The sequence below is a fragment of the Carex rostrata genome, chromosome 19 (assembly GCF_964058835.1).
Source record: "Carex rostrata chromosome 19, lpCarRost1.2, whole genome shotgun sequence".
Taxonomy (NCBI): domain Eukaryota; kingdom Viridiplantae; phylum Streptophyta; class Magnoliopsida; order Poales; family Cyperaceae; genus Carex; species Carex rostrata.
This window is the reverse complement of record NC_135936.1, coordinates 6384074-6500756: the sequence shown is the minus strand read 5'-3', so window position 1 is coordinate 6500756 and position 116683 is coordinate 6384074. Positions and strand designations below refer to the sequence as shown.

Below are 116683 nucleotides of genomic sequence, written 5' to 3'. Positions count from 1 at the left end.
ATCCGAATAGCGAGGAACTATACTACTATTAGCAATATCAAGCTAAGATATCTAATATTTATGACTACCTACTTCGCCTAAAAAATGGCCATAATTTTAATTCCATCAGTAGTCTTGATCCCCACTTGGCATGGTCGCGGCTTCATGTCCGTCTTCCCAGCCTAATTAGCTCTCTCTGCCAATGATACCCCACCTTATCTCCAATCCAAATATAGAAATCCCAGCTACCAATAATTGAATTGTCATATTGCAATTGAATTGTCATATAATGCAATGACACGCCACCTTATCTCCAATCCACGTATAGAAATCCCAGCCACCAATAATTGAATTGTCATATAATGCAATAATTGAAACCCCACCTTACCTGCCAATGACTGTTGTAGATTTGTGATAAAAAAAAACTTGTATGAGAATTATATTTGTAACATATAGAGTTGGACATTTGTGTTATTTTTTTTTTAAATATTTGCAATAAAATTTATTTCCATCCGTTACACTCCAAATTGGAAGGGAAACCGATTATATTAATTACAATGATACAAGGTTAAATCTTTCACCTCCTGTACCCTTCATCTCCGATATAATTTTGTCAACTAAACACGATTCGACGGAAAATTTTCTTTTCTTTCCATTCCCTCCCTTCCTCTACTCTCCTTCCAAACAAGGTGTTAATAGAATCATTATTCACCCCACTATTAAAAAAATATTAATTGAACCATTATTCAATTCCACATGAATTGAATGTAATTATTGTCCGATTGGTATGTTTGGTTGCAATGAGAATAGACTATTCTTGAGAACATGCTATTTTTTAGAACATGCTATTATTGAGAACAAGCTATTCGGTATTTGATTGTATTAGAATAGCTCAAATAGAGAATCAAACTTGTTTGTCTTATTAGAACAAACTATTCTCACAAAAGTGGGAATAAGCTATTATAATAAGACAAACACCAATTTTGTTATTCTAGTTATTCTAATGTTGCAACTAAACATACATATCTAAATATATAAATGAAAATTTTTGTCTGATTGGAATAATCTGATACTATTTTAAATGTTATACAAATTATTATCATGTATAATGACTACAATATGAGTTAATATTATTGTATAATTATTACAGACAAAAGTGAAATATTATGATAGGAAACACATAGATGTTTTTTTTTCTTTTTTAAGTTAACTTGTTTACTTTGTGGAGTATATTTTCATAGAAGTTAAAAGCTCAAATTATTTTTAGGGAACTGTGTGAACATTAACTTATCACCATTTCAATGGAATTTTTTTTATAAACCATAATTAAGAAATTGATTTTTGGACGATGATAACAGTCCCCGCACCCTCCACCCCGCAAAAAACCCCGTAGAAAATGACAAAAATAATGACTGGACAAGTAAATCATGCGGGTAAAATGCGAGTATTTAACATTGATCTATAACATGTTAAGCCTAACACATTGAAGTATTAATCCTTAAGAAGTTAACTCAATTTTTTAATACCAATTCTGTCGATCCATTTTCCCCGCACAACAATCCCTTCATTTTTCGTTTTGTCCCCGCACAACTCTGTAGTCCCGGAACTTCTTGGCCCAAACTTCATAAGTCGGTACTATAAAAAAATTTTCTAGATAACTCATGGCCCAAATTTGTGGGCCGATACAGATCCAACTCGAACATTCTCTAATAAATTCAAAAGTTTCCTTAAGTACTCTGAGATTCGTGCTACTTCGAGATTACGAGAGATGTTACTTCTCAGAGATCGAAACGTTTTCTAGAATAACGAAAAAGTTAATCTGGACGAAAATCAATTCTAAACATCGTCGAATTATAATTGATATGCGTCTCTCTGGAGGGAGACGAAGCGACGCTTCGAACTCTCTATAAATACTATCTTACAACAAGGCATAGTACAACACTATACAAAAGATAAATACTGCTTAACGTATGGCTGCCATCAAGGAAGAACCAGAGGTGATCAACGCCGCACCCCAACCATTCGTGCCTCTTCCCAGGGTACCACCAGGGTTTGAGAAGTATCTCAGGAGAAGCTGGCCGTGGCCACCGCGGCAAAAGCCAAGACGAAGTCCAAGGTGCCATCCTGAAGCAAAGCCCTACATCCGTAGGGCCAAGCGTCTGCCACCGCGTTCCGTTCATCCAAAAGACGAGCCATGAACTGGTCTTTAATTAGAATTTTTGTGTCAACTATGTTTTATTTTAATTGCTATTGGTTTTTTACAATTTTGTTTGTTTCATTTTGTGTTACCTGGAACTTTTGCTAAATGCATGTTATCGTTGTTTAATATATTATGATTCTGTAATCTGTTGTGTGCTGTTTCAAATTCTCATTTATGCTTTCAAATAGTTAACTATCAAAGAGTGCGTAAGGATAAATACTAAATAACGTAAAAATTGAACTTTCAATGAATAATGATAAATACCTGCTTGTCAACTTGAAAAATTAAAAACTCTGAAATTTGAACATAAACAGTTGTACCTTTAAAATTAAATACTTCGATAGTTAAAGATAAACACTAAGAAATTAAAAATAGTTATTGAATTGAAACTTATCATCATCAAATAGCTGTTAACCCTAACAAATAATTTTTCATAAAATTTGAAACTTATCATTATCTAGAATAAATACTAAATAACATAAAAATACAAACTTCAAATGTAGAAGGATAAATACTATGCTGTATACATAAACTTAACAACTCTGAAATTTAAAGGTAAACACTTGTATGTTTGAAGATAAATACTTCGATGCTTAAACATAAACACTATGAAATTGAATATAAATACTTGTCAAATTTAATAGAAGGTATACACTTGCTGAATTAAAGTTAAATATAAACACTAAGAAATTGTTACTTAATTGAATATAAATACTTGTCAAATTAAAGTTAAGTAGTTACTTAATTGAAAGTAAATACTTGTATGTTTAAAGATAACTACTTTATCAAATTAAAGTTAAATAGTTACTTAATTGTATGTAAACACTTGCTGAGTTGAAGATAAACACTTTTTTCGTTTAGAAAAAATGTGTATATTTGGTTATACTTACAAATATTTAACTTAAATCTGTGAAGTATTTATCATATCTAACGTAGTATTTAGCATTGCATAATATAGTATTTATCCTTGCATAATATAGTGTTACATTGTATAATATAGTATTCTGTAATGATGAATAGTTGCTGAACTGAAGATAAACACTTGCTGAGTTGAAAATAAATACTTATGTTCCTTTTAATATTACTTTTTCCGTTTACAAAAAACTATTGTAATTAGTTGTACCTACAAATATTTAACATGCCTCTATGTAGTATTTATCCTTACATAATACAAAAAATTACTGCATTATTAAATGTTAAAAAACACCAAACAATTTTAACACCAAAATATAAAGTATATCTGTTTTAACAACAAAAGAGTTTTAATATCAATAGCAATACCAAGGTGCAGTACCATATTGAACCGCACAAATAACAGGTATTAATACAACTAACAATAACAATAGTATCAATAACATCAGTAACCATAACAACATTAACAACGCCATAAAAACCAAGTCAAAAGGTCAAGTGCTCTAGCTTCTGAATTTGCAGTCATTCTTATCGTGGATAAGCATATTATATGCTAAAGTCAAGCGCTCCTTCCTCAACATTCTGCTTCTGAACTTTCTACTTCCTCAATTTGTATACCCTTTCCATCCCTCTTCAGTTTACACCAGTTTGCATTGTTGGGGATGTTGTCCATCAACATTCTATAAACACCCTCTGACCAATTGTACTCCTTCAGACCCAAAAGATCCTCAGCATATGGAAACATATGAACAGGTACTTTGCCACAACTTTGGGGGAATAGAATCATAGTGAAAAGGTACATCACAAGCAAACCAACAACTTCCTTCACTGGTTCCTTGTCATCGAGTGCTTTCACAATACAATTCTCAAGGTCTACCCGGCTAATTCTCCCCGATCTCCCAAAATATTTTGTACGGAGAGCATATTGACCAACATACTCCCTTTTGTACTGAACATTCGCCCCTTTAGAGTTAAGACACATTACCATCGCGACCTCATCAGCTGTGAACTCAAGCAGCTTGCCATCTCTCACCTTGAAATGCCCTTTATTATCCCACATGAGAAGGATCTCGTAAAGAATCGCATTACTAACCTGCACAAAATTAAATTAAATTTTAAGTCAGCAATAAAAAAACAACTCCATTCATAGAGATAAATAGTTATTTTCATAAAGATAAATATAATGATTACTAACCTGTGTGCTCACAGGAAATGCAAACAAATGCATAAACGGTGTCGCAGCCATCCATCTTATGTGTTGCTCATTTAACTTCTTCAACACCTTGACATGAAAAAATTTCATAGCTAAATCCACGTTGCACTGATTCTTGATACAGGAATCAGATGTTCTCGGCTTCTTCCGAGGAGCATCACCAAATTTGTAACCCGTTGGGCGTCCTCTGCGAAGTTTGGGCTCCTGCGATTGAGATACTTCTTGCGTGTGTACATCATTTGTCTCTGAAAAACACAAAATTTACAAAATGTGATTTACTTATACATCCCCTTTGATATATAAATTCCTAAATCTATCCACACTTGGCTATGAGATAGTATTTAACTAGACTTGATCAAATATTTAACTCATTTTATTCACATAATACTAACTCTTGTTCAAATAAGTATTAACCTTGCTACAGTGAAATGGTGCAGTTATACAAACAAGTGAATACTACAATTGCAAAATCATAATAAAAACAGAAGTACTACATTTGACAATTTCATATCAACTCCTTAATTCTAATAAATTGTGCATTTAACCATAGAATCAAGTCTACTGACCGAAATACGAAACAAAAACTTAAAATAATGTATAACCTTGAGCGATGATGATCTGTTGATTCTGTCGCGCATCTACCGATTCCGATTGATTCTGTCGCGCATCTAGGGCTTCTGCGCCAGAAGATGCTCCTGTGCTCACCGAGTTTATTATCACCATTTCAGATTTCTTCTTCTCCGATTGCGCAATGTAAATTACCTTGACAAAAGGCAAACCCTAGACAGTGGTTTTTTGAAGAAGCGACGGAGAAAAAGAAAAATAAATCGTGAAGTGACGCGAATGAATGGATGCTTCACGCTTTCAGTCGAGTAGAGTGAGAGAACCGAGGTTTGGGGGGGAAACAAAATAAACCGGGTCCACACGTATAAAAAATGTACCGAATTAGGAATGTTCTAAAGTGTAAATTAATAGGTATCAGGTACCTGACATGCAAGCCATAAATTTGAACCGTTCTTTTCATGTGACACTAATCGCAACCGGTTCCGGATTTTATTTCGGCCAACTAAGATTAATCTGGACCGTTCGTTGTTTTTAATTGCACCTGAGGTACCTGGGCGGAAATGGACTGGTGCAAACATGTGGTCCAATTTCAACTACACAAGTGGGGACCATAAACTGAAACTGAAAAAATGTCTACTTTTGGTCATATTTAAGTATTAATCACCACGTAGTCAAGTGTTTATCTCTATACAACAAGTTATTTACTATATTACTTTTTTCCTATTATGCCTAAAGAAAAGTAATTTATACTGATACTCGGAATTATAAACAAATTTTTTGCTCTCATTTACAATTATTTCCAGCATTATCATAAAAACATCAAGTATTTAACTCTACTTTATAATGCAATTATAAAGTATTTACCATTAGTCTACCTCTACATTTATCATTCTGTATTAAACATTGATCTATCAGGTATTCAACCATATATGTATCATGTATTAATGCTATATTCTCCTAACTTGACATAGATAAAGATAAGTATCGTCTAGAACAATTTAAAAATATCTACAATTTTAAGTTCACTAATATAATACCCGAATTACATAATTTCTTTTGGTAATTGAAAATTATCATCCTATGTTTAGTCAAACTATATGAACAACATTAATAGAAAAAATAGTATTAAATCTGTATTTAATTGTTTGTTTCTTTATTCTTTTCTTTTCGATTCTCCTTTCTTTGTTTCGCGGCCATCTTCCCAATAGCAATGTCAAGTTTACTCTTTATTGTACTCTTTGGCGGACGTCCTCTTTTCTTTGATTTGGCAGGAGGTAGAATTTGTATAGAAGGTGGATGATTGACTGCATGTTGTTGCCCGCTTGAAATATATTCACTCCCTAATATCCATTGTGAATCGGATGGCGATGGTAATGTATCAGCTGTTAATTATTTGAACATTATAAAATAAACAATATACATAATTAATTAAACATGAATTTTCGGAATTATTTTCAACATAAAAAATACCTATCAATGTACCAATTGCACCAGTAACATCAACATCTGTTCCCACAACAAAAAGTCCTGTACAGAACCAAATTTATCAGTTGTAGTGATCGTGGCAATAAATAATATCAAATTGCATGTATAAAAAGTATTTTTACCTCCAGTGCTGATTGAAGATCCAGTGATATCACCAGTACCAATAGCTGCTGTCTCATCAAGAACTGCCTCAACATTTTGTGTTACTGTCCAAAAAAAATATCTCAAGCCAGCAATATTAATATCACCAGTACCAATAGTTTTTATCTATTTACAAGTATCAAATTGCAAATATAAAAAGTATTTTTACCTCCGTTGCTTACTGCAGATCCAGTAATACCACAATTATCAATAGCTGCTGTCTCATCAAGAACTGCCTCAACATTTTGTAATGCTGTTAAATGACAATTATATTAGTTCACAAGTATTAATCCTCAATGGAAAATGTATTTATCTCATATGACACACCATATTTATACCTTTTCTCCTGACATCTGGGACCCTCGGTTTTTTTTTCCTTTAGAAGCCCTCCCAACAATACGAACAGTGCCATTTGATTCATTATCTACTTCACCATTAATAATTCCTAACATAATAACAAAAAATATTACACACAAATAAAAATGAATAAAATGACATTACATCAACACAAACAAAAGACACACCTGCCACTTTGTTTCTCAACTCCACAAAACCATTAAAAACAGCAGTATGCAATATCTCATTGAGACTTCCTAAATGAAGCAACTCTTGTATAATTGGATTGGTTGCAATTGTAAGCTCATAAAGCCTGCAGAAAGTTAAGTTAAATTTAATGTCAGCATTAAAAAAGTACACACTTCAATCCTTATAGGTAAATAGTTATTTAAGTAGAGATAAATACAATGATATACAAACATAAACATTTCTTACTGTTACCTGCCCTGTTCAGGTATTGTTGGAAAAGCTGGATCAACTATCATCAGATTATATCTTTGCACGTCTTTCCTCCACCGCTCAACGATATATTTGTCTTCGACAGAAAAAATTCTCTCTTGCTTAAGAACTTGAATACAATGTGCACACAAAATCCCCATTGCCTCAAATTTCCTACAAATGCATTGCACTTCCAAAAATGCCCTTCGGTAAATAACCATAAAACTCATGTCACGGCAATCCCTAACTTCATAAACGAGATCTCCATCTTCTTCTCTAACTAATTTGCAAGACAAATTTGCACATTTTCTGATTTCATGTTGGCATTTATAGAATATTTCGTTCGTGTAACAATGCTGAAATTGGGCCTCCATCGGCAACTCATAGTGAAGTTTAGGAGCTCTGAATTTCGACTTAAAATCGGCATCATTCTCATTCTGCCAAATATTCTTCAACGCCGCTTCAAAATTCTCCACAAAATCCTTCAAACTCTCTCTCTTTGTCAAATATGAATTCATGAAATTGTTCATACTTTCCACGCGTTGGGTACTTGTCATTCCCGCCCAAAATTGTCCGTTTAAAAATACCGGTACCCATTTCTCTCTTAATTCAAATATTCCTCTAAACCAGGGATCATTCTCCTTGCCGAGATCATCCATTAATTTGATCCACTTTTCTTCAAACTCCCCTCTTGTTTGCGAGTTGTATACGACCTCCTTGACCTTCTCGGTTTTTTCACTCTTCTTTTCCTTGACCTTATCGGACTTAACCCTCTTCTTGTCGGTTTTTACACTATTTTTTTCCTTAATCTTCTCATTCCCATTATCAGACACATTTCCCCATTTCGTCGGGAGTTTGTGCAAAATGTGCCAAGAACAATACCTATGCACAGTTTCTTGTCCAAAAACATGTCGTATACCTGATTCTATGCTTGCGCATTGATCACTCAGTATTGCTCTCGGCTTCACTCCATTCATACATTCTAGGAACCTAAAATCATATATTGTGTTGAGTATTAACTGTCTTTCAAAAATGACTAATAGGTATATAATCCCAACTGTTATATTACCCCTTCATATTAGACCATACCCTCACCACCAATCATTCTGGTATTATCACCTATATGAGCAAGTATTCACATCCAGTTCAATATGTATCAACTATTTATTTAATTTTAATTTATATACCCAGTATGCATAAGTATTTATCTCTAATACAATATATACTAACTATTGATAAGAAAAAATCCTGATCCTCACAGTTGTCTCAAACTATTTTGGTATTATAGCCTATCTGCATAGGTATTTACCCCTTAATCAATATGTATTCACTAACTGGTATTTATTTACCTGAATAACATAGTATTATTGACTGGTATTTATTTACAAATTTTTATTATCTAGCTGTTACAAAAAAATATTTATACCTTGCAACACACCATTTGTAATCTTCAATGCTTTCCCTTCCAAGTAATGCACAGGCAAAGATTATGGTTTGTCCATGATGATTGACACCAACAAATAAGACTAGAGGCATATCATACCTAACACAAAAAACAACATGACATATATATCATGTCAGTATTATGCATACACGGTTGAAAGTATTTATGCCAAGTATTGATTCCAAATGTAAACAAATAAAATACCTATTAGTCAAATACGTGGCATCCATGACAACGACATCATGGAAATATTTGTACGAAGCTCGGCTATGCCCATCAGCCCAAAAAATGCTCCATAAACGTGCATCTGTTGTATATTCGTATCTGTAGAAAAAGTCATGATCGATCTTTTCCCTATTAGCAAAATACTCAAACACCATTTGAGCATCATCACCACCTAAGGATTTCATTTTCAACCTTCTATGCCTGTCGATGTGGTTCCGTGCATCTCTGCGAGTAAATGGACACCGCATGTAACCACCAGCACTTTTTATTACCAGATTAATATTAGCTGCTATCGTGAGACCTTGGTCTTCGTGAAACTCTAATAGTCTCTGATATCTGTTTGGAATATAGCGAAATCCAGAAATAAGGAATGCTTTATCAGGCACCAACTCGTGGTTATGTGATAAAACAACTTCTTTCACAACCCAAGTTCCAACCAAATCAGTATCAACCAATTTCACACATGCATTACAACCAGTAGATACTGCTGCCCTTTTCTTGTCAGGAATACGTTCATCAATATGAGACGATTCTGTTCTGCACTTACCACAGGCAAACACATATTGGTGAACCTGGTCAGTACCCCTCTTCTTATGTCGTGAGCTTTTGAAAACACCAAATCCTGATTGCTTGGCAAATAAGCAGTAATACTGATATGCTTCCTCAACAGAGTCGAACTCATCGCCAACACAAGGTGGATTCAATTCATGCTCTTCATCATCCATATCATCCACTTCATGTTGTACATGTTCCTCAACATTAACATTCCCTCCAACTTCTTCATTTGCCACTGGATCAACCTGAACTTCTGCAAATTCAACATCAACACTCTGACCATGTAAACTTTCAAGCTGTACATCATCGACTTCATCTTCAAGATATTCAACATTCAAATCCCAATCATATCCCACCTCCCTTATACCGACATCATCTTCAATTCGTTCATTATCACGATAAACATCCTCAAATAAACGGTACAAATAGACCTCATCAAACTCATCACGTAACTGAAACTCATTTCCAAAAGCTTCGTTCAGATCAATATCCAAAAACATATATTAAAATTGAAGGAACTTCAATATTCAACCCTTTTTGCAAAGAGTATTTAACCCTAAGTCAGTATGTATTTAACATAAAAAGATTAAGTTCATAAAAAGGTTTGTCAGAACTAACGTATTTAGGATTGAACACTCACTGTGCAAACATTTAACTATGATTCCATAAGTATTTAACTCTACTAACTGTTACGTTTCCTTTTTATGTTGAACCATAAATATACAGGTATTTAACTGCAAATCAATATGTATTTACCAGCAACCAAAAATTTCCAGATCCTCAGTAATAAATCACAATTGGTCTAACACAATTATCCAGATAATCACTAGAAAATCATAATTCGTCTAACAAGTATTAATCCTTACAATAATCTATAGAAGATAAACAACTAATTGAATTCGCTAAAACAAAAATTCGTCAAAGTTTCACTCGCCTGTATCGCCTCCAATACAGCACGCGCTTGTGCAATTCCGAATGAACGATCGCCTCTCTCGCCTCTATCGATCGCCTCAGAATCGCCTCAGAATCGCCTTCAATCGCCTCAGAATTGCCTCAGATCCGAAAATGGAAATTGCGGGACGCATTAATTTCAAAATTTGAAAATGGAAATTGCGGGGATTCTTTAAGGCAACATAATATATACGCGGGGATGAAGATGCTTCAAATCACAAATATATGCGGGGAATTTGTTAATTGCGGGGTCCACTTAATTAGTCAATTATTCTTAATTGCGGGGAAAAAGGGGGGACAAGGTTGAGGGGATTGTTATAATTATTCATTTTTAATATCATATGTATTGTAAATTAAATTTTATGATTTTTAAAAAATTTCTAATAATTTGTTTTAAAGATTGTAGATTGTAGACCATTCAAAGTAATATTTTTCTCCCTATCGAAAGAAATAGTAAAATAATTCTAAAATATGTAAAATTTAGTTTGCAAGTACATTTTCATATGTAGATCGTGTTGAACAATCCATATCAACTGTTTGAATTTTGAAAACGAAGATATTGATCCATATATAGTACCATAACATTACTCAATATCATTAATATTATTAAGAGAAAAGGTTCTTGTCTACTGGCATTTGTCCACCATTTGTCCACAGCCCCCTTATCCAACTTCCGCTTTAACTGTCGGTCTCCACCTTCCGACTTCGTCTTGCTATTTAAACAGATCGACCTTCCATAACCTTCCTTTTTTGAATTTCATTTGCTAAATTTCGAAATCCGATCAGATTTGCTCCGACTAGTGCCTTTGCTTATTCGATCTGCCTCTTCTTATTTCATTGTCACCGACTAGTGCCTTTGCCGTGACTTGGATTGTAAGTTTCTTGTCTTCTCCTGCGCGCCCCTAGTCTCGCCACCTCCTCGTCAATACCTCTCGTGCGCTCTGAATCGGCACGCACCTCAGACAAAGGTCAGCATGGTCGATTCTGTCGGCATGGATCTCATCCCTTGAATAAGAGCACGAAGGTGGCGGAGGCCTAGTAAAATTACGAGGATCCCTTTTTATAATTTTATGGATCTGACGTGATATAATTTTCTACTATAATTTTCTCCATATTGCTTGAGTCAGATTTTATGGATCTGACTTCATTTCTCTGATTGAGTCAGATTTTATGGATCTGACTTCATTTCTCTGATTTTATTTCACGTCTGATCAGTACGAATTGGGCCAGCAATGACGATTTTCTTTTTTAGAATATTGTTTCGATCTCGTTTTTTATACATGATCGCAATAGAACCTTCAATCGTGGAGCGCGATCGAATAGAAGTTTTTGTTGAAGAGCACGGCAAAATTCAAATCTAGTAAGTTATTTCTGTTGAATTTGTTGTTTTCGTTGTATGCAATAACAGATCTAGCATTTAAAATGAAATCTGGAGGAAAGAGATGATAGAGAGGCGATATGGAGTATTGATCTGTTAATTTTACTGTATTGCCCCGTTAATTTTACAGTATTCATCTTGTCATTTTACAGTATTCATCTTATGGAAATCTGGAGGAAAAAGATGATAGAGAGGCGATATGGAGTATTGATCTGTTAATTTTACAGTATTGCCCCGTTAATTTTACAGTATTCATCTTGTCATTTTACAGTATTCATCTTATGGAAATCTAGAGAAAAGAGATGATAGAGAGGCGATATGGAGTATTGATCTGTTAATTTTATATTATTGCCCCGTTAATTTTATAGTATTCATCTTGTCATTTTATAGTATTCATCTTGTGGAAATTTGGAGAAAAGAGATGATAGAAATGCGATATGGAGTATTGATTTGTTAATTTTACAGTATTTATCTTGTAATTTTACAATATTCATATTGTAATTTTACAGTATTCATCTTGTGAAAATCTGAAAGAAAAAGATGATAGAAAGGCTTCTTACTCATCCGAACAATATTCAATTGAAAATTATATTGTATACAAGATTCAATTTTACAGTTCTGTTGATTCAATTTTACAGTATACAAGATTCAATTGTAAATTTTACTGTGTAGAAGATTCAATTTTACAGTATACAAGATTCAATTGAAAATTTCACTGTATACAAGATTCAATTTTACAGTATACAAGATTCAATTTTACAGTATACAATATTCAATTTTACAGTGTACAATATTCAATTTTACAGTATACAAGATTCAACCCAGTGCTAATAACCGCTAATAACTAACTCTAACTGCCAATAACTTCCTATAACTGTATTTTTTGAAAGTACAGTCTGAAAGTACAACCTTTTTGTTCTGTTGTGCAAGTTGCAATCTTTTTTTAACTATTTTGGGACCACTTCAAATAGTTGCTGGATGTTGTATGATTAACTGATATATTTTATGTGATATGTTGTATAATTGTATAGCATGTAGAAGTAAATTTACAGTATTCGGACAAGTCAAAACTGTGGACAAATGGTGGACAAAAGGCTGTGGACAATTAGACACTTCCTATTATTAATTGTTTGATTTATAATTTTGTATTATTATAAGTTTACTTTATTTCATTTTTCTATCTTCATTATCATCACCATTATTATAATTATTGCCACTAATCGGAAGCGGATCTAAGCATAAAATTTGAAAGTCAAAATGTCCAATATTTTTTCTGAACCATCGATCATGTATTTGTGGTAAATTTATGTTATATAAATGATTTTTTAAGAAATTTATATTTGACTTCCACAATTGTAATTCCATCTATTGATGATATGATCACTCCAATTACATCAACATGATGCTGGACCTTCATCAACATGATGTTGTTGTTGTTAGTATGATCATTAGCTTATGTCGGTATTATTATATTATTATCATTATTCTTATTAGCCAAACAATAAAAAAAAAAACATTTTCTTTCTAAAGCACATTAAACATACAATTAGAACGTAACAACATGAATCTTTGATTCCGGAAGTTAACTTGATTTTCTTTCCATTACAACATTGTTGTTCTTTCATCAAAAAAAAAAAAAAAATTGTTGTTCACTCAAAAGACTACAGCAGCCTGGTAATGTTTATATGGTTCTGCTTTCAGCCAATCTTTACAAAGGTGCTAATATATGGCCAAACAATACATTAATTTTAAAAACATAAACAGAAGACTCCATTAGTTGCTCGTTTAACAATCAGCAACAAATGAAAAATCTAACACATATTGCGCCTTCTAAAGGAAAGATTATATTGGGTCAGATCTGACACCAATACTTTACTTAACGATGGGTCAGAAAACAACTAATCTTGGCATCAGCATGTATCTTTGTAATCTGTTCCAACCAAAGTTTGGTCTAACATGTGCACTAACACATTAAAACAAAGTTAATTTTAATAATATCCAAAAAATTGAACAAGTACTGGCCTTCTAGCAAATTCCAAATCTATCCTGTAAATTCTCATGTGCTAGATATCAAATCTTGCGTTTGCTTGCAATTACAACAACATTGACAAAAACGTGAATCCTCTTCAGCCAGTATATGCCTTTTCCGGTTTTTTACTTTGAGGTAGTGTCCCGCAAGGATGTCGAAGAGGAAACCATGGCACCAAGCCCTGTGGCTAAGTCAATAGTGTAGTGGCCCCTCGAAGCAAGCAACCTAATTGCTTGTAACATGTTTAAGGCATCAAAGCTCCATGCCATCTTGTACCGTTTCATGCGCCTCATGTCCAATGAGGCTATCATCGATCCCGCTACATGGCCCGAGAAGAAAAGAAAGAACGAGACATTACCAACGTTAATTGGGAGTCAGCACCAGATCCTAAGAATTCCTGTAGGCATTTATAATATTTATTTATGTGAAAAGAAGCTTGGTACCAGTCTCTCAACTTCTGATTTCTTTAATGAAATCCGTGGACTTATACTCACAACTTTTTTGAAAAAAAAAAATCTTCAGGAAGTTAGTCAGTTTTAAAATACTAAATTAGAATCTAATGGAAAATGGCTTGAGAATTAAAAATATGGAAATGGCAATTTTCAGTGTACTCCTTGCTTAAGTGTCATATATATATAAACCCTGTGTTAGGAGGCATTACAGGATATAGAGGGCATTAACTTCAAATCAAGAATGGCATTTCCTACCTTGGGAAGGGGGAGTTGGGTGAGTGTTAATTAACGGATAGAACTTACAAAATACTCCGTTAATCTTTGCGCGGAAGCGGATCTTGCGAGCGTAGCAGTATCACTGGTTCTGCAAGGAATCACAAGCCGAAGCCGGAAGCCCTGCGTTTTCCACGACCTAAAACCTTCAATCCTTAACAGAGTGCTTCTTGGTGCTCTCGATCTTTTCTCTCTAATTTTGGCTGTTACTATTCACACGTTTTTCTGATTATTAGAGAGAGAGAGACAGGTATGGATGGTTTATATAAAACCAATGCACCTTTTCATAATGGGTTCGCATCTATTCATAACGGATCGGGTTTTTAGTTTTCCATAATGGGCGTACCCTTTATTAAATCCAACATCTCCCACTCGCACAAAATGGGATACCCGCTATAAACTAAGAGAACGTAATATCTAATCTCTGTTAAAATTCATACAAAGAAATAGGCCGTGACCAACATATCTTAATTTGAGAGTCTATGTTGTTATCCAACTGTTAGGTATATATAATAACATCTAAGTAGAGTAAATATGCAGTACCCCAGATCATTAAGTTACATTTTTAAGTATTACAAGATCTCTTTTATTTATTGATACAACCATACTTATATATTCACAATTATGTTACATAAACATAATTGGTGCACCAATGAATATAACTTAATGTAACACTCAAATGATCTTTTTTCTTTTATCTAGAATCTATTCATTCCAAATCAATTGCTATTCATATATGTTCCATTAGATCGTATCATTCATGATCATTGGCAACATTCCAAAATAACTAATTGAAAAGAAACTTCAAGTATTTAGTAAAAAATCGAAGAGTACTATGAGATCCTTTTGATCTCGCGGGTCTCACACAACAAAGAAGAAGAGATCATATATTCTGTTACCCTGTTAGTCAATTGCACATATGGTATGAAACATATGTTACGGTATTATTCTTCATTTCTTATGGAGCGTATGTCTAATTTAAAATCCAATACCGTACAAGCGATAGTTCAGATATACATAATATCTAACTTGAGTCCACAACTCTACTTATCATATAAATTCAATAACAGGACTCCCACTTGGCATAAGACAGTTAAGGTGAATAGTGGGTATTTCACCTTCGGTCATAATAATATATTCATATGACCTCAGCTTGATTCTCTATCAAGGCGATATATATTTTAAGCACTTGCTCTCACATTTTTGTATCATGTCTAGCTTAAAATCAATCTTATTTCTATGTCCTACCAAGACATAGAAGCGATTGCCTGTGTGAGAAGGCCAATCAACTGTCTGACATACCTTTCATTTTATATCTCATGTGTTATGCTAAATATATTGGTATTAAATAATTTGTAACAATTATCACATAAATGAATAAAAAAATAGCATTCATTGCATTTATCCCACAAATATAAATATACATAATATATACTGTTCAATCAAAAATATAACTACAATCTACGTAACCCTAGAGATTTCACATGGCCAATAAACACATCTCTAGGTATTGCCTTTGTAAAAGGATCTGCCACCATTTTGTGTGTAGATATGTACTGCATGCAAACTTGCTTTCTCGCCACCATGTCTCTAACAAAGTTATACTTAGTATCAATGTGTTTGGTCTTTGAGTGATACTTGGGATCTTTTGTATAAGCGATTGCTGCTTGGCTATTGCTGTATACCAACACTGAGTTAGTTTCATTCTCACCGAAACCTAAGTGATTCAAAAATCTTTTAAGCCAAACTGCTTCTTGTACTGCTGCTGAAAATGCTACAAATTCAGCTTCCATTGTGGATAAGGATATGCAACTCTGTTTCTTACTACTCCAAGAGATAGCTCCATTACTAAGTAAGAAAACATAACCTGAGGTAGATTTTCTTTCATCTAAATCTCCTCCCCAATCAGCATCTGCATAACCCATGAGTTGTAGATTTCCTCCTTGAAAACACAATGAATAATCTGCAGTACCTTTCAGATATCTAAGTATTCTTTTTACTGCTTTCCAATGGGACTGTCCTGGATTGGCTTGATATCTGCTCACCATTCCAACGGCGAAACTGATATCCGGCCTAGTACACATCATAGCATACATGAGGCTGCCAACAGCACTTGAGTAAGGAACTTTTTCCATTTGTGCTTTTTCATCTGGAGTCTTTGGACACATTCTTAAACTAAGACATTCGCCTTTTGCTATAGGAGTATCAATGGGTTTACAGTCTTGCATATGAAAATTTTCAAGTACTTTCTTGATGTAATGCTCTTGTGATAGAGCTAACATCTTCTTGGAACGATTTCTTTCAATCTTCACTCCAAGAATGTATGCTGCTTCACCCATATCATTCATATCAAATTTGGAGGATAATCATTCTTTAATGATTTGTACATACTCTTTATTGTTACTAGCCAACAGTATGTCATCCACATAAAGCGATAGAATCACAAATTTTTCTTTGGATCTTTTGACATACACACAATGGTCTTCATCAATCATTTCGAAATCAAATGATATGATTGCTTGATGAAACCGAATGTACCATTGTCTGGAAGATTGCTTGAGGCCATAAATGGATCTCAACAATTTGCACACTTTGTGCTCTTGTCCTTCGGCAACAAAACCGACAGATTGCTCCATATATATCTCTTCTTCTAGATTGCCATTTAGAAATGCAGTTTTAACATCCATCTGATGCAATTCCAAATCTAAACTGGCAACGATAGCTAGTATCAACCGTATGGAAGTAAATCTTACAATAGGAGAGAAAGTCTCTTCGTAGTCTATCCCTTCTTGCTGTGTATACCCCTTAGCAACAAGACGTGCCTTATACCTCTCAATTGAGCCGTCAGCTAGACGTTTAATCTTGAGAACCCATTTGTTCCCAATTGCCTTGCATCCTTCAGGGAGATCAACTAATTCCCAAACACTATTTGATCTCATTGACTCCATTTTTTCTTCCATTGCTTTCATCAATTTCTCTTTAGCAGGACAAGTGAGAGCCTCTAGAATATTTCTTGGCTCTTCTTCATCTTGCATGACAATCATGTAAGATTCATTTTCGATTGGAAAATGACGTTTAGGAACTCTAGCACGATTGCTATACCAAATTTGTGATTGTGCTGAACTTGGCTCAGCATCATCTACTGACTTGCTCCCACTTGGATGAGATACTGTTAGAGGTTCAGGAATATGCACCAAACGATTTGCAACAATCAAATCATCTTGCTCCTCTTCTACTTCATATAGAGAAAATTCCTGACCTATCTCACCCTTTCTTGGAAATTCATTTTCCAAGAAAATGACATCTCGGGACTCAAATTCTGTTACACTCCCACTCGATTGTTCACCAATGAACACATAACCTTTGGAATGTTCGGAGTATCGTATAAATATACTCTTTTTACCTCGTGGACCCAATTTACCATGTTGATGAGATGAATCATGAACAAAGGCATCGCATCTCCAAGGTCTCAGATTACTAAGATCTGGTTTTCTATTAGTCCAAAATTCGTAAGGAGTTGAAGAAACAGATTTAGAAGGTACACGATTTAGAATATAGGCAGCAGTCAATAATGCATCACCCCATAAATTAATTGGCAGATTTGCTTGAGCCATCATTGACCTAACCATTTTCAAAAGAGTCCGATTTCTCCTTTCAGCCACTCCGTTTTGCTGTGGAGTATATGGCATGGTTAGTTGCCTTAGTATTCCTTTTTCTTCGCACATTTGTTTGAACTCATCAGACAAATATTCGCGACCGCGATCCGTTCTTAAGGCCTTAACCTTTCTGTCTAATTGATTTTCACATAAAGTTATAAATTTCGTGAAACAAGCAAGAGCTTCAGATTTATGAGATATCAAATAGACGTGACCATATCGTGTATAATTATCAATGAAGGTGATAAAGTATCTACCTCCATGTTGTGCCCTCACATTCATTGGTCCACAAATGTCAGAATGAATTAATTGCAATGGAAATTCAGATCTAGTTCATGTTCCAAATGGTTTTCTTGCCATTTTTCCTTTTAAACAATTTTCACATGTTGGTAGACTAACCCTTTCAATTTGGCCTAACATGCCTTCCTTGGCTAATCTATCCATTCGTTGCTGTCCAATATGGCCTAATCTCATATGCCATACATTCACATCAACATTTTCATCAGTATATGATGTAATTAAAGAAAAATGGGTATTAGAAGTCATCATATTAATAACATCCAGAATAATAAAACCATTCGATACATATCCATAACCATAACACACATCATCCAGATACAACTTAATACTAGTGCCACACATGTTCAAAGTAAATCCAAATCTAAGAAGAACAACTACAGATACAAGATTTCGTCGAATGTCAGGTGCAAAGAGAACATCATGTAAGAGGAGGGTTCGACCATCACGCATATCCAACTTGCATGTGCCTATACCCTTGACTGGTACACGAGAGTTGTTTCCTACATAAAGCCATTTTGAACCTTATGGAATTCGACGAAAATCCACAAACAAGTCACGGTCTTTGGCTACATGGTCTGTTGCCCCTGAGTCTACAATCCACAAAGGATGAGAATCAGCAATAAAAACAGAACTGGAAACATATGAAAAATATGAAAGTTTTTCTATAATTTGTACCTTGCGGGGCTCTTTGCATTCACGAGCATAGTGACCCTTCTTGCCACAATTGAAACACTTGATCTTGGCCTTATTATGCTTCTTAAAATTCTGAGAAGCCTTTCCCTTGCCACGATCTTGCCCCTTATGTTTTTTCTCTTGTTTGCCCTTCTGACCATAATTTGACTTACACTTCTGGCCTTGCCCTCCATGAGAGCTTGAACTAGCCAAATGCACAGCAGATTCAGTTTCTTGAGGCTTGGATGCCTCAATACGATCTTCCTCAAGTTCCAGATGCCTTGTTGCATCGTTGAGAGTTTTAATACTCTCATTGTGGGTCAGATTCACCTTCATGTGTTCCCAAGTATGAGGAAGTGAACGAATCACTGCTTGAAGTTGTTGCTCATCAGTCAAAACATGGCCAGCGTCCTTCAACTCACTAATCATATTTGACATCTCCCTGAGATGTTGTCGCATGCTATGATTAGGACGCTTCTTGTAAGTGTCAAACTTGATGGTGAGTTGTCTCAGTTTTGTAACAGAAGTTCCTCCAAACTTCTGCTTCAAAGAAAGCCACATCTCTTTTGCAATCTCATATTGCCTAAACTCACGCATCACATCATTATCCATACTGCTCAGCAATGTAATACAAGCAATGAAGTTCTTCTTTTTCCAGGACTCATATGCAGCCTTATCAGCAATGTGCTTTTCAGTTGTACCTTTTTCTGGTTCGGTTAAAATATGATCCAGGACCGAAAGAACCTCTTGTTCTTCCAGGACATACTGAATTTTCATGGCCCAAATTTCATAATTATCGCCATTCAGTTTTTCACCCTTATTGAGTTCTGCCACAATATTCCTAGATGCAGATGCCATTTCACTAAGAAATTACAATTAAACTAAGTTAGGACATATCACAATTCTGATGGCTTAATACAAATTATTTAATACCTAGCATAACACTTCTAGTTTTACAACAACTGTGAAATAATTTAATAATAATAATACTTATCGATTAAAATCGAAAGATCACTAAGTTTCACAATCATCATTTAATTCTATAAATTTTATTACCATTAATTATTCACTGTGCAAAACTCCCACTGAAAATTATACATTTAATATATAATTTTAACAAAAAAAAATTGTACAAACAAAAAAAATCCGTACTTCCATAAAAAAATTTCATGGCTAATAGAAAAAATATATAATATAATATATATAATATATATTATATATATAAACAAGAATTTCAGTTGCAAAGAAAAAACTGTTTTGTAGTATATATAATATATAGAATCAGGATGGTAACAAGAAAGTTGTTCTAGTATAGTGGTTAGGGTACTTGGCTCCCACCCAATAGACATGGGTTCTAGCCCCAGCGGCACATCCAATAGCGCTGTTTGAACTAGAAATGGATTATATACAATCCAGAAGTATAAAAATTGTACACACCGATCATGAACCATCAAATCCAAAAAAATAGAAATTCGGCAAGTTCCGAGAATTCTTGAGAAAAAATGGTTCTTTGGACGGTTGTGATTCATTTGGACCAAAAAATTGTCCAACCAGTTGTATTAGATCCATAATAAACTAAAAATGCATTGTTTTGCTTTGCATCTCCCATTTCCACTATACAACATCACTGTTTTGCAATGCATCTCCAAAAGATACATTTAAAAAATCTCAAAAAAAAAAAAAACAGTGAATACAAATAAATACGTTTTTTAAAATAAAATACGTATTTAGATTTTCAAATCTATATCATATATTAAATTAAAATTTGCATCCAAATTAACGGATTAAAATAAAATTCGTATCTGATATAATAAAATAAATTCCGTATCCAAATTCGTTCCATATATTAAAATAAAATTTGTATTTAGTACTAAAACCAGAATACATGCTTTAATGGCTCTGATACCAATGTTAATTAACAGATAGAACTTACAAAATACTCCGTTAATCTTCGTGCGGAAGCGGATCTTGCGAGCGTAGCAGTATCACTGGTTCTGCAAGGAATCACAAGCCGAAGCCGGAAGCCCTGCGTTTTCCACGACCTAAAACCTTCAATCCTTAACAGAGTGCTTCTTGGTGCTCTCTATCTTTTCTCTCTAATTTTGGCTGTTACTATTCACACGTTTTTCTGATTATTAGAGAGAGAGAGAGACAGGTATGGATGGTTTATATAAAACCAATGCACCTTTTCATAATGAGTTTGCATCTATTCATAACGGGTCGGGTTTTTAGTTTCCCATAATAGGCGTACCCTTTATTAAATCCAACATCGAGGAACCGAGAATGCCCCGACAAGTAAACATGAAGAGTGATGCAATTGTAGCCCGCGGTCGCCCCTCCACTAACAAACTCCAGAAGATATATGTCGATTGCATTGCCACAAACACCTGCCCAGTTTAAGAGAACAGTTCAAACTCATATTTATTTCTCCCAACAATTACACAAAAAAGTGTAATTTGAGGGCATCACATATAACTCAACTGTTTTATTTTCTAATGTGTTATTTGTACAATTTAGACCAAGTTGATTTTTGCCTTTTTATTTAATTTCGTTTTACTTCTTCTTTTCATTACCGATCGATTGGAGGACTCCAAGAACTTTCAATGAAATTGTAAAAAAAAAAAATAGATATAACTTCAAAGCCTCAAAGAACTTGCATATTATCAACACATGAATATGCAATGAGACTTTTGTCTCACTTGTAGGATATTCTTCAAAGAGTACGCAAGTAGTGAATGCTCTGATGTAAAATTGTTGATTTTTTTTTCTTTGTTACGGTGTATATGTTTACAGAATTGTTGAAAGAATTTTACTAGTTAATAGAATTGTGCTAATTTATTTACAGGATTGGGTGATGTGTTATGTCAATAATGTAAACTTTGTTATTCATGTTTTCAACTTTGTTCACAATTTATGATAATTATTTTGATAAATTTTGTTTTGGAAATATGAATTTATCTTTAAAAAATTATTAGGTTCACAGAATCATTCCATATAGTTTATAGAATAAAGTTTTTATCTACCGAATTATCACGCAAAGGATACAGAATTACAAAGTGAACAAAATGTACAAGCGGTTCAACAGAGACCTTCTAGAAGGTGCTAAAAAGTGTTATTTTATTTTTATAAAATTAAATTATCTAAAAATAAAAATAAAAATAAAAATAAAAGAAATTTTTTTATTTATTTTTTTGTTTACAGAATTTAAATTTGTTTCCAGTTCAATAAATACCTTCTATAATAAAAAAAAATTATATTTTTATTTTTTTATTGTTTTTTGTTTAAAGAATTTACGCACGCATTTGAAGAATTTAAAAATGGTCCTGGTTCAATAGATACATTCTAGAAAGTAGTCGTTATATATCTTCTATAAGGTGGTCCCGATTGTTAACTGCCAATTGTACTTTGTTCGTTGACCACGCAGTTTCATCAGGTTTCACGCGGTTTCATCTAGGGAACATCCAGTGAATATGTTTACGAGATTTTGTCTATACAATTACCGGATCTGCTGAATTAGTTTACAGAATCAGTTGAAAATGTTCAGGGATTTTTCGGGGACTGTTAGCTGCTTCCTATTTTTATAGTAAATGTTAGAGATCAAGCCATTCAACTATTTAATATTCATAAATAATTATTTTTTTATTTCGAACCATCCAAGTATTTAATATTCACAATTTTTTTTTTATTTCGAACCATCACCCTCATGTGGAGGAAGTAGGGCTGAAAACGGAGCCAGATAATCCGCTCCGAATCCGCTTCGAATCCAAGCATATTCTGTATCCGAATTAAACGGATCCAGATAATTCCGAATCCGGATACAGATAATTACAGTGTATAAACAATTGTTCCGGATGCGGATTCGGATAAAATCCATGAATCCTAAATTGAGCGGATACCCGCATGCGGATTCGGATCAAATCGAAGCTGGACTGTTGGATTGTGTTCTTGGGTTTTATGGGCTTATTACAACCTTGCATAAAATATTCATCTTTAATCAATACTTACGTGAAAGTGTTTAATAATTTGTATTTTGTGGTATTACTTCTAAAAAAAGGGATGTTTAATTTGATTATAATATTTTTATTATATTATATAAGTAGTTATTTGAGTAAATTATTTATATATTAGATTATCCAATAATTGTTCATTTTCTATCCGTATTCGTGAATTATCCGCTCTGTATTCGTATCCATTTAAGGCGGATTTGGTTTTGAATTTTGATATCCGTTTACTATCCGTATTCGTATTCGTATCCGCTCATTAAAAAGTGGATGCGGATTTGGTATCAGCATTATCCGCTCCGCTCCGTTTTCACCCCTAGGAGGAAGTATATATTTCTTGGGATCCATTTTAAATAGAATAAGCTGGTATATCTAATTAATGTAATGGCCTTGCAAACAAAATTTTTACCATTTAGTTCCTACATTTCTGACATGTCAGTTGAAAAATTAAAGAGACCCGTCATAACAAATGAATAATATTTTCAATTGAACTCGTTACTCAAGTGCATTTATTACCAAAGAACAATCTAGCTCAAAACTTTCATACAAGACGATTTAACACAACAGAATTGTTTCTGTATTTATTGAGACACACATGAGCACACTCTCTTGCATGCATACATACTACATAGTAACACAAATGCATACATATACAGCAACATTACTTTCCAGTCACCTTGCAAATGATTGAGCACAAGTACATGATTATTTCTACATTTATTGAGACACATGAGCACACTCTCTTGCATGCATACATAGTAACACAAATGCATACACATACAGTAACATTACTTCCCGGTCACCTTGCCGAATTCATCTCCAGCCACTACAGCAGACTTAGTTGAATTTCCTGAGATGACCACAGCAGCAGTGCCGGCACGGTTTGATCCTGTGGCCCAGATCGCTGGACCATAGATCACAACATTGCGATCGCGTTGGAGAACCAAAACGTAGTTACTTTGGCCCCTCGCGGTGTTACTAGCCCAGATAGCACTGTTACTGCCATTATAGATCACAAGGTTACCATCTTTCTGCATCCGAAGGTTGCAGCCAGTGCCTTTGTTGTTGGTCCCAGAGGACCACACAGCCTGGCTACTATCGTATAATACCAGATTACAGTCTGTTTGCATCGTAAAAACGTAGTTCCCATATGAGAGGGACTGACCCCCATTCAGGGTATCGCCTGCGAGCATGACATAATCAGCAAAGCTAGAGGGAGCGAGAAAGGCGAGAGCTGCTGAGAGGATTAGAAGAGTTGTAAGAAGAGTAGGTGATGATGCCATTAGTAGTGATGCGACTAGAACTGGTCTAGTTGAGTTGTGTTGGTTGCCTTAATTTGCTGGTGTTCTCTATTTATAGATCAATATAAGGGTATTACTGTAATTTGTTACTTCATCATGCCATGATGCTGATGTGCGTTGCGTAACAGCAATTGCCGACATATTTTTTTGTTTTTTGAGAAACAATAAGGGTCTAGCAATTGCCGACATTTTTATTTATATCTATTATTTAATATATTTTACTACAAATAACCAATGTTTTGAATTTTTTTTTAAATACCCAAACCGCAAGAAATTTCTTGCGTTTGAAATTTTTATTCCAAATCGCAAGAAATTATTGCGGTTTGGGATTTTTTTTTTGCACTATATCTCTTTAAATTTTGAAAAAAAAAAAATTATCGTGTAAATGACATATATTGAACAATCATAGATAAGTAAAATGATCTTTGAATAATAAATGAGATTGTAATCCATTAAAAAAAATAAGCAAACACACATAATAAATGATAAATGCATTTTAAAATAATTATATGGATAATTCTTGAATAATCTAAGGCCCCGTTCGGCAAGATGGATTAAGGGGTGAAGGATTAAGAGCTTAAGGAACGCTAAGGAGCTCATGTTCGGTAAATGAAAGATTAAGATGAAAGGAGGATTATACATTAAAAAAGTCCATTCTATTATGTGATAAGAGTCAAAGACCAATATACCCCCATCCTATATTATTATATATTGTTATATAGATAACGGTAATTGATTCAATTTTTTCACAACATAAATTGAATTAAATCTAAAATGAAATTTGATGAAAACTAAACAAATTTTATGACAAACAAAACCTAACAACAGCTCAATAAGCTAAGTAATACAATCTTGTTTCGTATGTAACAGCTAAAAAATCATTTTTTTTTTCTCAAAAGTAATAAAAAGGAAAAAAGAGAAAAAGAAAAGAAATTGATATTATTTAAATCTTGTTAACAGCTCAAAAAAGATGACAATAATGTATCTTTTAATCTAATGAAAATTGATAATAGTAATGCATCTTTCACAAATTTATTAAAGTCTCAACTTCACAGCTCAGAAAAAATAAAATTAACCAAAGTTCAACACTTGCCCATTGCAGTAATGAATCTCCTTCATAAACATGCATCTCCTTCATTGCAGTAGTGAAAAAATTAAAATTTCCACAGAATAAACATGCATCTCCTTCATATACCATACCAAATACCAAACAAATTATATGTCCCAATGGTACCAGTGGTACCAAGTACCATAACTTTCCCAATTGTACCAGTGGTACCAAGTACCATAGAATTTTTTTCATATTTTAACAAAGTCTCATCTTCAGAGTAATATAAAGTTCAATACAAATTTCATTCATTGCTTATCACAATCATAAATAGTGTGATCAACACAATTCTAATTTTCCTTGATATGACAATATAATCACAAAACTGTGAAATTGTATGAAATATCATAAAGAACGAAACAAAAGTATGATATCACTAGACATTAAAACAAAAATATGATATCACTAGACTAAGATAACCTTTAGCTTCACAAAAGTTAGATACTAAACAAAAGTATGATACGGTAAGTAGTCATATAGATTAGGGGTTGATAGAAAGATGGCCGGAACGAAACATTCCAATTGCAAGGTCAACAATCACTTGAGCTTGTTCCGCGACGAAATCCATAACTTAGCTTCACCTTTGAATCAAAGACAAAATTTGTTATAATAGAACTAATGATATTGTAAAGGAATTAAATGAACATCTGTTAACAACTTAACAAATTTCAGGAATTACTAATCAATCACATATTCAAGAGAACTAAAGAGATAAATAACATTACAGTATAAAAATAGCACATATTCAAGGTTTATATCTTGTTTTAAATTGAAATCTGTCACAACTTTTAACAACTATTATAAAAAAAAATGAAATCTGTCTTATGAAGCTATGATGGCAGCTAACCCACTTTATGCAGAGGCTAAGACCCTTCTAGCGGTTTCGCTTCAAAGGACTGATACCGACTTACCCATGTCGAGGAGATCTTGTAGATATGAGTTTCTAAAACTCATTTGAATTATTTCATTAATCTAAAAATGAGGCACTTGGTGTATGCATACTCATCTCGATGTACTGTGTCTCACTTATAATTAAACAATATCAAACTTAGAGCATCCCTGAAACTATTAGAGTTTCTAATCTGACGTGTCATTTTCTAATTCAGTTTCAGGGATGTGGGAGAGTTTCTTATTTAGAAACTCTGCAGGAAAGTTTCTTATTAAGAAACTGTTTATAAACTCTGTGTTGGTCAAATGATTGGCTCAAATTGTTTCTCCTTTTTAATTTGTTGCTGATGTGGCTTAATAGAAACTCTAAAATAAGTTTCAGGGATATGAGAGTTAGAAACTTTAGATACCATAATTTCTAAAAAGTAGTTAATAGTTATTTAGAAATCCTATTGAGTTTTAGGGATGTAGATGCTCTTAGTTGCTTAATGGCATATATAAATATCATACCAGAAAATCAGAGGTATTAAGATTTAACCATTTTATACACAAATTATTCATGATTTCTCAATAATTCCCAACAAATTAAAATTACAGGAAAAATAAAAGTTTTCTTGTACATCTTAAAATAATACAAACTTTAGAATCAAAATAAAAAAATAGATACACATTTCATTAGAATACCAGAATTCTTCACATGCTCATTTTCTTGAAAATTTTCTTTTGTGAATTGACCATCTTTGGTTGTAATCTTTAGAGACGATTATGCAAATGAGAAAAACAAATATACATTGATTTATCAAAAAAAATATTTTCCAACACGCGGCCACAGAAAATCCGAAACCACAAGAGACCAAATTGGCTATTCAGTCTAGACTTTTCTTGGATTTTATGTGGCCACGTCCACGGAAATCTACAAAAAAAAGTGGGGACTGAATAGGCTATTCGGTCCCAAAAAAATTAAAAATTCTGAACCGAATAGGAAATTCGGTCTTTGCTGTTTTTGTAAAAAAAAAAAAGTAATCATGTTCGTTTGGTAAAAATCAAGAATAATTATAACAATCCCCTCAACCCTGTCCCCCCTTTTTCCCCGCAATTAAGAATAATTGACTAATTAAGTGAACCCCGCAATTGACTAATTAAGTGGACCCCGCAATTAACAAATTCCCCGCATATATTTGTGATTTGAAGCATCTTCATCCCCGCGTATATATTATGTTGCCTTAAAGCATCCCTGCAATTTCCATTTTCAAATTTCGAAATTAATGCGTCCCGCAATTTCCATTTTCGGATCTGAGGCGATTCTGAGGCGATCGATAGAGGCGAGAGAGGCGATCGTTCATTCGGAATTGCACAAGCGCGTGCTGTATTGGAGGCGATACAGGCGAGTGAAACTTTGACGAATTTTTGTTTTAGCGAATTCAATTAGTTGTTTATCTTCTATAGATTATTGTAAGGATTAATACTTGTTAGACGAATTATGATTTTCTAGTGATTATCTGGATAATTGTGTTAGACCAATTGTGATTTATTACTGAGGATCTGGAAATTTTTGGTTGCTGGTAAATACATATTGATTTGCAGTTAAATACCTGTATATTTATGGTTCAACATAAAAAGGAAACGTAACAGTTAGTAGAGTTAAATACTTATGGAATCATAGTTAAATGTTTGCACAGTGAGTGTTCAATCCTAAATACGTTAGTTCTGACAAACCTTTTTATGAACTTAATCTTTTTATGTTAAATACATACTGACTTAGGGTTAAATACTCTTTGCAAAAAGGGTTGAATATTGAAGTTCCTTCAATTTTAATATATGTTTTTGGATATTGATCTGAACGAAGCTTTTGGAAATGAGTTTCAGTTACGTGATGAGTTTGATGAGGTCTATTTGTACCGTTTATTTGAGGATGTTTATCGTGATAATGAACGAATTGAAGATGATGTCGGTATAAGGGAGGTGGGATATGATTGGGATTTGAATGTTGAATATCTTGAAGATGAAGTCGATGATGTACAGCTTGAAAGTTTACATGGTCAGAGTGTTGATGTTGAATTTGCAGAAGTTCAGGTTGATCCAGTGGCAAATGAAGAAGTTGGAGGGAATGTTAATGTTGAGGAACATGTACAACATGAAGTGGATGATATGGATGATGAAGAGCATGAATTGAATCCACCTTGTGTTGGCGATGAGTTCGACTCTGTTGAGGAAGCATATCAGTATTACTGCTTATTTGCCAAGCAATCAGGATTTGGTGTTTTCAAAAGCTCACGACATAAGAAGAGGGGTACTGACCAGGTTCACCAATATGTGTTTGCCTGTGGTAAGTGCAGAACAGAATCGTCTCATATTGATGAACGTATTCCTGACAAGAAAAGGGCAGCAGTATCTACTGGTTGTAATGCATGTGTGAAATTGGTTGATACTGATTTGGTTGGAACTTGGGTTGTGAAAGAAGTTGTTTTATCACATAACCACGAGTTGGTGCCTGATAAAGCATTCCTTATTTCTGGATTTCGCTATATTCCAAACAGATATCAGAGACTATTAGAGTTTCACGAAGACCAAGGTCTCACGATAGCAGCTAATATTAATCTGGTAATAAAAAGTGCTGGTGGTTACATGCGGTGTCCATTTACTCGCAGAGATGCACGGAACCACATCGACAGGCATAGAAGGTTGAAAATGAAATCCTTAGGTGGTGATGATGCTCAAATGGTGTTTGAGTATTTTGCTAATAGGGAAAAGATCGATCATGACTTTTTCTACAGATACGAATATACAACAGATGCACGTTTATGGAGCATTTTTTGGGCTGATGGGCATAGCCGAGCTTCGTACAAATATTTCCATGATGTCGTTGTCATGGATGCCACGTATTTGACTAATAGGTATTTTATTTGTTTACATTTGGAATCAATACTTGGCATAAATACTTTCAACCGTGTATGCATAATACTGACATGATATATATGTCATGTTGTTTTTTGTGTTAGGTATGATATGCCTCTAGTCTTATTTGTTGGTGTCAATCATCATGGACAAACCATAATCTTTGCCTGTGCATTACTTGGAAGGGAAAGCATTGAAGATTACAAATGGTGTGTTGCAAGGTATAAATATTTTTTTGTAACAGCTAGATAATAAAAATTTGTAAATAAATACCAGTCAATAATACTATGTTATTCAGGTAAATAAATACCAGTTAGTGAATACATATTGATTAAGGGGTAAATACCTATGCAGATAGGCTATAATACCAAAATAGTTTGAGACAACTGTGAGGATCAGGATTTTTTCTTATCAATAGTTAGTATATATTGTATTAGAGATAAATACTTATGCATACTGGGTATATAAATTAAAATTAAATAAATAGTTGATACATATTGAACTGGATGTGAATACTTGCTCATATAGGTGATAATACCAGAATGATTGGTGGTGAGGGTATGGTCTAATATGAAGGGGTAATATAACAGTTGGGATTATATACCTATTAGTCATTTTTGAAAGACAGTTAATACTCAACACAATATATGATTTTAGGTTCCTAGAATGTATGAATGGAGTGAAGCCGAGAGCAATACTGAGTGATCAATGCGCAAGCATAGAATCAGGTATACGACATGTTTTTGGACAAGAAACTGTGCATAGGTATTGTTCTTGGCACATTTTGCACAAACTCCCGACGAAATGGGGAAATGTGTCTGATAATGGGAATGAGAAGATTAAGGAAAAAAATAGTGTAAAAACCGACAAGAAGAGGGTTAAGTCCGATAAGGTCAAGGAAAAGAAGAGTGAAAAAACCGAGAAGGTCAAGGAGGTTGTATACAACTCGCAAACAAGAGGGGAGTTTGAAGAAAAGTGGATCAAATTAATGGATGATCTCGGCAAGGAGAATGATCCCTGGTTTAGAGGAATATTTGAATTAAGAGAGAAATGGGTACCGGTATTTTTAAACGGACAATTTTGGGCGGGAATGACAAGTACCCAACGCGTGGAAAGTATGAACAATTTCATGAATTCATATTTGACAAAGAGAGAGAGTTTGAAGGATTTTGTGGAGAATTTTGAAGCGGCGTTGAAGAATATTTGGCAGAATGAGAATGATGCCGATTTTAAGTCGAAATTCAGAGCTCCTAAACTTCACTATGAGTTGCCGATGGAGGCCCAATTTCAGCATTGTTACACGAACGAAATATTCTATAAATGCCAACATGAAATCAGAAAATGTGCAAATTTGTCTTGCAAATTAGTTAGAGAAGAAGATGGAGATCTCGTTTATGAAGTTAGGGATTGCCGTGACATGAGTTTTATGGTTATTTACCGAAGGGCATTTTTGGAAGTGCAATGCATTTGTAGGAAATTTGAGGCAATGGGGATTTTGTGTGCACATTGTATTCAAGTTCTTAAGCAAGAGAGAATTTTTTCTGTCGAAGACAAATATATCGTTGAGCGGTGGAGGAAAGACGTGCAAAGATATAATCTGATGATAGTTGATCCAGCTTTTCCAACAATAACTGAACAGGGCAGGTAACAGTAAGAAATGTTTATGTTTGTATATCATTGTATTTATCTCTACTTAAATAACTATTTACCTATAAGGATTGAAGTGTGTACTTTTTTAATGCTGACATTAAATTTAACTTAACTTTCTGCATGCTTTATGAGCTTACAATTGCAACCAATCCAATTATACAAGAGTTGCTTCATTTAGGAAGTCTCAATGAGATATTGCATACTGCTGTTTTTAATGGTTTTGTGGAGTTGAGAAACAAAGTGGCAGGTGTGTCTTTTGTTTGTGTTGATGTAATGTCATTTTATTCATTTTTATTTGTGTGTAATATTTTTTGTTATTATGTTAGGAATTATTAATGGTGAAGTAGATAATGAATCAAATGGCACTGTTCGTATTGTTGGGAGGGCTTCTAAAGGAAAAAAAAAACCGAGGGTCCCAGATGTCAGGAGAAAAGGTATAAATATGGTGTGTCATATGAGAAAAATACATTTTCCATTGAGGATTAATACTTGTGAACTAATATAATTGTCATTTAACAGCATTACAAAATGTTGAGGCAGTTCTTGATGAGACAGCAGCTATTGATAATTGTGGTATTACTGGATCTGCAGTAAGCAACGGAGGTAAAAATACTTTTTATATTTGCAATTTGATACTTGTAAATAGATAAAAACTATTGGTACTGGTGATATTAATATTGCTGGCTTGAGATATTTTTTTTGGACAGTAGCACAAAATGTTGAGGCAGTTCTTGATGAGACAGTAGCTATTGGTACTGGTGATATCACTGGATCTTCAATCAGCACTGGAGGTAAAAATACTTTTTATACATGCAATTTGATATTATTTATTGCCACGATCACTACAACTGATAAATTTGGTTCTGTACAGGACTTTTTGTTGTGGGAACAGATGTTGATGTTACTGGTGCAATTGGTACATTGATAGGTATTTTTTATGTTGAAAATAATTCCGAAAATTCATGTTTAATTAATTATGTATATTGTTTATTTTATAATGTTCAAATAATTAACAGCTGATACATTACCATCGCCATCCGATTCACAATGGATATTAGGGAGTGAATATATTTCAAGCGGGCAACAACATGCAGTCAATCATCCACCTTCTATACAAATTCTACCTCCTGCCAAATCAAAGAAAAGAGGACGTCCGCCAAAGAGTACAATAAAGAGTAAACTTGACATTGCTATTGGGAAGATGGCCGCGAAACAAAGAAAGGAGAATCGAAAAGAAAAGAATAAAGAAACAAACAATTAAATACAGATTTAATACTATTTTTTCTATTAATGTTGTTCATATAGTTTGACTAAACATAGGATGATAATTTTCAATTACCAAAAGAAATTATGTAATTCGGGTATTATATTAGTGAACTTAAAATTGTAGATATTTTTAAATTGTTCTAGACGATACTTATCTTTATCTATGTCAAGTTAGGAGAATATAGCATTAATACATGATACATATATGGTTGAATACCTGATAGATCAATGTTTAATACAGAATGATAAATGTAGAGGTAGACTAATGGTAAATACTTTATAATTGCATTATAAAGTAGAGTTAAATACTTGATGTTTTTATGATAATGCTGGAAATAATTGTAAATGAGAGCAAAAAATTTGTTTATAATTCCGAGTATCAGTATAAATTACTTTTCTTTAGGCATAATAGGAAAAAAGTAATATAGTAAATAACTTGTTATATAGAGATAAACACTTGACTACGTGGTGATTAATACTTAAATATGACCAAAAGTAGACATTTTTTCAGTTTCAGTTTATGGTCCCCACTTGTGTAGTTGAAATTGGACCACATGTTTGCACCAGTCCATTTCCGCCCAGGTACCTCAGGTGCAATTAAAAACAACGAACGGTCCAGATTAATCTTAGTTGGCCGAAATAAAATCCGGAACCGGTTGCGATTAGTGTCACATGAAAAGAACGGTTCAAATTTATGGCTTGCATGTCAGGTACCTGATACCTATTAATTTACACTTTAGAACATTCCTAATTCGGTACATTTTTTATACGTGTGGACCCGGTTTATTTTGTTTCCCCCCCAAACCTCGGTTCTCTCACTCTACTCGACTGAAAGCGTTAAGCATCCATTCATTCGCGTCACTTCACGATTTATTTTTCTTTTTCTCCGTCGCTTCTTCAAAAAACCACTGTCTAGGGTTTGCCTTTTGTCAAGGTAATTTACATTGCGCAATCGGAGAAGAAGAAATCTGAAATGGTGATAATAAACTCGGTGAGCACAGGAGCATCTTCTGGCGCAGAAGCCCTAGATGCACGACAGAATCAATCGGAATCGGTAGATGCGCGACAGAATCAACAGATCATCATCGCTCAAGGTTATACATTATTTTAAGTTTTTGTTTCGTATTTCGGTCAGTAGACTTGATTCTATGGTTAAATGCACAATTTATTAGAATTAAGGAGTTGATATGAAATTGTCAAATGTATTACTTCTGTTTTTATTATGATTTTGCAATTGTAGTATTCACTTGTTTGTATAACTGCACCATTTCACTGTAGCAAGGTTAATACTTATTTGAACAAGAGTTAGTATTATGTGAATAAAATGAGTTAAATATTTGATCAAGTCTAGTTAAATACTATCTCATAGCCAAGTGTGGATAGATTTAGGAATTTATATATCAAAGGGGATGTATAAGTAAATCACATTTTGTAAATTTTGTGTTTTTCAGAGACAAATGATGTACACACGCAAGAAGTATCTCAATCGCAGGAGCCCAAACTTCGCAGAGGACGCCCAATGGGTTACAAATTTGGTGATGCTCCTCGGAAGAAGCCGAGAACATCTGATTCCTGTATCAAGAATCAGTGCAACGTGGATTTAGCTATGAAATTTTTCCATGTCAAGGTGTTGAAGAAGTTAAATGAGCAACACATAAGATGGATGGCTGCGACACCGTTTATGCATTTGTTTCAAGCTTCTAAATAGCGTTTATAGCGGTGTAGCGGGGAGACAAAAAAAAAAGCTTTAGCGAATAGCGGAGCTATAGCGAAAGCTATTATAAATAGCGTTTTTTTATTTCAAAAATTATATTTTATATTTCTACTAATAGTAAAAAGAGTGATGCTTCTATGGACATAAGGGCCTATTTGTAAAATGAATATATTTTTATTTTCAAAGTTCAAACAGCCAATCCGAACCGTTCATCTTGTTCTCCATATTAATATATCTTTGGAGACCAAATTTTACATTTTTCTGAATTTATTTACTATTTATTAAGATGGGTATAAAAAATATCAAATTCAGACCATTGAATTTTGTACCCATCTTAATAAATAGTAAAAAAAATCAGAAAAATGTAAAATTTGGTCTCCAAGCACATATTAATATGGAGAACAAGATGAACGGTTCGGATCGACTGTTTGAACTTTAAAAATAAAAATATGTTCATTTTACAAATAGGTCCTTATGTCCATAGAAGGCTTTGCCTAGTAAAAATGTCTCATCAAGAAAACAAATATCAAATTAATTAAGAAGTTCTAATATTATTCATATTAAACCAATACAAAGTTCAAATTGTCATTCAAAATATCCCTAATTCAAAAACTATCGATATATTTTATATTCAAAATATACCACTACCGTATATTAATGCATGATACAAAATTTAATTGATATAGCGGTATAGCCCGCACATGTTCCATTGTATTGATATAGCTTAATAAAGTACAAAAAAAACCAATCTAGATATTAATGCCCATTAAAATTGCAAAATCATGTTTTCAGAAAAAAAAAAAATTGCAAAATCATAACCCATGTAGCATAGCGGACCGCTATTGCCGCTATTACCGCTACGCGCTACGCGCTATAGCGGACCGCTATTACCGCTATAGCGGTCGTAGCTTGATTAGCGCAGTTTTAGCCCGTAGCTTAGCTTTCTGGGTCCAAAACCGCTATAGCGGCGCTATAGCTTCGCTATAGCGGCGCTATTTAGAAGCTTGATTTGTTTGCATTTCCTGTGAGCACACAGGTTAGTAATCATTATATTTATCTTTATGAAAATAACTATTTATCTCTATGAATGGAGTTGTTTTTTTTATTGCTGACTTAAAATTTAATTTAATTTTGTGCAGGTTAGTAATGCGATTCTTTACGAGATCCTTCTCATGTGGGATAATAAAGGGCATTTCAAGGTGAGAGATGGCAAGCTGCTTGAGTTCATAGCTGATGAGGTCGCGATGGTAATGTGTCTTAACTCTAAAGGGGCGAATGTTCAGTACAAAAGGGAGTATGTTGGTCAATATGCTCTCCGTACAAAATATTTTGGGAGATCGGGGAGAATTAGCCGGGTAGACCTTGAGAATTGTATTGTGAAAGCACTCGATGACAAGGAACCAGTGAAGGAAGTTGTTGGTTTGCTTGTGATGTACCTTTTCACTATGATTCTATTCCCCCAAAGTTGTGGCAAAGTACCTGTTCATATGTTTCCATATGCTGAGGATCTTTTGGGTCTGAAGGAGTACAATTGGTCAGAGGGTGTTTATAGAATGTTGATGGACAACATCCCCAACAATGCAAACTGGTGTAAACTGAAGAGGGATGGAAAGGGTATACAAATTGAGGAAGCAGAAAGTTCAGAAGCAGAATGTTGAGGAAGGAGCGCTTGACTTTAGCATATAATATGCTTATCCACGATAAGAATGACTGCAAATTCAGAAGCTAGAGCACTTGACCTTTTGACTTGGTTTTTATGGCGTTGTTAATGTTGTTATGGTTACTGATGTTATTGATACTATTGTTATTGTTAGTTGTATTAATACCTGTTATTTGTGCGGTTCAATATGGTACTGCACCTTGGTATTGCTATTGATATTAAAACTCTTTTGTTGTTAAAACAGATATACTTTATATTTTGGTGTTAAAATTGTTTGGTGTTTTTTAACATTTGATAATGCAGTAATTTTTTGTATTATGTAAAGATAAATACTACATAGAGGCATGTTAAATATTTGTAGGTACAACTAATTACAATAGTTTTTTGTAAACGGAAAAAGTAATATTAAAAGGAACATAAGTATTTATTTTCAACTCAGCAAGTGTTTATCTTCAGTTCAGCAACTATTCATCATTACAGAATACTATATTATACAATGTAACACTATATTATGCAAGGATAAATACTATATTATGCAATGCTAAATACTACGTTAGATATGATAAATACTTCACAGATTTAAGTTAAATATTTGTAAGTATAACCAAATATACACGTTTTTTCTAAACGAAAAAAGTGTTTATCTTCAACTCAGCAAGTGTTTACATACAATTAAGTAACTATTTAACTTTAATTTGATAAAGTAGTTATCTTTAAACATACAAGTATTTACTTTCAATTAAGTAACTACTTAACTTTAATTTGACAAGTATTTATATTCAATTAAGTAACAATTTCTTAGTGTTTATATTTAACTTTAATTCAGCAAGTGTATACCTTCTATTAAATTTGACAAGTATTTATATTCAATTTCATAGTGTTTATGTTTAAGCATCGAAGTATTTATCTTCAAACATACAAGTGTTTACCTTTAAATTTCAGAGTTGTTAAGTTTATGTATACAGCATAGTATTTATCCTTCTACATTTGAAGTTTGTATTTTTATGTTATTTAGTATTTATTCTAGATAATGATAAGTTTCAAATTTTATGAAAAATTATTTGTTAGGGTTAACAGCTATTTGATGATGATAAGTTTCAATTCAATAACTATTTTTAATTTCTTAGTGTTTATCTTTAACTATCGAAGTATTTAATTTTAAAGGTACAACTGTTTATGTTCAAATTTCAGAGTTTTTAATTTTTCAAGTTGACAAGCAGGTATTTATCATTATTCATTGAAAGTTCAATTTTTACGTTATTTAGTATTTATCCTTACGCACTCTTTGGTAGTTAACTATTTGAAAGCATAAATGAGAATTTGAAACAGCACACAACAGATTACAGAATCGTAATATATTAAACAACGATAACATGCATTTAGCAAAAGTTCCAGGTAACACAAAATGAAACAAACAAAATTGTAAAAAACCAATAGCAATTAAAATAAAACATAGTTGACACAAAAATTCTAATTAAAGACCAGTTCATGGCTCGTCTTTTGGATGAACGGAACGCGGTGGCAGACGCTTGGCCCTACGGATGTAGGGCTTTGCTTCAGGATGGCACCTTGGACTTCGTCTTGGCTTTTGCCGCGGTGGCCACGGCCAGCTTCTCCTGAGATACTTCTCAAACCCTGGTGGTACCTTGGGAAGAGGCACGAATGGTTGGGGTGCGGCGTTGATCACCTCTGGTTCTTCCTCGATGGCAGCCATACGTTAAGCAGTATTTATCTTTTGTATAGTGTTGTACTATGCCTTGTTGTAAGATAGTATTTATAGAGAGTTCGAAGCGTCGCTTCGTCTCCCTCCAGAGAGACGCATATCAATTATAATTCGACGATGTTTAGAATTGATTTTCGTCCAGATTAACTTTTTCGTTATTCGAGAAAACGTTTCGATCTCTGAGAAGTAACATCTCTCGTAATCTCGAAGTAGCACGAATCTCAGAGTACTTAAGGCAACTTTTGAATTTATTAGAGAATGTTCGAGTTGGATCTGTATCGGCCCACAAATTTGGGCCATGAGTTATCTAGAAATTTTTTTTATAGTACCGACTTATGAAGTTTGGGCCAAGAAGTTCCGGGACCACAGAGTTGTGCGGGGACAAAACGAAAAATGAAGGGATTGTTGTGCGGGGAAAATGGATCGACATAATTGGTATTAAAAAATTGAGTTAACTTCTTAAGGATTAATACTTCAATGTGTTAGGGTTAACATGTTACAGATCAATGTTAAATACTCGCATTTTACCCGCATGATTTACTTGTCCAGTCATTATTTTTGTCATTTTCTGCGGGGTTTTTTGCGGGGTGGAGGGTGCGGGGACTGTTATCATCGTCCATTAAAAATATGTTGATTGTTTATATCGACTGTTTAAATTTAAATAAAACGAAATATGAATCCATAATATAGATTAATATACACTATATATGGATACTACGCCAGTCTCACTATAATGATATTACAATATAAAAAAGAGAGTAACGTAACAACGGTGGCGACAGTTGCTGATACGAATTTGTATCGTCTGCATTTACTTAGAATTTGAATTAATACAAAAAAAAATCCGAATCATCCGATCCCTATTGGCATGAATTGATCAAATTGATCATGATTCTAATCGGACGGCTGAGATGCATAGGATACGTGTTCTTGCTGATACGGCCATACGGGACTAAATTTTACAAACGATTTTTGAATGGAAACGGCTTGCATCACATCAAGTTATATTTCGTCATTGGAGTCTCAATTGGGATTGAGTGCATCCGAGGCTTTCTTGGGCCTAAATTTTAGCGTGTGAAGCATTAGGCCCATATTTTACTTAATAGAATTATTGATATCATCTTTTCGAAAAGACGACCCACTAGTGAAATTATGAGCGTTTTTTTTTTTTCTTTTTGCTTCAAAAATTATGAGCGTTAAACCGTTATTCCATCCATTTTTTTTTTTCTTTTTGCAAACAAGCCCGTAGGCCATCCAATTCTTATCTCAAAGAAGCTTTTTACAGAGTATCGCCTTATATAACAGGAAGCGATAATGCCTAAACTCTAGTTACATTCTTTACTCTGGTTAAAATCATGACTCACACAAATAGACAAAAATAATAATAGAGTCTCTAGAAGAATCAGAGAATTATACCGTTATGCATTTGTAGCTAGCTGACATTATTTGTGATTGATCTTGAGTTATCCTTTTGTGCTTCAACATTCTTTTTCATCCGAATAGCGAGGAACTACTACTATTAGCAATATCAAGCTAAGCATTGATATCTACTAGTTAAGGGCCCACACGTTGTCGTGGGGATTGAAAATCTATTTTGATTACTTTTTTAAATGTGATATTTGTATTATAATGGATTTGTTAAATTTAATTATATGAGTGTGAAATTCTTTTGTGTGTAATATTTTTCTCTCATTTCTCTCCTCATATTTAATCGTGACACAAAGTCATCGTGCATAAAGTATGTGTACGATAGAGTTGATTGCTTCTCTAAAAATTGAAAATCAATTATTAAAGAATTGGAAGTTATAATCAATCTTATATTTTTCTAAATTTAAATGTATTTAGTGCTTATGAAAGGTGGGATCCGCGTATCCTTGGGTGACAGATGTATTAATTGCACAAATTAGATAAAAATGTTTTTTTTTTTTAAATTACATGGCAGAGACTGCCAGATAGAAATCAGATGAAAATATTGGAGTTCAAATTGTAAAGATAGGGATGTGGAACATCCTTATAAGTCTCTATCAATAAGCGAAGAAGATATGATAATAAACTCTCCTTGATGGGGCGTGAAACTCGATAATTTCTTAATTTTATACTGTAATCATTTATATACTTTAGTTAATAAAGCAATGTTGCAACATCATTTTGTTTTCACTAAATCAATTACTTTCTTTCTATGCTTAAATGGTGCCACCAACTGTTTTTCTTTTATTTTTTTTCTTTTTTTTTTGCAATTTTAACGCCCGTAGGCTTTCCATTGAAACCAAAAATTCTTGATACATGATAATTCAAATTCCCCTAGCTACCCAATTCTCCTACCAGAATGCTCTTTAGTTAATCTAATCCTTTTCCTTATCTTTCATTGTCATACAACAGCAAAGGGAAAGTAAAAATAGTAACGTCCCACTTTTCTCTTGATGGATCCATAAATAGGAGTTCATAAAGGGAACTTTTTGTTAAGACTATAAATATCTACTATACAATTTAAATAGGCCGTGCATAAAAATTTTAGGTGAAATTTTATAACCATGGGGTCTTCCTATAAGCCAATAAAATATTATGCACCAAGATTTTAATAAATTAGACAGATATCATCTCCAACGCATGCATGCGCAAACTTGACTTGGACCGAGCTTATTAAGCTTTGATGGATCCAACTAAAATAATAAAAAATATTTGATAAAATAATTCAGCCAAATAATTTACTATTGAGGTAATATAGGTAAATGTCTACAAACAAAAATTTTAATTTTACAAGACTTTCATCCTTGTCAACAATATTCGATGGATTCCCTCCCAAGAAGAAATCTGAACCTAAACCTCGAAAATCAATATTAAATTAATAAAAGGAATCTTACATACAAATTTAAATGCTAATTGTAAAGAGAAAAATTTCAAACCAGAGTAATCTCCTGTGTAAATGATAATTTTTGTTTGAATTGCATACAAGTCCTAAAATTAATTATGTTCATATAAATAATTATCAAAAATAAAAATAAAATCCTGTAGAGGATAAATTATCATGTATACCCTCTTTTCCTGGTTATTATTGAATTTTTTAAAGGGGCTGAAACAAAAAAAAATCTGATGAATATACCTATTCTTCTCTAGAGAAAGAAAATTGATTTGAACTCAACTGAAATCAATCCCCTTGGATAATATTACCTAGCAGCAAACCCCGTGCAATGACTATATACATCATGGATCCAATAACAATACTACATCTAAGTTTGTTACGCACCATATAACTTCCAAAAATAATGCAATTACCTTTCACCCAGGTGCAAATCCGAACAGGTATAGTTGAAAAATGTCAGAGAGAATTAAGCACATCCAGCAAAAAAAGAAGCTTGCAACAAGACAAGGAGTATGGTCCATATTTGAATCACATAAAGCTTTCTCTAACAATTAAGTTAAAAAGGTATGAAATCTTCCAATTCCCTTATCAATATACGGTTCCCTCCTCATCTAACCTCACTTGTTAACAACCTTCCCGTGATTCCTTACCAGAGACTCTGTATGAGCTCTGGTCAACGAATCACCTATTTAGAACTGATTTTAGAACTTGCAAGTAGGGGAGTATTAGCATGTTTCAATACCAGTACTGGTACTGGTTCAGTGGTACCATTAATTAATTGTCCAAAGTTGAGAGAGATAGTACTGGTACTTGGTTACTTTTGCTTGAAATTATGCAATGTTTCTCAAACCCAAAAATTTACACACACACACACATTTTCGCATCTAGCAATCATTCAAGGAGGTTAACCTGTACTGATATGGTATGAAACATGTCTGATACAGTAAAGGTGTTGCAGATGTTTTTATGATTCAGTGTGCAAAATTACATAAATACCCCTACCTTTCATATTCGCAGTGTAAGTAACTGAATTGGAATCCAAAAGCTACAAACTAAGAACCAACAAAACAAAACCAGTAAAAAAAAACCCTAGTATAAATCAAAAGAAAAAATAGTAAAAAAATAAAAATAAATAAAAATGGAGAAATGAAAAAGAGAAAAACGGGAAAATATTACACACCTGAGACATATTTGCCCCAAATTACTGATTTCACTTTCTGAGAGTGGATGATTGCATAACACGCTAGAAGAGTTGGTTGTGGATTTTAAATAGTCGGTTGAATTTGAACTTGCAATAGCGGCGACAATTACCTGTCAAATCAATTGAGGAGAGATCGAAGAACAATAGCAATCATCGAACCAAACAAAAGCATACCAATTAAGCCCAGTGAAAGAGTGGACCCCATCAATCAGGTGCTGAAGTGCTGCCACACAAAAGAAGCTGGTGGTCATGACTGAAAGAAAATAAACTCACAATCAGTTACTAACATAAACAATAAAATGGTAATGAAATTGTGCCTAATTATGAAAACCCTTTACTTGCTATGCTATTCTCTCATGTCCAGTAACTAAGGAATTTATTCCAAAGGTTAAAATTTCTAATTTGCCCGGGTACAAACAAATTTCACACAAAATTACTAAATTCTTTGCTACCTCATCTTTAGCTGCAGATAGCTCAGCATCCCGCAACTGTACCAGTTGGTTTTGCATTTTATTTCAGCCTTGAACTGACCTAAATTCAATCAAAGCAGCAATATCCGGTAGTATGTTTCTTATCCTTCAAGGGACACCTGGCAACAAAAGCAGTTGCATAAGCTTGACATGATCAAATTGCAATCAACTCAAAAATTGAATGCAATCACAAAAAATTTATCATATAATCATTCTTTGTAGGGCATGCATACATATACTGACCTTCAATTGTTAAGGAGACGCATTTTAAAAGACCGGTTTGACAAATATTTCAAACTCTATCAAAAGTACTAAATAAACAGAAAAGATACATAATCATGGGGTAAAAAAAAAATTATAAATGAGAGAGTGAAACTGATCAACAGATACACAATGAAGTTTCAGTTATTTCACAAAATTCACTCCCACGACATTTTGCGGCCCTTGATGCACTAAGTTTGTACGCTATTGCTCACATTATGAACCAGTACTTCCATCAAATTTGCTGACACACACATCCAAAGCTTGCTCAATACAAAATTAAGTGTCCTATATGAGTTGACAACCTACAACCTCACGCTTCCCCTTTTCTTCCTTTCTATTCTTTATTTTCTCCTAATAACTTGTGGCTAAATTAAGCATTGATGTACCAGTGGTTTGCACATACAGTAATCCATTATCAACTCTTCCATTCATTGATATTGTTTATGTTTCTCATATACTCGAAACTTGCTAACACCAATTAATTCTTTATTTCTGAACATAATTATCATTATTAGTTCAATTCTTATAGAACTACAAGCCCCTTCTATTTAAAAAATGTAAAACACTAATTTCATTGACAAATAATAAGCAAAGAAAAACAATGGCAGAAGAGAGACAATATAACCATGTCCAGGTAGCGACGGACATAGCACCGAGCAGAGAAAAGAAAAACCCAAATCTTTAAACTTAGTGAAAAAATAACAAAGATAGAGAAAGAGAGAGGGCGAGACCTTGAAACTTGAGAAGATTTGACTGAGCACACTGCTCCGTCTCTTGACCAGGAAGAAGCGCTAGAGTTTACACTTCGGGGCGGCGGAGAGGAGAAGAAATATGTGGCGGCGAGGAGAGGCGGGTAGCTAGGGTATATGGGTTTGGCTCTTGCGAGATGCGTGCGAGATGGATCCCATGTGTAACTCTGATTCCTTTTAACGACAGAACCAAAAAAAAAAAGAGGGAGGAGAACGAAGAGAGAAAAAAAAAAGAGGGAGTAAAATCGAAGAGAGAGAATGAATCCGAAGAGAGAAAAAAAAGGAAGAAGATCATTTTCTGGAGGAGCGGTGGAACGGAAGAGAGGAAAGCAAAAGGAGAAAGACGCGTTTTCAGTGCGTCGGGAAAGGAAAAAGGTGGAAAAAAGGGATACAATTTTTATGTAGTTTAGTATGTGGCGAGTTAGTTTATAATTAATTTCAGATTTATACACGAATGAATGTATAAAATGCATGTATAATATCTCATATTCAACACAATCATTTACAACTGTTGGATTTGTTGGATGGAAGACTGAGATTGTCTCTGGACAGATACACCATTCAGTTCCCATTATATCAACGTGGAGTTCTGATTATTTACGACTACCCACTTCACCTAAAAAATGTACAAAATTTTAATTACGTCAGTAGTCTTGATCCCCACTTGGCATGGTCGCGGCTTCATGTCCGTCTTCCCAGCCTAATTAGCTCTCTCTGCCAATGATACCCCACCTTATCTCCAATCGATCCACATCTAGAAATCCCAGCTACCAATAATTGAATTGTCATATAATGCACATGGCATAATGAAATAGAAAATTACAGTAATACCCCCATATATTGATCAATAAATAGAGAACACTGGCAAAGGCCACTTACCCAACTCAACTAGATTGGTTATACTCTCATCTCTACTAATGGCATCTCCTTCTCTTCTTACCACTCTTCTAATCCTCTCAGCAGCTCTAGCCTTTATCGCTCCCTCTAGCTTTGCTGATTATATATGTCTTGTTCTCAGGCGATACCCTGTATGGGGGTCAGTCCCTCTCGTATGGGAACTACGTTTTGACGATGCAAACAGACTGTAATCTGGTATTATATGATAGTGGCCGGGCCGTGTGGGCATCTGGGACCAACAACCAAGGCTATAGCTGCAACCTTCGGATGCAGACAGATGGTAACCTTGTGATCTATGATGGCAGTAACAGGGCTCTCTGGGCTAGTAACACTGGGAGGGGCCAAAGTAACTACGTTTTGGTAATCCAACGCGATCGCAATGTTGTGATCTATGGTCCAGCGATCTGGGCCACAGGATCAAACCGTGTCGGCACTGCTGCTGTGGTCATCTCAGGAAATTCAACTAAGTCTGCTGTAGTGGCTGGAGATGAAATCGCCATGGTGACCGAGAAGTAATGTTACTGTATGTGTATGCATTTGTGTTACTATGTATGCATGAAATCGCCATGGTGATCGGAAAGTAATGTTACTGTATGTCAGTATGTGTATGCATTTGTGTTACTATGTACGCTTGAAATTAAATCGCCATATATGGTGACCGGGAAGTGATGTTACTGTATGTGTATGCATTTGTGCTACTATGTATGCATGCAAGAGAGTGTGGTCATGTGTCTCAATAATTATAGAAATAATTCTGTTGTGCTCAATCATTTTGTATGAATGTATTTCGCCTGAGTGTTTATTGGTAATAAATGCATTTATGTAATGAGTTAAACTGAAAATATTGTTCCTTTATTATGCTGGGTCTCATTAATTTGCCACCAGACAATGTCAGAAATGATAGGGACTAAATAGTAAAAATTTTGTTTACAAGTACATTAATCATGATGGTGCAAAATTTTTTGTTTGCAAGTACATTCGAATTGTGTAGTTCTCGCAATCTCCACAAAAATTTATCTTTGTACATTTATTTTTCGGTGTTTTCCCTACGGGAACACATAAACACATTGGTGATTACTTTAAATCATGATTGAGATCTGATCCTGATGCAATATATAGTTCTTGCAGAAGGGTAATAATAGTACTTTTTTCCTACAATTTTATCTCCGACTATTGCTTATTGAAGTGACTAGTATAGTCACATATCTCCGACTATTAGCAGGATACACTGGTAATTAGGTGGCTTCCAACAGTCTTGATTCAAAAGAATTACAGATTTCAAATTAAAAAAGTTTAATTACTTTAATATACAGTTATTTTTCTAATATATATATATATATATAGAGAGAGAGAGAGAATGACTAAGTTCAAAATGTTTTTTCCTGGCTCCATGAACAAATGACTCGGTTTTTCAATTTTCAAAGTCCAAACAGTCGATCCAAATCGTTAGATGTTTAATCTATATTAAAATGTGCTTGGAGACCAAATTTTATATTTTTTCAAATTTGTTTACTATTTATTAAGATGGTTTGAAAATCGCTATTTTTAATGGTGCAAAAATTTAACAATAACAATGATTTTTAAACCATTTTAATAAATTGTAAAAAAGTTTTAAAAATTATAAAATTTGGTCTCCAAGCATATTTTAATATAGATTGAATATCTAACAGTTTGAATCAACTATTTGGGTTTTGAAAATCAAAAAATCGAATTGTTTGTTCCAAGGGCTAGAATCAAATGTTTTGAGGTTAGCTAGTCTCTCTCTCTATATATATATGTGATTAGGGTCGCTACCCCTATCTTGCCGAGATTTTTATTTTTACCCAAAAAAAAATATTTTTTATTAAAAATAACCACGGTTTGGCGAAATTTTTAAAAATACCCAACCCGTGGAAAAAATCCGCGGCTCAGGATTTTTTATTCCGCCCCGTTGAAAAAATCCGCGGCCCGGGAATTTTAATAATTTTTTTTTGAGATTATGCTGTTCAGTTTGTTTGGAATTTAGATTAGTTTGAATTGTTAAGTTTGAAGTTTGTATGAATTTTATTTGCCCGAATTGCTGAAGGAGTGTTTTTGAGCCCAACTTTGCACCTCTGGTTAACATAGCAAAACATCTTCAAAAATCATAAAAATTGACCGACATGCAGTATTGATATCGTAAAACACGACTGTGAAGTTTCACATAAAATCTCAAAACAGATCACAAGATATCATCTCTCACAAATTGCCCGAACTGCTGAAGGAGTGCTTCTGAGCCCAACTTTGCTCCTCTGGTTAACATACCAAAGCATCTTCCAAAATTATGAAAATTGACCGACATGCAGTCTTGACATCGTAGAACATGACTGTGAAGTTTCACAAAAAAAATCTCAAAATAGATCGCGAGATATCATATCTCAAAAATTGCCCGAACTACTGAAGGAGTGCTTCTGAGCCCAATTTTGCATCTCTGTTTAACATAGCAAAGCATCTTCAAATATCATGAAAATTGACCGACATGCAGTCTTAATATCGTAGAACATGACTGTAAGGTTTCACAAAAAATCCCAAAACAGATCGCGAGATATTATCTTTCAAAAATTGCCCGAACTGTTGAAGAAGTGCTTCTGAGCCTAACTTTGCACCTCTGTTTAACATAGGTAAACATCTTCAAAAATCATGAAAATTGACCGACATGCAGTCTTGTTCTATGATGTTAAGACTGCATGTCGGTCAATTTTCATGATTTTTGAAGATGTTTTGCTATGTTAACCAGAAGTGCAAAGTTGGGCTCAAAAACACTCCTTCAGCAGTTCGAGCAATATTTGAAAGATGATATCTCGCAATCTATTTTGAGATTTTGTGTGAAACTTCACAGTCATGTTCTTTGATGTAAAGACTGTATGTTGGTCAATTTTCATGATTTTTGAAGATGCTTTGCTATGTTAACCAGAGGTGCAAAGTTGGGCTCAGAAGCACTCCTTCAGCAGTTCAAGCAATTTTTGAGAGATGATATCTCGCGATCTATTTTGAGATTTTGTGTGAAACTTCACAGTCATGTTCTACGATATCAAGAATATATGTCGGTCAATTTTCATGATTTTTTAAAATGGTTTGCTATGTTAACCAGAGGTGCAAAGTTGGGCTCAGAAGCACTCCTTCAGTAGTTCGGGCAATTTTTGAGATATGATATCTCGCAATCTGTTTTGAGATTTTGCATAAAACTTCAGTCTTGTTCTAGGATATCAAGACTGCATGTTGGTCAATTTTCATGATTTTTGAAGATGCTTTCGTATGTTAACCAGAGGTGCAAAGTTGGGCTCAAAAACACTCCTTCAACAGTTCATGGAATTTTTGAGATATGATATCTCGCGATCTGTTTTGAGATTTTTTGTGAAACTTCAGAGTCATGTTCTACGATGTCAAAGCTGCATGTCGATCAATTTTCATGATTTTGGAAGATGCTTTGGTATGTTAACTAGAGGTGCAAAGTTGGGCCCAGAAGCACTCCTTCAGTAGTTCGGGTAATTTTTGAGAGATAATATCTCGCGATCTGTTTTGAGATTTTTGTATCAAACTTCACAGTTTTGTTCTACGATGTCAAGACTGCATGTTGGTCAATTTTCATGATTTTTGAAAATGTTTTGCTATGTTAACAAAAGATGCAAAATTGGATTAAGAAGTACTCTGACTTAATAATTCATACAAATAAAATTCATACAAACCTCCAACTTAACAATTCAAACTAATCTAAATTCCAAATAAACTGAACAACATAATCTCCAAAAAAAAAAAATATTAAAATTCCCGGTCCGCGGATTTTTTCCATGGAGAGGAATAAAAAATCCCGAGCCGCGTATTTTTTCCGCGGATTGGGTATTTTTAAAAATTTCATCGAACTGTGGTTATTTTTAATAAAAAATATTTTTTTTTGGGTAAATATGAAAATCTCGGCCTATCTTGCATTAAAATAAAATTAGAGAAGATGGAAAAATTAAGGTCAGATCATATGATAAGAAATTAATGTATGTCATAAGAGTACCTTATCGGACCATTAGGTTAAGATATGTCATAAGAGTACTTTTTGATAAGAAAAACCTCAATTTGGTGGACCCGTATTAATAACCCGTGAACTGGGACCCACCAAATAGATTTTCCTTGTTTACTGGCTCCAGCAATATGTCATTTCAATAGATATACTGGGCCCACTAGGTCTTTGACAAGTCAAATCAAGTCCCTCTATTTGTACGAATCCTACACTGTAATCAACAAATACTACAGGCCCGGCCCAATGAAATTTGGGCCTGATATTTTACATGTGTTTCATTCAGGACTAAAACACTGTTTTTATTTTTTATATCACAAATTAACATAGGTTATGTTCGATCATGTACATGGAGGAGAATATGCAACAGCATCTTCTCAATTGTAACACCTCTGATTAGTGACAATAATTATAATACTGGTTATGATAATGAAGATTGAAAAAGGAAATAAAGTAAAATTATAATGATAAAAAAATATAAATAAAAATCAAGAATATTAATGGTATTTAATTACACTATGAAAAAATGATATATGGTCAATGGAGTCTGAATTGGAATTCAGCGCATCTGAGGCTTTGTTGGGCCTAAATTGTATAGTGGGAAGTATTAGGCCCATATTTTACTTTATTGAATTATTGATTCTCTGCATGTATCATGTTTTTACAAAGACGGCCCACTAGTGAAATTATCAGCGTTAATCCATCCAATTCTTTTAGATTTGTGCATTTTTCATCCGTATAGCGAGGAACTATTATAAAAGCAATATCAAGCGGAGCATTGATATCTAATATTTATGGAGAGTAGAACTAGTGTGTTCTAAGTTCACCAAAGAATTTGATGAACTCAAATCTAAAATTAATTGAATCAGTTTTAAATGACGAATCCGAATCATTGAAACCTGTTTACTTTATGATTGATGCGTCTATATGTAAAAAATAATTAATTTTGCAGAGAGTAAAGTGGTAAAAAAACGTTCAAAAAACAAATGCATTAAAATTAATTTATTAACATTCTAATTTTGACCGCTTGACTTTATACTAAATTAATTTGAATGTTTAAAATTATCACATGTAGATGCATCACTCGTAAGGTATGTGAGTTTCAACGGTTCGAATTCATCATTTGAAGCTGATTTGACATATTTTAGATTTGAATTCACCAAGAACTTGGTGAACTTAAGAACACCCTAGTTTTACTCTATTTATGGATACCTGCTTCATCAAAAAATAACCTTGATTTTATTTTCTTTTGAAGAAAAATATGGATCTAGTCCGTATTTCATTCATGATATGGTCCATTACACAAGTAATGTAATAGTGAAATAAAAACAAAAATAGCTCAAAACATTTGAGCAACTAAATGAGTAAGTGTCTTGATCCCCATCTTGGCATTGGCGCGGCTTCATGTCTTCCCAGCCTAATTAGCTCGCTTTGTCAATTATACCGCACTGCCCCAGCTTATCTCCAACCAGAAATATAATAAGAAGCGAATAAATATGTTCCACGTACCAATAATCCAATTGCCAATTTGCTATATAACGCCAAGTACGCAACACACATCATCAGCACATGGCATAATGAAGTAACAAATTACAGTAATACCCTTGTATTGATCTATAAATAGAGAGCACCAGCAAAGCTGCAAAGGCAACCAACACAACTCAACTAGATCAGTTCTAGTCTCATCACTACTAATGGCATCACCTACTCCTCTTACAACTCTTCTAATCCTCTCAGCAGCTCTCGCCTTTCTCGCTCCCTCTAGCTCTGCTGATTATGTCTTGTTCTCAGGCGATACCCTGTATGGGGGTCAGTCCCTCTCATATGGGAACTACGTTTTGACAATGCAAGCAGACTGTAATCTGGTCTTATACGATAATGGCCAAGCCGTGTGGTCATCTGGGACCTACAACCTAGGCTATAGCTGCAACCTTCGGATGCAGACAGATGGTAACCTTGTGATCTATGATGGCAGCAACAGCGCTCTCTGGGCTAGTAACACTGGGATGGGCTCCCAAAGTAACTACGTTTTGGTAATCCAACGCGATCGCAATGTTGTGATCTATGGTCCAGCGATCTGGGCCACAGGATCAAACCGTGTCGGCACTGCTGCTGTGGTCATCTCAGGAAATTCAACTGGGCCTGCTGTGGTGGCTGGAGAAGGAATCACCATGGTGACCGGGAAGTAATGTTACTGTCTGTTCATGCATTTGTGTTGCTATCTATGCATGCAAGAGAGTGCTCATGTGTGTCTCAATAAAAACAGAAACAATTCTTGTTAATCGTTTTGTATGAATGCTTTTGGTTAGATTGTTTCCTTGGTAATAAATGCACTTGAGTAACGGGTTCAATTGAAAATATTATTCCTTTGTTATGATAGGTCTCTTTAATTTTTCAGCAGATAGGGGCGGATGCAAGATTTCTGTCAGGGAGGAGCAGGAATTGGATTCAAATAGTTTATAGGGTTTAAACCCATTAACTAATCAGATACTAGATAAAAAAAACAATCGACAATAAAAATAATATACTCATACATAATAAAAACAACAACATAATATCATTTTACATATTAAAAAACAACAAAGTTGGTCCGAACCTGTAAATTTCTATAAAATTTATATAAAAACAACACAATTTTTCATTAACAATGTTTTTGAACTAGTCTAGCGAGATTTTCAGTTCTAGTGAGAGGCAAAACAATTTTCAGGGAGGGGCAAAGTGATACTAAACCCGTATTTTTCACTAAATTTCAAAATCCAGAGGGGGCAGTTGTCCCCCTCTGGCTCAAGGTGGGTCCGCCCCTGTCAGCGGACATGTCAGAAATGTAGGGACTGAATGGTAAAAATTTTGTTTGCAAGTTCATTACATTAATTAGATCTACCAGCTTATTCTATTTAAAATGTATCCCAAGAAATATATACTTCCTCCACATGAGGGTGCTGGTTTGAAATCCAAAAAGAACAATTATTTATGGATATTAAATAGTTAATTGGCTTGACTTCTGACCTTTACTATAAAAATACACATATACTTCTTTCTTAATTTTTAATAGACTTGTGAGAATCGATCTGTATGACTAATTAATGACATTATTCTTTGTCACATTTAAGTGGAGAATAGAAGTATGATTTTTTTTTCTCTTCTTCTCTTTGAAATCAGAAGGGACGCTCAAACTTCTTCATGATTCCGTGCGTAACATATAAACACATTGGTGATTCCTTTTTTTAGAAGGTTAGTTGGTAAAAATTCTAACAAATATATTGATTAAAAAAAAGTATTTGCACAGAGAGATCACTTACAAGGTTCTCATTTCTAGCGCCCTACACCTAGCTAACCAAATCCCATCCATATATTTTTAAAAACGTTGCTAAATAACACAATCCTAACCAAAGATAATTTAGTCATAAGGGGATGGGATGGGGATCAAACTTGTCAATTGTGCTCAAACAATATAAGTGTTACTCACTTATTTCTAACTTGTTCCCTTGCACAACATGTATGGTTTTGATTTGATAAAAGCCAGAACTATATGCATAATTGGTATCATTTTGAGGATATCCTCAAATTTGCAGTACAATTGCCTCTGATAGAGAGAATAGGCTTTTTAGTGGTACTTAGCGTTGTCTGTTGGACACTTGGGAGACAGAAATGATAGGTGCTTTAATTTTTTTTATTTTTTGTATTAAAATATTAGAAATATTAAATATATTTCTTTGAAAATAGATGAAATATAATATAATTTAATTTATTAGAAAGACTGCAACAAATAACCCGGATCAATATTTTTCAGATCGGATTTTTCGCGGCTATAAGAAAAATTAATATATTTCTTTATGTGTTATTGGAAAAAAATAAAAATGCTTAGATTCTGAGTTATTGATCCCGGTTCAAAAGTCACTTCTAGGTAATTCAGAAAATATTGTGATCCTTCTAGTACATTTAATTTATGAAAAGTTGTATCTATTTTTGAAAAAAAAACAAAAACTTTAAGTTATTTAATGATTGTTATTCAAAACGAATTCTCAAAACAGATACAACTTTTTATAAATTAAATGTCATAGAAGGATCAAAATATTTTCTGAATTATCTAGAAGTGACTTTTGAACCGGGATCAATAACTCAAAATCTAAGCATTTTTATTTTTTTCCAATAACACATAAAGAAATATATTAATTTTTCTTACAACCGCGAAAAATCCGATCTGAAAAATATTGATCCGGGTTATTTGTTGCAGTCTTTCTAATAAATCAAATTATATTATATTTCATCTATTTTCAAATAAATATATTCAATATTTCTAATATTTTAATAAAAAAAATAAAAAATTAAATTTTTTTTTTTTAAATTTTTTTTTTTTTTGGTAAGACACACTTCCCATAGTCTGGAAAAAAAAATTTAGAGACCGTGGAACCATACGGTCCTTATAATTTTTGAAAAAAAAACTAATTATATTGGTTTCGTAAAATTTATTTTATTAATTATGGTTTATGAAAAAAATTATCATTCGTGACTGAAACACTCGTCTTTTACTTTTTACATGGAGGAGAATATGCAACGGCATCTTTCCTTTCAATTCCAGTGAGTTGATAATGGATATTCATTTGGTGTAATTATATTCATTCTCAAAGAGATGGAGGTCTATGCCTTTCAAAATCCATACTCTTGTTATTATAACATATGATTTCAAAATCCATACTCTTGTTATGATAACAAATGATTTTTTTTATCCGGATATCGAATCCATGACCAAAGTCCAAATGCTAGTTCTAGTAATTATATTCATTTGAAGTTGAAGTTAATTGCTTTTAATTAACTTGGGGCAAATTAATGGAAAGGTTTTCCGCTGTTTGTACCAGTGTTGTAAAAAACTATATGCGTTCATCGGATGGACATGGTATCGTCAAGTGATTAATCGGGAATAATCAGTTGTAATCGGAAATAATCGGCAAATTAGTCGGGAAATTCCGTAGCAGTTTAATCACCGTCAATGACTAATTAGCCGATTAATTGACCTAAACGGACGTTTTTTACAATACTGGTTTGTACTAGTGCTGGTGAGTTGGTACTTGGTACTAAAACTGCCAAGGATACATGGTTGATTTCATGGTTGCGCTGGATGTTGTAAACTTTTATAACGATATATTAATCTGCTCATGAAGTAATCTCTCTACTCGGTAATTATGACCTTCAATCACCATTAAGTTCCTTTGTTCCCTGAAATACCTTTTGACATGCTCAGCTTGTTGCTATTAATTTGGATTATCTTATATTTATGCACTTTAATCTTCAGAGAACCAATCCTAAATAAATATGCACTCCGTATGGTCGTAAGATGTACTTGTGTAATGAATTTAATTAAAAATATCATTTGCTCTGTTATGCTGGGTCTCTTTAAGATAATGTCAGAAAACATAACACTATAATAAAAGATAGGGACTAAAGGTAAAGTTCTTGTTTGCAAGGTCATTAAATAAGAACAGTTAGAATAGCCAAATAAAAAATAGCCATTAGTTGTTATATTAAAATAGTCAAATCTCAAAACCGAATAACATATTCTAATAAGACAAAAAGTTTGAATTTACTATTCTAGCTATTCTAATCCAACCAAACACATAATAGGCTATTCTGAATAGTCTAACCCCAAGAATAGTCTATTATCAATCCAACCAAACTGTATAATAAAATTAATAATTACAGTACTAACCTAACACTATAATAAAATAATTACAGTACTAACCTAACACTATAACAAAAATAACAGTACTAACCTAACACTATAATAAAATAATTACAGTACTAATCTAACACAATAACAAAAATAACAGTACTAACCTAACACTATAATAAAATAATTACAGTACTAACCTAACACTATAATAAAATAATTACATTCGATCATGTAAAATTAAGTAAAATCAACTTTTCTAATATGTTTCTTAAGATGCACAATTGGTCCAAAATAGAAATAGAAAAAAAAAAAACTACCCATTATCGAATCAAATAATTAATAAAATAATAACTATATTAATTATATTATAAAAAATATGACAGCTGGAAAGATTAAAAAAAATTAAAATTGTCTATATATTTATATTTTTTTAAAGATATATATTTTGTTAATTAAAAAATAAATAGTGTTAACATGTCTACCCTAAAAGAGTGTTTATTTATGTAATGAGCAGACATCTAACATATCCGAAGTGTCTAGTTAATGCTAAATTCAAATTTTCTGGCCAGAAAATAAAAACCACTTCTATTGGCTATAAACCTGTAAAGAAAAGGTATTTCTTTTTTCTTCTAATTGACTAAAATCGTAGCTGATGCGACTAAGAATCTTTCCTTCTTTTATTTTTGAGTAGTGAACAGAGTAGAAATAGGGTGTTTATCTTAAGTTCACCAAATTTTTTGGAGAACTCAAGTCTAAAATTTGTTAAATCGGTTTCAAATGATGTATTCGAACTGTTAAAACTCGTCTACCTTACGAGTGATGGAATTTGGTGAACTCAAGTCTAAAATCTGTCAAATTGGCTTCAAATGACGTATTCGAACCGTTAAAACTCCTACCTTACGAGTGATGCGTCTACATATAAAAAAAAAATGTAATTTTGAAATTGATTTTGCATAGAGTCAAAATGTCAAAAAATATTCAAAAAATGAATGCATTAAAATTAATTTATTAACATTTTAATTTTGACCGCTTAACTTTATACTAAATTAATTTGAATGTTTAAAATTTTCACATGTAGACACATCATTCGTAAGGAAGACATATTTCAATAGTTCGGATTCATCATTTAAAACCGATTTGATGAGTTTTAGACTTGAGTTCACCAAAGAGCTTGATAAACTTAAGAACACCCTTGTTCTATTCAACAAAGTATGCTATGAAGTTGGTCAATGAGTTTGTCATGCTCTGGAGGCATGATGTTAAAACGGACACGTCAACATCTGTGTTAATAAAAAATATTAAAAAAAGATAAAATGAATTACAAAACTCGGTAATTAATTTCTTATTGACATACTTAATAATAATAAATGGTCTTTCAAAAAAACTGAATTAATCTATAAATACATATCAAATTACCGATACATATTTAATCGTAGATAACAACTAATCTAGATTATCAGTAAACAAGAATGACAGATTTAATTAATCCTCTTACCGAAACCCAGTGTGGTCGCTGAAATTAACAAAAAAAAAAGAAAAAGTAGATATCTTTCTTTTCCTTTAAAAATTAGATCAAACCTCAGAGATCCACGATCTCATTAAATATATCCTTACAATTCAATAGTCATCTTCCAATAAATAATTTTAATCAAACAAATAAAAAATTAGATTAGGAACCTCATGAGATCCACGATCTCATTAAATATATCATTACACTGGAATACTCATGATTCATACATATTAAATTTTATAAAAAAAATAGACAAATTATATTTGGAACCTCATAACTGTCTCCAAATTAAATCTCCGGTCTAATTTCCCAACTCTAATTATCTTTGACCATAATCATCTTCTAAAAGATCGCTAGTGCATTTACAATTGTTGTTAATTGGTGCGCGCAAATTTTTAAACCTAACATGTCAAATTTTTTATCAATAACATATAAAAAAAAACAGTAATACGGATATAACTCAAAAATACTTCGTTATGTATTTCATTTTATTTGAAAAAGAAAATTAAGTAGATATGTTTATTGCTTTAGATTATCAAAATTTCTTACATATTGTCGGAAAAATAGACAAGATTGATCGGAGGAAAAAAAATGGGTGCAAGTCTTTACAAGGTTCTAAGTACAATCATTATACCTAGCATATATGAAATCTTCAATTCTAGCATATACAAAACTATTAAACTTAAAATACCAAGGTTTTATACATAGCATATCAAAATAAAAGAAAAATAAATAATGACACAAATATAATTCAAATTTACTTCTGTTCGGTTCTTATTCGGTTGATAAGTTTAATTGGTTCGATTCGGTTCTATTTTTGAAAACCGAAAAACGTTTGGTTGAGCTAGTTTACTTCGATTTCTACCAAATTGACAGTTTGAACACCTATTTATTATAGATCTCATTTGAAATATAAAAATTAAATAATTTTAAATTTACAAAAAAAAAATTACATATTGTCAAAAAAAAATATAGACGAGATTAATCCGAGTAATAAAAAGTGGGTGAAATTAATATTTTATTTTTTGGTTTGAGAGGCAAACTGAGAGATAGGATTGCGGGGGCCAATATTTTCTTTTTAGATTATTCAAAAATTCAATTCATGTTGCAATAATGATCTACAATCAATCGCATCGAAAAACTCAAAATTATAATAAAAAAGATTTAATCAAATTATCAATTAGCATACAAATCTATTTATTTATTTTTTCTTCCTCTTTCTCTTTTTTTTTCCGAAATGTTATCGGAAGAGAGGGCTGATAGTGCCACGTGCCATTTATCAAGTTAAAACTTTTTATAATTTTGAATTTTACGATAGGTCCAGAAAAAATTCTTTTTCAGAAAGATTATAAAAATTAGAGGGTTACACCTTACATAAAAATAGTACCATGCATAGTAAGAGTGAGGTTATGGTATTATGTAGGATTAATTTGTATTATAGATCATTACTTTTGTTTTTAAAACTTTAATAGTTGATCTGAAGTGTTTAACATAGTCTTCATATGAATATGTATATGTAAATTAAATTTCATATATATTTTTTTAAATTTGTTTACTATTTATTTAAATGATATAAATCACTCTAGATTTTTCATATCAAATGATTTTCTATCCATCTAAAAAAATAGTAAATTATTCTAAAAAATGCAAAATTTAATTTAAGGGTATATATTTATATGGAGACCACGTTGAATAGTTTGAATCGACTGTTATGAATTTTAAACTAAAAATTTAAGTCCATAATGCAGACTAATAAGTGTTATACATAATATTATTAAATGTGGTTTCTATGCAGTATGAGGAAGGCTCTGCATACCGCATATGCATATTATTATGCGAACTTATATATGCGAATTTTAAAATAAGAATACATATGTATATAAACAAATATGCGGTAATATGCAGTAATATATGGTAATATCGGGAAATATGCACTAATATTCAGTATCATACAAACAAGTATGCAGTAATATGAGACTGAATATGCGGTCGAATATACGGTAGTAATATATGACCGAATATGTGGTCGCATATGCAAGACCCCATATATTATAATATTAACCGCGTACATATTTTTATACATATTACAATCGAATACGCATATGCAATCACACAGACCGCATTTTATTACACTGCATCTTATACATTGTACCACAGCCTCGTAGCCTCACTCAAAAAGTAATTATAGCGCTATAGTGGGAGGAGAGAGACCGAGTCACTCAGACCAGTTTCGCCTATCCAATCTGATATGTTTTTCTTAATCAACAGGGCTTGATGAGAACTGAGAAGGGAAGAAGCTCTTCGAAGAAAACTGGACCTCATCAAAAGAATCATTTTAGCGAGAAATGGAAACAAAACCAGTCCAATTTAATAAAAATTGAAGCATCAGATGGGCCTTGAAGAAGTGTTTCCACTCAGCCCAGAATTCCATAAAATATCGTAGTTCGTACGATGAAAAACATTCGAGCAAGCAGACCGCCATTCTTCATCTTTCGGAAGAAAAAAAATATATATCAAAAGCTCACCTTTTTTTGCAAATTTATTAAATCATTCAAAGGGGGAGGACTTGAAAATGCAAAATTATCTGCGACGAACCATTTTATATCTTCAGTCGGATGAGGTTTCTTATGAAGTAGAAATCAATCAGCTATTGAAATTTGCAAATGCTCTTGCATGGTTTGGGTTTTCGCAAGGACACGCATTCTCTTTCGAGTCCGGATCCATAAAAGAAAATAAAGAAGTTTCTTTGTTTTATTCAATTTGAGAAATATCAAGGTTCAACAAGGATCTTGGTTACATATTATGATGTATTTAGATTTGTTTTTGATAACTTAGATCTATAGAATATAGAATGACAATTAATTTTTATCATATTAAAAAAGAAATAATCAGCTATGATAGGTGAAAATAAAAAAAATTGTCAAAAACAAAACTGTAGTAAAGAAAAAAAATTTATAACTAAGTATTTGTTGAAAACAGAGGAGACCTTAATACAACACTTCTGTTTTGATGTCCGAGCTTCTTCTGAGGTTTCATATCCCTGAATTAACTCAAATTTTGAATTTAGATTCAAAATGTTCAATCATAATTTAGAATCAGAACCAATTCGGTCCGTGAGATGGAATATACTGGATTGTTTTAATATTCGTGCCAGCACAGATTTAACGGTCCGGATATAACTCAAAATTTGATTTACCTTAGGTGTATCAATCCTGGTAACAATGGAGGACAGCCTTAGGGCTTCTTTGGTAACAGAGGAGGATAAGCCCTGGTCTGATATGTTGACTGTTGAGTTTTTGAGCCAAACATTTTTGACGCACGACTTTAATATTCGTGTGAAAGCAGATTTAAAGGTCCAGTCGTCCAGACCTAGAATGGAGAGCAAGATTTAATCAACAGCCACCGTTGGATCAATAATTTTGTAAAATACTTAATAAATAGTAAAAAAATTCAGAAAAATGTAAAATTTGGTCTCCAAGCACATATTAATATGGAGAACAAGATGAATGGTTTGGATCGGCTATTTGAATTTTGAATTTTAGATTTATGGTACAATGAACAAATCCCTCCATGCATTGCAATGCACCATACCTCATCTCTCTCTCTCTCTCTATATATATATATGGAGAACAAGATGAACGGTTCAGATCGACCGTTAGGATTTTGAAAAGTCGAATATTGAGCCGTTGCACGGAGGGCCTCTATGCTACGCGTAGCATCGTAGCAGGTTCCTATATATACGACGAGGGATCGGATGACACCCTTTTTTGGTGACATCGGATGACATCGTGCATTTTCAAAGTTTTCAAAGTCCAAATAGTCGATCCAAACCGTTCAACATAATGGATATGTTAAAATGTGCTTGCAGATCAAATTTTATATTTTTTGAATTTTTTTACTATTTATTAAGTATTTAACAAAATCACTATATTCAGACCGTTGAATTTTTGTACCCATCTTAATAAATAGTAAAAAAATTCAGAAAAATATAAAATTTGATCTGCAAGCACATTTTAACATATCCATCAAGTTGAACGGTTTGGATCAACTGTCTGGACTTTAAAAATGCACGGTGTCATCCAATCCCTCCTCTCTCTCTCTCTCTCTCTATATATATTTTATATAATTACCCGATCGGGTAAAGGGTATGAAATAGACTTTATCCATACCCTTACCCATTTTGATAACAGAAAAAAATCTTTACCGGCCCGTACCTGTGCCCGATAAGTTTATGAAAAAAAACTCTTACCCATATCCGTCTTATCGAATACGGTACAGATCGGATAAACAAATAAAAGAGTGCCATTGACACCTCTAACCTAAACTCATCATTTGATTTATCTTTTGGGTGATATGATTACTAGTTTATTAGGGCTTCTTTGGTAAGAATGAAGTATAAGCCCTGGTCCGATATGCTGAGTTTTTGGGCTGGACATGTTTTCTCAAAAAAATGGTTTCCGTGTTGCTTGATTGATTTCCCTTGAGTTGTCCCATCTAGGGCTGGCAAAAAAATTCGAGGTTCGTGATTCGATTCGGGTTTGATTCGAGTTTAATTCGATTCGAAATGGGTTCGAATTGAAACAAACCAAATCAGGTTCGGTTCGGAATTAATTCAAACCAAACTCAAACCTAGGCTAGTTCGATCGAAATAGGTTCGTGATTTTTTTGTGGTTCAAATCTCATAAAATCACCGGCCATCCATTTACCTGATGAAATTAAAATCCAAGATAGAGAGTCATAATTTAACTTAGCCGATACTCCCTCGCTCTCAAATCTCAATAACCTAGTTCTCTCTCCATCTCTCCCTAACTCACTCTCCTTCTAGTTCTAAAATCTAGACGATGCTCTCGGCGACTGGCTGTTTCTCCGGCTGTCACTCCTCTTTCCGGCCTAGATGACTGTCTCTCCTCTCTCTTCGGTCGTCTCTCATAGTTCATAGCAGGAAAGCCGTCTTTGATGTATTTTTTCATGAACAATTTTTCAACTTAAAAACACTTATTTTATAGTTCATACCGGTAAAAGGAAGTCATGTGAATTTTGTCCCGAGAGAAAAAATTAATGTATAAACTACCAGTATAACTAGGGCTGCTAAAAAATAATTTAGTTCGTGATTCGATTTGGATTCGATTCAAAAAATGTGTAGTTCGCAATTAATTCGATTTGAAATGGGTTCGGTTCGAAATGAATCAAACCAGGTTCGGTTCGAAATTAATTCAAACCAAACTCAAACCTAAGGTAAGTTCGGTTCGGTTCGGTTCAGTTCGTTGCCACCCCTAGTCCCATCTCACGCCTTTATTTAAAAAAAAAAGAATTGCGAGAGATGACATGTGAATGTGATCCAGTGGGCCAGACAATCACGTCTCTTAATATCGTTAACTACTGTCTACTGTATTAACTTATTCAGTATATACTTCGTAAACTCCGCAGGTCTTTTCGTAAATTCCGCAGGCGATACCGAAGGCGATCCAAAATTTACCGTTTTGAGAGTCACAACACTAGTTCGGCCACTCCGCTCCGCCTTGTCTACATCTCTTTTCATCTGTTCGGTTCATCTCGTCTCGTTTTATTCGAGCAGATGACTTTGTTTAAAGATTTTGCCGCTCGTCGCCTTGTCTGTTTGTCTCTATTTTTTGAGTTCGACTGAGGGTTTTGTGTATTTGTTTCCACTCTCGTAGTATCTACTATAACTATATATATGAATAAGGTACGCGTTTTTATGGTTGTTGCTGATGACAAGATTGTAAAGAGTTGTTTCCTTCCTCCTTCCTCCTCCTCCTCCTCCTCCTCCTCCTCCTCTTTTTTCACCTCTCTGAGTGGTGACTGTCCTGAACCGGTTGATTCAATTTCCGGTTTGATTTGATTTAATGCCTTCTCGACTGAGTGGTGACTGTCCCGGTCCGATTGGATTCAGTGCTCTTCTCTTCCTCCTCTCTAAGTGGCGACTGTCTTGGTCCGGTTTAATTCAGTGCCTCTCGGCTGCACATTCCTCTGGGCGACGTCGATTTTGAAAAAAAGAAGATGTTTCGTTCTCAAGAAAGGGCTCAATACGGCGTACTCTGCTAGCCATGCAACTTGAAAAATTACTGTTGTGTCTACATTCGTAGAGAAAAAAATCAGAATACCCACCTACTTGCTAATCGGGCCCGAATAGACCAATTCGCATTCTCTGACTTCACATATATGTTATTTTCTGACATAACAAATTAGATAATTTTACAAGTAGCTCAATGTATAAGTTTTATACTTTCTATTTTAATCAAAAGAAACCTATGTAATTGCTATCTTGTATATCGTTGGATTAATACAATCGCGTACGGGCTTTCAACCAAAAACAAAAACAACTTATTCAGTATCTAATGCATCCATAGTATCACGGGAGGAACTAGAAAATATGCACAATATATTATTGAGTCCGGCTAGTATGACATCGGTGTCACATGACACTAACTTCAAAATTGAATGAATAGACTTCAAATAACTAATCTAAACCATTCAAACCAATTTACTTTATGAATGATGTGTTTACATGCAAACTTTTTATATTTTCAATTTATTTTTGTATCAAATTAAGAGGTAAAAAAATTGAAAAATGAATGTATTAAAATTAATTTAAAAACTCACACATTTGACCGCTTGACTTGATACCAAATAAATTCAAAATGTGATAACTTTTACATGTAAATATACAACTAATGAAGTAGATTGGTTTGAATGATTTGGATTCACCGTTTGAAGTCGATTCGATAGATTTTGGAATTGGTGTTATATAGATTGAAATGACATTGATGTTATACTAGTCAATAAATGAACCAATAGACTATAAGTGCACATGTGTTATTTAATGAGAGATTAGACTATTATAAAAAACTCCAAATATTAAAATTTAATTAAATTTCAATATATATAATTAAAATTTTAAAATTTTAGAGTGACCTAGCACCCGTATGAATGAATGTAAATCTGTTCATACATCGTATACTTGTATTATCCCACCATTGTGCCACAATTTACATATGGGTCAGATCAAACTAGAAGGATTGATTTATATTATTGGAATAAAAATTGTCTTCTAATTAAGGTGTGTTTTTGCCTTTTTGATTTAATAGAACAGTCTAAAAAAACTACAAGAAGTGGGTGCCATCACTTCTATATATAACAGCAGTCTTACATTATTGTCCAATTGGATTTTGACCATTACCATTACACCATATAGGCATATTATAATGTTGCTGTTAATTATTATTTTAAAAAAAAAGACAATAAAGCCCGTTTCATTAGAATGAAACCTGCAGTCTTACATGTTGCTGTTAATTAATAGAATCATTATTCACCCCACTATTAAAAAAATATTAATTGAACCATTATTCAATTCCACATGAATTGAATGTAATTATTGTCCGATTGGTATGTTTGGTTAGAATGAGAATAAGCTATTTTTGAGAACAAGCTATTCGGTGTTTGATTGGATTAGAATAGCTAAAATAGAAAATCAAACTTGTTTGTCTTATTAGAATAAACTATTCTCACAAAAAGTTGGAACAAGCTATTATAATAAGACAAACACCAATTTTATTATTCTAGCTATTCTAATGTTGCAACCAAACATATATATATCTAAATATATAAATATTTTTTTTTGTCTGATTGGAATAATCTGATACTATTTTAAATGTTATACAAATTATTATCATGTATCATGACTACAATATGAGTTAATATTATTGTATAATTATTACAAACAAAAGTGAAATATTATGATAGGAAACACGTAGATGTTTTTCTTTTTTTTCCTTTTTAAGTTAACTTGTTTACTTTGTGGAGTATATTTTCATATATAGAAGTTAAAAGCTCAAATTTTTTTTAGGGAACTGTGTGAAAATTAACTTATTACCATTTCAATGGAATTTCTTTTATAAACCATAATTAAGAAATTGTTTTTTACCAAACCAACAAGATTATTAATTTTTTTTTACAAAAACAGCAAAGACCGAATTCCCTATTCGGTCCATAATTTTTAATTTTTCTGGGAGCCGAATAACCTATTCGGTCCCCACTTTTTTTTGCACATTTTCGTGGATGTGGCCATAGAAAATCCGAGAAAAGCTTAGACTGAATAGCCAATTCAGCCCCTTGTGGTTTCGAATTTTCTGTGGCTGCATGTTGAAAAAACTGTAATTTAGGTTTTTGTAGTGTAATTATTAATTGTAGAATTTTTTAGTTTGCATGTAGAGTAATTTACCGATATTTTGATTAATATCCAACTTAAAATACAAATTATCAAATTTAAATTACATATATTGAACAATTATATATAATTTCAATGATCTTTGAATAATAAATGAAATCGTAATCCATTAAAAAAAATAAGCAAACGCACACAATAAATATTAAATGCATTTTAAAGTTATGACTATTTAGAGAGCATGGGCGCGTCATCGATGTTTTGGCAATGAAACATTGATGCACTTTTGCTGTCATTAAGAGGGTGTAAAGTATTGGTGCGTTATCAGTGTTTTTGCACAGAAGCATCGTTTTTTTTTAAAAAAAAAAACTTTAAACAACCATAACTTTGGCTAGGAAAGTTGGATTTGCGCGTATGACCCCAATTCGGAAAGGGGGGACGAGACGGATCCGGATTTTGTCGAGGGGATCATCCCCGAACATTTGACGGAATCAGAATTGCAAAAAAATATCGTTTAGTGCTTCAAAAATTCAGTTTAAGTTTTCTATCAACGGTAGACATACAACGACCGAGTTTAGTTGTTTTCAAAAGCTTAAGAGATTATTCAAAAATTATCCATATAATTATTTTAAAATACATTTACCATTTATTATGTGTGTTTGCTTATTTTTTTAATGGATTACAGTTTCATTTATTATTCAAAGATTATTTGGAATAAAAATTTCAAACCACAAGAAATTATTGCGGTTTGGGTGTTTATAAAAAAATTTCAAAACATTAGTTATTTGTGATAAAATATATTAAATAATGGATATAAATAAAAATGTCGGCAATTGCCATAACGCAACGCACATCAGCACATGGCATGATGAAGTAACAAATTACAGTAATACCCTTATATTGATCTATAAATAGAGAACACCAGCAAATTAAGGCAACCAACACAACTCAACAAGATCGATCAGTTCTAGTCTCATCACCTACTCTTCTTACAACTCTTCTAATCCTCTCAGCAGCTCTCGCCTTTCTCGCTCCCTCTAGCTTTGCTGATTATGTCTTGTTCTCAGGCGATACCTTGTATGGGGTCAGTTCCTCTCGTATGGGAACTACATTTTGACAATGCAAACAGACTGTAATCTGGTATTATACGATAGTGGCCGATTCGTGTGGTCATCTGGGACCAACAACCGAGGCTCTGGCTGCAACCTTCGGATGCAGACAGATGGTATAACCTTGTGATATATGATGGCAGTAACAGGGCTATCTGGGCTAGTAACACCGGGAGGGGCCAAAGTAATCCAACGCGATCGCAATGTTGTGATCTATGGTCCAGCGGTCTGGGCCACAGGATCAAACCGTGTCGGCACTGCTGCTGTGGTCATCTCAGGTCTGCTGTAGTGGCGCGCTGGAGATGAAATCGCCATGGTGACCGAAAAGTAGTGGTACTGTATGTGTATGCATTTGTGTTACAATATATGTATGCATGCAAGAGAGTGTGCTCATGTGTCTCAATAAATATAGAAATAATTCTGTTGTGCTCAATCATTTTGTATGAATGTATTTAGCCAGAGTGTTTATTGGTAATAAATGCATTTATGTAATGAGTTCCAACTGAAAATATTATTCCTTTATTATGTTGGGTCTCATTAATTTGCCACCAGACAATGTCAGAAATGATAAGGACTAAATAGTAAAATTTTTGTTTGCAAGTACATTAAATTAATAAAAGCTGATAATACTATCCACGCTATAGTATCCGCAACAATTTTTTTTGAGTGAACAACAATTTTTGTTTTTGATGAAAGAACAACAATGTTGTAATTAATGGAAACAAAATCAAGTTAACTTCCGGAATCAAAGATTCATGTTGTTACGTTCTAATTGTATGTTTGATGTGCTTTAGAAAGATAAAGTATATATATATTTTTTTATTGTTTGGCTAATAAGAATAATGATAATAATATAATAATACTGACATAAGCTAATGATCATACTAACAACAACAACATCATGTTGATGAAGGTCCAGCATCATGTTGATGTAATTGGACTGATCATATCATCAATAGATGGAATTACAATTGTGGAAGTCAAATATAAATTTCTTAAAAAGTCATTTGTATAACATAAATTTACCTCAAATACATGATCATCCACTACTAGAATTCACTCTTTTTTCATGCTCCCGAAAATGGCTTTTTCCAAGGGATTACCCTTGAAAAAAGCCCAAAAATCGCCATTTTCAAGCGCTACCCTTGAAAATACTACCGTTGATAATACCCTCCTTGGAAATAGTCAGTATTTCCAAGGAGACCGTTGGAAATACTATTTTCTAGCTTTTTTCAAGAGACTACCCTTGAAAAAAGGGCCGTTGGAAATACTTTCAAATTTGACTTCTGTCTACATTATTTTCAAGGGGAGCATCGTGGAGCCCACTAGATTATTTTCAAGGGAAGCATCGTGGAGCCCACCAGATTATTTTCAAGGGGAGGGAACATGGGTCCCACTTGAACATTTCCAAGGGTGACACCCCTGGGACCCACTTGAGTATTTTCAAGGGCAGTTTATGGAGGACCCACCCCAGCAAATTCATGGCCAACAAAAGTGGGCCCCACCTGGTCAGATGTTGGTGCTATTATTTGAATGGGTTCGTGCATTTTTTCCATGGAAATACCTCTGAAAATACTAGCCTCCTTTTTTTTGTACCAGAATGCTTTCATTGGATTATTCTCCCGGTACCAACCCAATATTGCTTTATAATCCCCAATTCTCATTCAAACTGATAACACATCTTACAAATCGATAAAAAACACATTGAGAAAAGAGATTGCAAAACATTTAATAAGCATAAATCATTAACATAGCATAATCAACACATTGTATCAAAAGAAAGTGAAAAACCCTTTACAACACAGTATTGTGTACTTGCACACTACTAATATACCCAAAATATACCCACTATGCTATGAGTTAACAAAAATTCACATAATAAGTTACCACCTAGTTTCTTGATATGTTAGAGGTTGTAAATTCACCAAAATGTGCACTTTCGGACACTAAAAGGTCTGGTTAAAGTTGAAGATAGATTGCCACCTACAATATTAAGAAAACATCCATGTGAGCATCCATGTGAAATTATCGAGTCTGTTACCTACAATATTAAGAAAATAAATTATGAGAATTATATTATTATTATTAGCTTGGAAATGTATTTTGCAAAAATGTGATAAGTTACTAAAAATTGTACTCTACCTTGCTGCTGTTTATCATGGACGATGGCAAGTTTTGCCTGGACATATAGTTTGACTTATCCTCACTGTAGAAGGTATAAGTTAAATCTCAGTTGCTAAAATTTCAATAATTGAAATTAAATAATAATAAATAAAATATTGGATGTAAAGTACATGTTGGTACCCAGGACTAACATGGCCATACCATTATAAACAGACAATAGATTGACAAGGTTAATTTGTTGGGTATCTTTGGTTATAATGATCAGTGTGTCAATTGTCAAAGTAGTATCTAATTATGGTAGAATGAATCTCATTATTATCACTCCATGTTGTGTTTTTAACTTGACCATCTTGCTAGTGTAAATTTGATAAAAAAGTAACTAGATGTCAACCAAATAATAGTTTTTTGTTCTTTACATCAACTGCTTGTGGAGAGGCTAGTTTTCAATTAATTCAACATGTTTGAGGCAAATTAACCACTTTATATGCAATTTTAAAACTAGAATTGCTAAGATAAACCAATGTTCGATGATGATCACAAACACAATTAGTAGGCATCAATGCAAATACAATAATGATATGAGGTGCAATTTGAATTAATAAAAAATGCTTTGCATATAATTATGGTCATACAAGCAAGGATAGGTATAATGAAATACTAGTTTAAACTTGATTAAGCAACCAAAGTAGGAAACATTTTCAGAAATTGGCATACCTGTACTGTACTGGTACTGTACCAATGTCTCGTCATTTTCACAATTTTAATCAAGTGATTTGTATCAGTGTACCTGTACTGTACCAATGTCTAAATAATAGAAAATAGAAGAGAAGGCAAGCAATATTGATACCAGTATCATAAAAAAATAGCAGGCTTGAAAAGATATATAATCTATGATACCTTTTGAAAAAGGACAAAACTATCCTCCTTATATGGATATCTAAAGCAGAGTTACAAATATCATTAATTGTCAAATAAAGCCTCTTAATTTTGGGCTATAGACTAGAAAGTTCATCATTATTTTTGAACTTACTGGTTGTATATAGTCGCAATCAAAACCAGCATATTCATTGAAATGATTCTCAATGTCGTATCCTCTGTAACTGTATGAGCCATACTCAAATCTATGAAATAAAGTTTACCTATCCAAATAATAAATATGAAAAAAGCATAAGTTACTATTAATTGACAACTACAATTATGGATTGTCAGAAAGCAAAACCTGCATTTTTTCAATTGAGAATTAACAGCACAAGTGAAACATCACTAAGGCTTTAACTTCTAAAAAATGAGAAGTTACTTTAGATGGAGGAACAACCTTTGCCAAAAATTTCGAAAAAAAAAATACTTAAGAGAGAGGAAGGTTACCTTGCAAGTCATTTAGCAAAATATTTTCAAAAAGCAAGTCATTGTATGAAAAGGTGGAAAAATTTAATAGATCGGTAAGATCCTGTTAAAAAATAAAAAAAATAAATACTACAAGCACCAAAAGCATAGAATAAATAACTACAAGTATATATGAAAGTACCTTAAGTTCATTAACTTGCTTATGAATCTGGACTGCTTTTTGTCATCATCGAACTAAAGCTTTTCAGCTAAAACCAAAATATTAGTTAGTTTTCAATTCAACATTAGTTAATCAAACAAATGCCAAGAATACAAAAGATAATCCCCCAAGGATTAAAATATAAATTTTGCATGCTAGTACATTCTTATATAGAAATCATGTTGAATAACTCAGATTGACATTTGGACTTTAAAAATGAAAATATTGATCCGTAGGACGGACCAATATGCACTATGCATATATAGTACCATAGCCTCACTCTTAATTCTATTGCCACCTATATAGAAGTCAAGTATAAGGCCAGCATGTAAAACCAAGTGTGCATTCATCTCTTCCACAAGCAAACTGCAGCCCTAATTGACATGATGAAACAAGGATACCAACAAAAAAGTAAATCCAAAATACGTACCCCATGTAGGAGATGAATATTGCACACAACAACTCGACCAGAGCTAAAATCAAGCAGTTATAGTAGCATATTAGCAAATATGGCAAAGGCTACAATAATATTCAATTATGACCAATTGAGCCTCCATTAGCCCCTCAGCACTGCAATTCACCATTTATTCAGTTTTTAGTGCCTAATAATGAAAACCAATGTGGAATTGATACAATGTGAGAAATAGGGAAATAATATGAGAAAGACAAAAAAAATAAAAACTAAGTTGAGAGACATTCTCTGAAAATAGTCCACTGAATCGCTTGTATAGTTTTTTTTAGTTATTTTGGATTCAATGGAGGCTTTAATATGAAATTCTGGGTGTGGGGGGTTGACCAACTGAGAATACTTACTCCGTCACAATCTTGTCAAAAATTAACATGTACTATAATCCTAAAGCAATTTACTTGGACCATCTCTTTATAGCCTTCAATTTTCTGGAAAAGGGGCAAATGAAGAAAATTTATTTGGACTATCTATTTACCATTAATAGCTGACAGTTCAAAAGTAATTCCTTCCTTCCTATAGTATGGCTCGTAAGCTCCCAAAATCACATCATGAAACAAAATCATGCACTACCCTTTAGTCAGTTTCACCATTTTACAAGTGCTAATAGATGCATGATAAGACCAAAATTTACCTGGTACTTTCTTCACGGCTACTGTTGGCTTGATGAAACCCTTTACCTGATTTACACCGCACCAAGAATAAAGGAAATAAGCGAGATTATTGTGCTGGAGAGGAGGCGGTGTCTCGGTGCAATCTGGGAGAAGGTTCGGATTGAATGAGATGAGGGAGATCTGAGCGGGTTTGGAAGGATTGGGTCTAAAAGGAGAAGAAAGGAAGCGAGACGACTGAGCGGGGTGATTTGGGAGTGAGGGTTTTAGGTTCTTTGCTGTAGAGGACCTGATATTTTCTAAAAGTAGGAGATAATTTTGAGAGGGAATTCAAGGAGGGAAGCCAAAAATTTAGGGTTTTGGCGCTCGTGCTCGGTTTTTCACTGAGAGTAAAGAGAGTAGTGGAGAGGAGGCGTTAAGTCCAGAGAGTATAAGTGTTCATACAGTAGTAGTTTGTACTGCATATACTGGGAGAAATCACAAACTTTGAGGTAACGTGATTTTTGTGTTTAGATCGGCGCCATCTGATCATTATTATGCACAAATATTAAAAGATCTTGTACATCACTTAAGGTCGGATCTAAACAGAAATATTATGTTACCTCGGAGAATAGGCACTCCCTACCCACAACATCTAAAATTAAGACATCATGGCCCTTCATTACTTATCTGACGGCTCAAAACTTGATCTTACTAATTAGATAATACATGTACAACAAATAATATGAAAAAAATTCCAAAAAAATTAAATTAAATTATTTACATCTTATATAACCAAATCATAGTTATAATTGTCCATCTTATAAACTTTTATTATTATTTACCCCTCCATATTTAACAAATATATACGAACCGTTCATTTTCACGTGAGAAATCAACGGTTGATCTGTAATTAAATTATTCCATATTTGTTTTAAAATGATCAAGGGGAAAAATTGAACGTAACCAACATAAAAATTCTGAAGTTTTATTATGTTTGAGCTTCGATCTAACGTGAAGTGTTCATAACCCTTTGATGTTTTGATATTCCGTCGACTTGATGGATAGGTAAATAAAAATAAATTTTCATCAAAATTTGCTGCAGGAATGTATATGCAGTGCTCTTTAATTTCAACGGTTCCGATCGACCAACGGACGACGCATTTACGTGCGCCTTCATTAACCCACAAAGCAAGAGTATATGTTTCATAAAACATATACTCTTGCTTTGTGGGTTAATGAAGGCGCACGTAAACGCGTCGTCCGTTGGTCGATCGGAACCGTTGAAATTAAAGAGCACTGCATATACATTCCTGCAGCAAATTTTGATGAAAATTTATTTTTATTTACCTATCCATCAAGTCGACGGAATATCAAAACATCAAAGGGTTATAAACATATGTAAATCTGAACCGTTTGATTAAAATTGTGCCATCCTGATTATTAATGGACATTTCCATTTAACAATCCTAGTCACTATTTTTTATGTAGATCACTTCAATGACAGTTGGGTCCCAATTTTTAGTTTAACAAGACTCCGAATTTTTTCTGTGCCGTACTTAGGTTTATTTTCATTTCTCCCTCCACACTTTTCATTCCAGCGCTCTTTCTACTGTCTCTGACAATAATGTCCCACCATCCGAAGAATTCATTTCAGTACCTTTTCTTCCTTCTCTGACAATCATGTCCCATTGTTCAGCACCGTGTACTACAACGAAATATGCATCTCCCGGCGCTAAAAGTTAGTATCACTGTGCGCCAGACAATTTTGGTGCCCGCCAATTCTAAAATTCCGCCTCCGATCCAAACCCTAGACACCCGCCTTCCCACCTCTCAGCGTTAATTCCCCATCGCAAAAAGGTACCGATTAGTTCCGTCCTCTCTTGTATTTTGCGTTTTGTAAATCCTCAATTACTTCCTATTACGTGTTTGTCTAGATAAACTTAGATGATAATGGTATCTCAAATATATCAGGACAATTCGTTCTCTTTTAATATAATCATCTATGTTTATTAATTTTAATGCAGCTCCTGTGAGTAACCGGAACAAATTACCGATTGATGGGTTGACAATTGGAAAAGGAGAAATCAAACCTGAAGATTTATATGCTGCCATTAAAAAAAGAATTGAGAGAGTCTTAATCCGAACAGTTCAGATTTACTAATTATAATTAATCTTTTTTTAGGTCTTACGATGAAATCTTTGCTAATCGATCTGACCTATTTGCAAATTAATTGCCCACAAACTTAATCATTTAAAATAATTTCTAAAAACATAACTCCTATGTAGCAGAAAATAACTAATTGCTCTCCCTTTTTTCATATGAACTGAACCAATCCCCTTTCAAATTTGTAGTCCAAGGTCTTAATCCACTTGTCTTTGCTTCTTACAGTACTCTGTGGTTGGTGAAGTCAATGTCTTTGCTTCTTACAGTGCTCTTAGTGCAAATATAATAAATATAAGGCATTATTTGCAATAATGGCAAAATAAATTGTGCAAACACCCTTTTATCATCTTGAAAGTGTCTTTCTTGTTTTAGAAGGTCGAATGTTTTGGACAAATTCGTTCAACTAAAACAATCCACTGTGTACTGAGGCTAGATAAGAAACTCAGGATTTGAAATTCTTTTGCTTTCTAAACAAGTCTTGATTCCAACTAATGCCAGTGAAGGACCACCAGGGGGGGTGTTTTTTTTTTAGTTCAGTTCGGCAAGTAGCAAGACTGAAATTGGTAAGAAATCAATTTGTAACTCAATGAGTATGTTAATGTTGAAGAGTAGGCCTGGTACAAGATTTGCTCCTGTACAAATTATGACTGGTTAATGAGCTACAAGCACTTAAGAAAATAAATCTAGCAAACATTGGTCCTATAGAAATTTAGTTACCATGGCCTAATCCAAACTCAGCCACAATACAATCTAAACTGAGAAGTTTGAAAAAGTTGGTTTTGCTTTTATTTTTTGGAGATGTCACTTGCAAGAACAGTTACTGTTGCGCCTAAGTTATTTGGTTTAAGTGAAATTGTTGCAATAAGTTGCTCATATGTCTTGGTGCAATGTGATGGTCAGAAACTAAAATCAGGTCTATTACTGGTATGTACTGGTATTCAGGATGTATAGTAAATTTTTGCATCTCTTCAGTAAGGTTATATGTCATTTTCAATAAAGGAACATAGATTTTCATTTGAATTGCATTTTTTATTATTTAATTAAAGCTAAATTTTATATTTTCATGCTAAAAGGAAGAATCATCAAAGAGCAGAAAAGCACCCGTCAGATGATGCATGCCCATCTTTTATCTTGTAACACCTGCCCCTTTTTTTTCTCAATAATATGTCTAATGGATAAAAAAAACTTGCTTTGTAGGTATACTAAGTCAAGTATTGAAAACTTTGCAAGTAATGAAAACTTTGAAAGTAATAATGGTTTTTCCTCCCCTCTTATAAGATCAAACCGAACTAGCTAGATTTAATAGAACTAAATCTTGATTCGTGTTTACAAACTCTTCCGCAGCTTTGGTTCTGTTGGTATGAAGAAGTCAGAGAGTCATGTCTTTGTTTGATTTGTCCCTTTGTTTGGATGGTTGAAAACTTGAAATTTATCAGAAATAAACAAAGGATATCGGTGCTTTAAAAATGATCTGGTCATTTCCATGTCTGGTACCAAACTTGAGCTCTTGTTAGAGATAATAAGCGACACTGAGCTCATTCTGTTATTTCAGTTACAGTGGCAAATTCTGCTCTTGTGCTATCATGGCATAGTGGTGCCTGTACTATGGGATTGCATATCATAGCAGGCAACAGTACTATGGGATTGCTTTGTTAGATAGTAGCTAGATATTCTAAGACTGTTATATAACAAAGCAATCCCATAGCACAGTTGACAGATACCTATATTCGAGAAGGGGTATGAAAAGGATCCGGCAATTGTTGCTAAAGAAGCTATTCAAGAAGCTGCTCATAATAAATCAGATGTTGTTCTTGTTGATACAGCTGGCCGCATGCAGGTAATTTTTTTGTTCTTCTCTTACCGGAAAAAAGTATCTTAGTTGAAGATAAGTGTATACAGTGATAATAATCTTGGATTTGAATACCTCAAGATAGAGTTGAATTGTCCAATTTCAAAAAGTTAGCAAGAAGAAGTAACTAATATCTTTGCATCTATGCTACTGGATTGAGCGTGAGACGCGTACTAAGTTCATGTGTCAATACACAGTGCAAAAGCAACATGTACTATGGGTCAGTTTGTAGTGTCCTTGATCCTCAATTTGATGATTTTATCACAAAAATGTATGCACAACTTATCCAAAGACCTTCATACAACACGTGTGCATGTTTTCCTTAATTTTTTAATATTTTTAATAATTTATTTCATCACTTTTTAGTTTGTGAGGTGCAGTTTGGATCATTCTGACATGTTGTTTTGTTATTTTTGTGTAGAACAAACCATAGACCCAAATTGGATGTTTTTTGTGTCTAAAATTTCAGGAAGTCATAATCTGCACCCACAATTTATTTGAACTCATTGTATTGCCTAGAGCTATGCCAAACTTAAGTTTTTCCCAATATCAGTTTTGTTCCAGTTTTGGTTCTGTACCAGTTTTTTTATTTTCTGACAACCAGTTTTGTATAATTTTCACAGGACAAACTACAACTCCAAATTGAGTGTTCTTGGTACCAAAATTCTCAGGATATTAAGATCTTTTACCATGATTTATTTCACATTTTTATGGATTTTCTAAATGAGTTGAATTTGGGGTTTTGTACAGGAAAGTACTGCACCAGCAACACGTACTATTGTACCAGTTTTTGCATTTCATGAGGTCAGACTTTGAGAATTCATTATAAATGGTAGTAACTATAATGTCATGTGTTTTATTTGGTTTAGAACAAAAGAATGTTTAGCAAATATATCATGTCTTTAATTGATTAGAATTTCTCTTCTGGTCAAATACTAAAAAATAATTAAGTGCTCAGCTCTTTTATAATTGGGCAAATTTTGTATGCATAGGAGCACCATGTGAATTATTGTTGCTTTATAATACCTTCATTTATTTGAGATTTTTACCAGGCAATATATATTATAAGTACATTATGAGGAGCATTGTATAAGATTGAAAAGCTGATCAAAACTTTGTTATACCAATTAGTTAAAATATCTCTAATGCAAAATAATGCCATATTTTAAGACGTACTCGAATTAAATACTCACAAAACGGTTTGTTGATCATATAATAATTAAATATTGCTTGTTGCTATGATTTACTTTTGTTGAACATTTAAAGCGGCATCTCAAATAAACAGGAATATTATTGTCTATAGGAACTAAACTTTTTCAACGGTAGTCTCATTGAAATAATATGTCTAACTATAAAATAATATAAATTGAATCAATAAAATATTTCCAAGGGTATTGTGCTCCAGCATTTCCAAGGGTCTCACTATAAAATAGTATAAACAGACTTACCAAATCATTTTCAAGAGTAGTCCCTTGGAAATAATATGGGCTCTCAATAAAATATAGTATTCGTTCTGTTTAGTGGGTTATGGGTTGTGCAAAAGTATTTCCAAGGGTGGATAATAAGCATTTTCAAGGGTTGGCATCAGGGATTTCCATGCGCTATTATTTTCAAGGGACTACCCTTGAAAATAGTTAAATGTGTCAGCAAACTCAATTTTATTTCCAAGGGCCCTTCTTACCCTTGAAAATACAGATGCTACCCTTGAAAAAAGTGGAAATTCTAGTAGTGATCGATCGATGATTCAGAAAAAATATTGGGCATTTTGACTTTCAAAGTTTATGCTTAGATCCGCTTCTGATTAGTGGCAATAATTATAATAATGGTGATGATAATGAAGATAGAAAAATGAAACAAAGTAAACTTATAATAATACAAAATTATATATAAAACAATCAATAATATTAATGATATTGAGTGATGCTATGGTATTATAGATTAATATCTTTGTTTTCAAAATTCAAGCAGTTGATATGGACTGTTCAACTCGATTTACATATGAAAATATACTTGAAGACTAAATTTTATATTTTTTAGAATTATTTTACTATTTGTTTCGATAGAGAGAAAAATATTACTTTTGAATGGTCTAGAATCTTTAAATGAAGTAATTTTATGCATATTCAAAACAAATTATTAGAAAATTTTCAAAAATGATAAAATATAATTTACAAGTACGTATGATATTAAAAATATGTTGATTGTTTATATCGACTGTTTAAATTTAAATAAAAGAAAATATGAATACATAATATAGATTAATATACACTATGGATAGTACGTCAGTCTCACTATAATGATATTACAATATAAAAAAGAGAGTTACTTAACAACGGCGGCGACAGTTGCCGATACGAATTTGTATCGTCTGCATTTACTTCGAATTTGAATTAATGTAGAAAGAATCTGAATCGTCCGATTTGTGTTGGCATGAATTCGAGTTAGTGCATATCATTTCGGACCAAATTGATCCGGATTCTAATCGGACAGCTGAGATGCATTCACTGAAATTCTGAGTTAATGCATAGGATACGTGTTCTTGCTGATACGATTTTTGAATAGAAACGGCTTGCATCTCATCAAGTTATATTCGTCATTGGAGTCTCAATTGGGATTGAGTGCAACCGAGGCTTTCTTGGGCCTAAATTTTAGCGTGTAAAGCATTAGGCCCATATTTTACTTGATAGAATCATTGATATCATCTTTTCGAAAAGACGATCATGAGCCTTTTTTTTTTCTTTTTGCTTCAAAAATTATGAGCGTTAAACCGTTAATCCATCCAATTTTTTTTTTTTTTGCAAACAAGCCCGTAGGCCATCCAATTCTTATGGATTTGTTCTTTCTAAAATAACAGAATAGTGCCCAGTTATAAAAAAAAAAAAAAATAACAGAATAGAGAGATAAATTGGAGAAGAATTTCTTTTATATTAATATTTCTCAAAGAAGCTTTTTACAGATCGCCTTATATAACAGGAAGCGATAATGCCTAAACTCTAGTACATTCTTTACTCTGGTTAAAACCATGAGTAAGGCTACGGTGCTAACGGTTGCATAGAGGGCCTCTATGCAAAGACTCAATATTCGAGTTTTCAAAATCCTAATAATCGATTCGAACCGTTCAACATGATCTCCATATGAATATGTACTTGCAAATCAAATTTTATATTTTTAGAATTTTTTTACTATTTTTTTTTAGATTTTTAGAAAATCAAATATCTGAATGGTGCAGAATTTTTTAGATCAAGTAATTTTCTAAAAATCTAAAAAAATAGTAAAAAAATTCTAAAAAATATAAAATTTGGTTTGCAAGTACATATTCATATGAAGATCATGATGAACGGTTCGGATTGACTGTTAGGATTTTGAAAACTCGAATATTGAGCCTTTGCATAGAGACCCTCTATGCAACCGTTAGCACCGTAGCCTTACTCTAAAACCATGACTCACAAAAATCGACAAAAATAATAAAATAGTCTCTAGAAGAATCAGAGAATTTTACGGTCATGCATTTGTAGCTAGCTGACATTATTAGAGAATTATACAGTCATGCATTTGTAGCTAGCTGACATTATTTGTGACTGATCTTGAATTATCCTTTTGTGCTTCAACATTCTTTTTCATCCGAATAGCGAGGAACTATACTACTATTAGCAATATCAAGCTAAGCATTGATATCTAATATATATGACTACCTGCTTCACATACTTCACCTAAAAAATGGCCATAATTTTAAATCCATCAGTAGTCTTGATCCCCACTTGGCATGGTCGCGGCTTCATGTCCGTCTTCCCAGCCTAATTAGCTCTCTCTGCCAATGATACCCCACCTTATCTCCAATCCAAATATAGAAATCCCAGCTACCAATAATGGAATTGTCATATAATGCAATTGAATTGTCATATAATTCAATGATACCCCACCTTATCTCCAATCCACATATAGAAATCCCAGCTACCAATAATTGAATTGTCATATAATGCAATAATTGAAACCCCACCTTATCTGCCAATGACTGTTGTAGATTTGTGATAAAAAAACTTGTATGAGAATTATATTTGTAACATATAGAGTTGGACATTTGTGTTATTTTTTTTAAAAAATATTTGCAATAAAATTTCTTTTCATCCGTTACACTCCAAATTGGAAGGGAACCGATTCTATTAATTACAATGATACAAGGTTAAACCTTTCACTTCCTGTACCCTTCATCTCCGATATAATTTTGTCAACTAAACATGATTCGACGAAAAATTTTATTTTCTTTCCATTCCCTCCCTTCCTCTACTCAGGGGCGGATGTAGGATTTTTATCAGGGTAGGGCAAGAAATTATCGAATCGAGTTTAAATAACTGATCGAGTTCAAACTCATTAGATAATCGGGTACTAAAACATGATAATTTTATATTCAATCTACCAATTAATTAGGATTCTAAGACCTAGTATTCAATATTATCATTTACTAATCATCCTTTGTATTAAGTAGGAAAAAAATTATAAAAAATAATTAGTCCAAAATTAATATTAAAGCCAAATCATAAAAAAAAATCCACTATTATAATAAATTTTAAAATTTACCAAATAAAAAATGTCACACAGAAGTTTTCATATTTATCAGTATTATTACTTAATTTTTTTGCAATAAATAACTCAGTGTAATGTATAGTCATTGTAATAATGAGATATTTTTTTTGATAAGAGAGGCCGAAGCCCTTTTCATTCAAGAAAAAGTTAATTTACAGCATCATGTGTTCATTACCTAATATCCGCAACAAAAGAGAGCCCAATAACAGCGATAAACGCAATCCACAAGATAAACTGCATATAAAACCAGCAATATAAAATCTAACTTTATAACTCTAAGCCACAAGAAGGGCCTGACAACAAGCCACCAAGGGCTGGGGTAAATTTTAGCTAAATCAAAATTGGCCATTAGAACCAGAGTATGCCATCTATTGCGCAGCTTCTTCATAAAGAACCATCGGGAGCTCAATCTCAACAGGGGATGGTGTTCCATATTGCTCAGGTGATGATGTCGTCTGCTGCTCCATGGAGTGATCATCTGGATGCCAACTAGAGATTGGAATAGCCTCCGTGTCCACCGGCAGCCAGAGAGACAGACAGTCCTGTACTGGAGGTTTGACCCGACCTGTCCAATAATGCACAAGGGAGATAATTAGAAGAATGATATGTCGTGGTGATTTTTTCTTACCTGTTTCAAAGCAGAGTTCGTTGCGATGTTTCCAAAGTGTCCAACAAACCGCACTACAAACAAGCAACAAGGCAGCTCTTTGATGTTTAGGTAACTGTTTAGCAAAATGGACAATATCAGAAAATTTAGTCCACAATATACTAGCAGATTGACATGACCCCATGAAAAACCATATTTGTTTAGTAAATGCACATGTAACAAACAAATGGTTAATGGATTCCGGCTGATTACAGAATTGACATATAGTGTTGCCCTGCCAACCTTTTTTCAACAAATTATCCGTGGTCAAAATTCTATTTTTATGAGTTAACCACATAAAGACTCTAATCTTGAGAGGTATTGGTACTATCCACCAAAGCATCGTATGTTTGAGTTTGACCCCTCTATAATTCAAGAATTTATACAAGGACTTGACTGTAAATTTCCCATTTGCATCCCATCTCCAACTAAGTTTATCCTCTAGATGCGTAAACGATAAATGACTAATGATATCAAGCAATTCAATCCATTCCGCATATAATATGCCATAAAGGGATCTCCTAAATCCAAGGGCATCTCCTTGGGAATTAATTACTTGTTGTAGGGTGATATCAGGTGTTGAGCAAATTTCAAAAAGATATGGAAATTTGGTTGCCATGGGACAATTTTGGTACCATATATCCGACCAGAACAGAACAGAAGTATGGATGCCAGGGGTATATTGTACACTGATAGATCCTAAATTTTCTAAAGAGGAAATTATTGACCAAAATTCAGACATGGTAGTTAAAGAGGAATGTCTGTATTTTTGTAATAGCATATACTTCCATGCACTATTATAAGTGTGGTCTTTATACTTCCACCACCATTTCATGAGAAGTGCAATATTCATTTGTTTTATATCAAGGATTCCTAATCCCCCAAATTCTTTTGCTAAGCAAGCAGTTTGCCAATTCAAAAGAGAGTATTTTTTCCTAACAGTGGTACCTTGCCAAAGGAAACGACATCTAATTTGGTCAATTTTTTTGATCACGAACTTAGGAATTTTATACAGAGACATATAGTACATGGGAACAGCAGTCAACACTGAATTAAGTAAAGTCAATCTGCCTCCTATGGACAGAAGGCTACCTTTCCAATTCTGTAATTTTTTCTCTATTTTATCAATAAGATAAAACCAATCAGCTTTCTTTAATTTGTGGGTATGGAGAGGCAATAATGAGATATTAAAGAGAGAATTAATGAGGCCCGGCCCAGTGAGAGTTAGTAACTCATTTTATAAATTGGCCAAACGTGGTTCACTGTGAATCAAGTCTTATTATCAATATTAAACAGTATACCATACATACACCGTGTTTATTTGATATTTTATAACACTTAAAAGCATCTTCTTCATTGAGTCGCACGGTCCATCCATCTTTCTTCCTAAGTTTCTCTGGTTGAACCAGCCATGAAAAAATAAGGGGCAAATTCAGCCAATATGGGAGAGAATCGTCTTCAAATATTGAATTATTGAGCTCACATCAAGATCTAGGGTAGGGCAATGCTATTTTTCAGGGTAGGGCAAAGGCTCAAATTTCAATCTTTGTAAATTGATTTTGAATTTTTAAGATAGGCAGTTGCCTTACCCTGTGATGAACTGGATCCGCCCCTGCCTCTACTCTCCTTCCAAACAAGGTGTTAATAGAATCATTATTCACCCCACTATTAAAAAATTATTAATTGAACCATTATTCAATTCCACATGAATTGAATGTAATTATTGTCCGATTGGTATGTTTGGTTGCAATGAGAATAGACTATTCTTGAGAACATGCTATTTTTTAGAACATGCTATTATTGAGAATAAGTTATTCGGTATTTGGTTGTGTTAGAATAGCTCAAATAGAGAATCAAACTTGTTTGTCTTATTAGAACAAACTATTCTCACAAAAGTTGGAACAAGCTATTATAATAAGACAAACACCAATTTTGTTATTCTAGTTATTCTAATGTTGCAACTAAACATACATACCTAAATATATATAAATGAAATTTTTTGTCTGATTGGAATAATCTGATACTATTTTAAATGTTATACAAATTATTATCATGTATAATGACTACAATATGAGTTAATATTATTGTATAATTATTACAGACAAAAGTGAAATATTATGATAGGAAACACGTAGATGTTTTTTTCTTTTTTAAGTTAACTTGTTTACTTTGTGGAGTATATTTTCATAGAAGTTAAAAGCTCAAATTATTTTTAGGGAACTGTGTGAACATTAACTTATCACCATTTCAATGGAATTTTTTTTTATAAACCATAATTAAAAAATTGATTTTTACCAAACGAACATGATTACTTTTTTTTTTTTTTACAAAAACAGCAAAGACTGAATTCCCTATTTGGTTCAGAATTTTTAATTTTTTTGGGACCGAATAGCCTATTCGGTCCCCACTTTTTTTTGTAGATTTTCGTGGACGTGGCAACAGAAAATCCGAGAAAAGTCTAGACCGAATAGCCAATTCGGTCTCTTGTGGTTTCGGATTTTCTATGGCCGCGTGTTGGAAAAACTGTAATTTAAGTTTTTGTTTAGTGTAATTTAGATTTTTGTAGTGTAATTATTAATTATAGAATTTTTTAGTTTGCATGTAGACTAAAATACAAATTAAAATTATCAAATTTAAATACAACTTAAAATACAAATTATCAAATTTAAATACAACTTAAAATACAAATTATCAAATTTAAATTACATATATTGAACAATCATAGATAATTTCAATGATTGAATAATAAATGAAACTGTAATCCATTAAAAAAAATAAGCAAACACACACAATAAATATTAAATGCATTTTAAAGTTATGGCTGTTTAGAGAGCATGGGCGCGTCATCGATGTTTTGGTAATGAAACATCGATGCACTTCTACCGTCGTTAAGCCGGGCATAAAGCATCGGTACATTATCGGTATTTTTGCACGGAAGCATCGTTTTTTTTTTTTTAAAAAAAACTTTAAATAGTCATAACTTTGGCTAGGAATGTCGGATTTGCGCGTATGACCCAATTTGGAAAGGGGGGACGAGACGGATCCGGATTTTGCTAAGGGGATCATCCCTGGGTATCTGACGGAATCATAATTGCAAAAAAAATATCGTTTAGTGCTTCAAAAATTCAATCTAAGTTTTCTATCAATGGTAGACATACAACGACCGAGTTTAATTTTTTTCAAAAGCCTAAGATGCTGTTCGGCTTGACAAGATTTATCTTCCTTAAGGCTCCTTTAGGTCTTAATCCATATTAATCTGTCCAAACAGTGGCTCCTCAAGCAAGATTAAATTCTCTTTCTTAGCACAGAATCTAAATCCTGGGTATCCCTTCCTTAAGATTTCGGTCTCCTTAAGACAAAAAATGCATATTTTCTGGACAACTATATCCTTAAAATCTGACCTCCTTAAGGCCCATTTCATTTTTAATTCATTTCTATCTTCTCCTTCACTTGAGCGGGAACGCATCCCTAGACACGGGAAAGGAAAAAATTCTCTTCCTCCGGTGCAGATTCATGCCTCTCCGACGAACTATTTCTAAATCCGACACCACACTGCTATTCTCGTCGACGAGCTCTCTCTATTGACACCCGAATTGCTCAGAGGCATTTTTCTTTTTCTTTCGTTAGCATATCTCTTGATATAATCACAGCGAAGATTTCGTTACTGAGTCGCTATGAATGTCTCCGAGCAATTTGATAAATTTCTCCTTTTTCATTTTGGGATTCTCTTTGATAATATATATTGTCTCCGAGAAATCCAAACATGGTCCAATTTCTGAGATTCTGTTTGATTTATTTGGTTGATTTCAAACCTAATCCCTTGAAGGATACTACATCTACAATAGTTGGTAACTCTTTTTTGCTATGATATATTTTTTTTTTAATAAATCAATGTATATTTATTTTTCTCATTTGCATAATCGTCTCTAAAGATTACAACCAAAGATGGTCAATTCACAAAAGAAAATTTTCAAGAAACTGAGCATGTGAAGAATTCTGGTATTATAATGAAATGTGTATCTATTTTTTATTTTGATTCTAAAGTTTGTATTATTTTAAGATGTACAAGAAAACTTTTATTTTTCCTGTAATTTCAATTTGTTGATCAACTCTAGGCCTCCACTTGATTAACAAAATAATTGTTGGGAATTATTGAGAAATCATGAATAATTTGTGTATAAAATGGTTAAATCTTAATACCTCTGATTTTCTGGTATGATATTTATATATGCCATTAAGCAACTAAGAGCATCTACATCCCTAAAACTCAATAGGATTTCTAAATAACTATTAACTACTTTTTATAAATTATGGTATCTAAAGTTTCTAACTCTCATATCACTGAAACTCATTTTAGAGTTTCTATTAAGCCATATCAGCAACAAATTAAAAATGAGAAACAATTTGAGCCAATCATTTGACCAACATAGAGTTTATAAATAGTTTCTTAATAAGAAACTTTCCTACAGAGTTTCTAAATAAGAAACTCTCCCACATTCCTGAAACTGGATTAGAAACTGCCACGTCAGATTAGAAACTCTAATAGTTTCAGGGATGCTCTAAGTTTGATATTGTTTAATTATAAGCGAGACACAGTACATCGAGATGAGTATGCATACACCAAGTGCCTCATTTTTAGATTAATGAAATAATTCAAATGAGTTTTAGAAACTCATATCTACAAGATCTCCTCGACATGGGTAAGTCGGTATCAGTCCTTTGAAGCGAAACCGCTAGAAGGGTCTTAGCCTCTGCATAAAGTGGGTTAGCTGCCATCATAGCTTCATAAGACAGATTTCATTTTTTTTATAATAGTTGTTAAAAGTTGTGACAGATTTCAATTAAAAACAAGATATAAACCTTGAATATGTGCTATTTTTATACTGTAATGTTATTTATCTCTTTAGTTCTCTTGAATATGTGATTGATTAGTAATTCTTGAAATTTGTGAAGTTGTTAACAGATGTTCATTTAATTCCTTTACAATATCATTAGTTCTATTATAACAAATTTTGTCTTTGATTCAAAGGTGAAGCTAAGTTATGGATTTCGTCGCGGAACAAGCTCAAGTGATTGTTGACCATGCAATTGGAATGTTTCGTTCCGGCCATCTTTCTATCAACCCCTAATCTATATGACTACTTACCGTGTCATACTTTTATTTAGTATCTAACTTTTGTGAAGCTAAAGGTTATATCTTAGTATAGTGATATCATACTTTTGTTTTAATGTCTAGTGATATCATACTTTTGTTTCGTTCTTTATGATATATATTTCATACAATTTCACAGTACTTTTGTGATTATATTGTCATATCAAGGAAAATTAGAATTGTGTTGATCACACTATTTATGATTGTGATAAGCACTGAATGAAATTTGTATTGAACTTTATATTACTCTGAAGATGAGACTTTGTTAAAATATGAAAAAAATTCTATGGTACTTGGTACCACTGGTACAATTGGGAAAGTTATGGTACTTGGTACCACTGGTACCATTGGGACATATAATTTGTTTGGTAATTGATATGGTATATGAAGGAGATGAATTTGGCACTGCTGCTGCTGTGGTCATCTCAGGAAATTCAACTAAGTCTGCTGTAGTGGCTGGAGATGAATTTGGCAAGGTGACCGGGAAGTAATGTTACTGTATGTGTATGCATTTGTGTTACTATGTATGCATGCAAGAGAGTGTGCTCATGTTTTTTTTTTTTTGGGTTCTTATATGGCCTGTAGGCTCATGTGTCTCAAAACTTTCATGCAAGAGAGTGTGCTCATGCGTCTCAATAAATGTAGAAATAATCATGTACTTGTGCTCAATCATTTGCAAGGTGACCGGAAAGTAATGTTGCTGTATATGTATGCATTTGTGTTACTATGTAGTATGTATGCATGCAAGAGAGTGTGCTCATGTGTGTCTCAATAAATACAGAAACAATTCTGTTGTGTTAAATCGTCTTGTATGAAAGTTTTGAGCTAGATTGTTCTTTGGTAATAAATGCACTTGAGTAACGAGTTCAATTGAAAATATTATTCATTTGTTATGACGGGTCTCTTTAATTTTTCAACTGACATGTCAGAAATGTAGGAACTAAATGGTAAAAATTTTGTTTGCAAGTCCATTACATTAATTAGATGTACCAGCTTATTCTATTTAAAATGGATCCCAAGAAATATATACTTCCTCCTAGGGGTGAAAACGGAGCGGAGCGGATAATGCTGATACCAAATCCGCATCCACTTTTTAATGAGCGGATACAAATACGAATACGGATAGTAAACGGATATCAAAATTCAAAACCAAATCCGCCTTAAACGGATACGGATACGGAGCGGATAATTCACAAATACGGATACAAAACGAACAATTATTGGATAATCAAATATATAAATAATTTACTCAAATAACTACTTATATAATATAATAAAAATATTATAATCAAATTAAACATCCCTTTTTTTAGAAGTAATACCACAAAATACAAATTAAATTAAGATGAATATTTTATGCAAGGTTGTAATAAGCCCATAAAACCCAAGAACACAATCCAACAGTCCAGCTTCAATTTGATCCGAATCCGCATGCGGATATCCGCTCCGTTTAGGATTCATGGATTTTATCCGAATCCACATTCGGAACAATTGTTTATACACTGTAATTATCTGTATCCGGATTCAGAATTATCTGGATCAGTTTAATTCGGATACAGAATATGCTCGGATTCGAAGCGGATTCGGAGCGGATTATCTGGCTCCGTTTTCAGCCCTACTTCCTCCACATGAGGGTGATGGTTCGAAATAATTTTTTTTTTTGTTAATATTAAATAGTTGGATGGTTCAAAATAAAAAAATAATTATTTATGAATATTAAATAGTTGAATGGCTTGATCTTTGACCTTTACTATAAAAATAGGAAGCAGCTAACCGTCCCCGAAAAATCCCTGAACATTTTAAACTGATTCTATAAACTAATTCAGCAGATCCGGTAATTGTATAGACAGAATCTTGTAAACATATTCACTGGATGTTCCCCAGATGAAACCGCGTGAAACCTGATGAAACTGCGTGGTCAACGAACAAAGTACAATTGGCAGTTAACAATCGGGACCACCTTACAGAAGATATATTGAGTCATCATTCTCGTCATCTGCTCAATCAGTGCAGCAATGGTGGTCGATTCTTGGGATTCGGCTTCTGACATTGTTCTACCAAGTATGGATCACTCCTTAGAGCAGTATAGCACAAGAAATTGAAGTTAAAGACAAGAAGGACAACAATTTCTCTAACTATACCACCAGACAACCACGCTCTGATACCATGTCAAAAATAATAATAGAACTGTCAAAAAATTATAAAACAACTCAAGAACACAAGACTCATATGAATCTCCCTTCCCTCCCTTATTTTTTATTTCTTTTCTTTCTTGATTGAATTACACGGCTCTTACATGTTAGATATGTGTTCTAAAAGTTATCTTATGTTGATCACTTTTATATGTTATGTTTATGAATTGGATGCTACATGCATTTTGTTCCATGAAATTTATGTTTATCTTTAGAAGTGTTCAAGAAGATGCTCTTGGTCTTGAACCATAGAACTCTATATGATGACAAACATAAATCTCTAAAATGTTCACAAACTTGGTTATTAGCATGGAACACTAATATACCATGATAAGTTTGTCATGTTGATTAAAGTACATTGTAGTTCTATAAATGTTGATAAAGGCTTATCGTTTAATAACATGAGTATATGAAAGGTTTCATATATTGAACAGACCTAATGAATGAAAATATTATATGGGTTATGTTAGTGTCATTAATATTTTCATTGTGTCTCGGAATTCTAAGATATGAGATGTATTTATTTTTTTCACATGAGAAGTATATATAATGTAATTAGTATTAAAAGCTGCTTATCATAAGTGGTGATAAAAATATTAGTTCCTTGTATATAACTGTTGGGTTTCGAGGAACGGTTCAAACCCATTTAATTAGCTTAAGCTGCGGAAAGAGTAAAACAAAAATTTTTACATCTAACTTAAGCTACGGATTAAATGAATCAAGAAGATTCGTTTAATCCTATTTACAGATCTACTCCATAATTGATTTCCTAAAGCATTAAATCTATTTACAAATTAAATAGATTAATATAACAATTTATACATTGATTCCAAATCTCAGTTGGAATGCAGACCGAGCGAGTAGAGCCTCACCAGGGATGGAACCGACTCGCAGTATCACACGTGTGATACCTCTATTGGTTATCCACCAGGACTAACCGGAGAGCGATTTATTTCTTCTGCCAGAAATACCGTAAACCGCGGAATTCTACAGAAACACTATTCAATGAAAAAGGGACAATTTAAATATATTTAAGAATGCAAGTTATTCCGTTTTACTAATAAAGCAAAACATGAAATACCGCAGAATCTAAAAATATATTTTTCCGAATCTCGTAATAACCGAAATCAGGGAAGAGAAGAAAAACCGATTAACGAAGTAATCAGATTAACATGTGAATTAGCAAATTTTCTCTCTACCCTCACCCCTCTATTTATAGTGTTTTGAGGAGGTTCGCAAAAGACCAAAATACCCCTCAAAACAAATCTATTTACCAAAAGCCCTTGACACCTCATCCTTTAATATGTGAAAAGACCAAAATACCCCTTCCACACCCTTCCACACTCTTCTCTATGTTTCTACACCCCTAAGGTGTCATGCAAGGTGGCATAGGTGTGAAATGACCATTTTGCCCTTGGCCCATTAAGACATGAATAGTAAAAGGCTTTGATTTTGGGCTTTGACTTTGGGCCTTTAATTTTAATTAAGGCTTTGATTATTTTGGGCTTTTAAACCCATAATTCAAATCCATAATTAACAATTAAAATTCCAAATCATATATATATAATTGTCATGTACAATTATATTTCTTTTCGGTTATTGTTCGGTAACTTTTATACAACGTAACGTGTACGTTTATAAATTAACCGTTGTTTCTGCTTGTCATTCTAAATGACATTTATAATTTAATTATATCACGTATAATTAATTATAACCATCTTAATATTAATTATAATCAATTTATAATTAATCAGTAAGATTCTCCGAGTAGCTCCTATATGGTGTGACCTAATAGGATCTGTGTTTTGTTGGTAAACAGAGTTAAAACTGTTTTAACTTCTGTTAGTCATGGGTGGCATCTGGCAACACATCATGACCATCCAATTACACAGATGATGCTGTACTGTACAATATCACGATCCAGTAAACAATTTACTTGTGTCAGTTCTTCTGTCTCATAGCTATCAGATCAGTTTCAAGGTAGATGTGTGTCATCCTTGGTAACTGTATCTTTTCTTGATCTTGAGTAGATTATCAAATATAATTACTCTTGTAATTATACCGCATGCAGATAATCTAACTCTATCAAGGGGCCCAGTGATGCTATAGCTCGTATAGAGATACGAGGGACAAGTAGTATTCTTGGTAGACTATCACTTCCTCAGCTAAGTTATATATATGAAAATGCTACCGTTATGGCTGCTTTTTACGGACAGCGTTAGATAACACTCACTCATATATATTTCTTAGTGGGAACGATAAATACCTCATACTGTAGAACTTTGACACTGAATGAAAACATAAATGACACGAACACAATTTTATTTAATGTTTCATTCGGGGTCTATCAAATACCATGTTCCTAGAACATGTATCCATGTGATTAAAATGACATCTCATGTCAGGTGGTTTGTAAAACTTAACCATCTTTTAATCCACATGCTAACCTTATCGCGGTAATTAGTGTTCCTGCTAATTACCTTGGTCAGTGACTTTTAAGAGTATATATTATCTATATTATGGAGTTTCACAATTTCAGTCATGAACTCGAAATGATCCATAATTTCAATAATACTCAAGGCAACAAAATGATATATAAATAAACATTCAATTCATGAACAAAGCTTTATGATTAATTTATCGTATTATTGACTTCTAGATTATTACAAACTAACAATCTCCCACTTAAGCTAGGAGCCAATCATCGTAGGCCCTACTTATATACAAAACTCTATATTATCTAAGATCTCGTAGATCATGAGAAAATCTCACAACCAATCTTCTATGTGTTCCAGACTCATAGAAGCATTAAGCATCTCGTGCTTGGCTTGGGAAGAGGTTTTGTGAGTGGATCAGCTGTGTTGCTGATTGTGTCAATTTTTGCATATTTTTACATCACCTTTATATTAATTATATCTTTTATAATTAATTATAAACATCTTATTATGTTTACAATCTTAGGTGATAACGTCGTAAACAAGAAACATATCCTTAGTTCTCCTCAAGAACTTAAGGATATTCTTTACAGCATTCCAGTGTTTTATGCCTGAATTAGCCTGATATCTACTCGTCACACTGAAAGCGTACGAGACATCAGGGCGAGTGCACAACATGGCGTTTATGATAGAGCCAATAGCCAAAGCGTATGGTACTCTACTCATAGTGCTTTGCTCATCAGTTGTCGAAAGACACTGAGTCTTGCTAAGCTGTGTACCATGATCCACTGGCAGGAATTCTCTCTTAGAATCATGTATGCTGAACTGATTCAGCACTTTGTCAGTGTAACCACTAATCACAAGCTCGGAATCACCACCATAGACGAGAAACATATCCTTAGTTCTTCTTAAGTACTTAAGGATATTCTTTGCAGCAATCCAGTGCTCTTTGCCTAGATTAGCCTGATATCTACTCGTCACACTCAAAGCGTACGAGACATCAGGGCGAGTGCACAACATGGTGTACATGATAGAGCCAATAGCCGAAGCGTATGGTACTCTACTCATATTGCTTCGCTCATCAGTAGTCGAAGGACACTGAGTCTTGCTTAGCTGAACACCATGAGACATTGGCAGGAATCCTCTCTTAGAATCCTGCATGCTGAACCGATTCAGCACTTTGTCAATGTACGTGCTTTGACTTAAACCTATAAGTCTATTTGATCTATCTCGGTAGATCTTTATGCCTAATATATAGACAGCCTCGCCCAAGTCCTTCATTGAGAAAACTTTTCTTTAATGAAGACTTGGCTAATTGCAATAGAGGAATATCGTTTCCTATTAAGAGTATGTCATCTACATATAAGATTAAGAAAGGCGATGGCACTCCCACTAGTTTTTCTGTACACATAAGATTCTTCTTCGCATCTGATGAAGTCAAGCTTTTGACTTCTTCGCCAAATCGAAGATTCCAACTCCGTGATGCATGCTTCAATCCATAAATGGATTCAAGAAGCTTGCATACCATCCCAGCATTCTCTGGATCTTCAAATCTCGTAGGCTGTGTCATGTACACATCCTCTTCTTAAATTTCCATTTAAGAAGGCAGTTTTGACATCCATTTGCCATATTTCATAATCATGAAATGCGGCAATTGCTAGGAGTATCCGAATTGACTTAAACATAGCCACGGACGAAAAATTTCATCAATTCCTAGAATTTGTTTGAAACCTTTTCGCTGCTAGCCGTGCTTTGTATATAGTCATCTTACCATCCATGTCTGTTTTCACTTTGAAAACCCACTTGTTAGCTATGGGTTTTATCCCATCAGGTGGTACAACTAGGTTCCAGACCGTGTTGTCATACATGGACTGTATTTCGGATCTCATGGCCTCCAGCCATTTATCAGAGTCGGGCCTATCCATTGCTTCCGCATAGGTCAAAGGATCTTCAGTGTCATAGGCTGAGATCTCGTGCAGTCCCAAGTACCTTTCAGGTGCATGGACTACTCTTGTTGACCTACGTAGCACTTGTTCTTCAGGCTGTTGAACTTGATCCACAGCAGTCTGCGGATCTAGTTCTCCTTCAACTTGTGTTGAAGTACTTGAGCTCGGGACTAGAACCTCATCCACAGCTACTTGTGGATTTGGTGCTTCCAGATGCTCATCAGCCGAAGTATCAAGAGGTGGGTTAATTTGATCTGGTTCAGATATTGTATTGTGTGATGTATCTTGAATTTCTTCAAGTATTACATTACTCCCACTACTTCCTTTTGCGAGAAACTCGTTCTCCAAAAATATACCATGTCGAGCAACAACTATCTTGTTCTCGGATTGGTAATAGAAGTAATATCCTTTCGTTTTCTTAGGATACCCTACGAAAAAGCATTTGTCAGCTTTGGGATCAAGTTTGCCAGACGTCGGACGTGTGACAAATACTTCGCAACCCCATATTTTAAGATAAGACATATTTGGGAGTTTCCCTAACCATAACTCGTATGGAGTCTTTTCTACTGACTTGGATGGAACCATATTTATTGTTCGTGCAACAGTTTCTAGTGCGTGCCCCCAGAACGATTTCGGAAGGGTGGCTTCACTCATCATGGAACGAACCATGTCTAACAGAGTTCGATTCCGTCTCTCAGAAACACCGTTCCACTGCGGTGCCCCCGGAGATGTGAGCTGTGAGACTATCCCACATTCCTTTAAGTACTCTTTAAACTCAAAACTCAAGTATTCGCCTCCACGGTCAGATCGTAGAGCCTTAATACATTTGTTCAGTTGATTTTCTACTCCAGTCTTGAATTCTTTGAACTTGTCAAAAGATTCAGACTTATGTCTCATCAAGTAGACATAACCGTATCTACTGTAATCATCAGTAAATGTGATAAAGTAAGAAAAACCATTTCTTGTACAAGTACTCATAGGTCCACATACATCCGTGTGTATTAGACCTAATAAGTCACTTGCCATTTCGCCCTTTTTGGAGAAAGGCGCTTTGGTCATTTTACCTCGTATACAAGATTCGCATGTGTCAATTGATTCCAAATCAAATTTACCAAGAAGTCCATTTTTATGTAACTTCTTGATGCGTTTCTCATTTATATGACCAAGGCGACAATGCCACATGTAAGTCGTGCTTTCATGTGATGTTTTGAGTCGTTTGTTATTGATGTTAAACACGGGTTTGTCTATTTCCAGTATATAAAGACCATTCATCATATATGAAGATCCATAATATAATTCATCTTTGTATATAGAACATCTATTGTCCTTTATTACTAAAGAGAAACCATTCATCTCTAAACATGAGATTGAAATGATGTTTCTGGAAATGCTAGGAACAAAATATACATTTTCTAGTTCCATTACAAGCCCGCTGGGTAGACACAACTCTATATTACCAACTGTTACGGCTGCAACTCGTGCTCCGTTTCCAACTTGGAGTTGTATCTCCTTGTTATGTAGCTTCCTCCTATTTTTCAGTGCTTGCATATTTGAACAAATATGAGCACATGATCCGGTATCCAGTACCCAATCATTAATAGAGGTTGCAACGTTAACTTCAATAACATTGATACTTGAGACTGAGACTTTTGAGACATTCTCAAATTTCATATCTTCAAGATACTTCGGGCAGTTTCTCTTCCAGTGACCTTTGCTATTGCTGAAATAACAGTCAAAGTTAGCAGAAACTTTTATCTTGGGAGAGTTCGTTCCTAGAACCAACTTCCTTTTGCCTTTGTACTTCGGAGCCACCTTCTTTGGGGCTTTCTCTATTTTCCTCCCACCTTCTTGGATCATGAGGACATGAGAGCTATTCTCAATGTCTTTATCAGTGATCCTCAGCATCCCTTGGGGCTCCTGCAAGCTTTTATCCAACTCTTGCTTATGGGAGTTCATAATGAACTCCGAATAGCTAGGAGGAAATGAGTTCAGGATAACTTTCGTGGCCAACTCGTGGCTCCACGGACAGTTAAGCTTCTCCAGTTTCTCATCATCGCTTGTCATACGAAGCGTGTGAGTACTGACAGAGCTGCTCTCTACCATTTCAGCAGGGACCGGTGTATTTCGGATATATTCCCTTTTCTCACGTGTTTGTTTTTCGAGCAAGGAGCGTAGAGAGAAGGACGTTTCTTTAGCCATATTACTACAATGTTTAAATGTAAAGATTTTAGCTTTGTTCATGTAATGTTTTATTCTAATAATAAAACTCCCACTGCAAATTTGTTCTATTCCCGTTTTGCAGTAGGACCAAGATCCCTATTTTCACCAATAACCAAGGCAGTGTATGCATATCATGACTATTAGTTATCTTAGGTAAGCAAACTTGCTAATCACACCTCTTTGTGATTCTTGGTTTCGTTAAAACATCACGTGTATTTAACGAAGACTTTGCCCCAAGCCCAAAACTGTTTTGGAAATCATTGGTAAGTAACCTCACTCTATTTGGTTTGATATGTCGGACATAACCCTCGACCACCAAAGGTAAAAGGCGATGTCTACTGAGTAGTTTAATCATCAACCAATGAACAATGGTTTGAGGAGGATAGAGTGGGAAGGGCATACTACTTAGTATTTAATGAGTTGGTGTTTATGCTTAACAGTGCCAGCAATCTCTAAAAGAGATATGCCAGAAAGAACGACTAATGTGATTTTATTCGTATCTAAAGAGACCTCTTTCATATGCTTCATTAAGCAGTCGTGGAAAGGAAGTCTAGAAAAGATACCGAATATGATCCCCATTACTTTCTATTCTTAGCGTGCCAGAAAGAACGACTAATGTGATTTTATTCGTATTTAAAGAGACCTCTTTCATATGCTTCATTAAGCAGTCGTGGAAAGGAAGTCTAGAAAGAATACCGAATATGATCTCCATTACTTTCTTTTCTTTTAGCAGTATCTCTTTCATATACTTAGCTTTTGTTAAGCAGTCAGTTCTTGCAACTGACTTTAGACATTCTAGCGGACACGTGAAAGTCGTTTGCCAGAAAGACAACGGTGAGTTCCTTCACAAATCTTTCTTTGACATCACGTTCTTTCACGGTTCCATGAAAGCGATAAATCTAATTTATTCAGTTCATATCAAAGCAGTAAATCTAATTTACTTATATACGGGACCAAGTCAGGTATATATATATTTATCAGTTCCTAATTCTTTATTTTGCAGCTATGCTCAGTTCTTTATTCTATACCGTTTAAAGCATATAAACAGTTTACATGTTTTTAAAACAGATATTCTTTTCGTTCCATAAAGCAATTTGGTAACGTGACAAAGTTCCTTTTCGGCCAGCCATTAGGACATGTAAAAGGGGCTCCCAGGAAAGATTGGGGTCACGAGGACCGCTTAGACTCAATCTTTCCTAGACAGAACCATCTCTTTTACGGTGTGGAAATGACAGTTCTTACTAAGGTACTTTATTGCTTCATCACATTCTTCGATGAACTTTATTTTCCGAAGGTTTTCGAAAAGGCGAAAGATTTACACTAAATTTTGCCATTTCAAAAGCGTTAAAGCAATTTGGTAACGTGACAAAGTTCCTTTTCGGCCAGCCATTAGGACGTGTAAAAGGGGCTCCCAGGAAAGATCGGGGTCACAAGGACCGCTTAGACTCAATGTTTCCTAGACATAACCATCTCTTTTACGGTGTGGAAATGACAGCTCTTACTAAGGTACTTTATTGCTTCATCACATTCTTCGATGAACTTTAACGCGATCAAAAGTTTTTGAAAACGAAAATATAAAGAAAGCATAAAGAAAGCGTAAATCTAATTTAACTTTCTTAGTCGAAAAAACCAAACCAAGAAAATCTCATTTCTAATCGGTTTTGGACTTGTGCTGCAAATGTAAGAATTTAAACCGATACGCGGTACATGTACCTTATTTGCATAAGTTATAACTTTAGAAAATCAATCAGCGGGAGAGCCTTGTGCTCTGATACCACTGTTGGGTTTCGAGGAACGGTTCAAACCCATTTAATTAGCTTAAGCTGCGGAAAGAGTAAAACAAAAATTTTTACATCTAACTTAAGCTACGGATTAAATGAATCAAGAAGATTCGTTTAATCCTATTTACAGATCTACTCCATAATTGATTTCCTAAAGCATTAAATCTATTTCCAAATTAAATAGATTAATATAACAATTTATACCTTGATTCCAAATCTCAGTTGGAATGCAGACCGAGCGAGTAGAGCCTCACCAGGGATGGAATCGACTCGCAGTATCACACGTGTGATACCTCTATTGGTTATCCACCAGGACTAACCGGAGAGCGATTTATTTCTTCTGCCAGAAATACCGTAAACCGCGGAATTCTGTAGAAACACTATTCACCGAAAAAGAGACAATTTAAATATATTTAAGAATGCAAGTTATTCCGTTTTACTAATAAAGCAAAACATGAAATACTGCAGAATCTAAAAATATATTTTTCCGAATCTCGTAATAACCGAAATCAGGGAAGAGAAGAAAAACCGATTAACGAAGTAATCAGATTAACATGTGAATTAGCAAATTTTCTCTCTACCCTCACCCCTCTATTTATAGTGTTTTGAGGAGGTTCGCAAAAGACCAAAATACCCCTCAAAACAAATCTATTTACCAAAAGCCCTTGACACCTCATCCTTTAATATGTGAAAAGACCAAAATACCCCTTCCACACCCTTTCACACTCTTCTCTATGTTTCTACACCCCTAAGGTGTCATGCAAGGTGGCATAGGTGTGAAATGACCATTTTGCCCTTGGCCCATTAAGGCATGAATAGTAAAAGGCTTTGATTTTGGGCTTTGACTTTGGGCCTTTAATTTTAATTAAGGCTTTGATTATTTTGGGCTTTTAAACCCATAATTCAAATCCATAATTAACATTTAAAATTCCAAATCATATATATATAATTGTCATGTACAATTATATTTCTTTTCGGTTATTGTTCGGTAACTTTTATACAACGTAACGTGTACGTTTATAAATTAATCGTTGTTTCTGCTTGTCATTCTAAATGACATTTATAATTTAATTATATCACGTATAATTAATTATAACCATCTTAATATTAATTATAATCAATTTATAATTAATCAGTAAGATTCTCCGAGTAGCTCCTATATGGTGTGACCCAATAGGATCTGTGTTATGTTGGTAAACAGAGTTAAAACTGTTTTAACTTCTGTTAGTCATGGGTGGCATCTGGCAACACATCATGACCATCCAATTACACAGATGATGCTGTACTGTACAATATCACGATCCAGTAAACAATTTACTTGTGTCAGTTCTTCTGTCTCATAGCTATCAGATCAGTTTCAAGGTAGATGTGTGTCATCCTTGGTAACTGTATCTTTTCTTGATCTTGAGTAGATTATCAAATATAATTACTCTTGTAATTATACCGCATGCAGATAATCTAACTCTATCAAGGGGCCCAGTGATGCTATATCTCGTATAGAGATACGAGGGACAAGTAGTATTCTTGGTAGACTATCACTTCCTCAGCTAAGTTATATATATGGAAATGCTACCGTTATGGCTGCTTTTTACGGACAGCGTTAGATAACACTCACTCATATATATTTCTTAGTGGGAACGATAAATACCTCATACTGTAGAACTTTGACACTGAATGAAAACATAAATGACACGAACACAATTCTATTTAATGTTTCATTCGGGGTCTGTCAAATACCATGTTCCTAGAACATGTATCCATGTGATTAAAATGACATCTCATGTCAGGTGGTTTGTAAAACTTAACCATCTTTTAATCCACATGCTAACCTTATCGCGGTAATTAGTGTTCCTGCTAATTACCTTGGTCAGTGACTTTTAAGAGTATATATTATCTATATTATGGAGTTTCACAATTTCAGTCATGAACTCGAAATGATCCATAATTTCAATAATACTCAAGGCAACAAAATGATATATAAATAAACATTCAATTCATGAACAAAGCTTTATGATTAATTTATCGTATTATTGACTTCTATATTATTACAAACTAACAATAACTTGTGCGGGAGAAAGTTATATGTCAATAGTATCATTACCCCTCATTTATAATGAGTGATGATATTTTATGGGCCCCTTGGTAAAGTAGAATTATAATGCATGCAATATAACTGAAGTGCAGTTATATTTTTATAATTTACTTAAGAGACCAAGAAACAAATATAATACAAAAATGACATAGTCCGACTTTGTATATTATTCATAATATCATGTGGCAAGGAATGGACACAAGTAATGTTATTCGTAACGTTACTTTAAAGGATCATGTATTGTAAAAAAGATACTTTACATCTATGTTATTTGGGTAACTATAATGTATAGCTAGAATACCGCTTATAGTTTATGGTAATAAAATGTTTTATGCCATTGCCAATATAACACAGATCCTCCATATAGGTCACACCAACTGAACGAGAAACAAGAAGGATATTTTATTTATATGATGTATATTGTTTCATATGACATGAAATAATATACATGTGATAAATAAATATCATGACTGCTTAGAACGAAGATAAATTTATGAGAAGTGTGCATATATATTATTTGGTATAATATGGTGCATATTATATAGTATAATATGGTGCATATTATATAGTATAATATACATGACACATAATTAATAATGTGCAAAACATTGTTATAACATTAGTTTATTAAAACCCAAAATGAATATGAGTTGAGGCAGTTACTGTAGCGCGCACTGTAGTAGCGGCTAGGGTTGGCTCTTTTAATAAGGAGAATTATACTAGGAAGGTTACACAATGGAAACCCTAGTATATTTGTATATAAGGAGAGGTAGAGAAGGTATTCATGGGTAAGCAAGGAAGAAATTTTCTGAAAATTTATTTCCTTCTCTTCCTCTCCCTCCTAGCCGCCATCTTTCTTTCTCTCATATTATTGGTTTCTCTAGTGAGAAATTATTAGAAGAAGAAGAAGGGTTATTAACTAGGTTCTAAGCTTAGATTAGATTAAGATCTCTAGCAAGGTCTTTCTAATCCTTGTTTAGTTCAAGGTGAACACTAGGAGGCCGTTTTGACAAACGAAGGTATCCAAGAGATCTAGAAGAGAATTCGACTTCTCTCTATTTACCAAATTGACATTTGGTAGAGGTATATCCAAATCACCTTTAGTAAATAGATTTGTGATGAATGAATGAGTAGATATCCATTTGCATACATTTGAATTGCTTTAATAGAATTAGCATAATAAAGTAGATCCGTAGATGCTTGTAAGAGGGTCAAAATTTTTGAATTTATCGCCTTGCCGCATCATGAAATCCTTCATTACATGCCTATTTATCAATTCAAAAATATTTTGTATATCATGCTAAACATGGAAACCAATCCTTAGAATTAATGACAAATAATCAAATACTATTTATTGCCTATTTCACTAGATATGATTGATATCCTTCAATTTCTTTTTTCCTTCTTTTGAGTAGATATAGATCTTCTAGAGGATTCGGCTTGATCCCCAAGTTATGCTGGAACCAAGTGTAATCTTTTTGAAAATAAAAAGTGTCATTCGGTGTCACCAAAAAAGGGTGTAATTGGATCCCTCCTCATATATATATATATATATATATATATATATATATATATATATATGCTAATGTGCTTTCGGTAGCATATGGGTCGAAATACACACGGTCCAAATTTGAAAATTCAAAATTCAAAAAGACGATTTGAACCGTTCATCTTGTTCTCCATATTAATATGTTCTTGGAGACCAAATTTTACATTTTTCTGAATTTTTTACTATTTATTAAGCCACTTTGAAAATCGCTAAATCCAACGGTTTTACTGTTTTGTTAAGCCACCGTTGGATCAGCCCATATGCTACTGAAAGCACATTAGCCTATCTCTCTCTCTCTCTATATATATATATATATATAGTAAGGCTTGGGTGCTATGGATAGCATAGAGGGCTACGGTGCTGCGGCTCAATATTCGAGTTTTCAAAATCCTAACGGTCGATCTGAACCGTTCATCTTGTTCTCCATATTAATATGTGTTTGGAGACCAAATTTTACATTTTTTGAAAATTATTTACAATTTTTTTAGATAGATAGAAAATCAAATATCTGAATGGTGCAGAATTTTTTAGATCAAGTGATTTTCTACCTAGCTAAAAAAATAGTAAATTTTTTTCAAAAAATGTAAAATTTGGTCTCCAAACACATATATAGAGAACAAAATGAACTATTCGGATCGACCATTAAGATTTTGAAAACTCGAATATTGAACCGTAGCACCCAAAGCACCCAAAGCCTTACTATATATATATATATATAGAGAGAGAGAGAGAGAGAGAGATGGGCTACGGCGAGTTGCGAAGTAAAGCGACTATTTTACTTCACGCTCATATTTTGCGATTTTAAAGTTCAAAACGTCGATCCGAACCGTTCATCTTGTTCTCCATATTGAAATGTGCTTGGAGACCAAATTTTACATTTTTTGGAATTTTTTTACTATTTATTTAGTAATTTTGAAAGTCGCTGATCTGATGGTCCAGAAATTTTTTTACTATTTATTTATTGTTCACAGCAAAACAGCAATTTTAAAAAATGCTTAATAAATAGTAAAAAAATTCTAAAAAATGTAAAATTTGGTCTCCAATCACATTTCAATATGGATTAAACATCTAACGGTTCGGATCGGTCGTTTGGACTTTCAAAATAAAAATATAGCGTGAAGTAGAAACGCGTTTTTACTTCGCAACTCACCGTAGCCCATCTATATATATATATATAGAGAGAGAGAGAGAGAGAGAGAGTACGGCTAACGCGCTTCCTCTAGCATATGGGCCGAAATGCTTCCGGTGGAAATTTGAAATTTCAAAATCCAAAAAGTCGATCTGAACCGTTCATCTTCTTCTCCATATTAATATCTGCTTGGAGACCAAATTTTACATTTTTCTAAATTTTTTTACTATTTATTAAGCCATTTTGAAAATCGCTGATCCAACGGTAGCTTCTGATTTTTACTGTTTGGTAAGTCACCGTTGGATCAGCAATTTTCAAAGTGGCTTAATAAATAGTAAAAAATTTTAGAAAAATGTAAAATTTGGTCTCCAAGCAGATATTAATATGGAGAAGAAGATGAACGGTTCAGATCGACTTTTTGGATTTTGAAATTTCAAATTTCCACCGGAAGCATTTCGGCCCATATGCTAGAGGAAGCGCGTTAGCCGTAATCTATATATATATATATATAGGGTCGCTACCCCTATCTTGCATTAAAAGAAAAATACAAAAGATGGAAAAATTAAGGTCAAGATCATATGATAAGAAATTAATGTATGTCATATATAAGAGTACCTTGTCGGGCCGACATTTTTAAAAATACCCAAAAAGAAAAATAAATTATTAATAATAACCAAATTTAAAAAAAAAAATTAAAAATGCCCAAACCGCTTCAAAATTCGGTGGTCCGGAATTTTTATTCCAAACCGCCTATTTTCCGAGCGGTCCGAGATTTTTTTTTTTTGCTTTTTTTGCAAATCAAATTTGAATATCTGGTTAACATAGCAAAACAATTTCAAAAATTATGAAAATTGACCGACATGTAGTCTTGACATCGTAGAACAGGACTGCGAAGTTTCATAGAAAATCTCCGAATAGATCATGAGATATCAGCTCTCAAAAATTACCCGAACTGCTGAATATTTCATTCTGAGCCCAGCTTTCCACATCTGCTTAACATAGAAAAACACCTTCAAAAATTGTGAAAATTGACCGACATGCATTATTGACATTGTAGAACAGGACTGTGAAGTTTCATACAAAATCTCCGAATAGATCGTGAGATATCGGCTCTCAAAAATTGCCCGAACTGCTGAATATTTCATTCTGAGCCCAACTTTGCACATCTGCTTAACATAGGAAACCACCATCAAAAATTGTGAAAATTGACCGACATTCAGTATTGACATCGTAGAACAGGACTGTGGAGTTTCATACAAAATCTCTGAATAGATCGTGAGATATCGGCTCTCAAAAATTGCCCGAACTGCTGAATATTTCATTCAGAGCCCAAATTTGCACATCTTCTTAACATAGAAAAAAACCTTCAAAAATCGTGAAAATTGACTGACATGCAGTATTGACATCGTAGAACAGGACTGTGAAGTTTCATACAAAATCTCCGAACAGTGTTAAGCAGATGTGCAAAGTTGGGCACAGAATGAAATATTCAGCATGCAGTTCAGGTAATTTTTGAGAGCTGATATCTCACGATTTATTCGGAGATTTTCTATGAAACTTCACAGTCCTGTTCTACAAGGTCAAGACTACATGTCGGTCAATTTTCACGATTTTTGAAGGTGTTTTTCTATGTTAAGCAGATGTGCAAATTTGATTTGCAAAAAAAGCAAAAAAAAAAAAAAAAATTCTCGGACCGCCCGGAAAATAGGCGCTTTGGAATAAAAATTCCGAACCGCCGAATTTTGAGGCGGTTTGGGCAGTTTTAAAATTTTTTCAAAAATCTAGTTATTATTAATAATTTATTTTTCTTTTTGGGTATTTTTAAAAATCTCGGCTTGTCGGGCCATTAGGTTAAGAGCTGACCACATGACGGTGACAGCATTTCTATTATACAATATACTTCCAGTGAGGTCGATGTTCAGTTTTTTATTTTTAAACAAAAAATAGTGATGGTAACAACATCTGTTTCATTCAGGACTGAAACACTTTTTTTATTTTTAATTTTTTACATCACAAATTAACATAGGTTATGTTCGATCATGTACATGGAGGAGAATATGCAACAGCATCTTCTCAATTGTAACACCTCTGATTAGTGACGATAATTATAACACTGGTTACGATAATGAAGATTGAAAAAGGAAATAAAGTAAAATTATAATGATAAAAAATATAAATAAAAATCAAGAATATTAATGGTATTTAATTACACTATGCAAAAATTATATATGGAATATGGTCAATGACTCAATGGAGTCTGAATTGGAATTCAGCGCATCTGAGGTTTTGTTGGGCCTAAATTGTATAATGGGAAGTATTAGGCCCATATTTTACTTTATTGAATCATTGATCCATCCATGTCTCTTCATCTATTATCTTTTTACAAAGACGACCCACTAGTGAAATTATCAGCGTTAATCAATCCAATTATTTTGGATTTGTGCAGTTTTCATCCGTATAGCGAGGAACTATTATATAAGCAATATCAAGCAGAGCGATATCTAATATTTATGGATACCTGCTTCACCTTAAAAATGACCTTGATTTTAATTAGCTAAGTGTCTTGATCCCCATCTTGGCAATTATACCCACGGCCCCACCTTATCTCCACCAGAAATATAATAAGAAGCGAATAAATATGTTCCACGTACCAATAATCCAATTGCCATATAACGCAAGTACGCAACGCACATCAGCACATGGCATAATGAAGTAACAAATTACAGTACGTAATGCCCTTATATTGATCTATAAATAGAGAACACCAGCAAATTAAAGCAACCAACACAACTCAACTAGATCAGTTCTAGTCTCATCACTACTAATGGCATCACCTACTCTTCTTACAACTCTTCTAATCCTCTCAGCAGCTCTCGCCTTTCTCGCTCCCTCTAGCTTTGCTGATTATGTCATGTTCTCAGGCGATACCCTGAATGGGGGTCAGTCCCTCTCATATGGGAACTACATTTTGACGATGCAAGGCGACTGTAATCTGGTATTATACGATGGCCAGGCTGTGTGGTCCTCTGGGACCAACAAGAAAGGCACTGGCTGCAACCTTCGGATGCAGAAAGATGGTAACCTTGTGATCTATAATGGCAGTAACAGGGCTATTTGGGCTAGTAACACCGCGAGGGGCCAAAGTAACTACGTTTTGGTTCTCCAACGTGATCGCAATGTTGTGATCTATGGTCCAGCAATCTGGGCCACAGGATCAAACCGCGCCGGCACTGCTGCTGTGGTCATCTCAGGAAATTCAACTAAGTCTGCTGTAGTGGCTGGAGATAAAATCGGCAAGGTGAACGGGAAGTAATGTTACTGTATGCGTATGCATTTGTGTTACTATGTATGCATGCAAGAGAGTGTGCTCATGTGTCTCAATAAATATTGAAATAATTATGTTGTGCTCAATCATTTGCAAGGTGACCGGGAAGTAATGTTACTGTATGTGTATGCATTTGTGTTACTATGTATGCATGCAAGAGAGTGTGCTCATGTGTCTCAATAAATATAGAAATAATTATGTTGTGCTCAATCATTTGCAAGGTGACCGGGAAGTAATGTTACTGTATGTGTATGCATTCGTGTTACTATGTATGCATGCAAGAGAGTGTGCTCATGTACATCTCAATAAATATAGAAATAATTCTGTTGTGCTCAATCATTTGCAAGGTGAGCGGAAAGTAATGTTACGTACTGTATGTGTATGAATTTGTGTTACTATGTATGCATGCAAGAGAGTGTGCTCATGTGTCTCAATAAATATAGAAATAATTCTGTTGTGCTCAATCATTTTGTATGAATGTATTTAGCCATAGTGTTTATTGGTAATAAATGCATTTAAGTAATGAGTTCAACTGAAAATATTGTTCCTTTATTATGCTGGGTCTCATTAATTTGCTAGCAGACAATGTCAGAAATGATAGGGACAAAATGGTAAAAATTTTGTTTGCAAGGCCATTACATTAATTAGATCTACCAGCTTATTTTATTTAAAATGGATCCCAAGAAATATATACTTCCTCCACATAAGGGTGCTTGTTCGAAATTAAAAAAAAAACAATTAGTTGTGGATATTAAATAGTTGAGTGGCTTGACCTCTTATATTTACTATATATATATATAGAGAGAGAGAGAGAGAGAGAGAGTGGCTAATATCAAAACGTTTGCACCAACCCTCCCGTGCAACCAAGTCAGTTTCCGATTTTTAAAGTCCAAATGATAAATCTAAACCGTTAGATGTGTTCTACATATTAAAATCTGCTTGGAGACCAAATTTTACATTTTTTGGAATTTTTTTACTATTTATTAAGCCACTTTGAAAATCACTGATCCAACGGTGGCTTCTGATTTTACTGTTCCAAACAGCCACCGTTGGATCAGTGATTTTCAAAGTGGCTTAATAAATAGTAAAAAAATTCCAAAAAATGTAAAATTTGGTCTCCAAGCAGATTTCAATATGTAGAACACATCTAACGGTTCGGATCAGTTGTTTGGACTTTCAAAATAAAAATACAGCGTGAAGTAAAAACGTATTTTACTTCGCAACTCACCGTAGCCCATCTCTCTCTCTCTCTCTCTCTCTCTATATATATATATATATATATAGAGTTAGGCTGGGGTGCTATGGATAGCATAGTGGCCTCTATGCTACGGCACAATATTCGAGTTTTCAAAATCCGAACAGTTCATCTTATTCTCCATATTAATATCTGCTTGGAGACCAAATTTTACATTTTTCTGAATTTTTTTACTATTTATTAAGTATTTTACAAAATTGTTGATCCAACGGTGGCTGCACAAAACAGTAAAACCGTTGGATTAGCGATTTTCAAAGTGGCTTAATAAATAGTAAAAAAATTCAGAAAATTATAAAATTTGGTCTCCAAGCAGATATTAATATGGAGAATAAGATGAACGGTTCGGATCGACCGTTTGGATTTTGAAAACTCGAATATTGAGCCGTAGCATAGAGGCCACTATGTTATCCATAGCACCCCAGCCTAACTCTATATATATATATATATATATATATTTATATATATATATGTAAGAAAATTAATATATTTCTTTATGTGTTATTGGAAAAAAATAAAAATACTTGAATTCTCAGTTATTGATCCCGGTTCAAAAGTCACTTGTAAGTAAATATATAAAATATTGTAATCCTTCTAGTACATTTAATTTCTACAAAGTTGTATCTAATTTTGAAAAACAAATGCTTGGATTCTCAGTTATTGATTCCAGTTCAAAAATCACTTCTAAGTAAATACATAAAATATTGTGATCCTTCTAGTATATTTAATTTCTAAAAATAAGTATCTATTTTTCAAAAAAAATTAAGTTATTTAATGATTGTTATTAAAAAGAATTTTCAAAATAGATACAATTTTTTATAAATTAAATGTACTAGAAGGATCACAATATTTTCTGTATTACCTAGAATCATGGTTCTAAATAACGATTATAGCGGTATAGCGGGGATACAAAAAAAAAAAGCTATTGCAAATAACGTAAATATAACAGAAGCTATCATACATAACGTTTTTTTCTTTTCAAATTTTATATTCCATATTTCTACTAATTATCAACATAATCAATATTGGAGAATTGAGGTAACAATTAAAAGACAACTAATCTAAGTCTATACTTTTTATCAATTACGCAAATAAGAAGAAAAAAAAAGATGTAAAAAATAACATTATTTAATAGTTCACACTTACTTCATAGTATTATATATTATAATAGACGAAGAGCAATTAATTTTATAAGGTAAATGAAGTCAGTATACATATTTAAATATTTTATATATTATAATAATAATCAAAATCAGCTTTCAATTGAAACAAATGATAATAATTTTACAAATCAATACTATACGAAGAACAATTAAAAGGAAGAATTAATATTTGAATATTTCTTGATATAGAATGAGAGAATAAACACAAATAAAAATAGAAGTGTTGTTTGTGCAATAATCTTTTTCGTCTATTTGACTAATTTGCAAAAAACATAAAATTATTGAATTTTACGATTTCTTCTATTTTGGAAAGATATGTAGGTTCAAGTCAAATGGAATTGCATTATGGAATACTTTGTTGGGTTTTGACGGTTCAAACTCATTTATTTGCTTAAGGTGCGGAAAGAGTAAAACAAATTTTTTTTACATCTACCTTAAGCTACGGATTAAATGAATCAAGAAGATCCGTTTAATCCTATTTACAGATCTACTCCATAATTGATTTCTAAAACATTAAATCTATTTATCAATTAAATAGATTAATATAACATGTTTATACCTTGTTTCCAAATCACAGTTGGAATGTAGACCGAGCGAGTAGAGCTACAACAAGGAAGGAATCGACTCGGAGTATCACACGTGTGATACCTCTATTGGTTATCCACCAGGACTAACCAGAGAGCGGTTTACTTCTTTTGCCAGAAATACTATAAACCACGGAATTATGCAAAAACACTATTCACCAAACTTTCGGTCAATCAAATTCATTGATTATCAAAATCTGAAATACCGCTATATTCGGTAAAACACTATTCACCAATCCGAAAAACCGTAAACAGAGAAAGAGAGAATTCCAATTAACGAAGTAATCAGATTAACACGTGAATTAGTGAGTTTTCTCTTTCACCTATGCCCCTCTATTTATAGGCATTTGAGGAGGTTCGCAAAAGACCGAAATACCCCCGAAGTTGCCAAAATTACAAAAATTACCAAAATGCCCTTTTGGCATTCAAATTTGATTTTGCAACTTCATATTGGTTAGATTAGTTTAATGGATTCTAAACCCATTAACCCAAACCCATTATGAATAGTAAATATCCAAATCAAATATGTATAATTGTCATGTACAATTATATTCGTCTACGGTTTTCATTTGGTAATTTTTATACAACATGCCAAACACGTTTATAAACTAACCAGTGTTTCTGTTTGTCATTCTAAATGACGTACAATTAATTATAATTAATTATACCAAGTATAACTAATTATAACCATTAGTTTTTGCTTTGTCATTTTTAACATGACAAATATAATTTAATTATAACCATCTTAATATTAATTACAATCAATTTATAATTAATCAGTAAGATTCTCTAAATAGCTCCTATATGGTGTGACCCAATAGGATTTGTGTTATGTTGGTAAATAGAGTTAAAACTGTTTTAACTTCTATAATCATAGGAGGCATCTGGCAGTATACACTATGACCATCTAATTACACAGATGATGCTGTACTGTACAATATCACGATCCAGTAAACAATTTACTTGTGTCAGTTCTTCTGTCTCATAGCTATCAGATCAGTTTCAAGGTAGATGCGTGTCATCCTTGCTAACTGTATCTTTTCTTGATCTTGAGTAGATTATCAAATATAATTACTCTTGTAATTATACCGCATGCAGATAATCTAACTCTACCAAGGGGCCCAGTGATGCTATAGCTCGTATAGAGATACGAGGGACAAATAGTATTCTTGGCAGACTATCACTTCCTCAGCTAAGCTATACATATGGAAATGCTACCGTTATGACTGCTTTTTACGGACAGCGTTAGATAACACTCACACACACATATTTCTTAGTAGGAACGATAAATACCTCATACTGTAGAACTTGACACTGAATGAAAACATAAATGACACGAACACAATTCTATTTAATGTTTAATTCGGGGTCTGTCAAATACCATGTTCCTAGAACATGTATCTATGTGATTAAAATGACATCTCGTGTCAGGTGGTTTGTAAAACTTAACCATTTTTTAATCCACATGCTAACCTTATCGCCGTAATTAGTGTTCCTGCTAATTACCATGGTCAGTGACTTTTAAGAGTATATATTATCTATATTATGGAGTTTCACAATTTCAGTCATGAACTCGAAATGATCCATAAATTCAATAATACTCAAGGCAACAAAATGATATATAAATAAACATTCAATTCATGAACAAAGCTTTATGATAATTTATTGTATTATTGACTTCTAGATTATTACAGACTAACATACTTGAACTGAAGAAATCATGAAGACATTTATCAAGAATACAAATTGTAAAATCAGAAGCTTGGTAAAGTAAGTTTGAGGTTGTTTTCACAGGGATCAAACGTTGGTAACGTTTTAGGCTTGTCCTAAACGCTAAAGTAACAGCTTGATCAAATTCAAAAACAACTTAAAACGTTGTAACATTTTTACAAACGTTATAACGTTTTAGGATTGTCAAAACTGCTGAAGCACAGCTGTACAGAAACAACTTGAAACGTTGTAACGTTTAAGGATTGTCAGAACGATAAATACAGCTGTATCAAATTCAAAATTCAAATTACAAACGTTGTAACATTTTACAAAACATTACAACATTTTAATTAAATTTGAGCTTCAAACAATTCTTGTTTTTGATCAAGATTTTACAGGAGCAAAACGTTATGTAACGTTTTACAAACGTTGTAACGATTTACTAAGCTGTCAGAAAATTGAAACCCTAAATCGCATTTTTGAATTAAAACGTTGGTAACGTTTTAAGTCAAACAGCTCATTAAACAGTTGTCTCTATAAATAAGGCTTTGGGCTTTCTTCCCAAAGCAATCTTAGCTGACCCTAAACTTCTAAAAGCGATTTTCTGAGAGCTTTAATTACTCCATTGTTGTGAGAGCTTAAAACTGAAAAATCCCTCAACCAACCTAAAACCCACTTCACTAATATTGAGATAGATTAGACTAGAGTGATCTATTGAGTGTTTCTCTTGAGTTTCTAGACAATTGAGACCTTGTTCTCATCTCTTAAGTTGGCCGTGTGACTTCCCGCTTGGTGTGTAAGGGCTCATCGGTTCACAAGTTGTAATCCTTTCGTATTGGGTAATAGAAAGGTGCACCACACAAGGTTGCGAAGCCCCGGAGACGTAGGCCTTTGTTTTGCCGAACTTCGTTAACATCCCGCATGTCAAATTTCTCTAAACTCATCTATTTACTTTCAATTGCAATTTAATTTCAGTTTTTGAGCAATTAGAGGTGCACTTAGTATAACAAGAAGCACATAATTTAGTTTAGCATACTTATCGACCATGTAGCATTAGAAATAAGAATAGAAGTACAGAAGCCCATATAAATTGCAAAAAAAAAACCATGTAGCATAGCGGTAGCAATAGCGCGTCGTGCATAGCGGTAATAGCGGTTAGCTATTACAGCTATAGCGGTCGTAGCTGAGTTAGTGCACTTTTATCTCATAGCTTACCGTTTATGGTCCAGAAAAGCTATGGTGCTGCTATAGCTAGCTATTTAGAACACCGCCTAGAATTGACTTTTAAACCGGGATCAATAACTCAGAATCCAAGCATTTTTATTTTTTATCCAATAATTCATTAAGAAATATATTAATTTTTCTTACAGTCGCAAAAAATTCAATATGAAAAATATTGATCCGGATTAGTTGTAGCAGGGTTTCTAATTAATCAAATTATATAGTATTCCATCTATTTTCAAAGAAATATATTAAATATTTCTAATATTTCAATGCAAAAAATAAATAAATTATAAATATTTCTATTTATATAAAAAAATCTGAAAAATTAAAAAAATTGAAACCGCAAAAAAAATTTGCGGTAATTTAGTCTACAACCGCAAAAAACAAATTGCAGTTTGGGTAGATTTCGAAATAACGCAAAAATCTGATTAATTTCTGAAATTTCATATTTTTTTTTTAATATTAATAAAAAATTTGGTATCCTCAACTTTGCAGTACAATTGCCTCTGATGGAGAGAATAGGTTTTTTAGTGGTACTTAGTGGATAGGTGCTTTAATAATTGCTCATTGAATTAAACTAGAACACTCATATTCCTTGTTAAGTCTTTGCTTTGTTATTGGTCAAGCAATGTCAAGGAAGGAGTGCAGAAGGTGGCGGAAGAGTCAAGCAATGTCAAGGAAGGATAGGTGCCTGCTGCCCACGCCACGTCCCAGCGTGCCTTCCTTAATGTCGGCATTGTGCGCTTGTCGATTTGCCATACGTGTTATTGTTGGGATATTGTGTTGTACCAGTAATCCCCTTCAGAACCTTATAGCATATATACATGTATTCCCACATTAGTTGATTATTTGTTTCCAAGCTGTCACTATCGCACAAGCTAGACACAACTGTGATTTACCACACAATTGTTGGATATTTTTTTTTCAAAAAATTCGGATAGTTAAATAAATCAAATTTAAATGGAGTTATCTAGATCGTGCGAAGCACTGTCCTTAAGCATATGCCATCTCTATCATACAAAATTTGAAATCACCACCAAAATAATCCGGATATACAATTTAGGGCACCACCATGAAAGCGACCAATGATAACTCTGTGATATCTAGCATTTAATCAGTAATTCTCTCGAATAGAGATCGATATGGGATTGGATAAGAAATTTCTTTTTATAATTGATAAATGGAAGGGTTTTTCATTTTATTTATGTCAGATCACAAACAGAGGATAAGAGAGATAGCGTGATAGGATTAATCTTATCATTAGTAAATAATAGAGTTTATATAACTAAACTTGTAAGATGTAACGGTTAAATGGGGGTGAAAGGGTGCATTAGAAAATGGGTATAAAACGGTGTAAAAACTGAACTGTTTACAGTTCATTAAATTTAATTTAGATAAATAATTTTTCAGTAATCTCAAATTAACAAATATTACAAATGGAGATTTTAAGCAAATATACTAAAATGGAAATTTTGAGTTTTTCAAATTAAGCTATCTACCAAAAGCCAAACAAAGATTCCAACCTTTCACGGGGGCCTTGATTTTCCATAGGGTTCGGTGATACTCGGAAGTGATTCTCCCACTAGTACAAAAAACTCCTTCATTGATCCTTAATCATCGACTGTTTTAACCAAAGCATCAGTGTTACTATACCTACACTGACCCTTTTATTAAATAATAGTCAGTGTTGTTGTTCAACACTGACGCTTGAAAAACAGTAAGTGTTTGTTATCAACACTAACGGTTTTTAAAAAAAAACAGTCAGTGTTCGTTGTTAACACTGACGCTTTAAAAACAGTCAGTGTTAATAACCAACACTGATGCTCTAAAAACAATCAGTGTTGGTTATCAACACTGACGGTTTTTAAAAAACAGTCAGTATTGAACACCAATAGTGACTGTTTTTAAAGAGTCAGTGTTGAGATCCAACACTGACGCTTTAAAAACAGTCAGTGTTGATGTTCAACACTGACTGTTTTTCTAAAAACCGTCAGTGTTGGTTCTTAAATGTTTTTTTTTTCAAATATCATAATTAAAAATATATTATTTTGGTTTAAACATTTCATTGAACACATGTAATACATTAATTTCTTTAATAAAATAAAGTTAAAACTTAAAACCTTTCAAGTTTTTATAAATATGAATTTAATAATTACAAGATAATGCAAGAAGACGGAGAATCCTAAAGAAAATCACAAGTTATATGAAATGTGATTTCAACCGAGATTTTGCGTCTGTTGACAAATTTTATAAGGGAATCCAATTAAGTAATTTGTGAATATTTTACAATACAATTAAGTCTTCCAAAATTTATAATATATTTTTAAACTTTGATTAGTTGTTAAGGAAGTAGTACATAAATAAATAATATGATAATTTAATTTATGTTAAACAAAATAAAAATATGTTAATTAGAAACTTAGAATTTTGTAAATTTAAATTATAGATAGATTTCATGTTAATCTTGAGAGGAAATTGAAATTATAGATAAATTTAAATTATAGCGGGGTCCAATTGATGAAAATTAGGAGGGAAATTGTCAAATTTTGGGAGGGGATTAAATTGAGTGATTTCTATGGGAGGCGGTTTGGATTTCCAAAAAAATTGGAGAGGAGAAGTTGCGAACTTTCCAGAAAAGGAACATGGGAAAAAAAAAGATGAAAAAGCCGGAGTTGACAAGTGGGACCTAGTTGCCATAGAGACATCTCTTTAATATATAAAATTGATGATCATTAAATGGAGGTATCCATTGTAATCATGACAGCACATTTTCTTATCGAACGGCTCAGATTTATATATGTGAAAATTAATTAATGTATGCATTGCAAATAATATGAAAATACTTAAAAAAAAAAGAAAATCAATTTTTTTACGTTTTCTATGGCCAAATCATTCTTACAATTTTTACTCAGTACTATATGCAATACAACTGGTTCTGGTTGAAATCTACTGTTTTTAAATTTTAAAAAAAAAGTCAACTGCTGTTAAAATCATTCTATTTGTACTTTGTATCACGGCCTATGATGTTTTTCCTTTATTTATTCTCAACCCTTTGCTTGCAGATGCAGCACAAGAGAGGAGACTTTTAGTTCTGTCTCTCTGAAGACTACTGGTGTAATAACAGACCAAAAAAGAAGCAGCTGATGCAATAACAGACCAAAAAGTATGCACCGACGCAACTTCATGCAATAACACAATAATGGTGTATATTTTTCTTGGACAACTTCTAAACTATTTACAATAAATACAATGTTGTTTATTTCAGTTGCATATTTTGTTTATATGAGTTATGTAAATTTACAATAAATACAATGTTGTGAATGAATATGTTATGTTGTTTATATTGTGTTTGTCTTTTGTTTATGTTATCTAAATTATTTGTATGATATTTTGTTTAATGTCAATAAATGTCAAATAGTAATAAATGGCTAGTAAAAATATGGAGGCTAGCTCCGATACAAGCAGAATTATGCCAAAAAATTTATACCAACACCGACTGTTTTTAGGTCATACACTGACTGTTTTTAGAGCGTCAGTATTGGTATTCAACAGTGACTGTTTTTAAAGCGTCAGTGTTGAACACCAACACTAACTGTTTTTAGAGCGTCAGTGTTGGTGTTCAACGGTGACTATTTTTAAAGCGTCAGTGTTGAACACCAACACTGACTGTTTTTAAAGCGTCAGTGTTAGTGTTCAAACTGACTGTTTTTAGAGCGTCAGTGTTGAACACCAACACTGACTGTTTTTCAAAACTGTCAATATTGAGGATCTACACTGACTGGTTTTTACCCGTCAGTAAAAGGTAACCTTCACTGGCGCCAGCTTTACTGATGCCGCTATAACAGTCGGTGTAGTGATATATTTGAACAGTCAGTGAAGGGATTTTTTGTACTAGTGTCCTGTGATGCATGAATTTGTAAGGCAGTAGGGGTGTTCAAATGGTTCGGTTTATTTGGTTTTGAACCGAACCAGTAAGATTCGGTTTAAATGGTTCAGTTGTTCGGTTGAATTGGTTCGGTTCGGTTCGGTTAATTTTGTGACCTAGTTCGGTTTAAATGGTTCGGTTCGGTTTTGATTTCTCAAAACCGATTAAACCGAACCGACCGACTTTATTGATAGGGTCAAGACTTCTAGTATTTTTTTGGTTCATTAATCAAAACCGAAGTTTAAATTGGTTCATTAATCAAAACCAAAGTTTAAATTGAGTATTATAGATGTATTGAGTTTTGATTTTTGATTTTTGAGAAAGTTCGGTTCAACCGAACAAACCGAAGTTTAAATCGGTTTAAATGGTTCGGTTTTAATTCGGTTTGCTATTTTAGTTCGGTCGGTTCGGTTGGATTTTCAAACTTCGGTTTTAAGTTCGGTTTAATTATTTTAGTTCGGTTTAAACCGAACCAACCGTTTGAACACCCCTATAAGGCAGTATCCTCCTTGACCGAGCATGTGCAGATTGGTGATTACTTTTAATAATGATGTGAGATCTGATCCTGATGCAATAGTTCTTGCAGAAGGACAATAGGTTTTTTTTTTTTTTTTTGCTTTTTTGTCTTTGCTTTTGCTGCGAGTAGCGGAGTCACATGTTCGTGATGTTTTACATTTTTTTAAGCAGGATAATTTGGAATTCGTATCCTCTGCATTAACTCAAAAAAGAATCTTTTTAATTAATGCATCTAGACCGTCCGATCCACTTCAATATTCGTGCAGACTAGATCCATACTAATATTAAAGTGCCTCTGAATTATAGATTGTAACCAGATTGGCTCCGTTTAAAATCAGAAGGTCAAGATGCATTAACTCAAAAGATGCTCTTTCAAGTTAATGCAGACGATGAGGACTCGATAATTTGGATCCATATCTGCTGTTTTTCTAAGCGAAAAGCAGGATCCTGCTTTTCTTTCATCCCAACCATTCATATTTTATCAACGGACCGGATTAGATTATTTCAATCATCACTTCTTTTGTTTACTGTATTATATCACGTTTTTGGTCAGCCCGTCCGTCCCGCCCAAAACGCTACTCATCTCTTTTCTCACAAGCGCTATCAATCAATATTTTTCTTACTTCTTCAAACACTACGTACTCTTCTCTCTTCTTTCTTCAACGGCACAATGTTTAATCAAAGCACGAATCGTAACAAAATCTGTCCATGAGCATTATACTCCATCCTCTGGTGCAGGGAAAGTGAGGTTTGAGGAGCGAAGTTTTTTTTTTTTTTTTGTTTGTCGATTGCACCCAGTACCCTTCTGCTAATTTGGTAAATACAGAAGAACATAATCTTAAATTAATCATAAAAACGACTAAAAACACTAACCATGTATTTTTTTTGTGCTTACCTCATACTGCCACGTAGGCTATCTATATATCCCTGATTAAGCCTCTCATTAATTTGGCAATTAACAACATTTTTTGGCTGTTGCCACTCTTCTCAAAGAAGAAAATAAATCTAGTGATTTTTCTCAACTCTAGCAGATTTCTAAAGTAATAAAAATTTGAAGAAATATTTTTTTCTAACAGAATTTAGAGAAACAACCTTACAAGTTCACGACCCAAAAAACAGCCTGCCTACAGGTCTGCTACTGCTCCATTATTTATTAGCATATTTTGTTCCTCCATTTGCAGCAAGATTACATTTACTAAATTTAATTTGATGCTTTTCAACAAGTTCAAAGTCGGATTCTTCTGTGCATGTTCAATCACAATTCATTGCACACAATGCATGTGTTCGACATAATTCCCCAATAAATTCTGCAGGGATCGATCCATGTAACAATGTGCAAAATCAAACAACAAAAGTCACTAAAAAAACCCTCAATCAATCAGGTAAGTAAAAATGTTTTGATTTTTTCAAAATTTGTTCATATATCATTTTTGTGGTACATTTTCTCTTTCTTATAATTATAACATTGCCTCCTAATGTTATTATGAACAGCTTCAAGACCCTGACGGTTGGACACGTGTGTTTACATTGCCAAGGGACCATGCATAACGGTGCAATATTCCACTAATATAATCATCCATGGTATATATATATATTTATCAACAACTGCGTGCCGACGGAGAACGTCAGGGTGTGCAGGTCGCCATCCCACTACGTGTGAGAGAGGAGAGAGAGAAGAGTACCGTCTTCGGCAAGATGGGCAGACTAAAAAAGTGTTATAATACAAGAAACAAAAGAAAGTGAGGTACTTCGGTTAAGAGCAGACCACATGGCAGCATTTTAATTTATTACAGCATTATAATTGCAGTGAGGTACTGAGGTTCATGTTCATTTTATTTTTAAAGAAAATTAGTGATGGATAACAACATTTGTTTCATTCATGACTGAAACACTACTCTGTCTTTTACTTTTTACTTTTTACATCGACGAGAATATGCAACGGCATCTTTCCTTTCAATTCCAGTGAGTTGATAATGGATATTCATTGGGTGCATTATATTCAACTTTTTGAGAAAGAGATGGAGGGAGTCAAGCTAGGGAGTCAAGTGCTTACTAAGAGGGTTTGATGAGCACAACTCCAAAAGTATATCAGATCGACTTCAAATGCTAAATCTAAACTGTTGAAATTCATGTATTTCATGAGTGTTGCATGTACATGCAAATTTTTTAAAAGTTTCGAGTTTATTTGTTATAAAGTCAAGTGGTCAAAAAAATAATAAAAATTAAATATATAAAACAACTTATAAATTAACTTATAAAAAATTCTTTTCTTTGACCACTTAACCTTATAGCAAATAAACTCGGAACTTTCAAACTTTTGCATGTAAATGCATCACTCATGAAGTACATGGATTTCAACTTGTTTGGATTCAGCATTTGAAGTTGATCCGATATATTTTGGAGTTGTGCTCACCAAACTCTCTTGATGAGCACATCACACCCTAGCTTTGCTCAAGATGGAGGTCTATGCTTTCCAAAATCCATATTATTACAATAAAAGATTTTTTCCCATCCGAGTATCGAATCCATGATCAAAGTTCAAAAGCTAGTTCTTGTAATTATATTCATTTGAAGGTGAAGTTAATTCCGAAATTTTTATTACTAGCATAATAAAAAAATAAAATAAATCAAAATACTCTCGTTTTGGGAGAATTCCATCAATACCTAAGCCGCAGAGCCAATCCACGACTTCATTTAATGAGGACCGCACAGCCAGTCTGTGGCTCCAGACTGGAGTCAAGATTGAATCTGCAGCCCCAGTTTTTATTTTTATATTTTTCTTTTACTTGGAATTCGTGTCAAGATTGAATATTCAGTCAATTTGAAGCTTTGCTTGATTTTTTTTACTTTTTTCTTTTGCAATTGTCTAACATATCTCCTTAATATTTGAGCTTTGTTATTAATTAATAAATGTTTTTGTAAAAAAAAAAAAAAATTGTGGGGCCACAGATTGAATCTGCGGATCTCAGTCTGAGGCCGCGGATTGGCTTTGCGGACCTCATTAATTGGGTCTGCGGATTGACTCTGCAATCTGAGTAATTCTCGAATTATGATCAAACGAGAGTGTTTTGGTTTACTTTTTTTATTACGCTATTAATAAAAATTTCGGAAGTTAATTGCTTTTAACTTGGGGCAAATTAATGGAAAGGTGTTCGGCTGTTTGTACTAATGCTGGTGAGTTGGTACTTGGTACTAAAACTGTCAAGTATACTAAATACATGGTTGATTTTCATGGTTGCGCTGGATGTTGTAAACTTTTTTTTTTTTTTTTTTTATTTAAAAAGGCATATAGTCCATTTGCATTACGCAAATAGAAGAGAGTTGTAAATGTTGTAAACTTTTATAACAATATATTAATCAGCGCATGAAGTAACATATAGATCTATCTTTCTCTATTCGATCGGTAATTATGACTCAATCACCATTAAGTTCCTTTGTTCCCTGAAATATCTTTTGACATGCTCAGCTTGTTGCTATTTGGATTATCTTATATTTATGCACTTTAATCTTCAGAGAGCCAATCCTAAATATATATGCACTTCGTATGACCATAAGATGTACTCGTGTAATTAATTTAATTAAAAATATCATTTGCTCTGTTATGCTGGGTCTCTTTAAGATAATGTCAGAAAACATAACACTATAATAAAAGATAGGGACTACCATAGCCTCACAGCCTCACTCAAAAAGTAGAGCAAAGCTAGGGTGTGATGTGCTCACCAAAATGGTTTGGTGAGCACAACTTTAAAAGTATATCGAATCGACTTCAAACGACGAATTCAAATCATTAAAATTCATGTAATTCATGAATAATGCATGTACATACAAAAGTTTGAAAGTTTAAAATCTATTTGCTCGAAGGTCAAGTGGTCAAACAAATGATGAAAAATGAATAAATAAAACAACTTATAAACAACTCATAAAATGTTCATTTCTTTAGCCGCTTGATCTTGTAGCAAATGAATTCAAAACTTTCAAAATTTTACATGTACATGCATCACTCATGAAGTACATAGATTTCAACGGTTTGAATTTGTCATTTGAAGCCGATCCGATATACTTTTAGAGTTGTGCTCACCAAACCCTCTTGGTGAGCACATCACACCCTAGCTTTGCTCCAAAAAGTAATTATAACAATATAGTCAGAGGAGAGAGGTCGAGTCCGGAAATTTTTATTAA

At 33.4% G+C, this 116683-nt stretch overlaps 3 protein-coding genes, 3 long non-coding RNA genes and 1 pseudogene across 9 annotated transcripts; 3 read left to right on the top strand and 4 right to left on the bottom strand.

Moving 5' to 3' along the window:
• Positions 1-6826: 6826 nt before the first annotated feature.
• LOC144571983 (protein FAR1-RELATED SEQUENCE 4-like) lies at positions 6827-8207 on the bottom strand. Its single transcript, XM_078321375.1, has 5 exons — positions 8188-8207; positions 7856-8150; positions 7272-7765; positions 7019-7143; positions 6827-6939 (listed from the first exon to the last, which is right to left on the bottom strand). The coding sequence occupies exons 1-5, from the start codon at positions 8205-8207 to the stop codon at positions 6827-6829; spliced, it is 1047 nt and encodes a 348-aa protein (XP_078177501.1).
• A 10555-nt stretch (positions 8208-18762) lies between these two features.
• LOC144572032 (uncharacterized) lies at positions 18763-19328 on the bottom strand. The gene is made up of 2 exons (XR_013517651.1): positions 19207-19328; positions 18763-19121 (listed from the first exon to the last, which is right to left on the bottom strand). It is a non-coding gene; the product is annotated as an uncharacterized LOC144572032 (long non-coding RNA).
• A 4664-nt stretch (positions 19329-23992) lies between these two features.
• On the bottom strand, positions 23993-24487 carry LOC144571982 (mannose-specific lectin-like). The gene has a single exon (XM_078321374.1). It carries the CDS (start codon positions 24485-24487, stop codon positions 23993-23995), a length of 495 nt encoding a protein of 164 aa, XP_078177500.1.
• Positions 24488-40030: 15543 nt separating this feature from the next.
• On the bottom strand, positions 40031-43242 carry LOC144571281 (uncharacterized). Of its 2 annotated transcripts, XR_013517465.1 has the most exons (3): positions 42936-43242; positions 41923-42059; positions 40031-41710 (listed from the first exon to the last, which is right to left on the bottom strand). It is a non-coding gene; the product is annotated as an uncharacterized LOC144571281 (long non-coding RNA). The 2 variants fall into 2 exon arrangements; XR_013517464.1 differs by lacking the exon at positions 42936-43242 and having other exon boundaries at positions 41923-42912.
• A 524-nt stretch (positions 43243-43766) lies between these two features.
• Positions 43767-44692, top strand: LOC144571467 (uncharacterized). Its single transcript, XR_013517518.1, has 2 exons — positions 43767-44367; positions 44517-44692. It is a non-coding gene; the product is annotated as an uncharacterized LOC144571467 (long non-coding RNA).
• A 4876-nt stretch (positions 44693-49568) lies between these two features.
• On the top strand, positions 49569-102690 carry LOC144571465 (mannose-specific lectin-like). 2 transcript variants are annotated; one of them, XM_078320755.1, is made up of 2 exons: positions 49569-50064; positions 102116-102690. In XM_078320755.1, exon 1 carries the CDS (start codon positions 49569-49571, stop codon positions 50061-50063), a length of 495 nt encoding a protein of 164 aa, XP_078176881.1. In that variant the 3' UTR covers position 50064; positions 102116-102690. The 2 variants fall into 2 exon arrangements, with proteins under 2 accessions (XP_078176881.1, XP_078176882.1); XM_078320756.1 differs by lacking the exon at positions 102116-102690 and adding an exon at positions 83950-83991.
• LOC144571466 (mannose-specific lectin pseudogene) lies at positions 101606-102690 on the top strand (annotated as a pseudogene). Its single transcript, XR_013517517.1, has 2 exons — positions 101606-102119; positions 102240-102690. The product of XR_013517517.1 is annotated as a mannose-specific lectin pseudogene (transcript).
• Positions 102691-116683: the final 13993 nt, after the last annotated feature.

Coding starts and splice junctions, on each gene's coding strand:
- LOC144571982 (XM_078321374.1), bottom strand. CDS start 24,487: ATGGCATCATCACCTACTCTTCTTACAACTCTTCTAATCCTCTCAGCA.
- LOC144571983 (XM_078321375.1), bottom strand. CDS start 8,207: ATGCGCAAGCATAGAATCAG. Junction 8,151..8,187: donor ATGCGCAAGCATAGAATCAG/GTATACGACATG, acceptor AACTGTGCATAG/GTATTGTTCTTGGCACATTT. Junction 7,144..7,271: donor ACAATACCTGAACAGGGCAG/GTAACAGTAAGA, acceptor AACTTTCTGCAG/GCTTTATGAGCTTACAATTG.
- LOC144571465 (XM_078320755.1), top strand. CDS start 49,569: ATGGCATCACCTACTCCTCTTACAACTCTTCTAATCCTCTCAGCAGCT.